Source organism: Rhea americana, unplaced genomic scaffold (genome assembly GCF_003343005.1).
Source record: "Rhea americana isolate MKP2758 unplaced genomic scaffold, rheAme1 scaffold_48, whole genome shotgun sequence".
NCBI lineage: Eukaryota > Metazoa > Chordata > Aves > Rheiformes > Rheidae > Rhea > Rhea americana.
The window spans coordinates 3,163,952-3,308,130 of NW_028186623.1; the positions used below are offsets into that span (position 1 = coordinate 3,163,952).

A 144,179-nucleotide genomic window follows, 5' to 3' on the forward strand; every position below is an offset into this window, starting at 1 on the left:
GTTTTACATATACGTGGATGTCCCTTACAGATACATTTTTGTAGCCTGAGGGGATCTTGAAGATGTAATTTCAATATGAATGAACATAATCCAACATCCTGCTTCAGCTGCAAGTGTTTGCAATTTATTTCATATTTAAATCTCCATTATAGGGATGGATAAAAGATAGAGGCTGTTCTCTGTAAATTCAATTCCACCATATGCGGTTCCATGTGTAACTCCTTGCAATAATTTACTAAAATTTTACATTCATACTTAGAACATAAATTTACATGATGCTTCCATTTCAGCTGCTGCTCTCTTTTTCTGACTGAACAAAGCAGCAAATTAAATATGCTCTGTCCCCTCAGTCAAAACGCTAATCACTACTACTAATACTCTGTATAAAACTTGCTTTTGTCATCCTCAAAAAGAGTAATTAAAATTTACTAGTTAAGGCCATAGTCCTCAGAGCACGTATATGTTTAACTTTACTGCTTAGCAGTGTCATTGTATTCCCAGCAACGAAATTAAGTCCATGCATCAGCATCCGCTGGACTGGGGCCCAAGGTAAGACCTGTTGCCTTATTCAACATATCACATGAAAACAAATGCGTAGCTTTGTCAGTGCTTTGCAGTTTTGTTTATATGAAGTTTAGTATGAAGTAGCTTGCACTTGTATTACCCTACTTGTGTTTCTTGTTAGGCTTTCGAGGGGTAAACAAAACAAAGCAAGCAAACAAGAAAAGAAAAGAGTTCCTGTTGGCAAATGATTTCCCATCTGTTTCTCATTCTGTTTGACTCCGGGGAACATTTCCACACTGTACACATCTCATTTTAAAGAACATAAAGTGTACGTGAGTGCTTTGAGCTTCCTACTTCTGAATTAGATTTCTGTTTCACTCGGATCTGTGCAAACGCACCATGGCCTTGCTGGAATCCTTGGTGATCTGCTGGGCTAAAAGCAACCCCGGAGTAATCCCAGCTGAGCTCCAAACAGCTGTCCAGCAGAGAAACTACACCTCGGTGCAGGGGCTGGCACTTCCTGTGTACTGCAGCAAAACGCAGCCCCGCTTGGAAGCCAGGCCCACAGCGAGAAAAGAAAGTGGAGACGTGATGGTAGCAGGGGTCAGCAGCCGGACCAGGCGCATGAGGTCAGGGGAGAGCTCGGAGTTTGACTATGGACATGCGCTAGAGCTGTTGACATTGGTGCTCAGGAGCTTCCAGCCTCAAAAACCTAATCAGCAATCAGCCCATCATTTCTCCGCATGAAGAGATGTGCTACCCCAGTGAAAATGCGGTAATGAAGCACGAGAGACTTTCATCTTCCGAGAAAGGGTCTTCTGAGAATTGCTAGAGCTAGAGAAGAGTCCTTTGGATTTTCTGGAAATGAAAAGCGATCCTGCAGAAATCCTCTTTACATCCCGAGAGTAACTAAACAATTACAAGCATACAGAAAGTTTTGTTTGACAAAGGCATTTTCAGTCATTCCCTAGCATCATTAGGAGGAGAACAGTTCTTGCTGTGTTCAGCTACAGTCTGAAAACCCTCTGTCTATGTTAAATCTGATAGTTTACCATGTAAACCACTGAAATGCCAAAGACAAAGTCGCAAGTGGCTGGATTCTGCTTCCTGCTCCAGGATCTGTTTTTAGAGACATTCTGTCAAAAAATGGTAGATTAAGTATTTAAATTTAGACAAGCAAAACAGAGATAAATAAAAAGATACTTTAAATAAAACATGTAGTCCAGCTGAATTTAACTGAGGGCTTAAGCATTTGCTTAAATGGTTTTCTGAACTGGAGACTGTGGCTACCAAAGTGTCTTGCACACAGCAGGAGTCTGCAACGTTGTTCATTAAAACGGCCACCTGAAGGCTTGTAAAGCAAATGAGATTTTTCATGGGTCCAGGCATCTGGACACGGGAACAGGGGAAAAGGCTCTACTGTGAAAAGACCCATCTCTTTTCTACCATTGTGCCCCAGTGTGTGGTCACAAATCTTTAAGATGAGATTTACAGCCTGTTGCTCTTTCCCAGAACGGGCTGGATTTTGGTGCTGCACTTCCCTCTTGTGTTTGCTGATAATATTGTGTTTCCTTTCTCGCTAAGTAAGAGAGCTTCACACTCCTTAAGAGTGTCACCCAAAACTCTGATGCCTTGAAGCCTGAGAATGGTGAACAGATTTTGTATCCTCTTCCTTGCTTTTCTTAAGAGTAGCTGAAAAAAGCTTACTCAACGAAGGACAGCTCGAGCTGGATTGTACTCAATAGCTGAAAATACCACAGCAGAGAATGCTGATGAGCTGCAGTTCTGAAAATTTCACTGCGATCTGCACAATGTGTGTCCACTTCGACAAATTAAAAAAACAAACCCAAACGCACAGTTTTGTAGCAGATGGGCAGCACAAGATCAGGCATCCTTATAATGAATTTTTATTAAACAGAATTAGAAGTGCTTACCGGAAAGGTGAACAAGCCGTGGTATTCACTCATGGTGATTAAGGGCCTGGTAGGCATTTAGTTGCAAAAGCATTTTCACCGCGGAGGGAAGCAGCTCGGCAGTTACAGCGGCCTGTTCCACGTGGCAGCTCTGAATGGCCACCCTCGCGCCGTGGGGTTGGTACGGTTCATGGTGCTCAGCTGGTCATCAGTCCTGGCCTCTCTGGTTATCCTGTCGGGGGACCTGTGGGAACAGGCGAGCTCCCTCCATGCCTGAACACCCAGAGCACTTGCTGAAGGAAACAAGGATGTGCAAGAGTAAGGTGGAAGAGGGAAGGAAATGATAAACTTTCTGATCTCTCTTGCTGACAGTGGCATCAGGGCTACAGGACATACTCTAAATTCACCTACGCTCCATCAGCGACCAAGCCAGTTGCAAGCACTCAAAAGTCTGGGATGTCTCAGACCCAAGATTTTAAATTCATATACTTTACAAATATATCCATCTAGGTGCAGCGCTTTTGCTATGTATTTTAAGCAGTTCTCACCCCAGATGTGTGAATAAAGACAGATGCCTGTCTTTCTCCCTCAGCTTTGGATTTACAACACTCTAAGGAGAGCAGATGTATGAATTATAATCAGTGTCCCTTAACTATGCTGAAAGGGCTTTCTAATACTGAATATAGAAAGAGTCTCCAGCCATCTCTTCAGAAGACTGCGAATGGCTCTGCTGAAGTTCAGGTGCCTCCATGGTGAGATGCAGTTACCTGTTTGGCAGAAGTTCACCTAAGGCATTTAAGTGTGAATTTACCTTCTATTCTTACCATAGAATATAAGGATTGCTTGCTGCCATTTAGCCTCTACTGCGCTGCTCTAAGCTATTGATTTGGAGCAGGGTCAAAGAGGAAGTTTCCAGCAGGTCAGGAAAAGAGAGATGAGAGCATTTGATTTTAATGCAAGCCTCAAATGACTTGTTTCCATTTATCCTCCTCCTTGAGAAGCTGGCAATTATTTATTGCAAAACAAGGAGGGGAAAAAATGAAGCAAGGTACAGTATTTGCAGGCCAAGTGTGTGACTGAAGATGAGGTTTTCAGATGTGACGTGAGACTTATAATGGGACTGCATTTGTATATTTAGCCAGAATAGGATTGTGAGCCAAATGCTGGCTCTCAGAATAGTGTCAGGTGCTTTGTTAGTGGTGGAGAAAGAGTTGCAGCTTGTTAGAAATGAATTGCCATCCTCTGAGGTATGAGAGAACTTTCAGCATAGAATTAATAACCCCAAGCCAGTCAGATCAACAGGCACAACAAGTTAACTTAAATGGTTTTACTTATTCATATATGCTCTGATTCCATGTGGTAGTCAACATTACACCCACTTGTTAGTCCCTTTGAGTTCAGGCTGAAAATTTTTATTTCCTGCCTTAGATGTACCCCTGTTAAAATGTTAGCATATTTCTGACCAGGAGCAGCTGCATTTCGGTAGTGAGACGTGCAGAATTACAGTGAGTCAAGTCATTCCAATTTGGGTGCTGAATCAGGCTTTTCTGTATGAATGGATCACTTTTAAGTAGTCTGTTGGAAGCCATGAGTCACTGCAGGGGGGGGGGCAAAGCCATGAAGCAAATTGAAGGAAATTTTCTTGCCAGCTTTTGCACAGGTGTTTTGTGTAACAAGAAATGTCCAATCAGGCACCTGGGAGAAGCCAAGGCTGTTCTATAAGGACAGCTACAGGGACACAGCAGCTGTTTTGATGAATCAGATCTTCTTTGCTTCAGAGAGTGGAAGCACACAGTAACTCAAAATGAGGTTTTTGTTTGCTTTTTGTTCTCAGCATTTGATTAAGTTTTATTTTGCTTCTTATAACCTGGTGTTATTAAAGCCTAAAGAGGAAAAGAAGCCTTCTGAGGTGGGAAAATTTCATTCATCAGCTAGCAGTTCTGGGTGTGGGTTGATTGCGTTCCTGTTGGAGAGGAGACTGTGATGATCAAAAAATTCCCTTAAAATGTCTGGTTGTTATGGGGGCAGGTTTAGCTCAGTTGGTTAGAGCGTGGTGCTCCTAATGCTAAGGTCTGTGAGTTCAGTGCCTGTATGGGCTACGCTGAGGGTTGGACTAGATGATCTCCAGAAGTCCCTCCCAACCTTACCGTTCTATGATTGCAACTAATAACATGTTATATTGCTAAATACAGGCTAGGCTCTAAGGTCCACTGCTGTTGTTGCAGGAGCTGTTAGGAGGAGAGGTACAGGATGAGTGTGTGTGTTTGCTTATGTATAAAGCCTTGGTTGCTGGATGCTAAACAAGCTACTGGCTTGGGCTTGTGGAGTTTGGAATTACAGTAAGCTGTTAATGGCATTTCAGCCTACCAAACTGGCACTTGTCTTCTGCCTGAACTTCCTCCATGCAGTTTTCAAGAGAGCTTGTGAAAATGACTTTTTCAGTGTGTCAGCAACTTTGAGTTTCTTTCTAGCTGGCCTGTGGGAGAGCAGTAGCAGCTCTTCTGTAGTTTTAATGATTTCTAATAATGGACTTTAGATCAGGATTATGTGCTCTGTGTTTGTGGCCTCACCAAATCAATGCTAATGCTGCTGTGTGTAAATTTCTGCATCCAAGAAGTGTAAAAGGTGGAGGAGGCATGCTTGTTTTGGCAGCTTTTTAGTGCAGCTGTAGTGAACGTATGTAACTTGCTCCAATTTTGAGCATAAAATCACTCTGACTAGAATGTCTTGCTCATCCTGTGAAAAGCAAATACTGGATGGAGTTGTGATGATGAAGTGGAGAAAAGCACCTTTCAAAGCAATTGCTTATAAAACCGCTGATTCCCTGCTCAGTGACATCAGTCTGAAGCTGGTATGACTCTGTGGAGGTGAACAGAGTTACTCTGCATGCTGTCAGTGGTCAGTCAAGGCAGCGGGCCAACCTTAGCAAATGGTTTGGCAAATTAAACTATACTAAATATTTGTGAAGGTGGGGAAGTTTTGATGAGAGAAGAGTTAAGATCCTCTCGTTTTCTCTTCCTAAGTTCATTTTCTGTGGAGCTGATGGTTTACAGCATCTGCGTGGGGTTTGTGGCACAACATGTGGAGTTATCAGTTGGGGCAGGTCTGCATTGCGAATGTACGTGTGCTCAAAGGATCTTCCCCATCAGCCTCAGCAGAGGACCCTTTCCAAAGTGACAGTTTTGATTTGGAGTCCAGGTTTGGTTATTTAATTTCTGACTGTAGTAATTCGAGGCTGACAGGTCAGCATATATGCTTGTTTGCCTTCTAAGGCTAAAACCAGCACGGTGCTGCTATTTTTGCTTTCAGCTTGAATGTTCCTATTTCAGGACAGAGCTTCCAGTGTTGACTAATCTCCTAGTTCCAAGAGAAAAATGAACTTCACAGTAGCATCTAGGACCTAGTTTAACTTGCTGCAAGATTAAGGTTGGCAGATCTGAAGGAACTGGAAGGTATCAGAATGCCCTGTTGTGCTGTGGGGCAGGTAGGATGGGGAATGTGGCAGCACAAAAACCCTTGCTGGCAATGGTCTGCTCCAACTCAGTATTTTTAAAACTGAAAAAAAAAAAAAAATCACTTTAGCATCCAGGGCTGCTTCTGCCCTGGACTTTGCCCTAGCCTGGGGATCCAGGTGAAACGCTGTAGGGAAACAAGAGCTTGGAGAGCTTTTTTAACAGAACATAGCGTTTTGCCCCATCTAGTGGCTGCACTGTGTATTGAAACTGGAGTTCGGACTAGTATTTCAGTTACAGCCTTCAGTTTACCTAATGCTGTTCCCGGCCTTTGTTTTTCGTTTTGCCTTCTAGCTATTTATGAGCAGCACTTCTATATTTTAAATAGAGAGGATTAGTTCCCACGCAGAGAAATAGTTCAAGCATTAGTTATTGAGAGGAAGTAGTGACTGGGCACATATTTGGCAGAATGAATTTTAGAAAAAAGAGCATCTTGGAAACTTCAGGATTTCCCAGGTCAGAGTAGGAGCTTGAAAGAGTAGGCTTTTAAAACTGGAAAACAAGACAAAAGCATATTTAAAGAGCATGAGACACGTTCATCTGAAAGCCAACACATTTTAGTGGAGGAGTTTTCTCTAATGGATTTTCTTAATCAAGAGTATTCATATGACAAATGCTTGGTGGCTCTGACTATAACCTTGCTACGATAGAGACACTCTGATATGTGGTAGCTAGCGCATTTGTATGTATTTTGCTTTTCCAGATGCAAGGGTTTACTGCGCATCAAAAGGCAAGGAGAGATGGGAAAAGGGGGACTTACTAAACACATGGGTAGGGGTTATGGGCCCGTCCCTGCCCTCCTGCTTGCAGTGAGGATTGGAGAATTGGAACTGCCAAATGCAGATCACTGTTTTTTGGCTGAGAGTGATGGTTTGGCTGAGCAAGGTGTTTGTGAGCCTTTCTCTGTCACTGACTTTGGCCTGGCTAAGACAAAGGTACAACCGAGCTCTGACACTCCCTCTGCCTTGGTAGAGGTCACGCAAGACACGATTGTCATGTTTGCTTGTTGCTGCTGCAGACTGAGAGTATGCAGCCCATGGAAGAGGAACTAGTAAGTCCTAGGAGACCCTGGTGACTGACAGAAAGGGGAGATGACAGGCCCTTTGCTGTCAGTCACTACCTCTGCTGGAGGCAGCTTGCACGGGGTAGCTGTTCCAGGGCTGCTGCTTTGATCAACTATCTGGTGAGAAGCAAATCTCTTGTGCTGTAAGAGGACTTTGCTAAAGCCTGAAAGGCTTGCAGGACTCTGGTGAGGCCAGTCGATCAGAGATAAACAGCCGTGACTAGTTTTGCCAAGCCCTCTAGGAAGGAAAACCCAGCATCATTTTTTGTGCCAGCTTAGAGGCTGTTCTGCTGGTCAGGCTACTGATCCCTAACAGGTTGTTGGCCAAGCCCCAGACAGGCAGGAGCTGTTAAAGTCACGTCTCCAAAAGCGAGCTATGTGTGGACAGGGCAGCGACTCAGAGTCGCATCGGAATTGCGCTGCTGAGTAACTGTGCAGCAGTGGGTGGAGGGGAAGCCTGAGCTGTAACCGTAGCCTGACTGCTGCATCAGTGGTGTGCGTTGATCACCCTGGTCTAATGGTTTAGCTAGGTATTTCCCTTTACTCGGCCCTTTTTCAGAACAGTTATTTCTCAGTTGGAGAAGGACCTTTCTTTAAAGACCGAGTGCTAAAGGATTGCTCATGTTGTGGCTTAAATGATGCCAAGGGGTTGTGGGATGGGGCTGCTCATGGCATTTACAAGAATACAGATAGAGCCTTCAGGCATTTCCCAGACTCTTTTCATTAAGCAAATGTTCTTGGATGCAGGGTGAAGTATTAAAATGCTGGCACAACATCAGCCTTGCTTTCTTAGGGATGCTGCAGGTGCTTAATGTCTGAAATACTTTCTATTCTAGAAACGTATTTGGTATATTGCATCACTGTTAATGATTGAGTATCCAGACTCCAAAGGCTCATCCCCATTGCCCTGTGTGTCACTGACCCAAGAGTCCCTCAGAACTTCTTTATGAAGCTCATAATTGTCCTCTGCTCCAGAATACCTCCGGCAGGGCCAGTTTTCAGTGATGCTAAGATGTGGATTGTAGGACAGCTTTGCTATTGCTGGATTGAGAAGTTATCTTCAGGCCTCAGGGGAGAGAAGGATATTTCTTGCAAGAAATTCTGTTAACACATTCTGCAGCAGGGCTAAAGAGTTCAGTTTGTACTGAATGGCTTAGACCTGCCTGAACACAACTGATATCATTTGACTTGAAGATGAGTATGAGGATTTCAGATGGCAACTTCATTTTCCTGGGAAGAAAGTACATATCAATGTGGTGCAATGGTTAAAGCAAGGGTTGAGGGTAGTGACCATCCTACAGGTGGTTGTGTGGGTTAGGTTAGTACAACTCACTTCAAAAGGTGAGTTAAGCACACAGCTATCACTGGAAAGCAACATGAACTGTATGACCTTGAGACACTTCTGAAGACAGAATCAAAGTTAGTACACTTAAATGCTTTTGAAAACTTTTATGCTCTACTGATGACTCAGTGACACCTGCAAATCGACCTTATTTCCTACGAAGCAGAGTACATAGTCTGTATCGTTGCGTACAGTGGCCGATTGTCCCTTGATTCCACCAAGTGGGAATATTTCCTACTTTACAGAGGTTGAGCCTTAATTTAATATATGTAAAATATGATTACAGTTTTTTGGATAAAAAGTTAGAATGGTAAGGGAACAATTATTTAATTTATTTTAATAAGCTAAAATGGATGAGCATGCTTTTGATCTGGCTAAGAATTGGACAGAATACACCCACAAGGGCATTAAAGGTGTTTCAAGAGAGTGCTAGAGGAATGATGACTCACCAGTATTAAGCGCAGTAACGAATTTGTCCTGGTTATGGTAATCTCACCTTGCTACTTAAGTCATTACCTCCTCATTTTTAGAAAGCAGTCATTTACTGACAGTGAACTGCATTGGGGGTCATGTTTTCAATTTTTGCCTAAAGGAATGGAGACTGGGAACAACAGTGTTAGGTCTTTAGAGGATGAGACTAATGTATACACTGGCCATAGACATGCCCTGCCTCTCCCGTCTCAGATCTGTGCTCAATTTTCAGCTGCCAAAGGCTGTGCTCTTGGGAAGGCATACTATGCAAAGCCACACAGTCTCCGTTAACTGCAGAAGTGATGTAACACTTGCGTTGCTTCCAACTTTCTAGTCCATGGTGTTGAGAACAAGATCAAGATGGAAAGATCAGCAGTGGAAGAGAATGTGTGGCTTGTTTCACTAGAGCTGTTCTGCTTTACAAGACAGTGTCACAGAACTGTTCTCATGGATGTGTGAGCTTGGACAGTGCTGAGCAGCTCCAGCCCGGAGGGCGGACACGCTTCTCCCGTTGCATTTCCATAGTCAGCCGTGGAGAAGATGAGGATGGGGCCATGTCCATATGACTGGAAATGTAGTTTATTGTTCAGGGCGTGGGACTTGGCCAGGTTTCCTGTATGTTTATTTGTGGCTATACCATGAGTTTTCTGTTTATCTCCAGGCTTGTCAGTTCCTTGGTACTTCAGTTACCTACCTTGTAGGAGTCTGAAAACAATAATAAGTCCTTGCGAAGTGCTTTCAGATCTCTGGATGGAAGGAGCTATAGAAATGCAAACAATTATTTTCTAGGTCAGGAGAAGAAAGCAATTGTAAGAAAGCAGATACAGAACCAGATCTAGGTTGCCTTCAGATGAAACAGCCTTAACTCTTTGGTAGGAGAGATTCCAAATATCTTCCATGTTAAACTAACTGTTTTCCTGTACTGAAGGTTTCAGGGAGGGCAGAATATTTTATCTTGCCTTAGGACTGTTTAGTACTAGCTGCTGGTCTCTGTATGCAAGGATGTGTTTAAGTTGTTCGCCTGCGGGGGTGGAATTACAAACCATCATCTACTGGAAAAGGTAATAAAATCTATGGTGGGCTAGAATTCAAGAATAGCATTTGCTTACAAAAATCTGAGGGCTTATTACTTCCATCTAGACATGAGACAACCATGATTTTTTAGGCAACTTTCATGGGGAAACAAGATCCATTTGAACAGAGCAGCAGCTATCCCAATGGACCAAGTTCTCATTCTGGATGTGGAAGACTCCAGATAAAATCTGAGTCAGAGAGTGGATTTGCACCTAAGCATGCCATTTCCCAAATAAGAGTTGGTTACAAGGGTATTTGCCTGGACAGCGCTCAGTGTCTCTCTGAAACTATGGTCTCAGCAGAGATTATCAAAGCCAACATCCTTCACAGAAGGACTGTATTTATTTTTAAATGAACTAGTATTTCTCAATGAAAGTTGTAATAAAAAAATTCAGACAGGCTGTAATAGCTACTGCCAACTTCTAATTGCCTTGCTAGTTTTGATGAGAGGGATATAGCTGCTAAAACCCCCCTCTATTTCTATTTGAAGTGTGTGCCTCATCTGCTCCCAGACAGACTCTTTCAGCAAACTCCTTGAAATATAATGACAAATCACATGCATTCTTTTTTAAGCTCTAAATTGTATGTTTCTACATAGGTACTCCAAGAATGAAAAATGAACAGATAATACCTATTATTCTGTAAATAGACTATTTTTAGGTGAGATATTAAACAAAGTTCCCAGGAGATCACAAGAACTGGAGCATGGTGTGAGATGGATGGCAAAGCCAACTCAGTAGTCCCTGGCAATCTGACCAGCAGAGAAAATTCTTCCATGGTCTGAAACTGGCAATCAGTTCAACAGTGAATACAGGGTAGAGCAATCATCTGAGAACATGCTATCCATAGGAGCACGTGTGCCATTGTCTTGTTTTTAGCTCTGCCCAGATGCTAATGCTTCAGAAATTCCTTGTCCTTAGAAGGCAAATTAGATGGAGCACTGGAGTAGAAATTCTTTCCTGAATTGGGAATCAGGTAACATTAAGGGTGCATATAGTAAACAAACAATGTCATAAAAGTAGTGCTGGAATAGTGTACCTTTGTATATACAAGAAACTGTGTCAAAAGCCTGTTAACTTGAAGGAAAAAATAAGTGTAAAGGAAATTAATTCTCCATCTTGGAGCACAAGAGATGGGTCACCTCTGTTGTAGGTCATGTTCCGTATTTGTGGCTAGCATGAAGCAGACTTAGAAATGTCAATGTAAGGTAACTGGAAGACTGTTGCACACAGGCACAAATTCTTTTGTCACAAATGTTACAGCTTCTTTTCTGTCACGTGAGATTGGAGAACCATTTTAATAGTTTTTCTTCTAGTGCATGAACAAGAGATATTGTCTGTCCTCAGGAATATAAATAGCTCAGAGTGGTAGGCCAAGCAGAAGCAATAGCCTTCAGTTACAAGTGGACGGCTGAGGAACTCGAGGTGGTGGGGGAAGCCAGTGGGTGGGTAGGCTAAGGGTTGCCCCTTTAAAGATATAACTGTAGTTGCCTTTAAAGCATGGTCCTCTGGGATTTATTCAAGGTCGTGCAAGGAGTTTGTAACACAGCCAGGCCCTGCATCCAGATCTGCTGACTCCCAGTGTGATGCTTTAAGAATAAAGGCTATCTTTCATCTAAATTAAACACCCACAATTTTATAGAAGCTTCAGGGCTTTTGTCTAATCTATTCAAACAGCATTCATCACCATGGCATCTAGGTGCCATTCTCCTCATCTCCTAACCTTGCCAGAGTCTATCATGAATATTCTGAGCATCTATACAGTTTTCCAAATGAGATGAACATACTCTTCCGTTGTCAGCATTGAGTTTCATTATACATGACCCAGGCTGTATGTCTGATCAACACTCCTATCCATTATGGTGTTCCCCCCAAAAAAAAAAAAAAAAAAAAGAAAGAAAGAAAAATACCAAGAGGGTGTCCAATTAACAGATATTGCACTTAGCCATGTTTTGGAGTTTCTCTTCTCCTGTCCCTGTTAGAAGTTATGTGCTATAACAACATAGGTCTGTGAGTCTGTCACCATTGCAGCCTGCCAGCTGCATAAAATCAAGGCATCAGGCTTTTTTTAATTGAATGCATAATGAGTTGACTGGCAGGTTTAATTAACAAAACTCATCCTGTGTATGCACCTGGAGGTGAAAATAAGTTTAATCAAGAGGAGTTGGCAAGTGCCAACAGCTCTGTCATGTTTTTTTCCTCTCTCATTTTGGTTTATTTCAACCAGGCTTTGTATTTGCAAAACAGCTCTGGGTGCTGATTAATTATCTTTTGCCTGAGACTGAATTGTTGCTGCCTGCCTTGTAATGAGAACTACAGTTCCTGGAACAGCAGCAGTGAAAGCTTTAATAATCAGTCTGCCTTGCATAAACTATTTATGCCAAACATTCAAAGTGCTTGCATGTCCCCATCATAGCAACTCCTGGGGACTTCATCCAGGTGAGAAAAATGCATTCTTAAAATGTGTTGGCTGACATATTGTTAAGAAAAGGTGGATTCCTATTGAAGAGAGTGGTGTGTAGCTTTCTCGGAAGTTACCAGACTGAGACAGACTCTGAGGAGTCTAGTTAATTAGACTGAGTTACTTTTTGAAGCTGTGAATTTAGCACATTTGGTGGGACCTCTGTGTTGGTTAGCAAAGTCTTAGGTAGGAGAAGTTAAGAAAATGTCTTCCCTCCTCCCGAAGACAAGATGAGAGGATATATCCTCATATGTACAGTTGACCAGTGTTCTGTGTATCTCCAGTGTAGGATGTTCATACTATGTATTTCAGACATCCATTTGTCCCCTGTAAACTGTATTCAAGCTAAAGGCATAGAGCTGTCGGTATGAATCCTTTCCATGGAGAAGGGAGGTAGTTGAGATAGAGATGCTCCCCAAGGATGATTATGGGCGAATCTACCACTTACCAAAACAAGGCCCTGAACTCGGCTCAAGCCTCTCGGTGCGATAGCGCTGCTGATTGCCTCTCTCCAGCCAGGCACTCAGAAGGTATCTACCAACCCAAATTCTAGCAAAGGTTGTGGGCATTCTACAGAGAGGTTAATGAATTCAAGCTGTCAAAATATTCTTCCTGCTATTCACCCAGTTAACATGCCCTCTCTTTCTTTTGCCTGAAAAGGCATTTGCTATGGTATTCTAATACATGGTCTGTGTTCAAGATGTTAGTGACAGCTGTTGTATGACTACAGGAAGGAAATTATGACTCCCTAATGATAACATTTCACGGCATGTCTCTTTGCTTTTCTTTTCCTTTAGACATACATTTCTTCTGCCAATGTCTCCGTCACTGCACGCATGCAGCTAATTGTATATCAATGACATATATACCATGTGTTGAGAACAGGGATTTAAAGAGGAATCTGAATGCTTCTACCTTATCTTTATATAATGTGGAGGTGGCAGAGAAGATGCCCCATGTGATAACATGATCTTTTGTACTTCGGGATGCTTCACATCTAAGTATCAGTATTGCTATCCAGCTTTTCTTAAGGGTGATAGAGACGCAGTATGCTCAGGTAAGGATTCAGTGTTTGGATGGATGATTTCTTGCGTGAATCAGGTACACTGACAGTTTAATAGTGTATATGATTTTTTTTTTTATGGCTTTGGTTTAATAAATTCTGGAATGGCTGATAGCTGATGGAGAACAAGACAGTTAAACACATGGCTGTCTGAATGAGCCAGCACAAGCACATCTCCGCTGTGATTCGGCAATGTTCTAACACCTCCTGTCTTTGCAGGAGATCTTGTCACAAAGCTCTAATGAGAAGTGACCAGAAGAGTCTTTTGCATCTCCTTTAAGGAACTTACTGGAGTGACAAGTATGTTTAGCCTAGTTTTTAATTCCCTCGATATGGGAAAGTTTCTGTGCCTAGGCAGAAGGCCCGGAAGGGTTATGCATCATTTACAACCCAGTGTTCGAAATGAGGGGTGGGCTGGGGATGGGTGGGGAGTAGAAATGTAGGTTCATAATTCTCAGCTCAGCAGGAGCCACTGCTCTGTAAAGGGGCAAACACCAACTGATTAACTGCTTCTGGCAAGGGCAGCGGTTCTCAGTTCCCTCTTGCTTCCTGCTGGCACAGCAGAGAAATTGGCCTTTCACTACAGCAGGTTAGTGCTGTCAGCTGACTGTAACTGCTGTACGACTTCCAGGCCGGTAGCTGCAGAAACTGGTGAGGTGCTTGAGGTGCCTGGAGCAACTAAACAGGTACAACTTTCCTTTGCCTGCATTTACGAGTAATGTGTTGTTGCCGTTCAATATAAAAACCTTCTAGTACTAAGCCCCTTTTAAAGATGATCCTGAAATATTTGAAACAAGTTGGGCATGCCAACAAAAACATATGTCCAGGGATATTTGGAAATAGTCTACTCCATGGAGAGTCTAACTGTGGTGCTTGAGAAAGTGTGTATAGGGGAGTGAGGCTGTATTAGTGAGGGGGCTGCCGAGTATTCTGGAAAACTAAACCAAGAGGATAGTTGAGGTCAGCATTGCCTAGTTGTGCATGGCTCGGATGCATATAACCAGCATTATCCTGGTGCTCAGGGGGAGAAATATGCTGGGGATCTGCAATCATCTTCTGCCTGCAAGGTGATTCCAGAGCCCTATTTGTTTCGGCCCTTGGAGGGTCGAGGCATGTGTCTTGGGGTTTGTTGTTCTGTGGGGGCATTAGCTGGCTGTTGGTAAGGTCTCCCCACTCCTAATGTACTCTGTGGCAGTAGCAGCTGCAAACAGAACTCTCCAGGAACAAGCTTGCTTGCAAAACTAAGGCAGATAACACCCTGAATGCAGCCCAGGGATTTTTCAAGGAGGGCTCAGAGCCTGAAAGTAATTACTATGGTCATCTTTTAAAAGCACTTGAATTTGCTGTGGGATTTCTTGCTTCTGGGACCTCTGAGCTGTACTGCAGGTCAGCGTTTCTTGGTGGAAACTTGTGGACAGTCTGTGCTTGTCTCCCAGAAGGGAATTTCAGACTGGATGTGGTAAAAGAGCATAGGCTTGTAGGGAGCGAAAACACTGTGGAAGTTGTTTCAACATCTGGTCACTGTGACAACCATAAACCTGAACAAGCTGTCTTCCCATTCTGCTGCTCATCCGAGTGGTATCTATGGGAACGATTCTGCATTCCAGCTTGCTTTAGACCCTCTTATGACACAGACAAGATGCCTTTTCTATTTTGATTGAGGAGCCAGAAGGAAAAAACGAATCACATCAACAGTGCCACTAAAATATGGGTGGAATTCAGCTGTCTGCAGGTGACTTCACAAGGGTTATGAACAGTGTAGGCCTTATTTTGCAGAAATATGTGGCTCTGTCCCTCTCTCAAGGACTAGTTTTATCTCCTAAAGGTAGGTTTTCTTCTGGGAGCAATACCAAGTCAGGAGTTGGGTAAAGGCTGACTTTCCTTCATCCTCACTGTGGTGAAAGACCCATGGAAGATGAAGTAGGAAGATGTTCACAGAGGGAGTTTTTCAGCCCCTTTTGTCAGATAATCTACATCATACCTGGCTAGTGGAGAAGGGAACAGCCTCCTGATCGCTGCTTTGGGTTGTGTCTGAGGAGGACCAGCCACAGGAGGTCAGTGTTGCACTGTGGATATGGCTGCAGAAAGACAGCTTGGCCTTGTAGTAAAACTTGACCCAGAAGAGAGGGTTAATTTCTCTTGGGCACTTTTGGGTAGTTTGCCACCCAGTTTTGAGGGATGTTTTCTGTGTTCAACAATTCCCAGTGCTAATAAGGAGTAAGTTCCTGGAAGGAACATGCGTTATTAACAAGTGTGAAATAGAAGCTGCAAAAATGAGTGCAGTTTGGATTTCACGCTGTTTTGGAGGCTGGGGCTAGGAGCAGATGCTAGATGGCTAAGGTCTGAATTGGTCCTGAGAGTTGCAGACTTGCACCTCTAGATCATTGGCTTGTTTTTTGGCCCAAGCATTTCCTTGTGGCCTCAGACAGCTGTTTAGAGGTGAAGTGGTTTGGCAGACACAGGCCAGCTGGAGCAGAGAGTGTCCAACATCCCACTATATGCTGCTGCTGCACAGGTGGCCTGTTTGTTGGCAGCTTCCCTGCAGTTATCAAGGCTGAAAAGCCCTCTATGCTTGATCTGTTCCTCAGCTTGCAATTTATCCTTCCAGGGTGGTCCAGGGGCAGGTTGGTGCAGGAGGTGTGAGGGATGTTTGCATGGCAACTGTCAGGGTTGTATCTGATTGTTGAAAGAAGATTCACATTCCAGGAGCATCCAGCCACTGACTTCTCCTAGGGATCAGTGCTCTGAAACATGTTTTAATGCCCATTCCTAGTGAGTTCTGGCAGCTATTTGTTGCGGTCACAGTGCTTGGAGAGAATGGCTGGGACAATGACAGAAGGGAAATGCAAATATTCAGCACTAGGCTTTGTGGTTCCTTCATTAAAAACAGACAGACAAACAAATTATAGTCCATTATGAGCATGCTCTTCAGTTCCTCTTCAAGCATCTTTGTGCTGTTTTAGAAAGCATTAAATAAGGATACAGCCTCCTGAGTCTTAGCCATGAATGTTTAGATTTAGGCTTTCCTTGTGCCTCCAGGTCCATTGCCTTTGCTGTCCTGTAACTGTCTGATGTGAGCTTTTCATTCATTTGGCTTTTCCTGGTGAGAGACTTCAGAACAAGATTCTTCATGTGCAGTCTTTGATGTTACACCACAAAGAATCTCCCCTTATTCCTAATGCTCTGCTGAACCCCTATTAAAAAGTTTTATGTAACGACTTTGAGAGGAAGTGGGGTGACCCATGCAAGTAGTTTTTGTGTCGCTTACAAAGGCTCAGATGCTATGGTGAAGGGTTCAGCAAAAAGATCTGAACACATTAAGACAGGGCTGAGCTGGTCTGTCTTTGCATTCCACCGACTGAAAGCCAGAGCAGACACAGTTAGGGACATAAAGGCATCCCTGCCAAGCTAGGATAATACAGTCCATCCTTTTTAGAACAGCGTCAGGACCTGATGGGTTTGCTGTCTCTTTGCTACCTGCTCATGAGTAGGCTCTGATAACACTGATTTTGTGAATGCAGAGAACCTATAGTCTCTGATTGTGAAAAAATGAGGTGAAATACAGTGGAAATTCAGCCTGAGTTTGTTTTTTCTTCCTTCAAAAAGGATGAAAAATGAGGATGTCCTCATTAGACAGTGGCTTCTGCTTTATTGCTTTGTTGACATTGGGCCACTGATATTAGGACTCTGTCCTTGTTCTCCATGGATTATGTCTTCTAATGCATTTGAATGTGAACACCCTAGATTCTTCCCGTGCATGGCTTTCTTGTGCCTGGGGGAGAAAGGGGAGGACTGTCTGCATCATAGATTAAAGGGCTCATGATTTTCTACTCAAGTGTCTTTGCTTTTGCGATCTGGATTGTTGGCTGAGGGCATGGAGCTTTGGGAGTATTTTGGATCCGGCACTGGGTTTGGGCCCTTGCATGTAGCTTAAAAACAAAGCAGGTGCCATTAGTGTGGCCTGTGAATCTTTAGCTTCGTGAAAAGGCTTTGTTATAAGTGTTCTTTTGGAGTGGAGAAACCTATGCACTGACCCTTTTCGGTATCATCTGATGCATGCACCATGATTAGAAAGAGTAGGGGAAGTTAAAAATAACCTGTGGAGGAGGCATTCTAATGAGCAATTATCATTCCATTCCATTGACTTTTGAGGCAGGACTCTCCATGTGTTTAGTCTTCTCGAAAGAACACGCCAGATGTTAGTGACTTAAATCTCTGAATACTATTCTCACTGGTGTACTGAACCATTGTCAGGCCTTTTTTTTTTTTCTTTTTCTTTTTCTTTTTTTTTTATAACTATTAAAATAATTGGGCCCTGAACATTCTGACCTGATAATGCAAAAGAATCTGGGCTGGCTTTCTGAGGGGTCAGGTTTGTGAATAGGAAACGTGGGGAGTGCTTGCCAGAACAAAGAAATGTTTCTGTATGCAAAGATCTTCAATAACTTAATCTGAGGTGGAATCATCTGGCTTCAGAAATTGTGCCTCCTGGCAAAATCTGACTTTTGCATTTCAACATCCTGAACTTTAGTCTTCAAGGAAGCTTTTGTGCTTGTAAGGCTCTGTCATTCTCCCAAAAGAGTTCTTCAGAAATGATTGACGACAAGGCCAATTTTACCTTCACAAAATTTTAATATGGGGAAAGCAGACATCCCTTTACAAAGTGACTGAAGCACTTTGCCACTCCTGCTCAAGTGTAGGACTCTTAATTGGATTAAAATACAAATCTGTGTATTGTGATTTTGTATGCTATGGATCCCACCCTCTTGTTTTTAACCACATTGGCCAAACTCAATGAAGTGCACGGTCAATGTTTTTGCTTTGCCTTTGGTGTCCCTCGGTTGGAGCTCATTAAGCATTCGGGGGAATAATAATTCTAGGACTTGAACTTTGATCTGAGGAATCTGGGAAAGAAAAGGCCGGAAATTGCTGCAGCCTGATTAGCTACCCCAAGTTGATCAACTTTTCTGCCAGATGCAGGCAGAGCTCCCAGAGGCTGAAAGACAATAGCGCGAGCGAGGGAGAGCTGCCTTTGCAGTGTTGTGTCGGCGCTCCTATCACATTCCATTATTGTCTCTAATGCAGATGGCAATTTGAACCAGTTCACACAAACACAGCCAACCAGGATCTTTGTCCAAAATATCTATTTGGCAGGAAAAAAAAATATATTTTTTAACCCTGAGTATTTGTTTGCTAATTGTCACACGTTTGGGAGTTCTGTGGTTTCATCTAGGACAGGAAACATCAAAATATCTTGAGAGAAATTCAGCCAAAGCTCCGAAGGAGAGAGAATCTTGTGTCTGACTCTGCACTTGCACAAAATTCAGAGGGACGAATTTGAATTAGTGTGATGAGGCCAGGATTGACCCTGTGTACTGGAGTTGTATACGGAGATCAGTATGTTACTCATCAAGGAGGGAATTTGGTTTGGGATATAAAATCTAAAATGCTTATGTTCAGAACAAGGCAGAGTTTATCATGTATTTTATTTTTTCTGAAAATATCTTTAGCTCAAATTCAAATACATGTTGTGACAATCTAAATTTGACAAATCGGTTTTAGTGCTTTGCAGCTCATTGGAAATATCTTAACGGTGATTGAAAACTCCAGAGTCTCATTGAACAAAATGCAAAATTTTTTTCTAACAGAGCAGAGTTGGGGACTCGGATTGCTTTCTTATAAAGTGGATGGAAGATGTACCTGCAGCCCTTAGAATACCTTGAAAATTCAGGAAGGTTGGACCCTCTGTCTTTGGAAAGCTTTCCTTATCATTTTCACTTTTACTTAAACTTTTTACACCTTCAATTTCTGTCAAGAGACATAGCAAATGTCTACCTCCATATCTAAGGGAAATAAATACCCGCAAGCAACTGCTGCTTAGTGCCATACTTGAATGCTTGGCCAGCTGGCAGAGGAATGGGATGTGGAGCTTTTCCAGAAGCGCTTCCGAAGAAGAAGATTTTTTTTTTTATTCTTGCTAGAAATCAAACACTAAATATTGTAGTTGAAAACCCAAATGGTTTAGGTTCCAGAAATAGGATACCATGGTGTCTCATGAACTGTTATTCCGATGCTTCTTGCTCCCACTGTACGCGGGAGGCACGGTGCTCCCTGGCCTCCTGTCTTTGCGCCTGGCTGGGGCGGTAGTGGATGCTGCATGTCCCGGGAAGCAGAATCAAGGCAGCAGCCCACAGGGCATGGGGTGATGAAGTGGTGCAGCTGTCTCTCAAATGGAAATACACTCAGGATGTTTTCAGGGAGGCAAAATGATCGGTGCCATGCGAAAGAATGCAGTTAGAAAGCAACTTTGCTTTTCAAATGAAAAATATGATTTTAATATAATTTCCATTCCAGGTGCTCCATGTTACAGTTTGGTGCAGGATCAGAAACTAGTTTTAATACAATTTTGGATATTCTATGTCAAATGACTTTGTCTCAGCTTCCATGATGCAAAGAGGTCTCTTTGTCCAAAAGCCAAAAGTTCTGTCAGATTTAGAGGTTTCTCTCCCTGTGCAAAGCTCTTTGGTTGGAGGCTGGAGGTGTAGTGACGGACGAAGCCGACACTATTTTAACACGTTGTTCACATCCTCATGTCTTCTGATTTTCACTATCTGCTGCTGCAACAGCACCATTTAACTGAATAAATTAATTGGAGTATTTGATTTGTTGAATATAAAGAATCAAAAAATGAGTTATGCTCGTGACTTTGAAGGAGCTGCTAGAGTTGGTGGTTAGTCCTTATTTTTCTCTCTGTGGGTGAAGTAGTTACAAGAATCTGTGCTACTGTTGCTAGAGAAAGTGACTTCCTGTGATATAAAGTAATTTTTTAAATAGGAAACATATGGGTGCGCCCTAACAACAAAGTAATATTCAGGTGCTGATGGCCTCTGCCTCCAGTCATGTTACAGGAAGCTCTTTTGGAAATCTGGTTGCAGAGGTTTATACATTAATTTTCAGAAAGTGGAGAGGAGGAATCTGAGACTGATAGAAGTACATTTATATTTTTAATTTTAATAAAAGTTCTTTGCTATTACTACTTTAAAAGTCTATGACAGTCACTCCCTCTTAGCCATGACACACAAATATTGCGCTAGGGCCACATTGCTCCATTTAATATTCAATTGAGGAAAAATGGTCATTTCATAATGAGAGCCCCTCTGGGGTACTCGGTGTGACTGGAGGCACATGACTTCACCTGTCTGTACCTAAGTTTACCACTTCTGCAGAATGCAGAAGTTAAATTGCCTCATAATTGTAAGGTTAGAGGAGATGCTTAGTAGTCCATCCCTATTTTTCCAAATTCAGGATCACATGGCTTAAGTGGTCCACTTAGCAGATGCTTGTCTGCTTTGTTCTTAGAGTTCTGCTGGAGATCCTACTGAATCCACTGGCGATCAAATCCCTGTACTGATGATGAGAAATCTCTTATTTTAAACGATGATCAGTCTACTCATTTCTGCAGCGGCTTTCCAGGTATCTGTAATTGCTCCCCTTCCATTCCACCACTAACCTTCAGCCTTCCTTTTTCCTTTATTTTATGAAGTATTTTTTCTTTTGTGTGATAATTTCAAGACATTGCCTCTTAGTGCTCATGTTTGCTCTTTCCAGTAGGCCTGTTTCTTGAACTATAGTACACCAAACTCTAGAGAAAGCAGCTGGGGCTTTTCCACTGTGGATGATAATGGAAGAGTTGCCCGAGTGCAATAGATTCTGCCCTAAATGTGATTGTTTTGAGCTTTAAAACCAAAAGGGAGGAGTTGCTATAGCATTTATGCTTGCTTTGCATCTGTCTGCTTCTTACACAACTTGCTGCAAGCTCAAAGGGCCATTGGTGGTTACCACCGGGTGTTGAATTACGTTGCTCTTGTCATGATTCTTGCATTAATAGCGCCAGGCTTTAGGAAATGAGACTGGACTGAACCTATAGTTTGGGATTTTATTTTCATCTTTCCTTGCTGGCATTTCTGACTACTTGCTTACGAGGATTAATGATATTTACCTGTGTTTCCTTACCACTCTGATACCTGAGCCTGACTGCCAACTTTCTTCCCTCTTCCCCCCCNCTGGATTTTGACTGAAAAGTTCAGATGTCCTCTTCCATCCTGGTCCCCAACATTCAGGTCCATTCTCGGCTGGGAGGCTTGGGCTGGGCTCTGCTCAGGGCCCAGAGCTGTTGTTCAGTAGACCCCGATATGCATTGGGAGATTTGCAGACCATGCACTTGAGGGAGGTGGCAAATGAGGAACTGCATATAATTGACCTCCCTGGCAGCATAGCTTTCCTTGGGAGCAGTGGAAATTGCGTGTGTTGGGACAAGGGGCGGTGTCAAGCCACTAATATCTCGGTTTTATCTTCATTCACGGAGCCCTATACTGGCAACTGTTCCATCTCATGCAAAAACCCCTTTCCACCATCCCCTATTCTTGTTTTTGTTATTGCTTGGTTATCCAACAGCGCACTCGCACCTGCAGTGTTGTCTTACTCTACGGATGTGCCACTACTACCCTTGAATGGCCACAGCTGGAAAACTGGGAATAAGCAAGAAAGAGCTCTGCATTTGGAAGGATGTTTGTATAAAGGGGCATGTGAATCTGTTTTACTCCTATGTTTTGGAGGTTTTTTGTTCAGTAAAGAGCTCTAAGAAGGGGCAAATGGCATTAGGAAGCGTCTTAGCCTTCAGCATCAGGGAATACACAGACAAGAATCCCAAGATGTTCTAGGAACCAGTCACTTGGTATCTGAGGACTTTGGACTCTGACTATAAAACCTTAAATTGAGTTTTAATTGATTAGCTCACATGTCTGCCAGAGCAGAGCAACAGCAGAAAAAACCCTCTGAAAATACCCTCTTTGGGAGTGTTACCATTATCAGCGGTGTCCAGAGGCTTCACCTGGCCATTTTCTGCATTTTCAGAGCTATTTTAGTACTGCAGTTTTAAACAGCTTGTGCGTGTTTAAAACACCCACGTTCCGCCTCACGTGAGCCGGGCTGCTGGCAGGGGCCTGCCCCGTGGCCCGTCTGTGGGGCCTGCCGCCCCCCGTCCCGCAGCCAGCGCGCCTTCGCCATCAGTCTATTTGGCACTTGGAGCAAAGGAGGCCACCAGTGCTGGGTGGTAGCTCTAACCCTTTCCCAGGTTGTTTCCCCCTTGCCGCGGCTTTCGGACGCCCTGCGAGCAGCAGCGCTACGTCTGCGCGAGCGCGGCGGGAGGGGGGACGAGGGGCAGCACCTCCAGCCCGTGCGGCCGAAGGCCCGTGCCCAGGTGTGCAGCGCAGCACAGGATGCTCTCCCTAGGCTGGCCGAGGTTGCCGCGCAAGGAAGGGACCCCAGCGTGCGGCCACGTGCCGGTAAAAGGACAATTTTGTGTGATGCAATTCCCGCCGTGGACTGGCGTGCCACTTAGGCTCCGGGCAGAATCAGTGCGGTCAGCTTGAAGTTGGAGTAGCTGGGGGAGGGCATCCCAGAACAGGAATATTTTTACAAATACAAGAGCACCCCCCCCTTAAAAAAAAAAAAAAAAAAAAAAACTCACCACCTCCCCCCCTTTCTCCCTGACAGTTTGTCGGCTGTGCCTGGGCTGTGTGTGCAATCGCTGCGTGAGCCAGTCGCTTGTCCTACAAAAATGATTTGTTAGACAAGTATAGCCGGAGTTGAGAGCAGGGGGAGGTGGAAGGAGTTGGGGTGGAGGGGGAACCTTGGAATGGATTCAGGAATGACTGATGGGCTTAACTGAAAATTTTATCTGACTAATAGTGTGTGGAGGGAGGGGGGAAGAAGTGAAAAAAGGCAAATGGAGAAGGGCTGGGCTGTCTGCTGTAGCATCGTGGTATTTCATTTTTTTGCGACTAAATGCAAAATTGATTTTATTTTTTTAGATGCCTAGAAAAAAAATGGAGCCTGTACTTCTCTTTCATAATTCTCAGACAAAGAAAGCTGAGGCAGACACCCCAGACAATGGATACTCTTTTCTCCCTTAAACATTTGCCTTTCTCAGCAGTTAAGGTTAAAAAAAAAGGGGGGGGAGGGAGGAGGGAAGCCTCATAGGAGGACCGAATTAAAAAGATGACCTCGGAAAATGTGGCAGCCTTTTTATTTGATGAGGAAACAAGTTCATACAGCATGTCAGCAGCGGTGCTGTGATTTGGTCTTTTATTTGTTTCTTGGCAATAACATTCCTTTTCAGAGTGTGATATCATCCTCTCATCTTCTCCCTCCCTCTTTCCAGCCTTCTCTTCTTCTCTCATTCTTCTTCCTTCTTCCCTTTTTTCTCTCCCCCCTTGCCCTTTTTTCTCCCTGCCTGCCAGTGCAGGCATTCTCACATACATTACCCCTTCCTTTCATCTCCGGAATGACCTGAAATGACCTTTTGCCTGGCACTAGACGTGACTTAACTGATAATAGCAGATACTTGGGGGCCTCAAGCGGTGGCTTGTCTGAGCACGTAGAGGGAGAAAGAATTTTTTATATATATATTTATATATTTATTTATTTTTTCCCATACGGAAAGCATGGGTTCCTCTTTGTAACAACGTTTCCTGCAAGGTAGCAATTAAAGACACTTTGTGCTGCTTACTGCCTGCTAGATCAAATCCTTCAGAAGCTTTCTGCATAGTGTCTGTCCCAAAGCTCTGCTGTAGCAGCGAGGGAGGGGTGCGGTGGGAGGGGCAGTGAAATCTGTCTCCAAGAGGTTAAAAACTCCACACCGTAATTTTTATGCCACTGGCTACTGGTGCTCTGCATTGCGTCTTCGCTCTCTTTGTGCTCCTGTTGCAGCCAAATACTTGTTGGAACAGCACAAACGTCCTTCTGTCTTAAAAAATCAGCACTTTTGAGTGACTAATCTGGGCAAAAGGTTGTTATTTTGCTGCTTAATATCCCTTGAAGCCATCACCCTAATGATAAGAGTGCGGTCAGACCCGCCGGGTTTCTGATTTTATTTTTTAATTTTAACTATTTGTTTGGATACTCTGCGAGGCTGGGGGAGTTACCACAGCAACGACTCTGGGTGTTGAACATGAAAGGGCTCTTATTGTGCCATGCGGTGCCTCCGAGCCGCGGAAAGCGGGAGGCGGGGAGGAGAATTCCTCTGCAAAGAAACAATAGCGAGACATTATGTGAACTTCGGGGGCTTTATTATAATAAAGTCTGGTGGGGGGGGGGAAGAGCTACAACGGTCTGCGGTGGAAAAAAATGTGCTGACTTACAGAACTTTAGAAAAGGGGTGTACATGTTTATATAAATGTCAATTAACTACCTGTTAAATAAAAGCTGCCCATGCACACTATATTTGGTTCTTCTCTGACAGATCATACAGTTATTCTGGCTGTTGGGCTGCCCAGGCAGATCAGAGCTTGGGATCAGAACCTAAGATACGGTTTTTATTTAATTGTATTTTTTTTTGGACTTCTACCTTTCCTTTCAAGGCAAAGGAAAAGGGATGAATGTTCATAATGTCAAAGAAGGTACCATAGTACTGGCTGTTTCCCATTGTCCAAAATAATGGGACGACTGACACCTCGGACAATAGGAAAACCTGGATAATAGGGTTACTAATGTATACAGAGCAGAAATACATGAGTGGCTGCATGCAGAGCCCAGCTAGGTCCAGGGAAGCTTATTAGTTCGGATTTTCCACTACCTTGACCAGACCCTGGCGGGACTGCGGTGGTGCCACTCCAGTGTCCTTGTGTTGGGCCCCTGGGTTCGAGAAGGGTTTATTTGCTGCAGACCAGACCAGTGCTGGCCCTGTACCCATGCTTGGCCCTATGTTTGGGTTTACTCTACCAGCCCTGAGCTGGTTCTGCATGGGACCAGCTCAGGTGTCTGTGGTGCAGTCAGATGACCAGCCCATAGAAAATCGAGAGTGACTGTATGCAAGTGTATCCCTAAATATTTAGCTATTAATTTAAGTTCTCAGGCCAAGATGGGGTTCTTCTCATGGAGCAAAGAGATTAAGTTCTGTTACATGCTGTACAGCTGTACTTGGAAAAGGCTGGTGCTCTAAAGAGCTTACCATGACTGTGTCTTCTGTCATTATCGTAAATAACCCTTCCCAGATGTGCTGCATGTAGAAAATAGTCATTTAATGATTTGCAAGTCTTCCATTTAAAAGTCTTTGTAGTTGTAGCCTCAGTGAGCAGCTTGGTAGGACTTTACTTGGGTTAATGTACTTTGTTTTCTCTTCCAGAGCTAGTGCGAGTAGCATTGCAGATCTCAGGAGCATTGGCACCTTGTCACCTCCTCTGAGAGAAAAAGCATTTCCTTTGAAAGACCCATTTGCAAGTCAATTCAGTTCCTTCTTCCAAGCATTCACTTCAGCGCTAGGTAATTAAGTAGGGTGAGGCAGGGCAAACTAGGTAGGAAACTGCAATGGAAGAGCAAGGATGGACCAACTCAAGATGACATCTGAGCAGCTTTCTCCATTGCTTCAGCTTACAGGGCTATTTTTGCTTACAGCAGGTTGGCTGACCACTGGAGTTGAACATACCTCAAAACTCCATGTGAAACTGGTCTGAATTTCCCTTGCTTTGATATAGATTTTTTTTTTTTTGGACCAGTCGCATGTTCTGCCTAAAATTCAGATGGTCTCCATGCTTCCATTGTTAGAACTGGAAATAGTTCTTGGAGTTCCTTGGAAAAAAAAATCACTTTTTGCCAAAGGGACTTGGGGACCTCACTGAAAACTAGCCATTTAAATCAACTGCGTCATTAATCTGATGCTTCCCATTCCTCCTTGCCTTGTGATACACAAACTTTAGCATGTTAATTTTATTCATGATGTTAACGGAAGACAGAAATGTATAAAAAATATGGCTGAAATAGCACTGGAGGTGACTATCTCTCTAAAATCTTTGACTTTGGAATGCTTAATCTCATAATCTTATTACACAATTTGTGTTGTGTGTATGTACAGTGTTTGCTGTTCCAGAACATCTTTATACTAAGATTGCTTTTTCCCAGCATTGTAATACATGCTGTTTATAAAATTTTAATTTAAAATAATATTATATAACTACTTAGGATTACTTTCCCTCTCCACTATAAGTTCAAGTTCTATTTTTAATTAATTACCTGGATTTCTAGTTCTTTTTTTTTTTTTTTTTTTAGAGGATGCTGGCTAAATTGAGTGAAGTGGATTAAATTACTGTTGCAGGTGAAGGACAAGGCAAATCATAGTTTATTGACTGAAAAGCATGACTGCCTGAAGTGATAACTGTGTTCCTAAGTATGCTGAAGTGTCAGCTGTCTAAATGTCTCTGGTAGTGGTATCATAAATGACTTCTGGTCTCTTTCGTGTATAGGATGTCTGGAAGTTAGGCTGAGATATGTCAGGATAATATTGGCACTAAACCTTCCTCTAATTTTTAAACTATGTGAATGTGGGGTTAAGAAAAAAGTTTGGTTAAATCTCTAATCTCTTTATCAATAAGAAAAAAAATGAAGCAGCTAAAAAAAATGAAGTGTATTTGCCCTTGCCTGTTCTGGTTATAGAATAATGGCAAATTATGGGTTAATGGCCAATGCAGTTAAGTCTGTAACTCAAGTGGCAGTGGCCTCTGCTGAGCGTTTCAGGTTCAAAGGCTTTTAATGGCACAAGAAGGAGCCCTGATACAGGAACACCTGTGCTCGCAGTCTGTGGCAAAGTCCCCGGGGCTGAAAAGGTCTGAGCTTGTGTTTTGCTACTGCCTGTTACAAAGATAAGGACCAGGTTCAGAAATAGCATTTGGACACCTCCCTGTTCTAATTACACTTTCCTAAATATGTTGTCGTCATCTTTGTCTCCCCTGCTGTTTTTCTCCTGCTCATACTAAAGGCCATACGCAGTCACCAGAATCCCTGAGCCTCATGTCTTCTCTTCGCATAGGTTACTCTGGACACCTGAAACCAGAGGTGTTCAGAGACATAATACAAAGCAGCAAGCACATATGAGGCCATCTGAATAAGACTGGCAGTCTCTGCTCCAAAAAATTTTCATTCTGTTTTTAATTGTGTAGTTGGACGGTGTCTCTCAAAGCAGGATAACAGTTGCTATGTAATAGGAATAATAAATAGCAGCATTTAGCATACGTCAGAAATGGTTATAAGTAACAAACTGACCTGCTAAACTCTTTACTACTTTATATAGAAATTCTTATTTCATGATCAACTAATCGGATATTAATTTTCTTTATACACGGTGTTTTATGAAATGTAGCTGTTCCTTAGCTGTAGGATGTAACAAGGACAGTGTCCCAGCAAGCTGTGGAGAGCCCAGTTCTCTGTGCTCAGAGATGACCCTCTGTGACCACCCAAGCTGTGGCCTCTGTGGAGACCACAAAAAACCTGCTGCCCGCCTCTTCCGTGATATGGACATGAACTCATTTGGTACTCTGAGACTTGCAAGCTCATTTCATATCAGCCACCAGACAGACAGTTGTTTCCTCTGTGATCAAATACTTAACCTCTTAACCTCTAATTGTGAACGACGGCAACAAGAAATGAGTTAGGTAAGCTTGGGTTATTAGAAGATCTTTTTAGAAACTGGAGCACATCAAGCGTGTTGAAATGGCTGTTAAAAGCATTTGTATTACTTAATAATTTGAAAATAGAAACATAAAAAGGAAATGATGCCCACAGTGAGCTGGAGGGTATTTGCGCATCTCAGGAGATAAGAGCTGGAAGCAGGAGTGTTACTGAAGTGTTTTGACCCTTGAAACTTTTCTTTTTCCAGCTGGCAAATGATCAGTGCTAACCATAGAACAGTGCTGGGTCTGTCTTGCTGAATTCTCCAGCTATTACTCTGCTTTTTGTAAAGAAAAAGGGGGAGAAGGGAGGGAAGGTTCAATCCCCTCTGCCTTTTTCCTGCGTGTGTCCTATTCTGACAGCATATGCTGCCTTGCACAGCAGAACTTGGTCTGTGGAGGTGCCTGGTGGAAGGTGGGACTCCTGATTTATGCTCTCACCTTTTCCAGTAATATCGCATAACCTTGGGCACATAAGTGCAAGCTCTCACTGTGAGTGGGAGTGGAATATCTTGGGAGGTCTTGAAGTGAAAGCTCCCAGCTGTCTGCTTACTCCTCTACCCCAGCCCTCTGGTACCTTTTGAACTCTGAACCACTTCAATTAACAGTCAAGTACCGAAAGACGCTGCTGACTGACTCTCAAATGCCATACTGCTGCAAGCAGTGACATTTTAACACCTGATGCTCCACCAACTCAGGTAGACTGAGCAGACGGGTAGGCTGACCATCCCCAGGAGTCAGAGCACTGGGTCTCCATGTGCTTTAGTTACCCAAACGGAGGTCGTAAGTGTTTCGGGAAGACTCTAAGTGAGGTTTGTGGAGCAGGTCATAGATCTGCAGATAAAACTTAGAGGCAAAACCAGTGTTGTACTCTGAGCATCTGTGTTCTTCCTTAGGCATGAGGGCACTGATCTTGCAACACAGAGGGAGTGTTCATGTTGAAGACAACTCCTTTAGGAGGGAATTATTTTCCTCTGAAAGTTTCAAACAAAGAAAATAAGCTAATAGAAAAAGGCAAAGAATTTTTCTGACGTTCCTTGTTTTGTTTCATTTTGGTTTGAATTGACTCTTGCTGAAGGTGTTATATTCTGCAAAAGAGGTTTTAAAGGTCACTAATCTAGAGAGGGAATGTGACTCTTGAGCTGAGGGCTATGGCACTCCCCTGGTGAGGAGGATTGCAGGTGCCAGTCTCTATTCTAAGGACTTTGAGTTTTGTCTCATGATTGTTTAATGCAAAATAAAGACAAGCATTGGTAAATTAAGCCTACTGCACTTCCAAATACACTTTCAAATACATATGATAAATATGTATATTTAAAAACACTGTATTTAAAATTCACATTCACTCTTCATTGCCAGTTGTGAATTTCTGCTCAATTTTATAATAGAAATCTACTTTCAACTGCACAGACGTGTAATACTGTGTATTATGTAAGTTGTTCTCTTTCACATGCCTGCTAGTATCAGAGATACCTTAAGCAATTTGAAGTGTCACACAGGTAAAGTGCAATGCAGCATCTCCTTTTCTTGTGGAATAAGAATAGCAGGGCACCTCACACTGCCCATGTTCCAAACTATTAAAGTTGCACCTTAAATAGCTGGCTTTTCTGTTGTGTAAGTTATGTTTGTAGGCATATTTAATGATTAGAATTTTATTGCATAAATTTCTTGCATGCTGATGGAAGAACATATCCCCTGCTTAAGTATGTGAAGCATTCTCGAGTGTTTTTCCCTGTCCTGCTCTTAGTTTTATGACTTATTTCTCTAAACACAATTTTTTATATAATAGTTTGTTTAAATGTCAAAAAAGCTACAAATTCTGAAAAAACTTCCCACTGGGTGTAGTACTCAATACCAAGAGTCTGAGTCCTGCAGAGTTTTTTTACAGTAATATTTATTGGAGAAGCACATTTTAAAGTGGTTTCCAAGTAAACACAAGGCCAAATCCTGCTTATGTGAAAGCTTTACCGAGATGCATATGTATTTATTGCATTTATCTCTGTAACAAATGAAAGGCTTTTACTTCCTAGTTACTTCAAAGTCTGTAATGATGTGGGGATATATGGTTTCAGCCAGACATGGAAAAAACTACTAAATCACTAAAGAGGTTAATGAAAATAAAAGGTGTTACATGCAGTGGTATAGTACAAAGTTAAAACAGTGATGATAGCCACATAAATAGACAACAGTGTTTGCAGACAGGGTGCTTTCAAATACACAGGAAATAAGACAAACATAGCATGACACTCACTCTGACCTTGCAATCTGCTTAAATAGGATAAGCTATGAGCAGTTACCCAACAGTCAAGGAAAGGATGAGGGTAATATTAGGAAGAAAGAATTCTTGGACTAAATCAGTTATCAGGCAGTGGTCTGCAAGGGAAGGGAACGTGTATTTGAGGAAATAACAATGGCAGATGGTTTCAGGTGAAAGTTGGAAATCAAAGTGGTGCAAAGTAAAGCTGACTGGGAATTTCTGATTACATAAATTTTGGTAGGAAAGTGCCCAGTCAAGCTTTTCAGCGTCAGTTTTAATCATGTTTTCAATAAGAAGGTCTTTCAGATGGGAGGATAAAGAATCATACTTTCTCAGTTGAGAGTGCCTTAGATGCCAAGCTCTTGGCTATTTTAGGAAGGTGAAGTATGTCAGGTTTTGCCCCTGAATAACCACAAGAAAAAAGTTTAATTTTCCTCTTAGTGTAAAAAGGCAGGGAAAAGGGGGAGAGCATGCAAATATTTTTCAGGGGATAGGAAAGCAACTTACGCAAACAGAGTTAAGTGTGAAGACGGGATAAAGTGTACGGATGAGCCCTGAAACCCCAAAGGAGGGATGTGGCAGATAGGGTCAGGGCTTTCCAAAGCGCAGGAATTGCTGCAAAGAAAGCTCCGGAGGAGAGCAGAGAGGCCCATTGTGCGCAGTGGAATAAAAAAGCAACCTTGCAATGTTCCAATATCCCATAAAAGCATATACTGCAGCATAAATTGTGACATATCAACCAGCCTATGGTCACCTCCCTTTATATGGGGAAATCTTGCAGAATAAAATACTGTTACATTTCACCAAGATTTCCCCAAATCAAGGTGGCTACTCTTGGGACGTTCCGTCCGGATCCCCTTTACTCATACGGATGCTGTACGGCTACTGTAGAGCTTCTGCCCTAAATCACAGATGCTCCTCAGGAAGTTTTTTGCTGTTCATATTGGCCCATGCCTTTGCAAAGTGCTAGAGGAACCTTCAGCAAACCAGTGACATCCTTAAAGACTACCTATTAAAATCATAGATTTGGGGAAGCTTTAGCAAAATATTAAAAAAATTAAATATTGATATGGTGCTGTTGTAAATCTCAATGAAAATGTGAGAAAATTGCAACTTTCTCTCCCCTCGGTCGCAGACTGTGATGAGTTAAACACAATGTTACATAAAGAAATGCTATATATAATCCAGAGTTAAAACCTAATAATTCCCTTGCTGTTGCAAAATTTGCTTTATAAATGACTTTCCACTCCTTTCACCCCACTCCCATTCCAGAGCAGTGTGCATGCTGGCAGTGAAGACATTTTTTGTTAGAGTGCCAAAGTTGAACTCACCAGCGACTTTGAGTGGAAAAAATGAAATGGATCCATTTGTTTCATGAGGATGATGTGTATCCTGTGAAAAGCACTCTGAGCTGAAATTTAAGGCAGACTGTACTGTTTTTTAGCTGAAGGAGATGGCTAGGGAGATAGATATATTGCCTTGTCCTTTAACGTCTTGACTCTGGTTTTGTGTACATAGGCAGTTGTCATTTTGCTTCTAGTTGTTTATGGATAAGATAAAAAGCTTGTGTTTGTTGCTAGCTCCTGGAAAGCGCTAAGTCTAAAGGTTTTCACGTGGGAACTGGTAGACAGAGGTTCTAATTCTGGCTAGCCTCATGGGTGTTTGATTTATGTCGGGAGGGCACAGAGGAATGGTGCAGTTGCCCTTCAAAAAAATGTTCCGTCTTTGCTAAAGTTGTTGGATAGAGGAGACCAGAAAAACAAGCACCAGACCTTTTCTGGATTTCTTAGGAGCCACTGTTAGGTTTTAGGATCTGGTCTCATTCCTGTGATACTGTGATGTCTGAAGGTCTGTATTTTGTCCTGTCTTTTACGATGATACTGGTGGTTGTTACTTGCTCTTAACTTATGTTTGGATTTTGATGTTCACTGCATTATGCCTTGCTCAACTGAGACATCTTTTTCAGCCTGCTGGTCTGGGGATTATGTACCAGTAAACCCATGAATTCTATAGAGATGTGAAAGATGGAGTCCTCCTGCATTGGCAAAAACTCAACCAAGCCATTCAGTAAGCTATAATGGCTCTTAGTTATACTTGATCAGAAGCAAAACTCTAAATCACGTTTATATCAGAAATTAATTACAAATCTTCATTAAGGGACACAGACTTTAAGTATTGTGTCTTGTTACAGTTTAGATGTTTTTAGATAAGACTTAGCAAAGAGGATGTAGTACAGTTCCTTCAGAAGCACTGCACTGCAGCAACTTCTCTACAAGTATTTATTGTATGTACCTATGCTCACAAAACATTCAGCCTTGAGATGGTTCTTTCCTGTGAACAAGTAAGTTCCTTGAGCTTGGACAAAACTGTTGCTCTTGCAATTTTTTTTTCTCCTCCCTTAATCAACTTCACTTTGCCTGGAATAGAAAACCATAGGTCGTCATAAGAAATACTTGCTGCCTTTTACTATCTTACAATAAGATTCTGGAAAATCATAGTTAAGCAATTGAAAAGAAGTGCTACGGGTCAGGAGAAAACGGTCCAATTTTTTTGAGAACTGCAATGCAAATGTTGTCATTGTATGTGAACCACAACTCCTAATTCCTGTGAAATACGAGATGACCGATTGCAGGTTGGATCAGCTAGTGCAAGTAGAACTGGTCACTTTGACCTCAGCAGAAGCGCCCCCCTTTGTACTAGGTTGAGCTGCATGTGTGGTGGGGTCACGTCTAGCAGGCAGCGTTCTGATCCGCTGGGAGACAAGTCTCTGAACGGCTGCACTACTCCAACCCTTGATCTGAAATACTTGGTTGGAAATGTTTCTGCTGCAAGAAGGCGTGCAGTCAGTTCATTTGCGATTGCAAAAGCAATGGCAGAGTGCTGTCTCAGATTTATCGTCGCACTCTAATAATTTTATCTAGCTCCTTTTGAATGCTTTTAATCAGATGTGAAGCGTCTTGCCCAAACTTATGCAGAAGCCCAGTGACAGAGCCAGGAGTGCTGTGCAGTAATAGTGACTTTGGGAGTCAGTATGCTTGCCAATAGCCACGCTTCCTGTCCTAGCAAAGCAAGTGTTTTGCAGCAGCTTTAAAGTTAAGTTTCTTGCAGTTTGATTTTTAATATGTCTAAGTTACATGCATCATTCTGGAAAATATGCAGAATACTCAGTACTTTATCAAAAAAAAAAAAAAAAAAAAAAACAATGCAATAGCTCTGCCTCTAATTTTCATAGATCCTGAAATCCTGAAGAGATTTTTAGACAATTTGGTCAAATCTTTGTAAGTAATTATACAATTTCATTCAGTTTTTCCCCTCTGAATCCAGTTACTTGGGTTAGACCAAAACATATTTTCAGATGAATATGTAGTCTTAATATCCTAATATTTTATTAACACTAACAGTCCCAAAACAGATTAGCATTTTATTCAAGTTTGAAATGCAGCACTTTCTCTGTAACTCTGTGACAATCCCTTCTGTAACATGGATTTTAAATATTACTGTGGTCTGTCCTGAGGGGAAAAATATGGCAAAAATGCGGTGTTGTATCACCCTCCCTTTCAGACAGACTACATCTGATAGCAGCTCTGAAGCTTCCTCCTTCAGCATCCTTAGTTCCATTATCTGGTACCTTTAGTCCACTGACGACATCTCCTGGAGGCACCTCTCTTGGGCATGTTTGTGTACACAGAGTTATCTAAAGCCAAGCCGAGGTCTTCTACCTGTGTGGGCTGTCTGCTTGCTGGCTGAGTGTCTGTAATATTAAGGTCTCCTAGGTCACGTTTTTCTCACTGCAAGGTAGGAATAAGCTTTGTTGAAGTAAAAAGGAAGCAAAGAAACAACACATCTTGGGAAACCCATATCTGCTTGTTCTGCCAATGGAGGTCTCTGTGGTTTGTTTTCCGAGAGCTTTCCAGCCTGGCTGTGTAATGTGATATCTACTTGACACCACCCTACTGCTGCTCTGTTTACAGAGCTATGTTGATCTGATGTCTTTTTTTGTTGTTTGTTGTTTTTGCTTTTTCCCCCTTGTACAGTGCAATAGGTAGGAGCTCAGGCTCACCGGGTTGTGGAGGACTGCTTCTCCACAGAGCATGCTAGGACCTGCACACACACAGAGAGAGTTGGGAACTGCTGCTGTTTCAGCTCAAGTGCCACATTTCTATGACTTGGATGGAAGGCTTGACTCTCCTGCAGGCAGTCATAGTAAGTCTCTAAAAGTCATCCCTGAATTATATATACCCTGTCAGTGAGCATGTCCCCAAAAGCCTGTAGTCTCCTGTGGGGTAGTTAAATGTGACATGGATAGGTGGGCTGTTTCTCTAAATGCTTGCAGGCAGAACAGGCTCTTCTAAAGAGCCTGCAATTCCTGCTAAAAACCAATACATTTGAGGCTTCTGAGTCACTTAAGCCCTTTTGAAAAAAACTGGCTACAGCCAAAAGCTAACATTACTCTTAAGAGGACCAGAGATGGAGCCCCACATTTTAGAGTCTTTAATTTGTCCTTTCCCACTAAGCATTCAAGGACGGATGCATCTGAACAGGCAGCACAATGAGGATAACTGCCAGCATACAGTTTTCTTTGGGAAATTCTCTTCTTTCCTGTAGTACTTGGAGTGGCCACAAGGAAGCATTGACAGGTAGAGCTGAGCTACCACACAGTAGTGCTGGCACATGCAGTAGTGCCTGCTGCTTGCATATGGTGGAAAAATCGTGATGCGGCTCCAATTCCTCCGGGCAAAGAAGATGCTGTAAATAGTATGGCCAAGTTTCAAGCTCTCACAGTACAGTGGGAAGTGATCCAGGCTTTTCTGGTGTCAGGAAAGAGAGCAAAACCACATTTTATGTATGCTAGGGGGAAGAGAGAAGCAACGCTACCCCAGCTGGAGCTGTTAGCTCTGGGAGGGGCAGCCATTTGGCTCTCATTAAGAGTGGCAGCATCTGAAGTAATAATAGTTCCCTATTGGATCTTGCTGAATGTGCGTTGGTGGGCACTCATTCGCCCTGGGAAGGACTGATGCCATGCCAAAGTTTGTTTCAGGTCTGGGCCTTAGGGCACAATTTACTGGTTGAACAGAATATGTAGGCAGCATCCTGCACCCCTCAAAAAAGGAGTTTCTATCCAAAGGGGCATGGTTTCCTGTAAACTTTGCGCTTAACTCAGCCCTTGTCCTGACTCAGAGATGCCCGAAGAAGACTCCAGCCAGTGTTCTCCATCACTTCCCAGACTGACCCACTATCTAGGAGTTACCTAATAGCTCCTAGGCATTAGGGCAACAGCCGTCTTTTTCTGCTCCTTTGCAGTTCTTCCAGTCCAGCTGGAAGTTAACCAGAGTTAAACTCGCTTTGGACTGCTACCTGGTATGTTACGCTGCAGTTTGAGCTGAAAGGCAGCTCAGTAGTTACAGATGAGGCTGGCCTGAATTTCCCTCAAAGAAGCAAGTCAGCTGTGACAGGACAGAACATATACAGCTAAGCTTGTCTCTAGATACAAGCATCATACTGTTGGGATATTAGGGTCTGCATAGTTTGCAGACAATTTACGGGAGGGAATAGTTTTGTGGACTTGAATGTTCCACATGATTTTTTTCTTTCAGGAAGAAAGCTGGAGGTGGAATGCTTTCCACTTGGACAGAGGACTCGTCTGAAAGCTAGGCCAACACTGTGCTAAATAAATCATCGTGCCAACTGCTTTTGGGTAATTAGGCATGAAAGGAATCACAGCAGTCTGCTTCCTCCATTGTAACTCGCAGACTGCGTATTTGCAACGCGTCTTTAGCTTCCAGGGCTTCAAGGCTGTGGCACTCGCGAAGAAAATGGATCCGGAGCATTCAGCAGCTTTGAGGTACTCTATCGCTAGCTTTATGGGACCAGTAGAGCCCTGTGATGACAAAGCGTGTGGCTAGAGCTTTTGAAGATTGGAAGCAGTTCATGCAACAGTTCCCCTGCTAGTGCCAGGGAGAGCTGAAACATGTTCATGTTGCGAACAGCTGTGGTGGTGGTGGTCATGTGTTGTTATCTCTCTAGCAGGTTGCCATCCATCCCTCGACCAAAGTCACCATCCTAGCGTGGAGCCAAGAGGATGGTGCACGTGCTCCTAAGGCTCCTCAGTGCCAAGTCTATTGATTGGGCTCCCACCTTGTCTGGTGGGAGTTCAGTGTAAGCAGCTGAACTCTGCGTAGCAGCAAGCAAACGGTTCATCTGGTTGTGCTGCAGAAGGGATAACAGGCAGCTGAGGCAGTCAAGGTCTAAAATCACCACAGCCACTTGCTAAGTGAACGTGCATCTAGGCTTTAGGTTCATCAGTTGTCAGTGCTTTAGAATAATTCCCATTACTGATTAAGAAGCACTCTCTACCTGCTTTTGATATCTGAACTCCTGAAAAATTAAGTTCTGTTGGGCATCTGACCTGCATAGCCAGGAAAAGTATCCGAGAGACGGTCCTGATAGGTGTTTAAAACAAAGAAAAAGGCACTCAAGCACTTTAGCTGCAGCTTTCTTTTATTGTCCTGTTAAGGACTTTCCTGGCTGAAGGAAAGCTTTGTGATATGAAGTGGAAGCATACCAATGGGAAAAGTCTGTTGGTTAAGGCATTCGGATTTGATTAGCTGGATGTAGCTGCTTCTCCAAATCTGTGGGAACAATCTCTGGCATTTTCCAATATCTCTTCAAGTTAAGCAGACTAGAAATACAGCACGAGTCGCTTTGTCATGCAGTTTTGGCACTTTTCCTTTTGTGATCCTGAATTAAGCCAGAAAGAGCAGGGATGTTTAGGCAGTTAAACTGACTTTTTTTTTTTCTTTTTTTTTAAACTTGTTTGCCGTATGAGTTATGTTTTGTTCTCTTTTGTTATTTCATCAATATTCTCCTATGTGTGGTGTTTTTATGAAAGCTTTGACACTGCACTCAGGCAGCATAGGTTGCGTTAGACAAAGGCTAAATCTCTTGCCCTCATGTGGAGGACATTTGAGATGTATGAGCTAAGTGCAATTTCAAGGAAAAACTGGAAAGCAACTGAAAATAAAATGCAAAGCTTTAAACATCATGGATAAAGTTTTTCAGAGAAATTTTTTTCAGCAACTCTTGTACATTTTGTTAAGGGGGGATTTGCGCTGCCCAGTGTTGGAGCACTCAGACCCAGCAATACTGTGAATTGCAGAGTGAAGTGCCAAAACCAGTCTGTCCTGTACAGGTTGCTGAAGCAGACACAGCTCTTGCCTGAAAGCATTTGTAATTTAAAACCCAGCACTGTTCCCACTGAAGGTAATGACAAAACTCCATGTGACTGCAAATGAAACAGAATTAGGCCCTAAATAAATAGAAGGGGTTTTTTTTTGTCACCAGATACTCCTTACCTATGACAAATTCAAATAACTTTTGTTCAGGAACCTAATGACCTAATTTTGTCTGAAAAACTTCTTTATGCAGTGTTCTTTCCTCATTTAAAGCAAGTTTGGAAAGACAAGATTTGAAGGAGAATTCCCATCTGTTATTGAGGCATTTAATCATTCTTTAAAAGCTGGTGCAGTTTTATTTTCTCCAGGGAGTGAATAGCATTAGCTGAAGCATAAAGCAAACTATACCAAGTGTAGAAAAAACTCACCCTGATGTCCCGTTTGACAAACTGACCTGCAGGTCACAACCTGAGTTTATTGATCTGTGGGGCCTTGTCTGGGTGTCGGGCATGTTTTCTGGACTTTGGTTTCAGCTGCATTCCTGACTTCTGAAAGAGTAGGGGGTGTGGATTTCTACTAGGAGTAACCACTGGGAAGGAAGTAATGTTCATTAAGTGTGCAGGCAGTGCAGGACTAAGCATGCTCAGTGAAAAAGCTTTTCTCCTTTGCCTGTCAAGCCCTATGTTTGAACTCATTCCAGAATACTGGATTTACTTTTCACAAAGAAACAGTACCTGACTGGACTGCATTTTTCTTTCTTTCCTTAGTCACCAGAAGATTGGAAACACTATTCTTTTGATGACTGCTGCACTCCCAGTAATGCAGCATGCCTGCACACAAGTGTGACTCTTGCCGTGCGGACGGACGAGAAACTTTGCTACCTGCAAGCAGAAGACTTCTTAGGTCAGTAAAGGGTGTGTGTGTGCGTGCATGTGCGTGCAGAGAAACTAACTTTTCCAGCTCCTTTTGGCTAGCTGCTTGTCCTGCCCTGCTGTTTTCTTCACGTCTTTGTAAGAGTTAAACTTTCTAAAAGTTTAACAGCTTTCTGGTTGTTCAGCTTCTCTGATGAGGTAAACCTGATTTTTGGGGCTCCCTTCAGTTTCTGAAAACTTGGGCTACTGGTAGTACAGAGATTTGCTTTCTGTAGTTTTTCCTTTCTTCTTTTTAGTGGTGCCTATAAATGCAATCCTTTGCTTCCAGTGTGCGTGTGTGTTTTAAGACTGTTCCCCCTTCTCTCCCCGCCCTCTCCCTTAGAGCTGAAAATGAGACTCATTCTTGAATAATAAACTGTTATCAAGCAAATCTTGTGGCTTGTTCATGTGATCATTTCCAGTCTGAGCATAGATGTTTTGTCATTTAATTCGTCCACAGTTCCTTCTGGAAAATGAATTGCAAAACTGTTAGCAGAGGGTGAGAGAAAGCAATTTTACATTAAAACATGTTGCTATGAAGTAATAGACACTTATGCGTTAAAAATTTTAAGTGCTTTCTACTTTTTGGTTTTTAAAGACATTTAGAACTACTATCTCTAGAGGCTTTGAAACATTCCAAACCTTAGAAAGGGGAAAGAATAATTTTTCTTTTGATACTTTGTGCTGTCTAGTGGAAATTTTTCTGAACATGGGCCAAATGGTCAAGAAAGAAAATGACCACTGAATAAGAAGTGAAATAGACTCAAATAATTAGAAACTGTTTGTAGTTAATGATTGTTTGAAGTAGGTCAGAAATATTTGGTAGATTCTGTTGTTAAAATTTCTTCTCAAATGCTTTTCAAAATGATTTTGCTTATCAAAATAGAGCATTAAGTTTCATAAGTGTGAGGAGTATATGCAGCATTCACTATTCAAATGATAAGAGTTTTATAAACTTGATGCAATTGAAGAATATACATGCAAATGTAAAAATTTCCCTGTTTAAAAGCTTTGTGCTTAGTACTTGATCATTTTAAGTTTGAAATTAACCTTTTTCTCACCAAGATCCATGCACAGGGAATTAACAGGTTAGTCATGATGCATACTCCAAGTTACTAGATTAGAGGTGCATACTATCTTAGCAAAGTACTATAGGTTATGCTACTGCTCAACACCAACAGATGAAAACTTCAGAAAAAACCTCAGCATCTCTTCTTGGCAAGGGGCAGGAATGGAGCAAAAGGGGAAATGATTAGGTTATGTTGGTTCTTTTGGTTAATTCCCACCAGGGCTACCTGCTGCATTTAAGTGGAGGGATGAGGAGCAGCTAGGCCAAGCAGAAGGAATCTGAAGCTCTCTGATCTTTCCTTACTCTCATCTCCTGATATGCTAGAGTGTTTTTTTTATGAGCTAAAACTGAGAAAATTTCTTAGGGTTATTCTTCCTCTTTGATTTAGCAAAGATAGAGCACTGTAGAGGCAGTGGTTCTGTTGCAGATGGACAGAGATTCAGTGTGGCCACAGCATGGCTTCTCCCCTCTTTCTGTGCAATGCTTCCATTTCCTTAGCTGTGAGCTGGGGAGGGTAACTAGGAGGTTCTTCAGCAATTTTTTTCACATACTTTTTGAAGAAAAAGCCCAGGTTGCAAAAAAGCCTATATGGAGATGGGTTTTAGAACGCTGCCCTTTTAAACCTCTCAGGCCTACAAATTTAGTGGAGATCATTCTGGTGATGCAGAACAGGCAAAACATCAGCCTCATCCAGACGCAAACAACCTGGCCTTCACTTTGCTCTTGTTCGCTTTCAGATATCCAAATTCTCGCAGTCCTGTATGAATCGACATGCAAAATATAATTAGGGACAGGGAATGTCTTTGGATTATTTAATTTTTCTTTCTAGAGCTAAGATGTTGTAATTTATAGACTTACAGAAGTTACAAATGGAAAACAGCTCTTAGGCTTGGAAGCCCAGATCTAGCAACCTTACCTGTGGTGTATAATATCCTTTTAAAAAGTTCAGCAAACAGGGATCAGCCAGATCTTGGCTGATAAGCCTTTTAGCCTCTTACCCAAGTTTATTTTCATCCTTTGTCTTTCCAGGTTTTTCCAAGCGAAATCCACAGTTGTTCATTGGTTGAATTTAAATCTTGGTTTATTATTTTTTTTTTTTTTTTAAGGAAGGGCTTTTGGTAGGTCCTGTAAAGGCCCAAGCCTTTCTAAGGTTTCATTTATGTCCAGAGTGGAGCAAGCTGTAGTCAGTATGTAGTGTTCTGTCTGCCTTTCACTTCTGTGCCGAGTCCTGGCTTGTTGAACAGCTTAAATGGGGAAGAAAATATCGTGCATCTCTGATTCAGTCTGCGATCTTGCTCTTTGAAATGGAGGTGTGTTTTTTGAAACCAGTCAAAATCGTCAGACAGAGGTGTGACATCTGAATGGAGAAAGCGAGAGGTGCAGAAATGGGATCTAGCCTGTTGATGTTGAGCAGTAAGTTACCTTTGTTGTGAGGCTGTTCCAGTCCCAGGACATGGCAAGCAGAAACACAATGGTGTCAGGTTTCTGAAGCACTTAATTGTGGCAGCTTCCTTTTTTCAGTGCTTAAATTGAAACATTGTATGAAGGTCTGATATGAAAATAGTGATTGCTCAGATCATTCTGAATATCAGGATGCCCAGACCCATCTGAAACACCTCAAGTCACTCAATAAAGCAAGCCAGCAAGTATCTGGCACTGCTTTAGAAAACAAGGCCCCAAATGGATACATCTCTTAAAGGGCTGTTCTTGACCCAAATATGCTGAATGAGATCTGTTCAGATTATCTGCTGTTGTGATTATTGGACTGTTTTCTGAAACTGGGCAGGACTTTCCATATCTCTAAGTGCAGTGAAGTGTGAAACGGGATGATTTACTCCAGAGGAAGCTGCACAAGATGGCACCGCACCTCTTCTGAGGTGGCACAGATATTTGAATGTGCAGCTGTCTTTTCTCATGTCTAGAGTAAATGTACAGGAAAAAAAAGCTGGTAATGCTAACACAGGCAGTACTTGAGAGTATCTTGGACAGTAATGTGGATTACTGCTCTGCGCTTTTGTCTTTTTAGAAGGAAGGGGTGACAGGGCAAGTCATTGTAGGCCACTTTTTGGTGCTTGTTTTGAGGGAGGTGATCTTGGTTTCTCTTGAAGATGTTGAGTGTGGTTTTTCTCCCCACTTTTGCTGCCCCTAAAATAGACAGGGAAAGTAGCTGCAGGGAGTGAGCCACGTAGGAGCTGGAAGCCTCTGGTTGAGCTAAAAGCGTCCTTACAAGTTGACAGTAAGGGTAATTCCCCTGCCTGTAATTTCTGGTGGAGGCTGCATGTCTACAAGTAACACTTCCCTAAGAGTGCTCTGTTTTAAACAGTCTTTTAACCTTTTCACCAGTGGAGTTTTCACAGCTCCAGCACCCTTGTGGAACCACATCTGAACCTGCCCCCTTAGTCATCTCTTAGGGAAGTATGTTCATCAGTACTAGTCACACTTAGAGACTCTGTGCCTGGGCTTACTTCAGAGACAGCTGAGGAGCCAAGGGCCTTCTAAGGGTGTTCCCAGAGAGCCTAACTACTGCCTGAAGTAGCTGTGCTGGGCAGCCTGCTCACTGGAGCTGTCTCCTTCTCTCCATTGACCATGGAGGCAATCACATATGCGAGGCACCACAATTAACCCCGTCTGTGCCTAGTCAAAGCATTATGCCCAGCTGCCTGTGAGACTAAAGTGAAGCAGTCTGTCTTCTGTCTGTGCACTGGTGGGTTCAGAGAGCCGTCCAAAGATGTAAAGGCTTTCAGAGCAGAAGACAAGAAGACAGAGATGATTTCTGAATAGCACTTTTCCTCAAGGCGTTGATTTTGAGTTTTTTCCTGCAAGACAGAGATGTTGCAGGTGCTGCCACATCATTGCTCTCTTTGGGCTGTAAAACAGGTCAGTGAGTGTAAGCAAAAGACAATCCTGTAGTGCAGCATTGGTATTAATGATGACTCCCCCACCCCCTCATTTATTTTTACAGGTAGCAGTGGAAATGAAAGCAATTCTATTTAAGATATTGTTCACAGTCTCCATAAAAGTAAGTACAAATGTAGTTCAAGCCTGCAGTGTGCTTCAGCATAAGCAGAAGGGAGAGTCTAACGATCAGAGACCAATGCGCACGTTAATGTTGCGCGGATTTAGAAATGCAAACAAACAAAGAGGGCAGGGGAAGAAAGCTGCGTTTGGCATTCCCTTGCTGCCTTTGCACAATCAGGGTCCGTCTGGATTTAGATCGTACTGTATTTGGGCCAAAGTGTCTTTGGGGAAGACTGGGAGGGGCAGAAGAGGAGAAAAGCTTTTAGTTCTGTCAGAGAAACCTCCTGGGTAGCAATTTCAAAACCTCCCAAGGGACTGAGGAGTCTAAGTCCTATTTTTAGAAATATAGTGGGTGCTTAAACCAGGCTGTAAAGCTTTTCGGAGCTTGAAAATGCAGGTGGGAACCTCGTGGGATCTACCAAGTGTCTGAACAGGTTACATGCCTCACTCCCGGAGAAAATCAAGGAGAGTTAGCACTTATTTCACCGTAAAGGCATTTACAAAATACACTAGGCTTCTGTATGAATCTTTATATCCAGTATCTTTATAAATTCTGTATTGCCTGTTTCAGGGTAACTGTGATTCCTAAGTACCGAAGGTGATTTTAAAGTTCCAGTCAGTGTAGGTGATTTTGAATAAATTATCCACTGCTTTAAAAACACAAATGAAAATGATGAATGTGATGCACAGTACCGGTGTCTGTTAGTGCCTCCTGGCCTCATATCTGTGATCACTGAAGTTCGGGGGAGTTTTTATCTGAGTCTTCAATTCTGGCACTTGAGCAGCTGGTAAGTGCTGCAGAATTTGAGCTGAAGTTGAGTGTGGGTTCTGACCTCTGTAAAAGTCAGTGAGAGTTGAAACCTGGGCCAGATCTCTGCATCTGAAGCTTCTTTCCCTAGCAGAGAGGCAAACCAAGCAGGATATTCTGCATCGATTCTGCTCCCACGAAAGGGGTGTCTTTCTGAATTGCCTCCGTGTTGCTGTTGGGGTTCAGGTGGCTGAAAAACCGAGCTTTGTGTTCCCAAGGCAGCAGGCACTACGGTTGCTCCAAAGTGCCTTTGTTTGGTTATATGTAAAGCTATCAATGCGTCATTCTTTCTGCTTCAGCTGTTAGACTCCCATCTTCTCTATTGATTTTACCCAGAATGCTTACTGCCCTTGAAGGTGTGACCTGTACCTCAGGCTAATTTATTTCTGTCATGGCTGCAGCATTTTTTTTTTTAAGAGGGCAGCGGGGGTAGGAGAGAGAACAATGAATTCAACATGGAATATAAATCCCGAGTCTGTAGCCTTCAGACATTCCAGTACGTACCCTGCTCCATTCTTCCGTTTGGCATTCTGCATGGTCTTGGATTAAAAGGAGGAAAAAAAAAAAAAAAAAAAAAAAAAACGCATTTGTGTAGCTAATCAGGTGAGCCATTCTGGGATAATCCCTTTGGTCACACATACATGGGATGTATGTTAAAATTTTGCTAGGCTTCTCAACCATTTATGTTTACATCCTAATTTATGGGCTTGAATCAAAAGTCTCACCTCGATGGCCAAGAATTCTCTTGGATCTGAGCACTGTTGCTTTAATCTGTTAAAGTTTGTGTTGCGGAAGGTAAAGGAGCAAAGGCTTTATTTTTATGTGGAAAACTCATTTTGTCCTGTGGTGGTAGTGCAATTTTTTTTATTTTTATTTTATGTTTTACTGTCTAGAGAGCAAGTTTAGCTTATTTTTCTGTCTGATTTTTATAGACAGTAACACAACTTAAATGATGTGTAAGCGCAAGAGTTTAAACTCTGCAAACACTCAGATTAAGCACCTGGCCCCTTTCATTACTCTGAAATAAGCAGTATTTGCTCTTGTGACCTGCCAGTGTAGCTGAAGTCTCTCCCCTCACCCCATCCGTGCCACCACGCGGTTCATCAGTAGGATGGGATTTCTGTAGGGCAGACATTGCTTTCAGTTGCTCCGTAGAAAGGCTAAGCAGCATGTGCTCTAGTGGATTGGGGAATACTTGTTCTGTAAATGTTTTCAGCCTCATGCCGTGTCCTGTAATGCATGCAGAGGACTAGGATACTGGGACGTGTTGTGTTTTGATGATTGTCGCATTCCATCTTGCTTGGGCTTGTAATCCATGGATGCTGAGTCCTCTGAACTTTGGGAGAGGGGGGTGAACCTTAGATACCCAGTTGTGTGGCAATCATGTTGAATGATTTTCTGAACCAGCTGGTTGAAACTCTGCAATTCAGACTAAAATTTGTTCAGTTTTGAATCCGTTCGAGCCCATAAAGAGGAGACGCAAATTCAGGGAGCTATACCAAAACATGAGTGTCACATAAAGTTGCTGCCTTCCTTGAAAATTTAGGGTTTTTGCTTTGGAATGGTCAATCCAGAAATACCTGGCGTCATGTTACTGCTGTGAGTGAGGGCAGTAAAGCCAGCTGGGAAGGTCGAACTTCAGAGGAATGCAAAGTGCTCTGGAGTTCAAGTGTATGAGAATTCCAGGTGCTTAGCTGGGAGCCACTAAAGGCACTAAATTAGGCCAGGATAACTGAATTTAGTGAAACTTCAACCAGTCTGGCCTGAATTGAAAGTTTATAGTTAAATCCTGTTACTTGCCATGTGCTTTGGGTTCCGGTGGGTCCATGTTGCATAGTCATAAATTCTTTTCCAAACATTTTCTACAGTGAATCACTCAGAAGAGTTTCTGTAGTACCTACTGCTATAGAGTGGAAAAGCAGAACAGGAGATAGGAACTTGGAGAAGAAATTTGAATAAAAAGAAGGTTTATGCTTTGTGCAAGATGAAGACGGACTGTATCCCATAGGAAATGAAATGCTGTATTGGTAAGAAGTGTATCTTTTTGCATGCCCTCTTTCTATATTGTGGCTCACATACAAATATGACTGCTGTCAACACACAGGTTGACACTCATGGAGCAAGGCAGCTAGGGCTGGGCACTTAAGTAGGTAGTCACTTTGTATTTTGGCATCTTTGTGTTTATAGATCTCACCGTATTTTGCTTTGTCCTTAATGGCAATAAAGTAAAAAAAATCTAGTCTTTTCATAGTGTTGGCACTCTCCTAAAGCAGAGAGAAAGATGAAAAGAGCGGGAGTTGCAGTACAGAAAAGACTCTAGTCTTGTAAATGTTTTCTTGGGCTCTTAGGAAAACCTCAGAGAAATACAAACACTCAACTGAAAAATGATAGCACCTACCTGTGTGATTTAGCGCATTGCCTTAGGGGCTAATTTACCTCTCACTAGTAACAGTTTGAGAGACTAACTCTGACTAGAACTAGCTTCATGGTTTTTGCAGAAAACCAGTGGGGAAGAGTTGCCCAAAGTCTTATTTCTCTACTTTTTCCAAGTGAGTTGCATTTTCAGTTGAAATGTGAAAATACAGGATAGTTTATAACATGGAGGGAAGCCTTAGGATTTCACCATTTCCTCTACCTCTGTGTCTGCACCATCAAAATCTGATGTTCGACTGAAGGTGCTTTTGTTCTTCATGTATAAATCAGTGTATGCACCTTGGCAATTTTCGTGCGTCTGTCTCTCTGAGAAACTTGTGTGTTGGCAAATGCCCTTGTTTTTTTGTTTGTTTATTTTTTTATTATAGAGGATGTTGTGGGATGCTCTCTGCTGAGAAGATAAGCTGCTGCTAAGGCTGAGCTTCATCTTAGCATTGTTATAGCTTTTTTTGTGTGTTTTTTTCCTCCTTTCTAACATGGCATGGCACCCAAAAGACAGAGATGGAGTTGGATTATGGCACTCCCTCCCCCCACCCTAGTTTATATAAAAGAGGTTTGGAAATTGAAAGGCCAAGATATACTAATAATTACAGTGCAGGCAAATTGCCCAAGGTACCTGGTCCATGACATTTGTCTTGCTAGTGGAGTGGAGAAGAGAGATTTTAAGGGGGAAGAACTAGCTTTTTCGGTCCAGTATGGGCATGTGATGGGCCACCATCATTTCAGTGTCTGTTATCAAACAGTGTTGCAGCTTTGCTTGCTGCCATGAGTTTTGTAGGAATGTGCTGTCTTCTGGAAATCCTTGTGATGGCAGTGCATTGCTGAGGGAGGTACTTTGCAGAGGGAATTTTCTTTGGGGTAAGAAAGAAACTACAGGTTCTTAGAAACCCTCAGAAAACCTGAGATCTATTTCAGGTATGAAAAATGTGTCTGAATCCATTTTATGTTTGCTTTACGTTTTGCTTGCCTGTCTAATGTTACGCGTGATTTCAGCTGAGTATGGTATCCTCCTTCAGGTGTGAGTTTGCACCAAAATCCAGCCGAGACTCCCAGACACGTGAGAGTGCACAGAATTGAGAGCATTTGAAGCTCAGTCTGAAAGGAAACACTGAGCGTGTAACCTGGCTTAATGTGCAGCCTACATGTGATAGGGTATAAAAAGTGGGTGTGCTGTAGCCCTTTGCTATTAACTTGTACCTTGAATTTTAGTTTTTCTAAGGAGGCATGGATCTTTTGAACCTGAGCTAACAGGCCACAGTACAGACGGAAGGCATGCAGGGCATGGTAATGAGTGTTCCTTGGCTGCAGTTAAATCACTGGAATGTGCAAGTTCTGTGTCATGGATATATAAGGTTTTGGTATTGCTACTAGATTTAGAAATTGGGGCATTTTACAGTCCTGTGATGGGTAGTGGTATAATAATTTTATGCAGACTGTGACCAAGAAAAACTCAAGTCTGCTCTGTTTCACTTCTGCTTGTCACTGACTTGCTCTGTAAACTTGAGGGGCAAATAATTTAAGAGCAAGCTCTGTGTGTCTCGATTTCTTCACCTGTCAGTTGAGGGATTACTTCACAGGGGGTTTGGGAGTATCATTATAATGATACCTGCAATATGCTTTCATATGCTAGCTGGAAGAGTGGGTGCGTTAACATATACAAGAGAAAAAGAAAAAGTAGGTTAGCTTGTCTGAGCTTGTCATGCTTCTACTGTGTCAGCAAACTGAGGGAGGACAAGAGAAGGGAGAGAAAGATCAAAAGAATACATTAAATTAGAAAGTAAACAGAAAGTTAAACTTGGTGGCAAGTAAGGAGTTGCATAGGGCCTATTCTGTGCTTAGCTGCGTTAGCCTTGCTTTTCCATCATATGTTAAGTTATTTGTCATCAACAACACTCCACCAAAAATCACAAGGGAATTCTTGTGTCTGCCATGTGGTCTTCGCGTTCCCATCAGTTCTGGTGAGCTAAGCAAGCTGCCGTTGCTCTGCATGTAAACAAATACCTTTTGAGGAAAGCAGGAGTTTTTTTTTTTCCTGGTGATTGAGGGAACAGCAGTGCCTTTCCCTGGGCTGGTGTGGGACCTGGTACAGCTCAGACTGCTGAAGAGCTTCACTTGACTTTCAGTGGGGAAATGGGGCTGTTTGTGTCATTTTTGTGTGGCATGTTGGGATGCGATGAGAAGCTGCTCTGTGTTGCAGCGGTGATTGCAATAATAACGTAAGAACTGTCGCACTGGGTCAGAGCAGAGGTCTTGTACCTTGTCTCTGGTGATGGCAAGTAGCATGTGCTTAAGGAAGGACCATCTATATCTTCCCAGCTTCTAGCTATCCATACTTTAGGCCCTCACTAAACCAGAGGGTGCATGTAGTATGATGTGTAGGGTTACTGCTGACCTTTATCTATTCTTATATCACAGACATGAGAGGGTTAATTTACCTTTCTGTGCTGCTACAGAAGCTAGAGTGTTGGGAAACAGCTTCAGAGTCTGCATTTTTCCTTTGTTGTAGTGGGAAAGAAAATTCTTTGTGCAGAGTAGCAGTTTCCTCTGAGCTGTGTCAACACGTTCACACTAGGTTAGGCTTCTGCACAAATGTTTCCCTCATCTTCAAAATGCCCATGTAAAGACAGCTGTCTTGGTAATGTTGTGCCTCATGTTGCAGTAGCTTAGGAAACAGGGTTGTTTTCTGTCGAAAGGTGGATCACGCAGATTGATTTGCTGCCACGTGTCCTTTTGTGAAAGTCATGAATGTGTGTTGCAGTCCTTCAGAAGCTGCTGCAGCTTGCAATCTTCAGACAACCAGGCCACTGAGGAATGGGGAAGAGATTCTTCTTTCAGCTGTACGGATATAAGGAAAAGATGCCATCTCTTCTTTTGTTGTCTTTTTCTTACCCTGTTAAATTTTGAAAGAACTTTCTTGGGTAGTTAAAGTGACTAGATGTAGTTTTGAACTGTGGTTACTCTATTTAATGTAATCTGTTCTGATCATGAAATAGGCCCAAGGAGTCTTCATATGCAGATCTATGATAGAACAAATTTTCTGTATAAAGCATGCTGAGAACAACAGTGCTTGTGGGGGAAAATTCTTGGTGGTCAATATATGAAGACTTAGTTACATTTTTACAGAATTATAGGTCAAACACAAGGCTGCAAAAAGCAATCATACCAGCTGTAATCTTCTTTAACTGTATCCAGTCAGAAAGGATGAAAAATTGTTTTCTTCCCTTTGAAGAATGGAAATATCTTTTTCTATATCCTCTTTCACCTGTTTTACTGTAACAGATTCTGGATCCACACAGCTAAGTCATTATAAGCAGAGTTTGATGGAAACAAATTTCACCATAAAGCTTATCCTAAAAGTCTGCCTTTTGCACCCTCAGCAGCTGACTGGTTTTTGAAGAAAAAAATGCTGAATTTGCATCTTAAGCCTTCTCAGACTGCCTTATCTATGGCAAAGCTGGTCTACTTGAAACCACAGGCTGTGCAGTATAATCTTATTTTTACACCTGGCCTGACTGTTTTACCGTGTGTCATCTGAAATGCACCCTTCCTTTTTGAAAACCACAAGTAACCACGAACTTCTGCTAATGCACCAGAGAACAGTAAGTTTTCAAACGAACTGATGAGTAAAATGGAAGTGTGGCAGGAATGTGGTAGCATAAACCTCTTGGAAAACAAAGGGGAAGTGAGCACATGTCAGAGATCTTATAAATGTAAGTGCCTGTTCCTCAATGTATTGAATTGAAAAATACCTATTCAGAGATAGCACAATCAGAAAGCAGGAAAACCAGACATGTTAAATGTGTAGGACCTGAAGCACATGCTTCTCAAAGGCATTACGAATAGAGCGTTGGGAAAATGCTACTTGCTTTGTGATCTGCAAAATCTTGCTGTGCGGGGAAGAGGGAGAGGACAACAGAGCATCAAGCATGCTTAAGAAAAAAAAAAAAAAAAAAAAAAAAAGCCTGCCCAAGCAGCTTGGTGGTACTTGATAGAAAGTTGATTTGCACAGAATTCAAGTCGCTGTCTTCATGATGAGACTGAAGAGAGTAAACTTGTCTTATCTAATTTGTAGAGTTGCCCTGAACGGACTTAGGGTTCCTCAGCAGGGTAAGCAAAATTCAGAATTGCCATTTCAAGGGTCTGTCTGGCTGCTTTTGCTGTGGCAAAGGGAGGTGCAGAGCTTGGATGGGAATTGGAGTAAGCTGTTGCTTCAATTTTCTGTCCATTGCATATAGACTTTTAATCTTGGCAGCGGTAACTCCTACTTTGAAATGTTCATGTTCAATGCAGACGTGAGCTATATCAGAGAAGCTCAGGCTTTTAATTTAAACTGCATGTGGCAAGTCTGTGCATCTACTGTATAGAAGAAAATTGGTAGTTTTTGAGACATCCTACCAGGCTTTTTGTTATGAATACATCCATTGCAGTGTGGTTAGCTGGTTGATTGTTATTGATACCATAAAATAGAGGCCATCTCTGATGTTTACAGACTCCTCCTTGTTTTCTTGGTTCCCTGATCATGCAGTATATCTGCTTACTCTTCATTCCATCTTGTGACGATGTCAGACCATTGCCAGTGGAACAGCCTTGTTCTTGTTCCTCTTAAAAGACTTTTTTCTTCTTTGACTCTTAGGCAAACCAATTAGCAGCCACTTTCCATTTTACAAGTGGTACCTAAACAGTAAGGAAGACTAGCCACAAGCCAATTCATTAAAGTCTCCAGAATAATAATTTGCTGTCTAATGAATAGTCTGGCTTTAAATCTCTCCATTCAACTGTGGTGGCACTCTTAAAGCTGATAGATATTTATAAGGCACTGAGGAAAGGTCATTTGTTTGATGTTAGTTTCATTAATTTGTCCAAGGAACCTGGCCACACTCTGAAAGCAAGAAGTACAAAGTTATGAGGAAAAAGGAATTTTTCTCTCGCTTGCTTCAGAAGTCATAAATCCATTCCGGGTGAGTGGTTTCCTTTGGTTTTGCCTCTAATTCTGGATGTCTGTTATCACATGTATTGAGGGTCCATTATTTGTATTGGTCATGAAGCAGCTGAATTTGGGGCTCTACCTGATCAGATATGCAAGCATATCCAGAAGGAGTCAGTTTCTGCCCCAAAGAACTTGTAATGCCAATAGCCTTGAGATGAAGAAGAAAAAGGGAAGGATAGATTCTTTTTCCATTGTACATGCGGGGAAAGATTTAATGGCTTGCCCAAGATTATACGGGGAGTCTGTGGCAGTCAGTAACAGAACAGAATACCTTAAGAGCTGAGACTATTTTGTAACTGTAAGACTGTCCTAACACCTTCATGCTGGCTCTTTTATATATATATATTTATATGTGTGTATATATGTATATCCTATCATATCCTATGTATATTATGTATATAATCCATATATATATATCCTATATACATACATATATATATCCTAGAGACACGCTTTGTGTAGAAGTATGTTACAGCCTAATACTATCTCCATGGATTTGCTCATGGAGGGGGGACAAACATGATTTTATTTTTCTGTCAGATATGGGATTAATATTTGAATACATGACTGTTACTGTCTCTTCTGAGTATGGAAACCAGGGATAGAGCAAGGGGAAGACTTGTGCCTGCACATCAGACGTATGTGGTTATCTAGGACTGGCATCTGGATGTTCTAGCTTCCAGCAACTGGATTCCACTGAGCTTGAGCAATATCACTCGTACTAGATTTATTGCTTATGCATACTTCTTCCCCTGGACCAGTGAATCAAAGGCTACCTTTTTTTTCCTCTGAAGCTGGAACCTAATGAATTTAAAAACAATCTACTGAAGGAGACCTGTAGTATAAAAACTGGCTATGCTAATGCCCTCATCCATCTAGAAAAGAAAACCAAAAGTAGTTGCAAAATTTATTTTTACTTTAATTTTAATTTACTTTAGACTGCAGCCACTCCTGATGCCCAGAAGAATAAAGTCAAGAGTGACTTGCACATTTCTTAAGCCATGCTGTTAGGGAATGACTCATATCTGCTAGCAGTGAACAGGAATGGGATTAAAGCACACAGTTTTGGCCTCTGCTCTGGATTCTTTTTTTATTTTTTTTTTAAGCGAACTTTTTTGTATGGGAGGCGGTGAGGGGGAAGGAAGGAGACTAAAACTGAGTATATCAGTGAAAACACATTTCCAGTGGCCTTTTCCAGCTTTCAGGCTTGTATTCTTCAGAAGAAAGGGGGAAGGAAGGAGTGTGTGAAGTGATTGAAGTAGAAAAATATGATGCATGTTAGTGCAAGACCTACCGAAGTGGGTTGGTTAGTAGGGTTTTTAGCAGAATGGCTCATCTTGCCTCTTAGAGGTCCCAGTATTAGTACAGCAAAGAGCTTTCTCTTTTGTCCTGTTTCCCCAGGCTCCTGGTTATGGTAGAGCACAAAGGGAAGAGAAGTAACATTCTTGTCTCTCATTTTTATTCCTTAATTCCTACTTTTTCTTCCTGTGCAAGATGAGTGAACTGCATCCTTCTCTCTTGAGGAGCCCAGAAGGGTGAGTAACGGACACTTGATCAGAAGTGCTCGTGATAGCAGAGTCTTAGAGCTTGTGGAGCAACTCTTGCAAGGGAGAGGATGGTGGCACGAAGATGAAGCAAAATTGAAGGTAGGAGGAGGGGACTAAGGAGTTGGATGTTTTGGGATGAAAGCTTAATCTAAGTAAGAGGAAGTGGGAAGCTACCAGGCTGGAGGTGTGCTTGGACCTGCAGGTGAGATGGGGAAGTTAAAACCTGAAGAATAATGCAGGAGAAAGTCAGTGAAGCAAGGAGCACCGCAGTCAGAGCAGACCATGAAGTGAATGGGAATGTTTTCTACTGTAGGCAAGAGGAGAGCACATCTGAGATGAAGAGTTCTCAGCCCGGGGAAGTTATTAAGTGTCTGAATTCTTGGCAGCTGGCCTGAGGACGTTGTTAAAAGAGGAGCAAAGTCAAGCATGGACCCCTGCTATGACTTAGCTGAATTATATTTAATATTTAAGCCTTTTAAAGTGAAGAGAACTGCATAGAAGCACCTCTTAAAGAAGGAGCACAATCCCTGTTGATGAACTGTGCACGTTTTTTCCCCAACTACTTTTCTTTTTTTTTTGTTCAAAATGATACTACCAAACCAGATGAGTCTGAAAAGAAGCTTTGGAGAATTGACTGTTTCCAAATGATATACAAAAGTCCTTATTAGCCTTTCTGCCTCCCTCCTTTACACAGTTAGTTTTTGCTTTTTGATCTATTCTCAGCCAGGCAAGGGCAAGATAGCAGAGTGCATGGCCCTCAAGGTACAGCATGAAGCTGTTCAACAGGAAAATAATACCTAGTTCTTCTGTAGCAGTTTTAATTCCTTGATTATGAAGCACTCCATGTTGTTGCCCCTGTCTGACAGTGAAGGAATGGAGATAAAGTGACATGTCTGAAGTCACCCAGGAAAACAGTGGTAAAGGCAAGAATGGAAACAAGGTCTCCTCTTGGGAGGGATCTAACTTGGCTTTTATCCAGTATACAGGGTGGAAAGTCTGTTTTACAAGTGGATCACTTTAGAAATCAAACTATACAAGAAACTGGAGTTATTTTGTAGGGAAACAAACCCCTGGTCCAAAGATGACTAAAGACACTGCGGTTCTTTCTGTTTCTTTCTATGGGAGTAGATCTTTATTTAATAGTGGCTGATGACAGGCAAGATAATACTGGATGGACTGTTTCCCATCTCACCTCTCAGGCTCTGTGATAAATTCTACTACACATTTAGGATATGGTCAGCTGTTATATTTCTGTACCCTAAGTGGTCAGTTGACTTCTGTTTCAGAGGGAAGGGATGAAGAAATGTGGGTGAGGGAAATCTGTAGCAACACACAGCATGCAAGTGAATGAAAAAGGACGCGGAGTGTCTTTATCTCTCACCTGCTACAAATTATCCTGCAGCAAAATGGCAGCAGAGCGGAGGCGGGAGGAGGGACGGTGGGCGTGTGGCAGCACCGTCAGCTTGCACACGACGAAAGTGTTTTCCAGTGCTTGCACCACGGTAGGAGCTCTGTGCTTGGACTACAACTTCGTGTTTCTCGGGGTTTGTTTCTCGAGGCAGACACCTCATACAGCAGGGTTCAGGCAGGCTGGCCCATGAATCTGGGGGAGCTTTTGCTTCCTAATGGCACTCAGGCTGTGTCTTGCTATTGCTGGTCAGTGTTTTGCTTGCAGGCTAATGTTACAGTTGCACCAGAACTCATTCCATATTGGCATTTGATCCTGGGAGAACGGGAAAAATCTGGTCAATACGGTTCTCATTAGCCAAAAAAGCTGTAACATGCTGGAGTCATTAGTAGTTTGCTGATTGAGTTAACCATGCAAGGCGGGCTGCAATTGATCATCTGCATTCTCATTAAATATGCCATACTCTAGGAGAGTTTGTTATAAAACTGTTTGGAGGACATGAGAAATCTTTGTTTCAGCCAAGAGCATCAGTTTCAAAATACTTTTTGGCTTAAAACTTAGTATAATTGGTATCAGAGATGGGACTGAGGTATAACATAAAAATCATCTTTTGCCAAAGTGTTAGTAGGTCTTGTTTCAGCTCAATATGAGGAGAGATATTGGGGCTGAAACTTGAATCCGAATATAAATTTTCTTAGCGCTGCAGAGGCAAGGGAAGTGGCGAGGGTCTGTGGCTACAGGATGTCCATTTGGGACTGTCTAATAAATGTGTGAAGGAAGGAAGCGTGCTGTGCTTCATTTAAAGATCACGAGGTGTACTAAACGCTAACCAAAAATCAATTTCAGTTCAACTTTGCATTGCTCATAAAATAGCTGATTGGTTAAAAGATATATACGCATGCATATATATGTATATATGTAATTTCGCTTTCAAAAAATGGGTGAACAGGAGTTGCTGAAGAGTGTTACCTTGAAAATATATCACGATCACTTTAAACCTTGTCTATGTCTTTCAGCTTTTGAAATGCTGAAGATCACATCTTGAGGGAATTTGTTAGAGCCTTTGAAGTATTTTTATGTTAGGCCCCTATGGCAGAAGATTGTACAGATCAAGAAAGTATCGAGTAGATTTATTCACAGAAAATGCATTTAAATTACTCAGCTATACGGGCACACATTCTTCATTTATAGCCTGGTGTCTGGTCTTAGAAATCCTCCCAAGAATTGAGGTCACAGAATTTGAAAATGTGCTTCTGTGCACCTTGCTTATGGCCTTTCAGATGTAATATACTCTGTACTGTGTGGTAAATTGGACAGAATTCAGAGAAGAGCAACAGAAACGATTAAAGGAGTGGAGGAACTGACTTACATGGAAAGATCAAAGGCATTACAAATTTGTGGCTTGGTGAAGCAAGGACTACTGCAAGTCATTGGAAGTTTCTAGAGACAAGAATGCAGCTTCAAAATCCCCGTCTTCTCTAAACGTGTTTTTGTTTGTGTGTTTATTTTAAAGCACAAACTTTTTAGAGCAGTGTCCTCATCTGGTGTAACTTAGTGCAGTTCCAGTGAAAACAATGGAGCTAATGGATGCATGCCAAATTATACTGTTGAAAAACGTAGCCCTTATACTTTCTTAAAACTGGCAACGGCTGGAGTGGAAACAGTAGTTCCAGGAGGCGAACGATGCTTTACCTCCTGCAAGTTAATTCCTGCGATGTTTAGGATACCTAGTAGCTAAAACGCAGAAGGTACTCTGACATCCTTCTGCATCACCTCTACCTTTGCTGATGTCTGTTCTGGGGAAAGAGTGCTATCAGGCAGAGCCATTACTATGAAGTTTAAATTTCTGTTTACGTATTTCAATTAAATCTTGAGGAAAGAATGGACTGAAAAGACATCTGATATGTTTTTTTTTTTTTTTTTTTTTCCTCCCCCCTAACCTGCTCTTGCAGAAATACTGCGAACTTTTAAGCCAGCAGAGAGAAGTCTACTCTAGGCCTGGAAAGGAGATGAGTGTTGCTAAAAGAGTACAGAGAAACTACAGGTCTAATCCACTAGTAAATATGATACGCTGCATCCTGTGCAACACTGGCACAGAGAAGTCTGTAACTACCCCGATGAGCAAGTGTAGCTTGTTGGAACAAGTTATAGCAGCTCATGTTTTCAGCCTTGGAAACCCTTGGTTCGGTCCTTGCTGAGTTGATCAAGATGGTGGCCACTGCGCAGACACAAGGAATGAATTGTTCGCAGTAGTTCGGGGGAGTTGAATTACAGTGAGACTGAGCAATTAAAAATGTGACTTGACTCTTAGGAGAATTAAGTGTGAAGCCCATTGTACTGTGAAGTCTCAGAAGGGAAGGGATGGAGGCCCTGTTGCTTGGGATGTGGTAGTTTCCATAAAGATGGAGTGTTAATTGAAGCATTGTGGCCAAATTTAAACCAAGAAGTTAATTTCTGGCTCCTTTATTTCCCTTGTTCCAGTTGGGTAGGGAATTATTATATCCCTGGGCAGAAGTCTGGTGTGGCTTTGCTGTGTGTGGAGCTCAGAAGCTGCCACCTTTCACATGTAAGTGGTCGCTTTTCAGAGATGAGCGAAGCTGCCAGAGAACAGAGAAGAAGGTTAGAGTGTGGGAGCTTCTGAATGGAAGTCACTGGAGATACCAGTTCCTCTTGTAATCTGTTTGTGATCTTGACTGAGGGGTGAAAGTATCCAAACTACTAAAATTGAGTTAAACTCATTTTCAATTTTGCCAGTTGCGGCAAAAAGGCTGAGTGCTGAATTGCCCGGTGGAGGCTACGTTGCTCTGTGGTCTTCATCGTGATTTCTCTGGGTCAGGATTGGGACGCGCTGACCAGACAGATATCTAATTGTCCCTGTGATATCCAGCTCAGTGGATTAATAAAGAGGAAGAAAACATAGCCCTGCTGAAAATGAATGTTTGGAAGACGTGAATTTTGAGTGTGTGAATGAAACAGTCAGGAATACTGAATGTGGACTGAGGATGCCAAGGGAATTGTTTCCATAGAAACAAAACCATGGAGGCTCGCATGGCTCCCCCATCTCAGACTTACAAATTCATATGATTATCTTAATGGTCAGCATAATGGATTGAAAAGAGGTAGGTGATTAGTAAAATTTGATCCGAGTTTGTTGCTGATGTAGAGCGCGTTGTTCTGAAGTCTCTATCTGATTACGACTTAGAATGGCTCATACGCTGAGTGCGTATCGCTCTGATCGGCTGCTGTAAGTCAGGATTAACTCCTTAGCAGTGCATGGTATCCTAGTAGTCTCAAAGACTATCAGACCTACCTTTTAATTAACTTGAAGAAAAGGTCCTCATCTGCTTCTTGACACATTGTTCTTTTACCTTTGTGGTCTAGTCCTTTTGCATGCCTGCAGACATAATCTTTTGCATGTAAATCAATACCCCTCAGAAATGCCTCAGGAAATACTGTTGTGAAATGTACTCAGTGGAATCACACACCAGAATTTATGAAGGTTCCTAGGAGTCTGTTTTCCTCAATTTGTTCATGAAAATATTTTTCCTCAGAAAATGCAAGATATTTAGGATTAGTTTATGTTGCTCCAGCCCTTTCAGAGAAGCTAACGCCTGAAAATGGTTTTGCTTTTTGTTGGTCGATTTCTGAGCACAGTCTGGTTGGTGCCATGTTTTAAATGAGTAAGCTTTTATAGAATTTACAAAGGACCTTTATCATTTTTATAAAATGAGGCAGTAATAAGCTTTTGTGGTGCCATTTCTAGGTTCTGTCTGTGATTCTAGAATTTTCTGATCTGCATAGCTAGTGTTTCCTGTTTAGGTTTTTCTGTGATGCTCATGGAAGCTGTTGAGATGCTGCTCACTGGTGCTGCACAAACAGGCAGAATTGGATGCTGTGATGCTTCAGGGAGTAATGGGTGAGATGATACTTGAAATCAAGAAGGATGAGAAATATCTTTTAGGGATACTAATTATCAGGAGGTTTCTTACCCAGTAACCAGAAAGTATCCTGATAGCTTCCATAAATCCCCAGATGCTGCACCCTTGTAGCAAAGAAATAAGTGAGAGAAGGTTAAACCAAATAGTCTAGATCTGAACAATCTTTTTAGGTTAAGCTTTCTGTTTTTACAAGAGACTCTGCGTGTATGGAGAGGTAGAGAAGAGAAAGAAATGGACCAACTCTGTAGGTGATTTTCAGTAACGTTTGTGAGCAACTATTGCATTATACGAGATAGTAATGGCTATACCAGCTAGGAAGAAATATGGTGTTACCTTTCTTCGTGCATGAGGGGGGGAAACAAAACAAAGGCTAAAATTATGGAGAAAATGGTTCCCAGCTTTCCTGCTCTTTCTCCAGCCTCTCAGAATCGTCAAAAAAGGTGTTGAGGATCCTCAAGGCCTTAAGAGTAGCCCAGCTGCAAGGCCTGTCTGTGGATCAGCATACATAACGCTCCTGCAGCTCTGAGAGGAAAACATCCGAGGTTTGAGAAGGGTCAGCCAGAAATGACATAACTGCAAATATGAAAGGAAATCAAAGAGCTGCAGGGTTCCGCCCAGGAGGGAGAAGCACAACGAGGCTCGACTTGGGCAGCCAGCACTGAAACGGGATGAACAGGAAGAGACGCCCAGAGAAGCATTTTTTCCCCTCAGACTTCGTGTGTGTGAATTCAGTGCTAACCTTGACCCATGCTTTGAAATGCCTTGTTTTGAAATGCTCTCCCTTTGGATTGGCTAGTGAGCCTGCTCTTCCACTGCTCTTAAGTTGCATGTTTTTGTGGTGAGTTCAGTAATGTTTGATATTTTTCTTGAGGATCTGGATTGTGGAGTTATGGGAGTATGTCAGGACTGTTGGGTGCCTAATTTCAGTAGGCACCTCTGGATAATACTAGGATTAAAAGAATACTACTTTTTGTAAAGGGAAAGTGGAAGTGTTTTTACGTTAAGTGTGTGATCTGTTGTCATGCAGGTATTAGTATCTGTAGCCGTATTGTTCCTCGACTACGTTCTTCTTTTTCTCCCATACTGTGAGTTTCTTTTCCATACTGTGTTCTCCCAGGACTGTCTTCTAACTTTGCTGAGAGCAGGGTAGCGTATATAAAAGCATCTAAATGATTCGGACTCCTAAATCTGGAGAGAGAGAGAGACAGAGAGAGAATGTCTTCGAAGTCCAGAATTTGCACGTATTCAGCACATAAAGGGATGGATAAGGAGAAAATGAGGAAACAAACCCCAAACCACCAACAAAGCAAACAGACTTGGTGTCTAACATCCCATGAAATAAATGGGAATAGTATTTCAGCACACTTGAAAATTCCGTGAGGTTCCTACTACTGTCTTTAGGACTCCTAAATGTGTTTAAACTGGTGGCACCTTTTAAACTTTGTAAACGTTACTTCTTTTCCTCTCTCTTCCTCCCTCCTCCTCAAGTTTTAATGCAGAGGTGGCCAGCCTTGCTAGCTCAGTGACTGTCAAAACATCTTACATCAAGCGTGGCCACTGCTGTGTTACAGGCTGGTCTGGGTGTGCAGGCAACAACCCGATGAGCACTATGAGATGTTGTTAGCCTCGACTTGGCCCTGGGATACCCAGCAGTCCTGGCCCTGTTCTGTTTTTCTTGCGTGACATGTTATGGATCAGAAAAGGGAGTGTATCGTGCCCTGCGCATGTCCAGTGTGTGGCTTGGGAAGTGCCAGAGACCAGTAAGTATTGTGGGCTGGAACCACTACTGATTCCCCAAGTGGGAAGAAAAGAGGTGCAGCCTCTACCTGAATCCATCTCTGGGCAAACGTATACTCTGTTGTGAATGCTATTTGTAAGTAGAAAGTTGTTAGTTATCTGAAGATTGTTTTGTTTTGGGATTTTTCTTGTTGTTTGCTTCCCCCCCCCTTTCATCAATTACTAGGGAGCATAATCTGGACCAGCTTCATCAAACTTTCAGCCAGCTCACACTTCCTGACACATTTCCAAATCTGTTTCATTTGTGTTAGATGATCTTTCTGAAATTGTCTTGATTTTTATCTAAAATCCATTGGTAATGGTTATTTAAACCCTTTTTGTGCTATATGGCTGTTTTAATTCCAGGGAGTATATTAAGGAGTTTAAGTATGTGTTAGTTATCATACTGATGGATCAGCCAAGCAAGGAATATTTGGAAATTCCCATATTCTTTTTTGTTGACCTATGGTATTTAAAATATAAGCCTCTTGCATGCTATTAGCAGTTTGAACATCTATAAACATTTCTCATTATGTTTAGGTTTTGTTTTGGAGTAGTTCAAATATGTGTATGTAGCTTTTTTTCCTTTAATCCATCCAAGAATATTAATTGCCCATTTGGTTTGCTGTTTGCCATTTGTTTAATACTTTAAAGTAGTATTGGAGTAGCTTGCACGAAATCAAGTATGCCAGTTAAACCTAGTAAGATCTGATGCACTGAGCACAAGGCTGGAAACTGGGAACTATTGTGGTCTATGACTGCCACAAATGTGATTTATATTCTGATGCCTCTGCATCTCTTCTCCAAACTGTAAATGGGAGAAAGCAGCACCTCCCACTCATGAATGTAATAAGATTTAAATATTATTGGTACAATATGATAATAAAATTGTAGGACTTGCATTTTATTAATAGCAGAGCCTGGTGCATTTCAGAGCTGTTTTTGTTCAAGTTCTCGAATGTGTGAATTATTATTCACAACTTTATGCTCTTAAGCACTTAAATTGCATGTCAGAATTGGGCTCTGATGCCTTTAAAAATGTTCCCCTTTGTCAGTACTTTACTCATGGCTGTTTAGAACTTCCCTCTTGCAGTTTTAACTTTGTACAGAATGAATGCTGAAAGCAAGTGCTTTTTCATGAAACATCCCAAACTGTGGTCTTGTGTGGGACTGCTATTTGCAGTTACAGCATCCAGAAGTGACTTGGTGGTGGTGAACCAAGTGCCTTTCTTAGACCAGTTTGGATGACAGTCCTGTGTCATTAGCATAGTCGTTGTGCAAGACTAAGATGGAAAAAAGTCAAGAAACTTCCAACACTGCCAGTGTTCTTGCAAGTTTCCAGAAATGTTTCAGTGTATGCAGGAGAAATGAGTTCTGTAGTGTTCTTCTTGGGGTGTCACTTTTTTTTTTTTTTTTTTCCCTCCCCTCCACCAGAGGAGAGGAGCTTGCATGTTATGTTTGGCAGGCTGCTTAATGTTGGTGATACGCAGTTGTCAGTATCTAGCAACAAAAGCGGCAGTGTAGTTTTAAAAAATTTAGCGAGGCATATAGCCAGATTTTGGTATTAGCAGTTTTGTCAAAAAAAAACCCCAAAAAACAAAACCAAAACAACCCCCCCCCCCCCCCCCCAAAAAAGGTGAATCAGCTTATTGACTGATGTAAATTAGCCTTATTTCATTGGAATAAATGATACAACTTTCACAAGCATTTGGCTCAAAGCCTTACTTGTGATGGTGATCCCCTTCTGTTGCTAGCCTATGTTCACCTTAGATTTGGGCAAGTCAGCCTAGACTGATCTCCAGGATGATGCAGGGGAGACAGAGAGGCTGTCCTGGGGTTGCACCTGCCATTTGCATCCTGCACACTCTTCTCCTGCTGGATGACAAGCCCTTTGGGCCACAGTGAGATGGCCAGTGAGTAAGGCCATCTGTTGCAAGTTATTTTATCTCATTAGCATCACTTATATCTGTGCCAGATCTTACCCTGTTAAGCTTGGATGCATGGTCAACTCTTAAGTATCTGTAGAGGACAGAAATGGGTTGAAGGGTTGTGCTCTGATGTGGCAGGTGCTGAGAGATCTTTAGCTAGGTTTGCATCTGAGTCCTAAAAGTGTCCTGCAGCCTGTTACCAGGAGGTGAATCATTACATAAACCATCTCGATTTCAGTTTGTGTCGCTCCAATAGCTAAAGTTGAGGGTGTGAATTGACAGAATTGGAAATCTTGTTGTTTTAAGATATGGCACGTTACATTAGCTGTACACCTTGTATAAATAACACAAAGTTAGTAGGCCCAGTGCTCTACTCCTGCTAATATGGTGCTATTGAAGCTACTTGTCACAACTTCAAAGTGGAATAACACCAAGTGGAAGGAGAAGCAGCATCAGCACTTGGCTCGTGAGGCTACTGGGGATTGACACTGTCTCTAAAAAACTGAAAAAGCAGAAAAAGTAACTGAGAATCACCAAAGCTATATGTGGAAAAACTTTGGTCAGGTAATTTAGCCCTGTTGCAGGGTTTGGAGGATAGAATGCCTAATGCTTTGTCACTCATCTGGTCTCAGTGAACAGAATAGCCCTTTTTTTTACAGAAAGTTGTCCCACTGGTGTTGCTGCCTGTTCGTGCTGTCAGATGTTGCTCTGGTTAAGGTGTATGCTACTCCAGTAGAGCTCAAATTGAATATTGTTTTATGCTCTTCTCCATGTGGTATTAATTTCCTTAGCAAATGTGATGCAAAATAGCTGGAGCCACTGACACATCTATAAAATAAATTGGGATAAAATCTGGCCTCTGACATGTCAATAGAAACAATTTGGCCCTTACTGTGCTTTGTAGGTGTACTGCAATGTGGTATTTCTTGCTGTCAGTACCAATGCACCTGTCTGTCTGAAAAAGAACCAAACAGGGTTTTCCATAGATGTGTCAGACAGTGGAGTAGGCTGGTTCCTGCCTTTGCTTCTAAATTGCAGATGTGCTCTAATGGTACCAAAATTTATTTCAAAGATCAAGAAGACATTCAGTTTAGTATCTGATGATCCTTTGACAGAGACTATATTTTTATTTTCAGTATGTGTGACTTCCACTGCGCTAATCCAGCTTCTTTTGGATGCAACTCTGTTAAAATCAGTTGAATCACACCTGGTCAAAACTAGAGTAACTTGATGTATCAAAATGCATGAATCAAGGAGACTTCTTCAATCTTTAACTTAAGACATCCTGATATGGAATCACTAGAACTACATTTACGCTCTCTCCAAGAGTACTGTGAGGCTGAATTCACAGAAGTGTGCAAATGAGTTTATGATCCTTGGATAAAAGCAATAAAATGCAAGAGCACAGAGCTGTAGGTTCTTTTAAAGTTGTGCGAGCATGTAAGGTCTCTTCCCCATTACGTCCCTAGATTCCCAGTAACTGCACTGGAGTTTGATCTGGTCCTTAGGCAGAGAATTCTTCTGGGTTGTTCTTAAAAAAAAACATCTTTCAAGTGAAACTTTGGCTATATTTTTCCCAGAAGATTCTTCTCTTTCAGTCCAGAATTTTATCAGCAATTCTTATGCTAACAGGGGTCAGGAGATGAGATGTTTCTCACGTTACACTTGAAGCTTCTCATGAATAATGGCCTGTATCACCTCTATTGTCTGTCCAAAACATAAGCAACCAGACATAAGGCCGGAGGAAATTTAAAGAGTGTTGAATGAGCCAGCAGGACAAGAACTAAGATAGTCGGAGAGTGAAACAAATGCAAGGTAGAGCAGATGGTTATTTGGAGAAATATCTGAGCAGATTAACTACTAGGCAGCTAGAGAATGAGTCAGTCTAGTTAAAAAGTACCCTGAAATCCTCAGAGTGAGATTAACAGAAGCACAGATGAAGATCACTGTAGCCAAAATAAATTAGAGGTCATTATTCCCAAGTGAATATTCTTAAGTGTTAAGTAGAGCACATCAGACTTTTCACAGAAATCTGAGGGGGGTTACCACGTTCAGACTACCACTTGCGTAGGGGCAATCTGTCTGTTTTGAAGCAATTTATTCTCATGATTATTGCCCTCTTCTTCCTGAAATTAATTTGTCTTTATCGTTCTCATATATAGAGATATGTGTGTGTGTGTGTGTGTGTGTGCCATGTATATGTGTGTGCATATTGTGCATGGAAAAAAATAGCTGCAGTTTGAGCAGGATGATAATCCCAAAATAGATGGCATTTTAAAGATATCATGGAAATTTTAGTCCTTTTTTTTCTCCCCCCCACCCTTTAAATCTTTATTTTTCTTCCATAAGGTTGCAGCTGCCATCTGATTTATATTAATATATGCTCCTTATAGATATTAATGCAATAACAGATTAAACCTAAAGTACTGCTACTACACAGAGAAAACTCAGGGCCTGATCTTGCAAACACTAATGTCTCTGAATAACTTTCATCTTGCGCATTGTTTATTTGAATTTAATAGGACTTCTTACATGCCAAAGTTTCTCACATACGCGAATGTTTGCTGCAACTTCAGACTTTCCCCATATGTTGATGTCAATTTGTTTTTGCAACCTTGATACAGTTTAGGAACTTAAGTCTCTGATCAGGGTTTGTATATGTCTTTCAATTTTGTAAGGCTCGTTGCATCTAATTTTTCAATTGACAAAAATAGGCCAAACCTCCAACATTATTAGTGAAACTACATCTATTTATACTAGGCTAAAGTTGGTTTGCAAGATGTTCTTTGGGTGTTTCCTTTGAGGGCTGAACAAGCTCAGTGGTAACACTAAGAAGTGGTGAAAGTTTACAAGAGCTTCTCACCTCACATTCTTAAGGTGGATTGGATTGTAAAACTTGAAAAATTTTACTATAAAACAGTATAAAAAGATGAAAGTATTCAGAAGCAGACAACAAGTTGTATTTACTTTCTCCGTTGTTTGGCCTCTGGTTTTAGTTTAAGGGCTCAAGATAAATGGAAGAGTTAAGACTGTGTTCATTTTGTAAGGTTCTTGTCTCTGCGTAGTAGCTTAGACACCAAGAACTGTTCAAAAGACTTTAGTTTAAGGAAATTTCCATTAGAATATAAAGTCTTGACAAACTCACTTTTTCAGTAACAATCTTTAGACATTCTTTAAACCTCAATTTTGTCCATCTCAAGTGCAATCTGTGGTATTTTTATAGCAAAATTATTTCAAAATATATTTCCTATTGAAAAGGGTGAGGGTGAAAATTTAACAAATTTGAAATAGATTTAATTGAACTTAATTAATTGGAAATTATTTTTTTAAAAAAGAGGAGGTTGATATTTTAATTCTTTGTCCTCATTCAAGCTATAAAGGAGATCCAAATGGCTTGGGGCAGGAGGGAGAACCAGAAACCTACTTCTCATGAACTCTAATAAGCAGCTATTTAACCTCATGTAAATCTTCCAGTAAGCCAGAAGTGGTATACAAGCCTTGTATTCTGCTGTTGAAGGCAGGAGTCGTATTCAGTGCATAGAGAGCCTGTTGAATTCTACTGTGGAAGCCTCCTGAGTTGAAACACCAGTGGAGAGTTTTATGTTCAGTAATTGTAATTTTACAGGCTAACATAAGGTTAAAAAAATCTTCATGTTTTAGGCCGTAAGGTAACTACTATGACTATCCAGAAATTTTTTTCTCTCCAAGTCCATTCGTTTTCACATAGCTAACACCACTAGTGACTGAAGGTGACCTCCCTTTAAAATGGACAACGGCTGACTTAAAGAGCACCGTTGAGTCTGTGTTTGTGGTTAAGGCTCACTGGCCATCAGCATTTATCTGATAGACACCTGATAGTATCTCTGGTTATCCTACTTCGCAGTTTTTGACCGAGTCTTCTTTTTCAACCCACAGAAAAGCAATTTTTTTTTCTCTTCTGTATCCTAGCATTATTAAAGATTAAGCCCCTCTTTAGGAGTTATCTCCATATCTTCGAGACCAAATATATATGTGTATGTATGCATACGAGTGTAATACAGGTGGGAGAATAATAAAAAGCAAGAACCAAGGCACAAGAAAATGATTAGGTACTTGAAATTAAGATGGGATTTGCTTTATAGCATAAACAACACTTTCCATAACCTCATTGTTAGAAGTTTCCGCTCCTGAGATATTGGAATAATGCATGAGTGAGATAAGCTTCTATGTTAAAAAGTCATGATGGACAGCTGGGATATTGGTTATGGATTTTGTGATATGTTAATTTCAAATGATTTAGGAGTTTTGAGAGTTTTTATCAATTTTAGACTTCTACATCCCTGTTGGAAATCCCAACCTTAGGTAAACAACAGGTAGACAGTTTGAAGGGGATGAATTTGTCTAACTTTTAGATGTTTAAAGTTAGTGGGGTAAGACTACACTAGTCGTTTAGGCTCCTTTTCCGGCCAGTGGAGAGGAGGAGGCATGGCCAGAAAGTGAATGATAGCGGTCTTAGATATTGTATTAGGAAGAGATGAATTGGCTATTGGAGGTGTTGCTCGTTCTATTAGTTGTAGGGAGAGCCTAAATGAGTATTTAGGCAATGGATTCTTTGACGTCTAAAGTTACATGAGGATATTGTCAACTGTAAACGCCTAAAGCTGATGTCTTAAAATTTAATTTTTGAAAGATGTAGATAAGGACCTGGTGGTTTTTTTTTACTTAATGGAGCCCATTTATTGGATATTTCTGGAAAACCATAGCTCTAAAGCCTCTGTAGGCAACTACACAATTCTTTAAAACAAACAAATGAAAAAAAGGTGGGGGATAATGTGCTTTAATAACTTTAACGAACATCTCAATTTGGTCCTACTGAAATACTGATGTTAAGTAAATGACTGAGTACTGTAGAGTAAGAGCTAATTGCTTATGCCTGGGTGATAATGGGCTATCCTCTGTTCCTTTCTGAGCTGAGTGGGATGGAAAAGTGCGTACAGTGGTTCTTGTTTCTGCTATGAAGCAGCCACAAAATTTCCCTGACTTCTGGAGCAGCCTGCAGTCCTGATGTGATTTAGTCCTGTGCAGCTTTTCTTCTTACACCTCCGTTAAATGTCCAGTGTTATACCTCCGGGAGGCACGTTGGAAAAGTTCGTGTATTGTAGCTGTTCCTGCCAGCTGTGATGGCTTGGAGGAGAGATCCCATCAGGGAGATCAAGGGAGGCCGATTAATAAGCTCTTTCTGTGCCTGCTCCATCTGTGTGTGTTCTCCTGTTTCAGCTGGACCTGAGGACTAGAGCTTGTCCTTAGAACATCATGCATACTAGAAGCTGCATTGTTGTATAAATTGGGAACAGAACTGGCCACCAGAGAGTAAAAATCTGGCAGCCAGAGCTGATTAGACATGCTCAGAAGAGCTCGCAATTTCACTGCCTTTGGGCTTGCGGTGAAAAACAAGGCTGAGTGCTGCCAGGGTTTGTATATGTGATTCTGTTGTTTTATCTGAGAGTGAGATCAGGGGGGAGAGACCAGAATAAAACTCAAGTGCTCTTTTTTTTATTCTGTGGCCTCATAAAGAAGGTGAAGTTGGGATTGCCCCCTCCCATTCCACACCACAGTGGTCTTCATGCTCCTCAACTTTTTCTATGCCAACAACAACACACTGCCATTTCAAAAGGACCTTGTGCTTCTCTGGCTTGTTTAGGCATTCAGGAAAGGAAGAATGATGGCAATATCCCAAAATGCATCTCTGCCTCTTCTGGAAATCTCCACCTGTACTTGAGAACTTGGCCTGAGTCTGATCTCCTCCAGCTTTCTGACCCCATACACATCCCCGTAATAGTTCAGCACCTTCCAAGCATATGAGAAAGGTAGACTCTTTTTCTGCTCCTTTCCAAGGAGGTGGGAGCGAGGGGAGCCAGATGTAGCTTGCAGCAGTGTAGCTTGGTTGTCATGGCCGCTGGAGCAAGGAAGGCATCAAGGTCCCCGACCAGCCCTAGCTGCACTTACCTTTGCTTTCTCCCAGCCTCGCAGGTTGCTGCCCGGGCTCATCCCATTGGTAAGTTTGAGAGCAGTTGCTTGTTATCCCTGCTGGTGTGTGGCATGTGTACAACCTTTATGTTTGACAGCATGCTCAGCAATAGCGATAGGGTAGATGTTAGGGTAGCTGCCAGGCTTGTCTGCACCGTATCTCCTGATATGGCCAAAACTAAGCTACTGGGAACACAGTGTGTCGGGGGTAGAGGGATGCCCCGCGGCGTTCTGGATCAATACTTCCTGAAAGGAAAGCAGGAAATTGGGAATCAGCTCTGGATGGATGACCCACATGCTCACCTGGACACTAGGACAAACTGCTCTGCTCTGTTTCCCAAGGCTTAAAACAAAAAGAATGTGTCTGTAAAGGAGGGGGAAGAGCTGAGAGGTGCCATGTCAGGTACCCAGCAAGGTGAATAGGGAAAATGTTACCTGGGGTTTAGGAGAGAGATGACTTAGGTTGCTAAACAGAGTTGTTTGACATCAGCTGTTATTTGAGCATAGTTTGCATAATATTTTCTTGTTCTGTACACTTGGATATACACCAGAACCTGATTTTATTACATTGCAGCATTGCTTAAAAGTAGTATTTCTATTAGTGACACTAGTGTTCCTTATACCACATTTATCCTAACAGACTGGTGGTTGGGTGCAGCAGTATCTGGACTGGGATAGTTACAGATGATTACAGTGATGTTCATGTTTTTCTTGTACTATAATATGTAACTAGGCTGTTGACTCAGGACAACCTTTACATTCTAGGACAGCTACTCTTTCTGAAAGAGATACTGGAGTCCCCAGAAAACACTGGGGATCCTTTGCATTATTAATATTTTCCAGGAAGGTATCAACCCATGTACTTGTGCTGGTTAGTCCCTGTTCCTTTTGAATACTGTTCTCTGAGTGTGAGTTCTTCCAGTAACATTAATTTTTCTTGGACAGTGTGGTTAGCTTTATAGTGAGAATAAGGATGGTGTTTTAGCAGAGAAGTCATTGGTATCATTCAAAGGCTAGTTATGTGTATTAAAACTGAATCTATTTAAGTAGATATTGTACTTATCATTGACTTCTCTTTGTTTTATCGTGCACAGCTATTATTTTTCTGTTGGTAGAAAAAGCTGGCCTGGGATTTTAAGGCTTGAGGGGGAATTTCAGTGAGGCATCATGTGTGCATGACCATAATGCTTGATAGGAAATTTGACTATTCTGCACCTTTGAGAGGTTATCCTCTGAGTAGCGCGCTCAATTAATTTGGCTTCTGCTAACTGGTAAGGCCAGCTAAAACCCCTACAGTAAAACAGTGCTTTTCTGCCTTTGGCAGAGATGACAGAGGGTGAAGTGAACCTCGGGATCAGCAGCCTTGCAGAGGTTTGTACTTTTCTGTTAGCAGTGAATGCTTAAATGTGCTGGGAGAAGTCTATCAGGTACTGCCTTGCACGGAGTCGTTGGTTGCCAGCCTGAGACCTTGCGAAGAGGATGAGGTCCTGCTGAGTTCGGGCGTTCCTGTCTCTTGCAGATGCCTTTCTCTGGGTGACACAGCTCTCGGCCCTATGCCAGCCCTGGATGGATGCGTGTCCCTGGTTCTACAATTTGCCCGGCCTTTGAAAAGAAGGGCAGTCCAGTACTTACTGTTGACGTGGAGGGACAGAGAGCCCGAGATCTGCACTGGATTTGGGTTTGGTTTGAAATGGCGTGCCAGTGGACAGGGTTGCAACCCGTTGTTCCTGGTGCTGGCCATGAGTGTTGACCCTGCTGAGGACTGCTGTTGTCCCCTCCGTAAACGGAGGGAGCCATGGTGCTTCCTTCCTTTGCCTTTTAATGCCAGGGGTTCAAGTGCTGACTGCTTTGTTTCTGCTTGATTCTCCTACAAGGGCAACCATCCGAGTACTTCCCAGGACTCAAGGTGTGTCCAACAAAGGGTGTCCCAAGCTGACTACACACATGCACTTTTTCTTTCTATGTTTTAGTGGAAAGCTCTGCTGAAATAAGGAGTTGGTTTACAGGCCTATCTTTGACTTTAAATCAAAAAATAGCTATAGCACTGAAGAGCTAATATCTAGTTTGTTTCCACTAGATACTTGGAAATTGCTAGTCTTTATCAGCCCCCCCCCCCCCCCCCCCCCCCCCCCCCCCCCCCCCCCCCCCCCCCCCCCCCCCCCCCCCCCCCCCCCCCCCCCCCCCCCCCGTTTGCCTGGTAGTTAACTGTTGAACAAAGAATTTTAGTCTTGAAAGTAGATTTAGATCATCTAAATGGACAACTATAAGAAAGCTAGGAAGTTTATTCCTTTCTGTTTGTGAGCTGTTATTTGCTTAAGTCCTAAAGCCTGAAGTGTCTTAGATTGCTTCTTATTCTCTTCATCTCAGATTCTTGTTTGTGTTTTAAGTCTTTTATATTTTTATATTTTTATATTATTTTTTGGACCCTTTAATAGTATTGTATTGGTCAGGTAACTATTTGTGAAATGTAGATACTAAAGCGTACCTACCCTTATTTCAACTGAAAGGAGCAATTGCAGTGCTACAGTGTGGGGGATTCGGAGGTAACTAAGGATAGGTTTCCTAGAGAAGAAGGAGACACAAGGGAGTTTTTATAGGTGGTGGCTGACTAGCTGTGTCCTGGTTGAATTGATTGTTTTAATGCTGAAATTTAATTGTAGTATTAATCATGTGCTAGAGCACCAGGAGCATTGTGAAAGGTGTCTTTTTAGTTACTATTAGAACGGAAAGAAGGAAATTGAATGATGACATTATTTAAATGTTGTGATCAGTAGAGACTGAACCCGGGACCTTGCCAGCTGAAGCTGTGTTTCTGTAGTTCAGTTTCAAGAAACGCATCTTGCTACATGGGGCAAACTGTGTAATTCCTAAAGCTTAGAGCTGGCTGTGACTTTGGTCAGTCCAGGTGGATATTTTGCATGCCTGTCTGTACTACAGCCAGACAGGTAACTGATTTTTTTCTGTTGACAGGGACTACCAAAGGCTCAATAGCTTTTGCCAACAGATGCATTACGGCAAGGCTAGATGCTGCCTTTGCCCCAGCCATTGAACAGGACAAACAGTTCCAGAAACCTTCTCTTTATCAAATTCATTTGCAGTGGAAAGCTCCTAAGCTCCTTTGGGAGAGAAGAGGAAAAGAACCCTGAAAAATCCTGCTGAAAGCTTGTCCAAACTCATTTGAAGAAGAGAAATAAAATACTGGTGTCTAAGTCTGTCTGCAGCACCAGCAGAAGGAAGCAGATGTAAGCAAGCCTGTCTGTTCCCGCTGAAGCCCTCTGAGCACCTGAAAGGCAGCCAGTGCTGAAATCATGGCTCGAGGTGGCACCCCTTTCTCCCCACTCCCTGACCTGCTAGCAGACAAGACATTTGTATCGCTCTCTGGGCAAAGTGATCTAGACTGGTTCTAGCCTGGTTGCACTGTAGTGAGGTATGCGTGCTGCAACTGCTTTGTGAAATTTGCTCTTCTGTGATGTGATGGGGACCTGGGACAGCTGTAGGTGTGTGCATTTATATGTGCTATAGAGAGAGGAGAAGGTATAATAGCATGCAATATAAATATTTCACATTGGCTTCCTATTCAAAGTTTCCTTTTAATTTCACAGGTTTCTCTTCCTAGATTACTTTTTTTCCTACTTCTTTAGCCTATATTCAGCTCTCGTGTTTTATTTGTAAATGAATTATCTTTGCTTCCATGTGATTTATTTATTTATTGTTCTCTTTGTCTGCCAGTGAACGGGCATCTCTCACTGTGGTTTAGTTGCAGTTATTTTGCAAGTCGGCTCATGGGCATTGCCCCGTTTCAATTACTGCCATAGTGTTTTTAGTTTTCCTCCTGGGCCTGCTAGCCTACAGACTCTGTCTAACTCTGTGTAACACGGATAGATACATTCAGATGCGGCATTAAAATGGCTTATTTTGGAGATGCTGCTGAAATTCAGAATTTCTAAAATTTGACTATAAAACATGCTAAGATGCAAAGCCAGGAAGAAAGGCAAGCTTTGATATTTGAAAGGATTGGTGAAATGAACCGTAAAATCTTCGCTTGTTTTCTGTTGTTCCATTTGTTGCTTTTCCACATAAAGATTTCCTTTCCATTTCTTAAGACTTCCAAAATACAGCCTCTTATTCAAAGTCTGTTGCTTCCAAAGAAGGTCTTTTTGTAGGCTTTGACCTGGCTCCACGTCCTATCCCAGCTGCAGCTTCTTTCCTTTGAGGTAAAGCCAAAGTTGGTGAAATATAAATGTCAGTGCTGGAGATTGAAGGCTTCGTCTTATCCACAGGAAGGAGTTAACGTTGGCGGGGCAGTTCACATCCAGCTTCCTGTCCAAGGCAACACAACAGGATCCTATCTGCAGGCAAGACGTGTGTCTCATCTCCTCCGACCTAGACTGCCTTCTCTTTAGAGCCTGCTAGGAAGCTGCGAAAGGGAGGATTGGCGTACTGGGCCACTTGTCTCCTGGGAGATCCTCCAACTCATTCCTTTTACGCTGTGCATCAGCCGCAACGTTTTAAAGCCTTTTGGTTTGAACTCTTACTTCCCTGGATGACCCAGAAAGGACAGACTGGGTAGCTTTTTAGGAAACAGCTGCATAATATTCACAGAGAGGGTATTTTTAAGTCAGGCATTTTAAGGCAGAAAAGCTACCTTTAAAAAGGAAAGACAAATCCAAATTTAATCCCTTTAATAAACACAATGTTCTGGTTCATTGCAATTTTCTCTCTCCTGTAGAGTTCAGCTTCACCAAACAATACCCACAACATTTGCTATAAGGGCATTGAAATGTGCTTGGCAGTTCCATTCTGCAAAGCCTTGATAATTTTTGTCATCGATCCAAATTCTTATGCCAGTTCACTGACGTGAGGTCACCCTAATTCCATTCCGTGATTGCCGGTAGAGTTTTTTTGTCCCGTCTGCCCTCACCCTCTGCCCAGCTCTTTTCCCCACCTCGTTTCGTTGGAGGTTAATCACTGCGTGAGGTAACTCCGTCGTTGGCATGTTCTGTGATCTGGAATTTTGTTGCTAATTACTGCCTTCGCACAGGAGAAAGTCTGCGGCATCCCGCCCTGTAAGTGACTGCCCTCCTCCGTGGTTGGACTTGTGCGTAGGACATTTCTGGCTAGCAGTGAGTCTAATGGGGGTTGACCAGTCTGAGTCTGGAAGAAAAATGGACCCTTTATAATCTAGAGTGTCTACCTAGAAAACACGTAGCGCTCCATATGCTTAACGGCAGAAGGAAAAATACCTGTCGGGAGGGAAGACGGTCCTGCCTTTAAGAAAAGGCTAGGCAATTTTTCCTTTGAGCACTAGGGACTCGAGGGGGAGACAGGAATGTAGGATACAGGCTTACACAGAGTGGCTTAAACAGCCCCCAAAATCTTGCTTGGAGGATGAAATTTTCTTTTCTTTTCCCTTTCTGGTCACGTTTTACCACTGGAGTTACTCAGCGAATTAATAGGTATAGAAATGCAAAGCTCTTTTCTTATTACACGCCATCGATCTGATTGCAGTGTCATTAATTGAAAGACTCGGGAAATGTGATGGATGGTTCAGTTCAGGATTCCACATTCGTTTTGGCATAGCCCTGCAGGAGAAAAGCTGCATGAAGCTGATTGAAGGGCTCTTTTTGTCTGACATGAATTATTCTTTCATTGTCAAACCTTGTAACAGCATTCAGACATAGAGAGATTTACAATGTGAAATCCTAAATGGGGTCTATTCTTAAAATAAAATTAGAAAAAAAGAGACCTTTTTCTTGCAATGTTGAAAATAGCCACTTTTTTTTTTTAAAAAAAAAATATTTCTGCAAATAAAATTGCTTCTGCAAAACCCACGGGGCTGGTGTTTCTCACATAATTTTAAATTATTCTAATGGTGAGACCTTAAATGAAAAAACAATTGCTTTAATCACATAACTGTTGTCAACATTTTTATTGCATTCAGATATATTTGTTTGTATGGGAAGGTTAGTTTGTTTTTTTCCCAACTGCTGTCGTTTACCTAGCAGGCTGCTCTGTCTGTTAATCCGTGAATCCCACTTGTCTTATAAAATTAAGTGAGAGATTCTTTTTGTTTGGGGAAAACTTAAGTGGACATTATTTAAGTGCTTGGTTTTAAGGAAATGATTCTGCATTTTGGAAAACAGAAAAATACATCGGTATCATTGTATGCCGAGAAGATTTCCTCTCCTTCCAGTTTGTTTCCGAAGGCAAATCTTATCAAATAGCTTTGTGGATTTCACTTGCTGTTGCTGATCTGGGAGCGCTCTGTTGCCATATTCCTGTTGCTCTTTTGTCTGTTTAAAAACTTCTGCCATGTGGTTGGGAATTGCCTGCAATATTATGAAATGTAACAATTAAAATGTAGCACGGAGATGCGGTTCTGCTTTGCTTTACACATGATATCGTTTGTGAAGTTGATGAAGAGTTTTGAATGCAAAATAGCCACCCAATTTGCAGCCTCTCTTGAGGAAAAAAAAAATACTGAAATGGTATTATACTAGATTTGAATCAATGTCTTGGCTGTTACAAATCAAATGCTGGAGTTGGTAGAACAGCTAGATTAGGCAGAGCAGACAGATGAGATGAAGAGGAGGATTCGACTGTATTAAATATGATTAGTTGTGTCTATTCATCTTTTTTTTAAAAAAAGGAAAACTTATTTTATAGGTATGTGGTATGTTTGAAGGAGCAAAGGCATTAGGAATCAGACTAAGAGCTAGAAGAATCTGATGTAAAATACAGTAATGAAAATACCTAGTTTTCTGGTTTAACTACCTTGCTGTCTTACTGATCTACCTACCTAAGTGGTGGTAGTGGATAGAGAGCCACCATAATGATTAGTCTGCACTACTCCGTTTAACTATTTTTTTTTTTTCAACCACAGATAAGTAATGAGTGATTAGTTTGTGTTTGAGCCCCTGAACAAATGCTCCTTTTCACCCGAGATGTATACGTTTGCGGGCAGCAGACTGGCCTGATAAAAGAGATGAGTAATTCGCATTAAAGTGGGAAACAGCCTTTTCAGACACGAAGGAATAAAACGCTTTGATGGGAAATGTTGTTCTCGTCCCCCCGCCCCTCCTCCTCGCTATTCTGCATGGAATACCCTCGCGCACGTATATTTTAAGGTCTCGTTGTTCGGTGAAGGGCGAGATTATTTTGTAGTTTTTGTTATGCTTTTGTCTGCCTGATAGGACCTTTGGCAAAGGGACCGCGAGCAGGGCTGCTTCTGGCGGAGTTGCAAACCCCGCCGCTGCGCTCCGCGTTGTTAGTCCTGTACGCGGTGCCTTTCTCAGTGAGCAAAGAGCCTACGATAAACTCTGCGCTCGGCATGTTGGAAACCTTCTGTCTCCAAAGCGCCTGCAATTCCCAACAGCTAAGTTTTGAAATGAACTGCATGGCGGCTCGGCACAGCGCCCGTTTAGCACCATTTCTTTTAATAAGCCCGTTATTGCTTGATTTTACGCTGTACAGTCCGCTCTGGGATGCTTGCACTCGGGGCTTCTCTGGGTAAAAGACATTGTTTTACTGCAGCTTTTCTTTAATCTTGCTTCATTGTGGCCGCCTGCTCTGTGGCTAGCTGTAATCTTCTGGCCACTAGCCTGTTCTTAAGAGGTGAGGGAGTTGGGGAGTTATTTCTTTAAGGATGTATTTCTATTGTTTTATTTTCAAAGATTTTTTTTTCTTTAAGCCATGCAAATTTAAATAAATTGACAGTTTATTAGAGTCCAAAACTGAGAAGAATGTTTTTCCTTTGGTGTCATTAATTAGTCTCCCAAGGAATCTGATATACATAGAGAGCTAATTATATAGTGTTAGGCAGCATATGTCCTTGCAGGACTTTGTGAGCATATTATGCATGAGGAAGAAATGTCTGCTTCTCAGCAACAAACTATTTCTGTCACGCTGCTTAATTTTTAAGTTTTTATGCACTTCAAAATGTGGGGTATTATTTCTGAAAATTAAATTGCGATTTGAATCTGTAGTTGCTCTTATCAAATCGATGTAAATAGCATTCACAGAATATGTTGTCACCTTTGAAATGCTCTCTGCTCATGGATAGTAATCCAGCTCTGTCTCATCTCCAGGTGGAGTCAGGGTGGTGGTGGATTCTTGGAGCTTTTTTATTTTATCATTTTTCTGTTTCATTTGGGGCTTTTTAAAGTCCATTTTGATTCTGTCAGTTTTTAAAAGATAAAGCTCATTTGTTGAGGTTAAGAAGAAGGAGAGAGTAAAAGGTACCGTATCTTTCTTCTTAATTGTTTGACTTAAGTCTGAATGTGGAAAAACCCTTAAAATGATCTTAATTAACAGTGGCTTAATTAAAAAAAAAAAAAAAGTAATATCTATTTTCCTCTTTTTATGGACTTCACTTCAGGAGATTAGGCATCCTCTCTTAGTCTCTTCTGGAATAATCAGTTTCTTACCTAATATATATTGTTATGAGCAAATACATCTACTTCATTTGCATCTTTAACTCAAGAACAATTGATCAAAAATGGAAGCACTGCTACAGATCAGAAAATCCTTTAGTTTAAAGCCTTTAAGTCACCATTTATTTCCATCTAGTCAGGCTTAATTTCCTTTTATTGTATTGTTCAAATGAAAATATACAAAGCCATATCTAATGGTGTTACCGTTCACATTAATAACCTGTAACTTTACATAACAACGAGCAAGAAGCATCAAAAAGGCAGAAACAAATGCAATTATTTGTTGCCAGCTAAGTTACTGTATGTGACCCAGGTGCTGTAGTACTATTTGCATGTGTTTCTCACCTTTGTTCACCCAGACACATGGGGATCTCAAGCTATTGCTGACTAATTGATAGTTGTAGTAACTGCTATAGGCTCCTTAGATTAGAAATGCATGCAGACGTGTGTCTTGATTCAAACATTAAGGAACACACACTCTCACTTACTTACATGGGCAGAAAGTCTTCATACTATTAGAGGTGTGTGATGGAGATAGCAGGACATAAAACAGAAGAGAGAGAGAGAGAGACACACACACACACACAGACAGAGACAGAGAGATGGCATGCAGCATATATACCCCTACAAATAGTTCTAAAATGCGTTTGCAAATGCAGAAGTCTTCAGAACCATCCAACAGTTCAGCACACCCTTTTTATCTCTTCTCTGCGGGACGTCTCCATCCAGATTACTCGAAAAAAGCGGAAAAGGTGAGAGCTCTGCCATCTTAGCTCTGAATTCATCTGATTTCCTTCCCCCCCCCCCCCTTGTATTCCTCATGCCATTGTCCATTCTTATGATGGCAGCCGCCCTTGCTCTTGAATGCAAGTGTCACAGCGGGAGCAAAAAGGGTTCAGGGCTGCATTGTCAAAGCCATGGTTGCCTATTGTTTCTTAGCCTTTCACTGCTCTGCTTTTCCGAGCCTCTTTCCCTATCAGTGGCCCCTGTCAAGGGGAGGAGTAGGGAGAAAATTGCAAGAGTTAGTCGTCCTTTTTATTGCACACTGTTATGATAAACAGCCCAGCAATACATCCCACAAAATTAGGAATTATAACGACGGGACGGGGGAAAAAATTCTTTGTAGGTTTGCGTTTGTCGCTGCCCTTATGTCAAAAGCTTGGTTTCTTAGGAAAGACTTTTGTGTTGCTGTTTTGCCCAGCAAAAAATAGAGGCAGCTGCAAAGTGAACAGTGAGCTATTTAGGCACAAGGTAAAAATTTCCTGTTGCTTTTTGGATACTAATGCTTTTCAATTTTAAGGTGTGTGTGTGTGTGGGGGGGAAGCATGACTGAAGGCATTTCTCTAGCTGTTCATCCATCCATCTGTATTTTCTATTTGAAAGGAATTGAAAATGATTCTTTAAAAAGCCAAAGAGACTCTGTTTGCAGCTTGGTTTTATTTGAAAATGTCTCTGTTTAGAGTGAGGTTTGTGTTTCAGGTGGTTGAGTATTATGCTGGAAAATGAAGGGGGGGGAAGCTGTCCTCCTTGTGCGAAAAAGTGCTGGTTTGTCAGGTCACGTAAAAGTAAAATCTTGTCAGGAATTCTTCCTTTCATGGGTGTGTGTGGGGGAAATGTATATAGGTATTCACTTGACATTTAAAGATGTTTGATTGTCTTGTGTGAACAGGCCAGCTTTTCTGGTGTTCAAAACTTTAGGGAGGTTACAAAGTCCTGGCCTCAGAAGTTTTTTGTTTTAATGTGTCTGATATTAAGCTGCTTAAAAAAAAGAAATTAGTTCTAAAATACAGCTTCCAGGAAGAGTACAAATATATTTAAATAATCAAGGTGCAAATAATTTAGTAATTTTACTTTCAGTATTTTTTTTTAAAAAAAAGCATAGAAGAGAAGCAGTTGGAATTTGGTTTATGCTTTTTAACCATTTTTGTAATATGGACGTCTTTTCATTACGTTTGTTTATACTTACAAATGAACTGTAGAGTATGTTCATCAGTCTTGGGATTTCATTTTTATAATTCTGTTACTGCATTATTTTAACAGAGCTATTATCAGAAATTACAGAAAGAAAACACTTCAGAGCATTCAAATATGCGTTTCTTGATCTGAATATCTAAGTTGTTGCAGATGTCTAGTAGTATTTTACCATGCCTAATAACAGGCAGAGTACGTTCACTAATGTAAATGTGGTTTAAGCCTTAAAGAAGTTTGGAGAGAAATAGTCCTTAAACTGAATAATTAGGCTCTTGCTCTGTGCTTAAGAATATCTAGTTGTTTGAGTCTCCCAAATGATTAATGTTTGTTGTGAATTTGCTTTGAAAGAAATGGGCAAAGATATTTCACCTGAATTCGTTTTCACTGCAGAACCCTGGAATACAAGTGATTTGATGAACAAATTCGCTTAGTCCCCAGACAAGTTGCCTTGCCTTTTATTCTCCATATTAATCTTTTTACACATACATTATCTTGCATTGCCAAGTTTTGGGTCAAGTATGTGTCTGTTTGGAATATCTTTAGAATTGAAACTTTTAGAAGAAATGATGAAAGGACTCTGGCCTTGTTTTAAATCAAACTCTGAATGCAGCTGAGGCCACCCTGAGAGCACAGTGTTTAATTTCCATTCGACATCTGCCTTATATTTACCACTGCAGGCCAGCGTGTGTGTGGAAGAACACTTATCACTGATAAAAGTTTGGTACCTCCATTGTCAGAGGTTGTCATTTCTGTTCTCTCAATCTGGACTGTCATTTTGTACAATCTTTTGTCACCGGAGCTGAATGGAAAACCTGGCATGTGTAAGACATTAAAGAAATGGGGAAGAGGATTCAAATGTGTAGAGCAATCCTGGTAGCTTGACTCTTTGAGACAGATGGTGCCTAATCCTGGTTTTCCCTGCTCTCGTGTAAATAAGGAGCTGTCCCACTGAAACCATTGCTGAATACTGATGCAACATCAGATTCAGGGCTGATTCACTTCTTTGCTTTTTGAGACTGTGGACTTTATCTTCAGTGTGTATGCATGCAGAGCTTTCATTTTACAGTTTTAGTGGTAGATGCCCACTAAGTGACTTCATTCTGATTCCAGACACAGGAGTGTAGATCTTGAACTTCAGTCATTACCCCAGACTCATGCTTGATAAAGTGAAATCAGAGTCTGACCTTCTGAAATCTAGGAATAAATATTTGAGTAACGATGCATTTTCTTTGCATAGGTCTGGGTAGGAAGCTGTTATCCTCTCCAAAGCAGTGGGGTGGAATTCTGAAGGTCTGGACTTCTCCAGTGTCAATGGGAATGTAATATTAATGATTAAGATTTTAGATCTGCCTAGGAGGAAAAAAAAAGAAGAGATTTATCTAGAGCAAAGGCAGCAAAATATGAAAGTATTTTGTTTCTGAAAAGGGTGATTCGGAGGAGTGACTGGAGAACTATTACAGTCTTGGGATTAAGGCTGAGAACTGTTTTGGAGCAAAGGCGGAAAACTTTGTTCAGTGCTTAATTTTTTAAATTAATTTTATCTCCTTATTTGTCAAACTGACTTGTGTTCGTGTTGATTTCAATTAAAAAAAAAAAAAGAAAAATCTTTATTCTTTTTTTTACAGACCCATGTAATCTTAGGTTTATGCACTCTGTACAGAGAAATAGCTCTAGACTTGGGCACATCTTTCACTGAAATCTCACAGGGAAAAGTTAAGCACAACCCCTATAGTCCTGCTCTACATAGGAATAAATTTTCTCTCTCTCTCTCTCTCTCTCTTTCCCCCCCTTTCCTCTCCCCATAGGAGTAACTTGATGACTTGAGTCATGTAGATGTCCCAAAACAAGAATAAAGGGTCATCTGCATTGCATTCTTCTGGAGAGAAGAGTCGGAGCCAGGAGTCCCACCAAAGACTTACCCACAGCACAGGAAGAATCTCACCTGCTGTCCCTTCTCAGGAGACCTCATCCTGCACTGAGATTTAGGTATGTATCGTTTTGCCCTGTTTGGAACTTCACTGGTGAGTCTTCAGAAGTCCTTGCTCTTCTCACCCGTGTAAGCTTTTAAAAAGAGGGCCAGACTCATTGGATTTCATCAGCCACCAGAACTGAGCCATTGCAGCGAATTTTATGTCCAGGTAGACTTTATGCCGTGGGCAGCATCTTCTACAGAGAGCTTCACTGGTTTCCATATGATCATTTGTAGAATCAGATGTTATTCGAGAGGAGCAAAGTGATTCTGGCTTCATAGGTAGAAAATAGGATGGCTACAGCCCTATTAAAAGGGAGGCATCTGAAATAAGATGTGGATGACTAAACCACCTTCCCTGGAAAAGACTGCTGGGAGGAACTCATTTAGCATGGGAAGCTTGGGAAAGAAACGTGAAGTGAAACACTAGCTGTGCAATTATTCTACTAATAGATAAGATTATGTTGATTTTCAGTAAATCAGTGCAAATCTGTGGTTAACTGTGTCTATAGGAAAGATCTGGAATACAGAGAGAGTAAGAGGACAGATGCTTTTCTGATGAAAACTGCTACAACTTGGAGCAGCGATTGGAGATCTGCTTCAAGTGCAGGTTAGAGGCAGATTGAAGCTCCGGTCTGACATGTTGGGGACTTTTTATTGCTTAGTCTAGTCTTACCTGATTTGGGGAGAGTTTTGGGCTGACAGATTTGGCTCTTCCTTACTCAGAACATGTGAGAGAGATTAACAAAAACAGAACCTGGGAAGCCATTAGTCCGCACATAACTTCTCTGTGACATGGGAGAGATTATTTAATAATTACTAATGACTTTTTAACTCAGTGCATTCACTATATTTTGATAGTGTGTCAGAAATGCTTCATGTTCAAACATTGGTCTCAATTCAGGTTTCAGAACAGCATTTCAGCTTTGTAGAACATCATTTGGCTGCAAGGTGCTTTCAGAAGGAGAACTTTTTGTGGTATAACTTCAATTTTATTTGTATGCTTGAAATCTACTCAGGTGCTTTCTCCAGCCTCTGTGTGGAATTCCCACTTTAATTTATGTGATGACAGGATTTTGAGCCTGGGTAGTCAGTGATGAAACTATTCTGCCTGTGCTGAACATTTTAGACATTCATTTTTGTTTCTCTGTATTGACTTTGACTATGATGACAAGATGTTGAAGAACTTAACCTGGCTGTGAGATTTTGGTTTAAAAATGTCAGTATACTGATTGCGTTTCTATCAGCCACTTGTTCTTTTGATTTCTCCTCTGCACCCCCCTGGCCAAAGCTTTTAAGCTTTGTTTTGAGAACATTTTCAAGTGTTGGTCTGAGAAGGAACTGAAGGCTAATGGAAGACACTTTTCTGCTAGGACCTATCTATTTTTTCAGTTGCTACACAGCATGCAGTTATACCTATAAGACTCAAAGAGGCCTGTTTACACTTTTATTGCAGTGAAAGTCTACCTCTACACTTAAAGTTCCTTCATCCTTCTGAGATTTTCAGTGTTATGTCCAGCTTCATTCTATTGTATTACTTTGCCAAATGATAAGAGAAAGAGATTAAGAGGCTACATAATACAATGCGTAGGGAGAAGCTAGAATCAGACAGGAAGATGTTGAACACAAATGTCATCTGGCCCCAAGTGCCTGAGTGTGCCAGTGTTAAAGGCTGAGAGAGCAATAAACCCATTAGAAGTCACAGTCTTTACTACAGAATTTACTTCAGACTTTGTTAGGACATCATATCAAGTGATTTCATTTTCCATTGTTGCATACCATTTGGAGTCTGTATAAATATGAAGTGGTTAAAAAAATTAATTCAGGTAGAAGCAGCATCTCAGAAAGTGCCCAGCTGGCATAAAGATTCAGGAGCACAGAGTTTGTGGAGTAGCCAAACCATGGAAATCAAACAGTGATGATGATGACCAGTGGAGGGTTATGTCTACCTGAAAATATCACGATGGATGACAGACTAGATAAAGCCCTGAGTAGCTTAGTGTGACCTTAAAGCTGAGCCTTTGTTGAGTAGGAGGTCGCGAGGTCCTGTCCGATCAGGATTATCCTTTGATCCTTGTGGATCAAGGTGCCCTGATGGTGGAAAATGATGAGCATCCACAATTTAACTCAGGTCAGTGGAAGCAGCAGGTCTTCGAAATGTGCTTTGTTAAAGAAGCAGGTGCTTGCGAGCACTGAACTTGTTTGTAATACCACCTCTTCTACTGGTAGCTTGTTATTGCAGTGCATGATATTAGGGGAAGTCATAGAAGCTGCTTCATGTCTGGTATGGTCAGACTAATGTATCTGCCCTTGAATGTTGGTGTTGGAGCTGGATAGAGCAGCTGTACCAGCTGAGGTGAGGTTTAAATTAGTGCTGAGCCCTATCATCATCCATTAGGCTGCAGGTGAATGGTAAGGCGATGCTAGCATGGGCTCTGCTGTGGGAGACTGGCTGAGACAAGGCTGCTTCCTCTCCCTGAACGTCTGGAGTTCAGGGGAAGTAGGGCTAAGCTAACTCTTGATGCTGTGATGTTTATCTTGACTGGGAACCTGCAAACCTCATTGGTAGATGTTAATGGAGAGATGTGAGGCTTCCAATTTCTTGTTAAATTCATGTGTTTTACTAACTAATATCTTACTAATAGCAGGAATTGCAGATGAAGTGTGCATGAAATTCATACAATATCACATTCCCACAAACGGATCTTCCATACATCTGAGGTATCACTGTAAATAGTATTTTAGTTCTTGAACGATAAAGGTATTGTGGAGATACAGTCTGAGACCAAGCCAGGAGAGGGTCAGAACACTGGAAGGAGTAACCTGATTAATTTGGTTTCTCTTTTCCTTTTTGAGAATATTCTCATATCTGTTAAGACTAAAGGTCCTGAAATCTGCCTTGTGCATATATATCACACTGTCCTTATTTGCATATCTGATTAATACACAGTGTTTTATTTGCATATTTTGCCTTTTTATTAGGATTTTTTTTGTGGTTTCTATACTGGTTTCCTCTTTGAATTATCAGGCAACAGGTAGTATTTGATAAAACAAATAATTCAACCAACATCTCTTACAGACCCTACAGGACAAGCTGTAGGTTCATGTCTTCTCCAGGAGACTTGCCCCATTTTTCTCTTGCATGATCTTATTTTAGCCATACCTATTAAATTCCCAGTAGCTGGAGCTGCAGATGCTGCCTTCTGTCTGTACTCTTATTTCTGGTAGTACTGTTGATTCTTTTCCTCACAGTATAGTGGCAGTCCCGTGGTGACGGTTCTTGTGGTGCCTGGGCAAACTGGGAGATGCTTTGCCTGTGTGATGTTACAGACTTGGCCCTTGAGCTTAGGCAGGAAGGATGTGTCTTTGGGATGGTGCTAAGGTAGGAGCTGAAACACTTTTCTAGGCAATGCTTGAGGTCCCCTTGGCTCAGCTTAGATTGCTCCAGTAATGGACTAGAGCTTCATGCTTGTGCATGAATTCAGAGTGGAACATAAGTGCTTGGGGCTAGGAGTCTGTGTGGGCAGACTCTCAAGTTCCACCAGTATCTCCTGTTCCCCTGAGAGACAAAATACATGGTGGAGAGGAAGTTTCATGAGACTGCATGTGTCAAGCTGTCTTTTCTGAATTCTGACAGGTTGTGTAAACCACTTGACTTGGGCTTTCTTTTTGGGATTCATGATTTGGCAGTGTTTGTGAAGCAAAGCATTTGGATATGACTTTGTGGAGGATTCTAGCTCTATAAATCCGACATCTGAAGTAAAGACTGACTACATAACAAGTCTAGATCATAAAACATATCTTTTTTGTTATAGCCACCCTTATCACAATAGCCTTGTAGCCAATTTTTACCCATGGAAAACTGCATGAAAGGAGAAGTGATTTTTCTAGATTCTAGAAGTGGGTTCAGTACTTTGAGCTAAACTTAACTTTTATGGATCAAGTGGCTGAAATTTTTTAAAAGTAAAACATGAATAGGGAGAGAATTGGAGAAATGCAAACATGATTTGAAGGCAGTAATTAATCCAGTACATACCTTCATTCAACAGTTAATTACTGAATACTCACAAAGTTAATTTACTAAGTATGCGTAGAAAGATAACGCATCACATAGGATATACCTTCTGCCTTCAGTGCTGCACAAATGGGTGTTCTTCAATGTTTACATTCCATATATTGACCTGATAGTTTCAGTAATTAAAACAATATATCTGTTTCCAGGGACACAGATCCCTGTTTTGGAAGCCTCCTTCCAGAAGGTGATAGAGAAACCTAAACCCTGGTAAATGATCTTTTGGGCCATCTGGTTCTTACTTTTCTTTAAAAAAAATGCATTTAGAAAAGTAGATTAGACAAGCAAGTTGGTGACGAACCTTAATTGTTCTGAGCTTTAAAATAAACTTGTTGCGGCTGAAGATGACGATGTTAGCTTCCCAGAATGCATGTTGTCATTTCAATGCAGTATGGTTTATCAACCAAGCTGTGATTAATTGCAGCAGGGCTGCTTCCAATTTGAAACAGACTGAAATGTTAATCTTTCCCATAATATACAGATCATATGGGAGCAGGCTATGCATACAATTAGTCCATAATCCTACAAAGACTTCTGTACACATGTGACTGTGCTCATATGAACAGTCTAACTGAAGTCATTAGAACTACGCGTATGAGTCAAGTTCTGCAAACATATTTTTGTGTAACCCACTAGTATGTGTGTGATAGATGTCTCATTTGACTGGCAGCTTAATAAGTGCTACTGACCTGGTGTCTGTGCCCTTTCAGGCACTTAAACAGGCATACAGAAATACTGGTTTGGCTGGCCTGTTGATCAGCTAGTATCCCTGGGGACCAGATTTTCTGCCGCGTGAACTGGATCTGGCCCCTGAACCTACCAGCTGGCTATTCTACTCAGTAGGTGTTTGTAACATGCAGAGAATAAACTGCAGACAGGTTAGTTCGGGCACTAGAATCGGGCTGAGCCCAGCTGATGCTGGATTGATTATACTAGGTTAATGTGACTTTATATTTTGAGGACCTGAGCTGGTCTCGTGCCTAGGAGCATTGCTGCGGTATAGGGGCATACTAGGTTCTTCTGGAATTAGCTTATTTAAGTGGCATGGTGTTGCCTACTGGGGATTTATCCCAACTCCCCTATCTCTAGGTCAAGCTAATAAGCTGCGTGTTCTGGCCAGTGTTGTAGTCATCATAATTATTGGAGGCTCAACTGAGTTTTGAGGTGCTGGGGAGTATTGGATATTCCAGGCCAGACTCCTCTGTTCAGAGAAGGGCACAATCTGTTGGTCAGTGTGCATTGTGCATCCTTTCGGTGACCAAATCTCGTAGGAAGTCGGTGTCTCTTGGCTCTTAGACTTTGACCCTGCAGCTCACACCGTGAAGAATTTTTGGTTTTGTTTCGGAGGTAGTGTGCAATCCCAGGATAACTGGACAAGGTAGCTGTGACTAAGTAGCAAGCTAAAATGCCGTAGACTGCATGTTTGTAGATAGAAAGCTTAAGAACTATTAGTATAATTTTCCTTCTGTGAAATTATAGGGTAACTATAAGACGAGAAGAGGTCATTTTAGGTATCTTCCTGAACTAATCTGCCATAAAGATGGACATTAGCTATGATGCTAACTGCCTCTATTGCAAGAGAAATGGAAACAGTAAACCTAATTCTCATCTCCCACTTCTTTGTTTCTCATTGTATCATAATTTCAGTTCAATGGAGTTCTCCATTACAGACTATAGAACAGGAATATTAGAGTGTTTGCAAAGGTATATGTGATATAATGAAAACTGGTTCACAATGAAAGTTTTAACAATGTTGTAGGTAACTGGAAAATCAAGAGAGAATCAAAAGATGCCAGGAGAATTACTCAAACTGATACATGCCCAAGACAGGTTTAACTTCTGCTCTTTCAACAAGCAGAAGTTTTATAAATGCATTCTTTGTTTTGCTGTTACTGAATAACTCAACTAAAATGCAGTTCAGATCGGCTAACCAAAATCACTTCAGGTTACAGGACTGCGCTTGCTCCATGAACAAAATACAAGATGCTCAAGTTATGAAATTACTCTGTTACAAGTGTGTTCTTGGTGACTCCTGGATGGGTTTCAGTGAAGTCCAAAGCTTAGTGTATTGTGGGAACTGGTTTTAGCTGTAGTAAAAGTGGACTGACGCTGGCAAAAAGTGCCGAATGTAGGGAATGGGGGATTTTTGTCATGATCTCTGTAAGATGCAATTTGTGAAGACACAACATTTTAACAGGATTATGTAGCTCATAGCAAAAATGAAGTTGCACTGTAAGACCATATTGGTCTGGATCCTCACCCAAGATGGCTTGACTGAGACAGTGGAAGAATGGTAGCTGATGGTGTGGCTTACGTGGGGAATGAAGGGAAAGACCCCACTTAGCACATGTGTCACTGCCGATAGAATTGTTTTGGATAAAGCAACATCCAAAGCTTTATCCATGATAAAGCTCAAAGGTGAGCTTTAACATGTTTTAAATGAGTCAAATCTTAGTCCAAATGCAGGTGTGTTTAGAGTTAATTTTTAGTCAAAAAAAAAAAAAAAAAAAAAACACCCTTCTGAAACATCTTAACTGAGATGGGTTTAACTTCATGGAAGCTGATTCAACAGCCAGCAAGCCAGTAGGAGCCTTTAAGGCGCTCCAATGGATTTTGTATCAAGCTCTTCCTTATGTGTGGATTATCCCATATTATCTTATTTATGCTGGAGTTTTCCTCCTCTGAACCAGATCTTGCTGGACAAAATCAGATCAGTCACCAAATACTGCAGTAGACAGATAAAAGTGAACTCACTATGACAAATCTCATTATTTTAAGACCCACTGAACTCTTTGGAATAGTTTTCAGAAAACTGATGCTGTGTTTTTGCATCACTGTTACTCAGAGGGGCTATCCCAGCTATGCAAGAAAACTCATTGCTAGGTCAACAGCATTCATTTCCTATTGAATTTTCCTAGTATGTTGAAGGGTGAGCTGAATTTTGGGTTAGTCCTCAGTATCATTCACAGGAAGAAATGTGGGAATACCTCAGCATATTCCCTGAGTCAGTCTGGTCCAGACAGATGGTGGCGTGGTGGCTTAATTCACTTAGCCCTTAACTGGAATGATGAAGGATTTCCTTATTATTTTATTTAGTTTAGAGAGTAATCGCAGTTCAGATAATCCGCTGTGTTCAGGGAGGGTGCTGATTTGAATGCAGGACCTTGAGCATCACAACTACTTCTCTTTCCCCTTTACAGTGTGTTTTTTATGTTCTTCTGGAGTTTCTTTTGATATTCTTCTTGTCTTTGACTTAGTAGCTTCTGTATTCTTCAGGATTTCTTCAGCCTTACTGCTTTATTTTCCTTGTTTCAGTAGCACTAGAGACAGATTAGAGCAGCCTGTTTCAAAAAAAAAAAAAAAAAAAAAAAAAAAAAAAAAAGCCTTTAACTATAACCATAACAGAGGATATGGATGCAACATAACATTTATTATTTCTATTCTCATTAAAATAAAGACTATGACAAAAGGCCTTAATGAATTGATAATTATTCTATTTTGCCATCATTTTATAATTTTAAATAGGATAAAAATATGCTCGTTATTCATTTTGCGTAATGTCAATCTTGGTACAGGACCTTTGCTCTTGTTGGAATTGAGGCAGATGAGAGCTGGGTATGGTGGTACTACAGTGGCTTTCCTCTGTGATGACAGGCAAATCCCTAAAAGCAGCCTTTTAGAAAACAGACTAGGGAGCCTACTCTGTTCTAAAATATAGCTTAAGTTCCTGCTCGTAAGATGGTTTTAATTTGTGGCAATTAATTCCCATTACTTCTGAAGATTTTTTGCTTTTTTGTACTGAGCTAAGGAAATCAGCCACTAGTTGCACTTGGAGTAAAAGAGCTAGTAAAACCCAGGTATTTATGGAATGAGTCACAGGGGCTGTGTGATAATTTTACAGGTCATCCTCATTGCCTGCATTGTATTTTGTTCAGGCAGAGACAGAAGATGGCAACCTTCTCTGCTGTCATTAGATCTTGGGTCTATGCTCACTCCTCCTGCCTTGAGCCACGTGGTGCCTAGGCTCACCAGGATCTAACCTTCACTGGCTTTTCCTTGCATGCTGTTGTAGCTGCTGTTCCTAGATATTCAAAATACATCAGAAAGTTGTTGGGTTTTTTTGTTCTATGTGACCTGATTTCAAGCAGACACCAGCTTGGGCTTGAAAATGGTATTGCTGTTTTAAAGCAAAGTCATGTCTAATTTGCTAAACTTGTTTCTTTTCGGGGCGTTTTAGTCTGGCTTGGAGCAATTTGTAGGCAGCTGCTTTCCTTCAGCATCCACAGTGGGCTGGGCAGGCAGCTGGCTGCAATTTAGCCTATCCTTAGCTGCACGATATATGTTGGCTCAAAATCCTTGCGGACGCTGGCTCAAAATGGCAGAACAAACTCCAGCCAGACCCAGTGACCGTTGCAAAGCATCTGTGAGGGTCACTTCTTTGACTTTCTTCCAACAATAAAAATATCTGTGGAGATTATGAAGGATAAAAGGCCACAGAAGACCTTCCTAGCACCAGGAGTATGGGAGATGTGAAAGACTCACGTACCGCTGGCACTGGTCACGTCCCGTCGTGCTGGGGCGGTGCATACCCTAGCTGCAGAGTACGGAAGGAGTTAACAGAACAAAAGTACTGAAATAGTATTTCCCTCTGTGGGTGGAGAGAGAGGTTATTCATTGTGATCTGCATCCAAGATGTCTCTGTTTGCACATATTAACTGTCTGTATATGCTGTGGTTGTTATTTTAGGTTGGTGCTGTCTTTATGTATAAAATGGTAATTTATATATAAATGGAAGGCGTAACGGTAGCCGTGGGAATGTAGCTGGTTCCCGCCGAGTGATAGCAGTCTAGCCATTTGTAACCCTGACTCCTGCCACATGAAGTGCTCTTACCGGTACTCCTGTGTGTCTCACTCTTATTATATGGTATATTAGTGATGGTAGAATTGGGCCCACAATATTATGTCACAAAATAGAAAACACACGACCTTACACCAGCTATAATAGCATAATAGGATAAGTGCGAGAGAGAAACAGCAGGGTATAATAGATACTCAGCTACTTCAGAGATGGGCCCATATATTTACTTAGATGGAAGAAAGCTGGAGAACTAGGGCAACATAAGAACAGAGTGACAGTGTAAGTGCTCCAGGAGGTGATTGTGGGTGAATTGAAAATCCTGCAATATGGGATGTTATATAATAAATAATAACAATAATATCTGTGCTTAGTCCTGTTCATCTTGAATTACTTTGCTCAGGCTGCTTTGCAGAGCTCAAAGCAGTGGTGGGACCTCTTTGGGATTAGCTTGCCTAATTCCTTCCCTTCCCCCTGCTTCTGTACAGTGTTCTGTGCTTTATATCTGGAGTGTAACGAACCATTCATCTGCCATTCTGCACACCCACGGCCCAAATTTTCAGTTGGTCACTCATATACATTCCTCTATCCCAGGAGCAAGACCAGCAATGCTCTGTGAAACTTGAGTGGAACTGATGAGGGAGAAAAGGTGAATGATGTTGCTGAGAAAGATGCAAAGGATGCAGTGCCCATACAGGGCAGCGTGTGAATTTTGTTCATGCTGGCTGTATTTACACCACTTGAAAAATGTCCCCCAAAAGGGCACCATCTGTGAGCAATGTGAAGGGTATTTGGTCTGGATCTTTTCCCCTGTCTATAACCATGCTTACAGGGGGAGTGTCACATTGGAGCTGACCTTTATGGAGAGGTTGGTGTTCCTGGCTGTGAAATAAGGTGGGATTAGGTATGGTGATACCATCCCCACAGAGTCATGTTGGAGAGACCCTCTCTAAGCTTGGACATGGAGCTGCTCTTCCACAGAGTCAGAGGAGAAGAGTCGTAAGGTTGGCACTTTCTCTCCTGGGCTTTACGCTCAGGGGTCCTGTCTCTTCCACGGATAACCATGGAATGGATTGTTCTGGCGAAAATGCTATGGGGAAATCCCAACGCTTCCTGCCTCTTCCTCTTGACACCAGTACTTGATTATATGCATGCTATCTCCCATAGGAGGTTTTCTGCTGAAGGCTGTAGCAATCTGTTTCTCTGTATTTGGCTGCTGTGATGATAGCAGGCCTGTGCATTGACTTGCGTACTGTCTCAGGCCAAGTTGTGACTTTTTTGGCAGCCGTTAATATATTTATCAGATACACTGCTCTTTGATGTGTAGTCATCTTAGATAAGCAGCAAAGCCATGAGCAAAGTTAGTGGTTTTACTTTTAACTTACTTGCGGCCTTGGGTTGAGATCCTCCTGCTTGAGTAATGAGTCATGCGTTCATTTTCACTTGCATGGAAGCTTAAGTTTTTCTCTCTGTGCTGCTTAGGAACAGGTTAAATGAACTCTTTAGGTGATTTTGAGAGAAATCAGAGAAAGTGATAACATGTGCTCTGATGCTATTTCACTCCTACTTGATTCAGACTACTTGAGTTACTTTCTTAGATGTGGATTGCAGAGGAGAGCCACCGTCTGTATTGTCCTCATTTCCTGTATTTCTTGATTTGAATTGGGTAATATGTTCATGTGCACTGGACTTCTGTTTTCCCTACCCTGTTGTCCCATATAACCTGCTTTCCTTTCACTGTGCTGGAGCCCAGGATGTTTCTCAGACTGGTACTTGACCCTAGTGCTCTTGCTCATATTGTGTTGCCTAAATTTATGAAGAAAATAGGCAATAAAGTTTGCATTATGGTTCCAGGAATTGCAAGCATTTAGTTTTTAGTAATAGAAGGGATTTAAGGAAAGTAGGGACTGAGACTTTTGAATAGTGTTTGCAAACATTCTTTAACTGCAGCAAGTGTGTTTAAAAAGGAAAAGCTAATAAAAAAAAATCTTGAAGTAGGAAACATAAAGAATTTTAGAACTTTTAGAATGTTTCCAAAGGGGAGACAGTCCTTCCATAGCTTTACTAGATTTATTAGGGGAAGATCAGTGTTAATTTTCTGAGTCTAGAGATGGAATCATTCTGCTGAATTACAGGTGGTCAAAGAAGTTACTAAGTGAGCAGCTGAGCTTGCTTCTCTGAGGAATATAATCCCAGTTTGAATCCAAAGTAAGGAGGGGAAATTTGTTAGTCTTAGCTCTGAGGACATAGCTCATGCCAATTCAGAATGAGAAGTAGAAAGAAATGAGTCATCTTGTCTAATGATGATACAGAATTCTTTGGGTGCCAAGTCCTTGTCTCCCATGGAGGCAGAGAAGGACCTGTGAAAGTATTAGCTAATATCAGTCTGATATTTTCTTGAGTTTTAGTTAACTTTGAGTAAATGATTTGTTAATAATTGGGTTAGATCGCATAGTAAATGTAGGTTCTTGTCTGGCTTATAGCTGTAATATCTGGGTGTGTCCTGTTTCTTGTGTACTGTTCTCAAAGCATCTCAGAGGCAGAGTGTAGTGATAGTGCCTTGTTTTACAAATGGGAAACTGAGGCACAGCAGGGCCAAGTGACCTGACCCAAAGTTAACAGAGCATGATGGCATTTCAGGGACTTGAATGAAGGCCCAGCCAAATTTTATGTTGAATCTGTTTTCCTAGTTATTTCTGTTTGTGACACCTGTATTGTTGACTTCTTATCGACAGATGATTTGGCTAGGCGCTTTTTTTTATGTGTGTATGTGATTGTACACCTATGAATGCACAGACAGCATTTAGAAGCTGGAATAAACTTTAATGGTGAGGGGGTGGTATTTGGAAGTGGGGTTTGTTCTTAAACAGCCTCTTTGCATGGGTAATACAGAACCATAGAATGGTAAGGTTGGAAGGGACCTGTAGAGATCATCTAGTCCAACCCTCAGCGTAGCCCGTACGGGGACTGAACCCACGACCTTGGCGTTAGCAGCACCACGCTCTAACCAGCAGAGCTAAAACTCCAGTGCCTCCCTGCTCTCCTCCTATTTTAGCTCTCTAAAAAAAGATAGAAAGCAAACATCCATATTCAAACCTGCCCTGCATGTGTATCAAGCTCGAAAAGACATTTTACCACAGCTGTGGGAACCTCAGACTGCCAATGCTGACGTGTCACATGATGGACTTCAATCAGATTTCAGTCCTCAGTGTGCGGAGCTCAGAGCCTGTTTTAACTGCATTTGCACTGATTTGCTTCATATAGAAGACAGTTATTTAGCATTATTGATTCCTCTTGACTTATTGGGTGCATTAGTTGCCGTTGACCCTGGCATCTTGCTGCAGCAGACTGGCGCGTCATGTGATACTGTCTGGCTTTGTCCTTGTTCAGAGTCGATTCCTGTTTTACTCAGCAGATGTCTTTTGTTCCTGACCAAGAGTGCTCATCGGATTGTTCAGGGGTTAGCGGGTGTGCCCCGATCAGCCTGGTGTCCCTGGCCCTCGCCTCCTTGCGCCAGACCTGCCCCCCTGCCCCAGTCTGCGTCACGGCGGCTGCGAGCACCAGAAAAAGCCAGGCTTGCTTTTACTTTTCCTCTTCTGGTCTGGCTGGCTTGTTTCTAAAACTGACTTTCTTCTATGAAAACAGGTTTTCTTTTTCCTTTTTTTAGCTGAGATTTTTGGGAAGCACCTGCCTTTCACCTTGACTATATCAGCATCAGTCCCTTCTTGGTTTTGGTTTACATCAATAGAAAATCTGGCCCATAATGTCCAAAGAGATTTTTTTCGTTTACTGCATTATAATATATTGCACTGACCAGCTCAAAGGAAGAGGGAAGGGGTTGCAGACTATGGCAGGGGTTTGCTTTTACACCAGCATCTGCTGAAGCAGACGTTTGTTCTCTGGGAGCTAAAAGGGATATATCCCTGTAAGACAACGTGAGAGCCCTCTGCCAGCATGGCTGCAATCCTTAGGCTGTCTTTCAGGAGATTGCAGTACCTTGTGGGTGCCCTGCTGTAATGAGCATTTTAGGATATTTTTGAAAAGCAGAGACCTGGCTGCTGCACAGCTTCCTGGCTTGTGTGAGGCGGGAAGAGGAGAACAGGGTCAGGTGGCAGACCGCAAGAGGGAGTGAGAACGAACCTCAGCCTCCGGAAAGACGACCACCTCAGGAACAGCTTCTCAAACCTGGGGAGGGAAAAGCTGATAAATTCATCATTGCTTACTAATTGCACATAAGAATTCAGTTTTTTTCCTTGGGTTGTAGGATTTCTCTTCCAGGAATATAGTGTAACACCTCTGCTGCTTTTGGGGTCCACGCGGTCTGGGCCATCTGGGAGTATGGCTCTGTCCCACTTCAAGTAGTACTGGTAAAGTGTTTTGCTCAGTGTCTTTCATGTGCCTGATTTCATTTATCCCCAAAACATGACAAAATGATGGAGAAGATCCATATATATGATTCTGCTCTAGGTTATCCTAGCCAGACTCTGTCCTCATTGAATGAACTACTTACTGGCAACCTTATGTGTAGAACCTGAATCAGGTCCACAAACACTGATCAAAGGCTTGTTACTTCTCATATTAATCGTTTTTGGTCCAATATTACTTTTTCTCGGGAACTAAATATTTTAAATTTAATGTGGCTCATTTTTAAACCATTCTATTTCTACTAAAATCACAGTATATTACTGTTACTGCGCTACCCCCAATGACTGCAGCTTTGTTGACATGGCACAGGGTGACTTGGAAAAGAGGAATTTTTTTATTACCTTTTTTCTGTTACCAGTGGGAATTGGAGGGGGAAAGGGCAAAATTAATTTAATAAAAAAATTTGCTCAAGGAAAACCGATTCTGGTGGCAAACTCGCCTTTTGGTCAGTACTGTATGTGATCCCCCTCTTCTGGTAGTCTGTGGAACTGGCCGCGGAGGAAGGTGTTGCAGGCTAGCACAAACAATAGGACTTCGGCACATCCCTTTTCCTGATAAAAGGGCTTTTTGGAATTACGCAGCAGAGTGTAATTTTGTTCTGTATCAAATTCACCCCGGTCTAACTCACTCACCGGTGGTGAAGCTGGTGTTAATTTGCGTGCCGTGGAAAGGAGCGGAGCTGGATGCGTGTGCAGCCTAATGCAGCTCGGCTATATTTGGTGCGGTTCTATTTTTAGGCTGTCTTGCAGCAGTGACAATGGCTGAGACTGGCTCTCTGCTGTCTGGCACCTGGCGTCGGCATTTATGCCTAGGAGAAGTCCAAGTGCGAAATGCTGCTGTGCTGGTTCGGTAATGTTTTAACTTTTCTTTGTCTAGATAAAAATTATGATGGGTAGAAGGCAGTTCAGAGCCAGTCCCAGAGCATCCTCAGGAGGGGTCCTGGGAGGTGTGGTACCAAGGGATTTGGGTACCAAGGTTTTGTTTGGCTTGAAACAGAGGTAAGGGCCAGCAGCCAACTTTATATCAAAGTCTAAACTTCATTGTCCAGAAGTGAATCTAATCATCAAGGTTCTTGAGCTAAAGAGACATTTCTGGCTAATTGTCTAGCATCTGCTGTACTACTCCGTCATATTCTTTTTTCTTTTGCAGCAGAAATCACACTGAAGTTCATAACCTCTCCCCGGATGTTTTAAGGGAAAATATTCTGGTGTAGGCATTGAATTACAAACTGAATTTGAACCAAAAGAGAGAACTAAAGGCAAAGGCAGAGCTCCTTATGTGCATACCCCCTTTTCCCCCGCCCTCCCAGCTTTGGGAAGGTAGCATTCCCTTGCTTGTGTCCATCCTTTCCAGCGAGAGTGATGGGATGAACCTAACCCTCTCATTTCTTCCCTCTTGACTCAATTTACTTTAATTTGCTTTTTTTAGTGTGGAGTGGGAGAGGATTGCTGGGAGATGTAAATGCCAAGGCACGTGCAATGTGGCAGGATACGCTGTCCCCTGTAGCCAGGAAAGCTGCCCTCCTCTCCTTGGGTAGGAGGTGGTGGCTGTGGGCTCCTGACTGACGAATGGTTCAGGCTCGGTGGCAGAGTTTTGGTGGTGCTGCTGTCGTGGGTGTGTTTTAAGTCAACCTCCCCTCTCCATTTCTCCCTTTCTCTCCTTGCTTGGTATTGAAGCTCGGTAGAGCTGGGGTTTGCTCTTGGTATGAGTGGCCTAAGGGGGGTCTCCAAGCCCAATAGTGGCCCAGGCAAATCCCCCAAGGCTGGCAGGGGACCCTTGCTGTTGAACCTGTTGGTCTTACAGCCGGTGCCCCCCTACCCTGGGGGTAGCACTGTGGAAAGGGACGAGAGTCTGCAGAAGCGGGGGGACTGCAGGAGAGGTCTGGTTGAAACCCTGCGCTTTGTCTGCAGGGATCCGTCTCCCTCTCTGCTAGGAAGTTTCCGAGGAGTAATAAATTCACTCCGGCTCTGCGCTGAATGCAAAATTGATCAGACTGCAGGAGCCACAGGGAATCAATTCGGCGCGTGCGTGCATGCCGGCGCGGCCGCGGCGCCTGCGCGCGCTGCCTCTGCGCTCGTCCCCCTTCTCCGCTTCCCCTCGCGCTGGCCTGCGGATGCCACGGAAAATTGATTTTTATGAAATGAAAAAGGCGAACCGTGGCGTTAGGCCGTTCTGAGCTATGTCTTGTCAGGACTCCCGTTGGAGGGAAGTCGCCCAGCTGGTTATTTAGAATTATTCATTGCTAAGGAGCCACGTAGGTTGCGGCCCCAGACCCACGCTTCGATGCGGGGAGGAAGAGTTTTCTTGTTTTTTCCTGCAAAACCCACCAGTTAGCGCAGTTTCTCTCTCCCTTAAAGAAAAGCCAAGCCGGAGCAAATAACGCAGCTAATCGCGCGGGTGCTTGTCGCCCAAGGGCCTGATCCTGCGGGTGCTGAGTCACGGCGGGAAAAAGCCAAACACGGCGGCATCGCCCGGGCGCGGGCAGAGCTGCGGCCTCCCGAGCCGCTGACGTGAGGTTAGATGCGTCTTTTGAGGTTAACCGGTGCAGTAACCTCCGACTCACGAGGCGGCAGCGCTCCCTCGGCGTCCCCGCGCTGGCGAGGGCGGAGGAGAGAGGGGGCGACCCGAAACGTGCGGGCAGAGCTGCAGTAGTTGTGGTTTTTTTTGTTTTTTTTCCTTATTTTTTCTTATTTTTTGGTCTGTTTTTTCTTATTTTTTTCTTATTTTTTTTTCCAGCGCTGGCATTTCTTTAAGCATAGATTTCTTCTCGTCTCTTCCTTTTGGATTTTAAACCAACTCTCTTTTTTGGGGGGTTTGTTCCGCTCTGAGGTTTTGCTGCAGTTTACGGGCAGGTTCTGGGCTGCCCCTGAGGTGAAGGGCATTGCGGGATCACACCTTGTAAAAAAAACTCGCTTGAAAGGCAAAAGCAGGGGTGCATCGCACTCCTCTTTCATTTCATTAATATTCACTGTACTTTGAAATTGCGGAGTTTTTGGAAGGGATGCGCGTTGCAGCCTATGAACTGTGCTGCTTGGCTTTTCAGAGAGCAGGCTGCACCTTCCCGTTGTTGTTTCAGCATTGTCTCCTCCTGCAGAGCCTCTGTTTTGAGATCGTGTCACAGATAGCCGAGCTCCAGAATCCTCCTCTTTCCCCAAAGAATCAATCAACCTAAACTAATACCTTAATGACTCCTTTTTCCTACCAAGGAGACGAATTCAGGCACATACACACACGTGTGTACATGCACACACACACACAGAGGAACAAAAAAAAATTGTTTTTTGAAGAAGCTAGGGGCTGAGGAGGACCTCGTCTGGTCAAAGAAAGAAAGAGACGGATGTCTGGTGCCATGGCAATGGAGCAGGGATTACTTTGCACTGGAAAATAGGTTCTTTTTTTTTCTTTCTCGTGTTTTTTCTCAGGCAGCTAGGAGTTGTCACCGAGTCTGAGAGGCCCATTTAGAGGAAAACGAGCCTCTGCGTAGAACTGAATGCTTGCTTTCACCGACTGCTGCTTGAAGCCTGCTTTGCTTTTCGGCAAGCCAGGATGCAAACACCCCGCTTGCCCAGAACACTTGCACGGTCACAGTGTGCGCGCATATGCATGTGTACATGCCCATATAAAATACGAGGGACTCGATGCAGACCTCAGCTTTGAGGAACATAGACTACTAAGCTGTTTGAACGTTTGATTCTTAAAAATATTTATTGTGGTTGGGTATATTGTGCATAGTTCAGTGAGCATTTAGTATTTTATCACCATTAAGCTAGATTTTACCTGAGATTAATTCAATTTAATGCTAGTCAAGACTTTTCCTGACCAAATTTTTTTGTACAAAATGCTGGTTTAGGTGGACTTTTCTGAAGAAGCATTTGGTTCTGTGCTGCTTCCCACTTCATTCCCCTAGTCTAAACTGTTTTTAGAACAAAGTTGCAACAACAGTGTTAAAGCGTTTCAGATTGAAAAATGTAATGGTCAAGACTGCAATTTTGAAAATTTATCATGCTGCTGTATACATTTTACAAAGAAACTGGCCAGGGGAAACATACTGTTTCCCAGAAATTTTTTTAATTGCATTTTGAATACCTGAACTTTGAGGTTTTGGCTTTTTTGTCTCTCCTTGGGGTCAAGAAAACCCTGGTTTACAGATTGTTGTTGTTATTGTTTATCAGTCGAGAAGACGATGGTGTTTCCCGAGCTGTTTTAGTGAATCCACCTACCAGCCTCTAGACAGGGCGGTGCTGTGAGGCCAGTTCCTGAAGGTAAGATGAAATACAAGAACTTTGAGGGCCTTTTCTTGGCCAGATGAGTAGTTCCCAGGTGGCAGGAGTTTGCAGCGCTGGGGCACCTGAGCTCCCTTTGGTGGCTCTCACTCTCTTGTCTGCTCAGTGTTTTTATTTGACATCCCAGGGGGCAAGAGTGTTTCTTCCCATAGCACATGGCAGATATAAACTGAGAGTTAATTCCCCTGTAATGGCTGCACCTTGACTCTTCGCTGCTTTGGGCTTTTTGTAGCCCAAGATTTCAGAATTTTAGCAAAGGACTTGAATGCACTGATTTTCAGGGAACTAGGTTGGTTTGGGGAAAATACGGTGGTGTGTTAATAATACAGTCTTGATTGCTGGGTCATTTATGCACACATTTCACTAGTATGGATGACAGCGTGAGTTGTAAAATATTTACTTCCTGTTTATATTCTGAGATGTTGCTTTTTACCTAAGTAAAATTGCCCTCTTATAGGACCCAAAATATCATTTTAAATTATGTTAATCTTACTCTTTACGTGCCGTGCATTTAGCATAACAGGGCCACATTAAAGCCTTTGATTGCAACAAGAAAAATTTGTTCTGCCCTTTCTGGGCTTCGTAGATGTTAAAAGCTGTGTTGTAAATGATATGTGTATGTAGTTTCTCCTGTCTGGAATGAAAAATAGCTTCTCTTTGATCTTCCTGCATTTGCTAAAAAGTAACCCAAAATAATCTCTATTATGTTGGGGGTAGGTGGTGAGATATGGCAGAATTAAAAAAAAAAAAAAAATATGACCCTCCTTTTTGGTGGTTACTAACTGTGAAACATAAAATCTCTGTCCAGGTAAAAAAATTTGAGTTGTCATAGCAACAGCAGGATGGCTATTTAATTTTGGATTTCCATTTTCACTGATTTATTTAACACATTGACAATCCATTTATAATGAAGAGGAATTCAAGAGGGTTTTTGTTTCTGGCTTAGTCTGTACTAAACGAAAGCTGTGTTACTTTTCTTTGTAGAAAATAAGGAAAGAGAGGGGAAAAAATTAGATTCTCAGGGGCTTGTGTGGGTAAGCATGTGCACCAAGTAGAGCAGGGGGTAGGGGAAGCGTGACTGATTTGTGTATTTTATGTCTTGTAGAAGAACCTTAGTATTATAAAATGGGGCAGAGGTTTAAGTCCGGTGGAGCCGTGAGCCCCAAGATGCTCCCTGCTGCTTGCCTCTGTTGAATGCACATACCTGCTGCAAGCGCAGAGCCCTTGCGAGCCTCTGTTGCTGCTCCATCTCTTCTGCCGGCGCCAGGGAACGCCCCGAGGCCATGGACAAAAGCCGTCATTCTCTTTTTGGTGGTGACCTCGGCAGCTCCGTCAGCCTTGCCGGTTCAGCGCGCTCCCAGGCTCGGCCTTGCCCGCTCGCCGCGGTGCCGATGCGCAAGCAGGTGCTTGGTCCGGGGCTCGGAAGGAGCTACTGGGCAGACTGGAGCTTGCGGAGCATGAATGCAAGCTGTGCTTCAGCGTGGGCTAGGTGTAGAGGTGGTGAAAGTGGCCATGTCTTATTTTGAGGTGTTTATATTGAAGTAGGCTCGGCTCTGTTTTCCAAAGTGCTAAGCATTTGCAAGTCTGAGCAAAGTTAGCCCTTTGGATACAAGGCGTGTCTGAAAGGTTTCGTATCTGATGGCTTGAACCATCCATGGATACAAGTCAGCTTTGGATCCAAGCAAACAGGCACCACAAAATCTGTGGCACCTGGGAATTTTCATGGCCTTTCATCAAAGATAGTGCAAACATTTTGATAACAGTGAAATTTAACAAAAAGGCCGAGAAAAATTCCTATCAGTTCTGTCTGCTTCCCTGAAGATTTCATTTCAATGTATGCCTTTGAACGGCATCGATTTTAACTGCTGCATGAGCCAAATCGAGCTTTAATGTTGGGTAACTTCTTAAGGCACTGGAAAATTAGGAAGCTTGAGGTGGGCCTTGCAGAAGTGAGCAGTGAAATCAAAGTGGAATAACAGAGCGAAAGCAGACTCGGCTGATACCTACCTGCAGAATGCGTCTGCAAGTGCATAGACGAAGTGCGTTCCTGCATGGGTTTGCCTACTGCTTGTCTGTCTTGCTCTGCAGATTGGTTCCTCTCTGAGGTTTGTTCCAGTGATGGATTTGGCAATAAAAGAATAGTATTGATGACACATTTGTAAGGCTCAATAAAAACTGTGAGCCTGGCAGGTGCTGGGGAAGTGTTCAATCTTTTATTTATTATTATTATTATTTTGCTATTGCTGTTTGTGGCCTGGGCCTGGAATGCTTTCAAGAGAAGTGTGACAGGAGACCAGAAGCTGACCAGAGTTAGTGTTTGATTTCGGGTCCAAACTTGTTTATTTGTAAAGCATGGGCTTGTTTTGGACCAGTTGCTTCAGGGAAAGGTGAGTTCTGACCTGTGTGTCAAATAAAATCGGGTATGTTTCTGGGTCCAATCTTGAGTTTATAGAGAGCAGATTTCTGTCCATCCCAGTGGAGCTTTCCCAACTTATCCTGGTTAAGGATTCAGCTTGCAAATTATCTTTGGGACTGAGGGTGGGGGAAGGGTGGGAAAACCCAAGAAATCAACTTCCAGACATAAATACAATATGGACAAGTCATAAACATTATTAAAGCAAGTCTGTCCCTGCAGGGCAGGTTTTTCTTCATAATGCTTTCCTGATTACGCTTCCGCAAAACTGGCTAAGTGAATAGTGGGCTGATTATCCATGGACCATGATCTACATCAGCGTAAAACTGTTTCCATTGTATGTGAGAAGAGAACTTTGCATATTTACTGGAAGGGAATAGCCATGCCATTACTTTGCTCTGTTTTCAAATTCACAGTGGGCCTGATCCTGAGCAGAGCTGTGTCAATGGTATTCTTTGTTTGAGCTCCTGTGTTCCACATTATCATTGCAAAACCTGCCTTTTTTAAATCATCTTATATATACATGCCATAGATAGATTCCTCTAGTATTAACGCAGTATATGATCAAACCCCAAACTGATTCATCAACTGTGTTGGGAAATAACCAGATCAATGGATAGGCATCTGGAAACTATTTCCATGAAAAGGTCCAATATGAGAGAGTAGAGGAGGAGGAAAAAAAAGTTTCTATGACATATTTACAGAATGGTCTCTAATTGTTTTAACAACAACAAAAAACCTTGAGAGAAATCCAAGCCTTTTTACATAATGCTTTATTGGAGTCAGGCTTCAGTTTTCTCGCTCATATTAAGTACCATTGACTTTATTAAGATTTCATACATAGTATGGCACTGCTTGCTGGGAGAACCTGCATCTGATCCTTAGTTGATAGTCAGAAGGAATCAGACTTTGAATAAAGATTTGTATTGGCAAGTGTATCACATAAAAGACCATTTATAGTTGATAGTCAGTGTCAGAGACTTAAACAAATACACAAGGTGCCTAAGTTTTCTTATTCAGTTAAGTCAGAATTTTTCCCAGTGTCTTAATTAGCAATCATTTACTAAGTATTAAACCACTTTTTCTGTTAAACATAAAAATCAGTGCTAGGAGCTATACATTCTGAGAAGTAATTGCACTATGTAATTCTAGTGCTTCAACAATGTATACTGCAATATTGATGGATATGTTCCAGCATTCTTTTTTTTCTACAAGCGTATTTCATAATCTTTTAAATATCTCTTTCCCATAAACTTAAGTACAAATCCTCTTATGCAATAGGAGTTAAATGCATCTGGATATTGCTCATCAAACAAAAACATTTCAGACAGATTTCTGTTTTCAGAAATGAAAGAAGATGTTAACAAAGTAGTGTAAATATGAATTTATGAGGAATATGCAGTAGCATGAGGATGTGAATAAGGAATCTTGAGAAGTCAAGGGCTGCACTTTAATCTTAGAAATCCAGAGTATCTTTCTGATTTTCATTAGCATAAGAATAAAAACTTCCATTTTCAAGTAGAAATTTAATGCTAAGTGACATTTTGTGTAATCTCCTTAAGAGAGTCACTCTTCAGTCTTACTGTCTGTGCTCTGGTTCTATCACTGGCCAAAGAATTGTAAAAAGAAATAGAAATGCAGTGAAGGTATGTAGAGTAATGGAGTATCCCAGAGAAGGACACCACATCTCAAAACAATAGTTGGAGAAAATAGTTAGATTAAGTGGTTTCTGTGTTTGTCATGAAAAGAAAACTTTGATAAAGTCAGTAAGAGTCAGTAAGTGGTGAAGATGAAGCATCTGTGAATTTGTACAAACGATGTAGAAAGCTCTTAGGTTTAGTGGAGGAGGAAGCTTGTGCTGGAAGACTCCAGACTCTTGGGAGCTTAGCCTCTGACTGTTGTGTTAGTTGGCATAGAAAGGTTGGTGGCTTAACTGTGACACTGCTATTGATTCCTAGTGTATGAAAAAAATGTGAGCTACAGAGGAAGATCTGTGAAATCTAGTAAACATTTGTTTAGCTTGGTAGGCCCCGTTTAGTTACAATATATTTGCCGTGTTGTTTCCATTCCTGATGACACGAGTGTATTATTCTGTGCTCCATTGTGTCATTCCATGATGCTTTTCTGCAGAGCTGTCTTTCCTCTCTTTATCTGACAGCCTTCTCCCTCTTTCCTATGCTATGTCTCCTCTTTTTACGCCCTGTTCCATCTGCTAAAAAATTAAATAGGACTCACAAAAGCAGCAGTTCTGAACCCTGCTAGTTCACCCCAGCTCTGTCCTGAAAGTCCCCTCTGCTGACAATGAGACATAGATCAGGCTTTCCTTGCCCTTCAGTCCTTGGCTGCTTTGGTAAGACCGTGAAGATGGATGCTTCCTGTGATAATGGCGCTGACATTTACTCACCAGGAATTGGAGTGAGACCATCATTTCATGTCTTATAGGTCTCCAATAACAATCAAATGATAATGACTACCAGGCCATTAGAAAGGCTGGGTTACATTCCAGCTAGCGTCCTAAATTGAGCGTCCTTATCCCATTTTCCATTGTACGTGTTAGGTATTGCTACAGTTTGCCCCGTCAACAAAGACGTTGCACAACCAGCTAGTGACCACCCAGGGCTATTCTGTTTAGGCTGGTTGCCATCTTTTCTGGGCAAGTGCACAAATCATGTCTTGAACTGTGCCAGATGCACTGTTTGTGGTTCGTTTTCTGCTTAAGAGCCTGACCAAACAAAAAAGGCTATATATATATGCACTAGTAATGTTCATGTTACATACAATCTGACACCCGGTAGATGGTCTTTCGGGATTAATGAGGCACCCACTGCTATACAGCATGTTTTGGCAGCTGGGAGGGCTGGCAAATCCCGTGCCTGTCTTTCGTTTGCAAGTCTTTGAGTTTTTTTGGCGCATACATGCAGTGAAGCACAAGATGCAAATACTGCCAAAACTCCTTGTAGAATAGATGACATTTATATTGTTATGCAGTTTGCTGATCTAAACGTACCATTGCCTTGCCTTGATAGCCCAGGGCAAGTGCTAATCAGCTTGTTTTGTGGGCACGGTGCCATCAGTAAGGGTGAACAGAAATAGAGACAGTATGTGCATCATCTAGGAGTGTTGCAAGAACATGATTCCCAGCTGAGAGCATTCAAATGTGTCTGTCTCCTAAGCTTGTATGTTGGCATGTAAAAGATAAGTGACAGTGTTAAGTATAATGTATTTGGAATAAATCAAGGTTATGTTCCATAGCTGCTTCAAGCTTGTTTTTGTTATATAGGTCACGTTATCAACTGATATACATTGGTGTAGCTTTGTTGAAGGCAGTGGATTTCCACTGATGCTGACCCGAGCGTCTCACCCCGTGCAGTGGGAATCCATTCCCAGCAGACCTCTGCATATATGTAGTAAGAAGCGGCCTGAATAGGGATAGTCATCTCACTTTTCTCTCTGGGGCATCTTCAGAGACTGTTTAGTTTGAAAGTTAACACAGAAGACAAGGAGTTAGGGCTCCTACATTGTGTTCGTAGCTGTCACTAATGCTTGATGCTGGGCAGAGCTCTCCTTGAAGTATCTCAGCCTTCCTTTATCTGGTACATGTGAAAGAAATAGTAGCACTTTTAGTACTAAGAGCTTTAAACAAGGTTTGCTGGTTTGTAGGCGTGGTGGAGCAGACTGCGCGTAGCTCTCCATCTTCGTTCTAGCTTTCAAGCACGCTGAAAATAGCCGCAGTGCCATCTATTGCCTTCATTGGACTGTCTCAGGTGTTGTCCCTTCTCTGTTTTCATGCTTTTCTCTGCACCTATTTCCTTGTTCACGTCTTCCTCAGATGGGTTTTTCGAGCTGCGTTTTGGAGAAGATAAAGGCTGTGGACACCACATGTAAACAATTACATTTACAGCCCCCTGTTATTGCACTGAAAGTGGATAACACTTGCATGGAATAACTGGGGGTTTTGCATGTACAAGTAGAGCTCTAATAGCTGTCTTAATTTCATCTTAATAATCTGGCCCTTATCCCAGCTTTTTTGAAAGATAATCATCATTCAAAGGTTTTCATTCACATGTGTTTTATGTGTTTTACATTTCGCTATGTAATGTAACCTTACATACACTCGAGGAAAATAATTTACACAACTAATTGCTGAACTCTGCAGCTATAATACTTTAAATGGATTGAGTTAGATAAGAGTTTAACATTTCAAAATGTAAAGAAAGAAAGAAGAAATGTTCTACAGGCAAATTATTGTTTAGGGAATATTGATTTTCATGAATTCATGTTTTCACTTCAGTTGATAGCTAGAAACAGATACTTAAGCTAAGCCATACATTAAGGATAACGTGCTTCATTACCCGTGATCCTGGGGTGGGAGCTGAAATTCACTGATGCTTACTGCCCCCTTCCCCTGCCTTCTAACTCAGTTGGTTTTGGGTCAAACTATGTCAGCAATTTTTTTTCCATTGAATATAAGCTCAGTGTGGACCAGAGGATGGTTTGGAAATCTCACTGTTACTCGTTCTCCTTGGACAGTTGTCTCTACCCTTCTGCCTCAACCTACTTATCTGTAAAATCGGAGGCGGTGTTAGCGAGCCACATACCTGACGCAGTTGGTGTAGAAATTCAGTGATGAATATTTGTACGGTTTTGTGCAGTATTTGTACAAAGGTGTTATGAGATTGTAGTGTATACTTGTGCTGCAAGAGTTGCCATCATTGGCAATTTTGTCATGGGCAATTCCTCCCAACTCCCAAGATTTCAAGACTGCAATGAGTATTTTGATTTGGGTAGTTAAATAACTCTTGTGGAACTCTAGTGGTTTCTTTGTTGCTGTTTTATTACGTGCATTACAATTCCAAATACACGTGCTAACCTACGATTGGTATCAGTTGTTACTGCCCGTATCTGATTTTGACACTTTGGCCCTGGTTGGAGTTACAGCATAAAGTATCAATATGGAAGTTTTGCCACTGATTAGAAAGAGCTAGATATAATGTTTGAGTTTAAGTTATATTAATTTTCTTCCATGTAGTGGAATGTCCATGACAGAGAGGGGGAGAAGAATTAAAATGGAGCATTGTGCTTTAAAGCAGTCCAGTGGAATAAAGTGTAAGTATATTTGTTTTCCATAATTTTTTTCAATTATCTTGTAACTTCTAAAATATATCTCTAAAATATAAGACAGAGGGAGATGATCACAAGGGTCTGATCTTAGGTAATAAAAGTAGAAGTATAAATGTGGCACTATCCTTAGTTAGTGGAGCCTAAAGAGAATGAATCAGAGTGCCAGAGGTAGGAGTCTGGCTCCCTTGGGAGTCAGCGGACGGTACAGTTGATAGCTCACGTCTGCAGCATTAGGAACCTCTGTTTTCTCTATGCTGGCTGCAAAGGGAACCAAGGCTCTCAGTTTTTGCACTGAGGGGAAATGCCTAAAACAGGAGGCACATCTTTAGCTACCTGACTTCTCATGCAACTTCAGATACTTCAGTAGACAAACACTGGAAAAGAAGGCCCAGCCTGTTGTAACCTCAGGCTGTTAATCCAGTGTGATATTCTAGCTCACGATTAACTTTACACTAATGAGCATGACCACTGTGGTTAGCTGGACTTGCACACTCTTAGCAATGTACTTGCCTGAATTTTGCAGGCCTGGACTCAGTAATCTATTTAAGCACATGGCAAACTTTCAGCTTGTGAACAGTCCAGTTGACTTGAATGGAAGTACATGTGGATTTAAAATAAACCACATGCCCAGATCTTTCACTGCAGTGGGGACCTTCAATGCGGATGTACTGACAACTGACGAGAAATTGCCAAGGAGCTGCGACCCTCGTTGATATCAAAAGCTTTGCAGGGAAAGTTAACATCAACCATTTTCACCATCAGAAACGAATTGCAAAGAACAGACTTTTTTCATTCCTCTTGCCCAACAGATTGCTTGGTGTAGAGGAATTAACAAAACAAAGCAAAACTTAAACTGTATGTAAATACATAACATTTGTTACTCCAGATCGACTGATTTATCATTCTGCAGTAGGGCAAGGTGAACGTGGTCCGTCGAGGCTTGATGTCACCACTTTGATAGTTTTCCTATTCAGTCTCTTGGAAATCTTTCACTAGAACAGGAACCAATCCCCAAATGGTGTTTGCATACTGTAAAGGAGATCTTCAGTACGAGAAAAATCTAAAAATCCAGGTAAAGAAGTTTTGTTACTTTGGAAAATAAGCAGTTGGCATGTTTTTTCATTATATGGGGGCATCTGGGAAAGCAAAACTTAAGAGTTGCGTTTTGACAGCATTCTCAATTTTGGCTCTCCAGCAGTTGATGGCTCGGTAAATTGTAGAGTTTACATCTAATTGCACGGCTCAATTTAAATTCTGTTCTTTCAGGCTCTACCAATGCTGATGAAGTCCCTTCTCTGAGCTACAGACAACAGAAGCTGTTGTCCAGATTGATGGTTGCTCTTTCCCACTGGCATACAGCCTAAGAGAATTGTTTTTAGGTGGGTTGTTCAGCTTTCAGTCAGTTGAAGTGTTTGGCTGTTTGTTTCTTTCTATTAAAGAGGTCTTTTCCAATTGATAATTGAGAGCTAAGCGCTCTATCCTGTTGCTAGGCTCACAAGTCCGTTGCCTCTGCATAGTTATCTTTTTTCTCTTTCTCTCACTTTTTATTCTTTTGATATTTTATTCTTAGATTTACCTCCAGCTGCATATTGTGATTTGTTGCAGCTAGAATTTTTCTCACCTGTGAATTTGCCACTGTAACTTCAAAGGCACTGCTGTGTCTCTAAGTGAGCAAGGATTGCAGGCACTTGTGTGGGTCACTTGAATGAGGATCTGTAAGGTAGACTCAGTGTTGAAGAATCACATAATGTGGAGGTAACTCAAAGAACTAGACAGAGAAGCATAAAAAAGTTATCTTTTGAAATGCAGAAAGCCGGGTAAAATGAAAAGCAAACCTGAAAACAGTGTCTGTTTTGAATCAATGAAGGCAGAGGGGGGTCCTTTCTGGATTTGTTTGGCTGTAATCAGTGCTTGGTGCTGCAGATAACTCCATAGCAACAAATTTTTAACTTGAAATTCATGGGTGCAAGGGTGTATATTAACTAGAAAATGGACTTGTCTTTCACTGAAGTCATTAAAAACTGACTTTTTTTTTTTCACTCACCATCCTGATCAGAAAATGGACTCAATCTTGAAGTTTTTAATTAAGGGTGAAAATCTAGTGTTAGGCAGATGCTGTCGTTTTTATTACTGCTCCAATAAAAGCCCCCGTGTAACGTGCTGCTTTGGGCTCTGAGGTTGTAGGATGGATTGTCAGCGATGAGCATCAGCAAACCCGGCAGCACATGCCCAGGGACTTGTAGTCAGATGAGTCATGTGTTGCATGGGCCAAGTTTAATCCCAGAGAGAATGTTACAACACAGGAAGAAACCCCTGAAAATAACAGGAATTGGTATAGTATTTGGACTGTAAACACAGGTTAGAACAGTCTGGGTATTTGCTTTAATCCTCTCTGGTTCTATTTTGAATTGAAATGTTCTTACTTGCTAAACCACTTTCCATTTTTGCCGTGTTTTACTGTGACATAAGGAGGAGGAATATTTTGGAAACTGGAAAACTGCCATTTGCACCAGAATGACATGTCACTAATTTTTGCAGTTTTTTGAACTGAGATCTCTGAAAAGCTTGAAAAGTCTCTCTGAAAGGTCCCACCTTCTTCTAGGATTCCCTGCTGAGATCCCCACACTCCTATCAGGCAGGACAAGCCTCAGGTTCAGGAGTTTAGCTGCTTTTTCTGCAGGCTGAACTGTTTCTCCTGACTCAAATTCAGGCATTAGGAAATGGTGCACACTCAGTATTTGAGAGGATGAGGGTGTTTAAGATGTTAAGATGTATGGGCTGCTCTTCCCTTAACTTCAACAACTCAAGTGGTTTGACCCACCTTCAGTGGGTCCACGTGTCGATGAAAGAACAGGAATGCATCCCTAGTGCAGACGGGACGAGGAGTTCCTCTGCAATGTGTACTGATGTAGCTTAGCATCGTTGCAAGCAGAGGTCGAGTGAACAAGTTCAATTTGCCACAGGGCTAGCCTCCTTTAAGGGTTTTCGTTTGTGGCTGTGAAGTGGCTAGGGACCATCTCTGCAGCATGTGGGGGGGGCTAGAAGAGAGGTGCTTTTAACAGTCCCTGCCAGGAAATGCCTGATGAGGGACGTTTCAATGGCTGACGTTGCACAGTAGCTCGTGGTGAAGCAATCTGAATGGCATGTAAGAGCTAGAGATGAGGCTTGATATTTTTTTTCCACAGTGCAATGAAATATTACAGGGGTCTTGCTGTGCATCTCTGCTTACTTATGCTCTGCCATATGTTTGGGTGTGATTTAGTGGGCATGACACACAGCCAGGTTGAGGGAGATTCTCAAAATGTGAGCACAGTGACACAGTGAAGACTCTTTTATAAAGGGGTAAACAAATCTCATTTCTACTACTACTTTTTTTTTTTCTTTTCCCTTGAGTAGAAGTTTTGGAAAGCTATTTAACATCAGCTAGTGAGTTTTAACAGAGGCCTGGAAGAAGAAGAAGAAAAAACCCTCTCGTGTCCGCTTGTTTCTTAGGTACGCCACATTACCCACAGCCAGTCTCACCACTCCCAGAGAAAGTTTGTGCAAGTCCTAAAATAATTTCATTCCACTGGCCCACAAATATTCCCATTTGGTAAGCCTTATATAGAGTAATTATTGTTTAACATGGCACTGCAGCTGGGTCAGGGCTTATTTTGGGTTGTGAGTTATAAAAAGCTGTTTATATATATATATATAAAAAAAAGTGTTTGTCAATCTGTCATTCTAAACAAATGAGACTAGCAACTTGTTAGTTTACTTGCTCTTTTTTGTTTGCTTTGCTTTAAGAGTCAGCATTCATGAGAGGGCTCACCTTGGAACCAAAAGCATCCAGCCATCACGTCCTGGCTTATTTAGATGTGTCTGCGTTCCGGTTATAAAAATGTAATCGTTAGGTAGCCAGGTATTGTGGTGGTTCTGAGTTAATACTGCGAGGGAGGCGCAGGCTTCGAAAGAGGGCTTGAGCTTGAACCTATGGAGGTGTGGGAAGGTCGCCTTTGTGGGCAGGCGATAGGTGCGATGGCTGAGGGAGAAGGAACTTGAGGGAAGGTCTTGGGCTTTGTGGTGTTGTCCAAATAGGTGTGTGCACTTCATGTGCCTGAAGCGCTATGCACAAAGCAGGCAGAGCATCTCTCAGCTGCTCTGTGGTGTAACTAGGCCCACTTTACAGATGGGGAAACCAAGGCAGCGAGAAGTACTGAGTTGCTCTTGACAACCTGGTGAGTCGCATCTTGGGTTAGAACTGAAGATTTTCTGGCTCTTATCCTTATGTGCATTTTTTCCACCCCATGCTGAGTCAGACATCAAAGTTCTTTCTAATTTTAATTACTATATGATGTATATCATATGATATGTGATGCATGTATGTAGATAGATGTGTATATACAGTTAGAAAAGAGTGTAACTATGTATATATGTGTATCACTACTTATCTATTGGTAAAATACGGGTGCCTTTGGGTGAACAAGTTGTTTCACTGTTTATTGTACAATACTCCAGGAAGCTGATGATACTATTTTCAGTTATAATTTCTCATGCTTTGTTTGTCATTTTACCACCCAAATCTGCAGCCTGCTCTGCTCTGCAGAGGACCCCAATATTTTCAGTAAAATCGGGAGGAAAAACAATTTCCAGTGGGACAGAGCAAGAGGCTGTGGGTCAGCACTCCGGATTTGGTTCTCTTTTTCTACTTATTTTATAGTTAAGGACCATTATCGCTCTTCTGTGATCACTGTGTTTAATAGCAGAATGGAGCCAGTAACATTCAATTACCTTGCGTAGAAGCATTTAATGATAAAACTGAAGTTAGACGACCTTTTAGTAGTGTTTGGCATCAGAGAAATACACCAGTTCTAAGCAGTTTTCCTGCAGCTTGGCTTTATTAGTGATAAAAAGTCCCTGAGAAATTGTATTAATGAAATGAAGCTGGGAAACAAACCAGAAGCAGATAAAGACAGAGCTCAAATCCCTTCATAGAGTTATACAGTGTGCTGAGAAAAGGTGGTTGTATTCTTGGATTTTATTTCTCATGAAAGTTCTGAAATACACAGGGAAAATAGTTCCCTCTGTAACAAAAGCAACAAGACTAACGTTTCAATAATTCTTCAGCAATCTGAAAAGAAATACACTGGGAATTATGAAAATGTTTCAAAGGGAGAATTCGAAAACAAAACTTAATCTAGGAACACGGGCTCTTGGCTCAGAAATGACACTCTTGGGTTTCTTGGCTCTATGTTTTGTATCGACTATGCCAGACGAGTGGTGAACAGCAGCCTGAGGTTCAAGCCTTGAGCCTGGGCGGTGGACGTACACGATGACAGAATTGCGAGCTGGGGATACGGCCGTGAACATAAGCTTTCCCCCGACTTGACTTCCAACTTTGTTTCTTTGGTCAACGCTACTGTGCACAGCCCCTATGGCCATCTTGTGGGTCAGCATGGCCCTGGGGTAAGCAGATAGTAGAAACTGCCTGAGCATACTGATTCCCTGGGAAAGGAATGGAGATTTTACGTCCTTTCTTGTGCTTCCTGTCAGATCATCCAGCATATTACTATTTGTATTCTTACATTTCTTGTTCTTTTTCCCTTAGGTTGTTGCTGCTGAGAGTTGGAGGTGAGGAAGTGCATGCCTGTCCTTTTCCCATTTCTTGCTGAGGGCAAGTACAACATGGTCATTCAGGACTAGTAGCCAAAACGTATTTCCAGGTAAGGAAACAAACATTCCTACCTGGGCAGCAAATGAGAAGTCAGAAGTCCATCATGATAGTTGTAGCAGGATAGGCTGCAACATCCCATGTCTACCTTTGTTGTTGTTACACATCTGTGGTAAGAATCGAAGTATTTTTCCATCTAGAGCAAATCTGATAGGTCCAGATAAGTGTTGGGGTGCTAACAGCAAGTAGTAAGTAAGTTTGGTCCCAGACTGTCAAAGACAGAGTCTCTTCCACTGCAGCTTGTTTCTTGAACTAATCTAAAAAGCTTTCATTTTATTTAAAAGGTTTTTATTGATCTACAAATCATCGTGCATAGGCTCTGCAACCTGAGTGACTGGAGTAGGCTTAGCTCTTGGTAGGTGTTCTTATTTGAGCTGATTTTTATCAACTTAGTTGTTGCTAAATTGCATGCTTTTCCTCTCTGTAAAGGTAACTGGAAAGGAGACACGTGCTTTGGATATATCTATCTATATAAAATTTAAAAAAACTATAGGCTTTCTTTCAGTCCATTAATTTCCTTCATGGAGCGCTCTCAGTTTGAGAACACAATTGGGAGAAATCAAAACACAAACGCCTAGACTATTACATAAAATCAAAATGAGAACATGCTTTTTTTTTTTAAAGCAAGGTGTAACATATTTTTTTGAAATCCACGAGTGTTTTTGAGTGTTCAGAATGTTCTTCCTCTTTGGGATGAAACTTAATCATTCAAACTGCAGAGAGTTCCCAAAATACTTTAAGCCACTTATGCAATTGCAGACCAAACTCAACCAACTTGTAAAGCCAAGCAAGATTTCAACCTGAGCTTTATGCACCTCTTTTCCTCTGTCCTTCTAACTTGAAGTTACATCTTACATAGAAGAAACTCTCCCCTTGCATGTCATTAAAAGCTGATGTATTTCAGGTCAGACACTTTGGAATCTTTTTTAACTAACCTAGTGTTTTATGTCCAACTGCTCCCCCCCAAAAAAAAATAAATAAATAGATTGGCTGTGGAAAAATCCTTAGAAAATTTTCATGTCTCTTGCCTCATAATCACATTACTTTACAGCAGTCTAAGTTAAAACTCTTCCTAACCAAACCCTTCCTAACCAAATGTAAAGGATGGAGAGCGAGTGTCTAGTGCAGGAAAATATGGTATTTAGGAGTCGGTAGAGAACTCAGTGGTCATATATGTCCAGCTGCAGGGTTTTTTTGCTAGGTTTATTGACTTCTTATAGCCTGTATGCGTGTCTGCTAGGAACAGACTAGAAACTGGACTGAGCTCCTTCAGCTGCTAATCACTTGCAGTCCTGACCAGAAAAGGAAACAGCGTTTTTTTTTCCCTGTCATTTGGATACTGACTCACCTGTGTGGTAAAAGAAAATAGCCAAACAGTTGCTATTTCACCAGTGTCCCAGAGTGCTTAGGGATATTCATCAGCTTCTTTACTTGGAGAAATTGCAGCAAAGCTTTAAGGCCTGAGGTTAGTTCATTAGTTATATACATTTAAACTGGTAGTGCTCTTGACCTCCTGCAATCCCCATCTCTCATAACTGAGTTGAATTTCTAGGTTGGTTTTAAGGCCGTGTGCAATGTCTGATTGTTCTGCATTGGTGTTTCATATGGCTCTTACAGATAGAACTTACTTGCAGACAGTTCAAGCCAGTTCTGCTTATAGCTGGAAACCTGTTCCAACTCATTGCCATCTCCTCTGCATATTGTTTCTGGTCTTGACCTAGTCTGTAGTGGGACCTGGGAGCCAGCCCATCGTTGCTGTGTTTCTCTGCTCTGTAACAGTCTTTTGGTGGGGCAGAGAACCAACTTGACAGAAATGTTGAAATCAAAGGAACCACTGTTCCCGAGTCCCTGAAGGACAGCAGTGATGAAGCAGCACCATTGTTGGTAGCTGACTAGTCGGCAGCCATACCAGTTGAAGTTGCAGAAGTTTTCCCTGGTCTTGCAGAGAGTTTGCAAGCTGTCTGCCTCTCTTAGAAGGCCTCCGGAAGCCTTCATACTGAGGAGCTTGCTGAGAGCTTTCTGGATAGGGCATCTTTTATGCCACTGAAGGAAAGAAAATTCTGCCCTGCTACATAACTTTTCCTTATTTTCAGAGCCTGCTTCCCTGAGGAGTACCTAAGTGGAGGACACTAGTAGTGGTAGGCTATCAGAAAGGAAGTTTGCTCTGAGCAGCTGGATTGGGTGCTCAGGCAGGATGCTGATGGTCCTGGCTTTCTATTGGCTTGCCTATAAGGTAGGGATCTGAGCACCTTCATTGAATAGAGCCTGCCTTGAAGTTCAGGGCCACAGTGCAGTGGCTGCCTTTCACTGACGGCTTGCTGCAGTGCTGCTTTTCTATCAGTCTGCCATCCACGTTCACCTCTGCAAGCATGGCCAGTACGGCTAATCCGCGCTTGTCTGAATGTGGAGGCAGAGACGGTGAGAGATTTAATGCAAATGTAGCATCTCACAGCCCTGTTCCTTCTTGCAAACTATTGATTACGTGTCTGATTTGCTCTCCCCTGGTAATAGGCCATAGACAAAAGCCAATAGGGCAAGGAGAAAGAAAACCTGTCATGATCGTTCGATGCGGCTGGTCAGCCAATGAGATGAGAGAGCCTGGGGATTGGGCTAGGAGAAAGCAAGGGTGGTGGAACTGTCTTAGCAACAGCAGAAAGCAACTCTTCCCCCTCCCACCGTGCAACCACACTGGAAAGTTCCTGATGATGTTCCTTAATGTATTTGTCTCACTCGCACCAAGTGTGTACATGATTTGTTTGACTTTGCAGCCTGTGTCAGTTTAACTCTTTTCTCCATAATCCTTTAGAAAGGGCAGAAAGGCCTCTTTTCTTCATCTGTCTTACTAAAACCAACTGGTGAGCTCCAGGTAAAATGATCCACTGCTTGATTCATTGCCTGTGCAAGTGCTGAGAATGAAGGTGAGTTTTGTATGGTCTTTTTTGTGGTTGGTATCTTCTTCTTGACGTCTTTCCAAGACGGATAAAGCATTGCAAAGCTGACACCTCCAGTCAAGCATTAAGGTGTATTGTTACACTCCAAGGAAGGCAGTCTCTCCTGGTAGTAGGAGTTGGGCATCTTGACTGTATTCTCCGCTTTGCTAAAGATTCCTTGTATAACCCAGGGTGAATCCCTAGCCTACAAAATCCAGGTTGCCCCTGTACCTCAGCAAGCAGTTAAAAGTGCTAGTTCTGAAGTCTAGCAGTAGCAAAAGTTTCAGGGTAAAAAGATGTGTTCCCTCTAGGCAAAACCCCCTGAATCAGGTGAAGCCACTCCTCCTGTGCAAGCTGGGTGATGCCTGTGGGTCTTTGTGCTCACCGCGCAGAGTGTTGGAGGCTGCGTGGTCAGCTTGCCAGGCTGTCTAGCCTGGGAATTAGAAAGAAAGTATTCTAAGCCAAGCTATCTCTGTGATCTTTGGCCTGGGAAAAGTCAATCCAAGGCCCCATGCCACTTTCCGTCTTATCTTTTGTCTTCCTTACCGTAGATGCTGTTCTTTCTGCCTCCCTCATAGTCAATCTATCATTGGTTTAAACAACTGAAAATGAAAATGGCAGTCAAATTTGCCCAAACCTTTTGAACATTTATTGGAAGCCAAACACTGGCACTTTGAGTAGTCACTTGAAAATGACCTTCGTTGTCCTCTGCTCACCTGCTGCCTCCTGCGGCTCATAAGCATTCACACGTTTATCTCACTATTTGCATGCTGATAATAGACATAGATTTTGTTAGTCCCGCATGTGTCGAGACAGCAGGGACAATAATAGAAGCACCGTGGGGACCAATATATATTGGTCTTAAGAGTGTGCCCAATAATGTCTGGGTCAGGGAGCCTTTAACTGCAGTGTCAGGGAATTTAGTCAGCTGTCATCGCTTCTTAATTAAAAATAGCTGAGACTCACTTAAATTCCATTGCTATGTGTTAGCTCATTTGTCATCTTGTCCTCTCCAGCAACCCCCCCCCCCCCCCCCATACAACCCCAAAAAGGACAATGGATAGAAATGCAGCAGGTAGGAAGGCAGGAGAGCAGGGTTAAAAGATGATTCTCCTTCCTCTTTCTCCTTCCCCATCCAAAAAAACAGAAAAGAGAAAGAAAAGAACTCCCAGGTACAGATAGATAATCTGTGTCATGAGCTGCTGTTTGGGTGAAGAGTTTAGCAAGATTCAAAGGGAATTGGGATACTTGATAAAATAGTATGAAATGTAGTGTTAGTATTTTATATACGTAAAATTACCCCCTGTACGTGCATGTGTTAGGGAATAAATCAAATGCTAACTGTCTTAGTGTTACAAAGAAACTTTCCTGTGGACAAACCAACTCACAGTTTTTCATCTTGAGTTTCTGGGGCTGCCTTCTGGTCCAGTGCTCTCAAGGACAGAATCCATTTTCAGTATGATCCAATCAGACCTTTCCTATGTACATAAGTGATTCGATTCCTAATTTCTTGCTAAAAGGAATTTAGCAGTATCTGTGATTGCTGTCACCTTCCAGTAGGTTTCACTAATTTATCTGTGATATTCCTAAGGGAACTGGGAGATGGGAGGTTACACAGAGGTTCAGAAGCTGCAGAGGGAGATAAATAGCATGCTGTAATATCATTACTGAAAGAAAGTGTAACCCCCTCCTCCTGCCAAAAAAGAATGCATTGTGATTCTAGTTAATGTGTGGAGCCAAGGGACAATTTTGGCATATAGAGAATTTTTCTGGCTTTCTTTTGCAAGTAAATCAGAGGTGGAAAGGCATTAGACTGACTAACTTCCTGAACTGGAAGTTGCATCCGGACTACCATATTTAATTGTCTGTGATTGACCTGTCTTCCATGAATTTTACTAATCCATTTTTGAACTTGTTTATAAATTTGGCCCCCACAGCACTGGGTGGTGATGAATCTCACCATTAAATCACGTATTGTTTGAAAAAGTTCATCCAGGATGTCCTGTACAATGCTATCAATCTGTCTGGTGAGTAAATGGATGGCTTTTGCCAGGGATTCAGATTCCCTCGGCCCAAATCTGTGATAACTCCCCCTGAGGCCACATCCAGCGCTTGGGAAGGGAAGCAGCAACAGATCTCCTGAGCTTCACCGTCCATTGAACTGGAAGGGATAGGTGTTAGCTCCAAGAGAGGGCAGGTTCTGTGGCTTGACTGCTAAATGATGATTTTGCTGGCTGGATGTAGTTGATAGTACATAAAGGCTTCCTTAGGACTGTGTTCCTGCTGACTTCACTGAAGAGCCAGTGAAACTTGATGATCTTGCTAAGGATGGTGAATTTCACATACAGGTTATGGGACAAGTCCAGATTAACGTGGGAGGTTCTTCTTTATCTGGGCAGGTTTTTCTGTGTCCAGTCTCTGAGTCGAATTGTTCTGAGCTGTAGAACGAGTTATAGGAGAATCCAGGAGAAACCCACTGATTTGACCTAGTATTGCTTTGGGATTTTAAATTATTCTGAGATGCACTGGCCCAGGAAATCATAAACAGCAAGTGAAAGCTCCCGAAATCATCAAGCTAAGGCCAAACAGAGGCTGTTTGTGTGATAAATTGGCAGAGGGCAGTGGCAGTTGGAAAACTGCAAGTATGTTAGGGCCTTAAAAACTCAGTTTTAACTTACTGAGCGAGTTAGGATGTCGTCTGAGACCAGTCTGCTCTTGACGATCTCTCTGGGATGACGGAGACAGTTACTGCTCCTCACCAGGAGGCATGGTGCAGTGATTCTAGCTAATTTGTCTGATGCTGTCCAGGAGTGAACAGGCCTGTAACATCTTCCCCTGTGACAGACAGCGAGCAGCAGCAGCTGCCACCCTGAAGCGCTCTGCGCAGACCTGCAAAAGCATGTCAGGGTGCAGTTTGAGGATTGTGAAATACTTGACGAAAGTTCGGCCTTGCAAGCAGTGGGAGGAGTCAATCCCTTTTACCAAGGTAGAAGGTGAAGCGTAGAGCATTTTAGGCCAATGCTTCTTTTCTTTTGGTATACTTTTCTCTTTTCTTCCCCATCCCTGAAATCTTTGACACTAATTTTCCATTGAGTAACACTACAACTTGGCATTCTTAGCCCTTTGGATAATCCTTTTTCACTTGCCAAAGGCCAGTAGCAAATGAGTAGTAGAGGCAGGAAGAAGAATTCTGTCTCCTAACTCACAGTTGCACATATTCTTTGGGCACTGATCCATTTTAAGAAAAAAAGAATCAATCTGGGACTATGTTGCTCCATTGTTGCTCTTTCTCAAACTAGACAGCAATGTTCCTGCCACCCTTGAATGAATTCAAGTCCTCATCTTTCTCTTTTTCCAGAAATCCCAGAGGCCCTTTACCTTCATGTTAGCAGAGACATTTTCAGACTGCAGAATTTTTTTAAAAAAACTAATTAAGCTCTGATGACTTCAGCTGTATTTTCAGGCTCTGATTAAGGCCATGATACTAATTAAACTCTTGAATTATTAAAAATGCAAATAGTCAGACCTGTGTGCAGCAACAGACTTGCATTTCCATGCTCCAGGACAGCAGTGGGAATATTTGGCAAAGTCCCTTGTGGTGACAAGGTGGGTTTTTTTGTTGTTTTTTAAATAGCCGCATTCCATTTGATGCAGAAATAAAGATGTTGGCTGCTGGGGTAAATGTCTCAGCTGTCTTGCAGCTAGACAGGGAAGTTTGATTAAAACACAGCAAAGTTATGGAAGGGACACTGAGTCTCTTAACATCCCGACTGTGGCTTTATCACTGAATGGGTGTTGGGATTGAAATGCTGACTTGTCCTTGGAGAGTGAATCTACTTTCAGTAGCAGAACTCTTGGAGTTGCCTTTAGGCTGCCTGCTGTGTTGTCAGAGTTAACGACCATGATCGGCTGGCTGTCCTGCCAGACCCCGACTCTCTGGCATCTCATAGGAAGAGACGCGCACTGTTACTTAGGCATCTATACCAGGAGATCTGGTGGTGGCCTTTCCTTCACTCCAGGTACATTTATGGTATGACACTGCTAAATAATAGGATATCTGCAGGTCATGTTGATCTCTTCACTGTCAATACCTCAGCAGGCTCCGACTACCTCAAATGAGTGATGTTGAAGGAGGACTGAAGTAGGATTTTCTAAGCATAAATAGGGTTCATTCCTTCTCTGGATGGATAGTCCTGCAGAAGTACAGTTAGCTGGCTTTTGGGGTAAGATGGGGTGCTTTAGATTGGGAGATGTGGGAGCAAATACTGCTTCTGCTTCTCACTAGTGAATAGTCAAAGATTTGCTTATGAGCATAACCATGTACTTAATCATGGAAACCCGTGTATTTACCGTATATACTGTATATATATACACAGCTTAAGAGCCAAGAGCTCCAGTGATATTCTGCATGTGGCTTCTGCATCCTTCCCCCCTAAACTCCCATTAGTCTTGGATGTGCAGTCCTACTGGTTGATGGCAGTGGCCAGTGGGACTCAGGTGTATCTGTCCCATGCTTTGCTCTTTTTGCCATGTCAATGAGAAGGCTCTGTTGAGTCTGGCAGTGTTTACAGCCAGTAGCAGCTGGGATATTAGAGAGAGATGCCAGTAGGCAGTCTAGTTATAACCTGCTGGGGGGGAAGTTTCTTCCTAATCCCTTTTTAGTTCATATTAAAGGCATAAAAAAAGAAGTGTGCAAGGCACTATTCAAATGCAGTAAGCATTTATCATAGCAAATAAACTGGAACTTTGGCTGGTATGAAGTGACAATGATTTATTGGAGTCAGTTACTAGATGAAGATCTGATCCAGTGCCTACAGTTGATTCCAGTCAAGGGCAGACATGATGGTAAAACTGGCACTCCCCCCCCCTTTTTTTTCCTTACAGATTGTCCTTTTAATATGTTAAAACAAAGAAATAAATGGTCATTATTTTACCTATGACAATCTGTTTTTTCATCCTCCTGCCTATAATGGGCTGCAGGTGTTTCACAGCCAGCACAAACTAATAAGGACAGACATACTGGCCACATGCCAAAATTATAAAATTGTCCAGGGAGAGAATAAAAGAAAAGACAAGGGGAGGGGGAGGAAGGAAAGAAAAAGAAAGAAGGAGATCACTCCATGCTGAGATTTTGTACTTTTTTGTCTCCTGAAGTGAATACATCAGTGAGGAATCAAAGGTTTGAAAAGTCATTCAGCCCCTCCAAATTAGAACGCAAACCATCTGCATGACAGGATGGAGCTCTCCTTAAAGGCTGCAGGCCAGGATTTGATCTCAGGGACACCAGGGTAAGCCTGGACCATCTCCACAATAGTTACAAGCAGCTCACCCGGGATCTCGCTTTCTGGCCTTGTGCATGCATCTTTCTGCCAGAATAACATTTTGAGCCCAGCCCTTTAATGTTGTATCACCATAGCAATGGGCTCCTCTATGCCAGAGCTGATGAGGAATCGCTGTGGGATTGTCCAGTGTTAATTAATCCCTTTTAGGCAAAATTTGAGCTCAGTAGAAACCACAAAGACAAGGCAGCCCATTTGGAGTTCAGCAGCCTCTCACCCTCTTCCATTTTAGCAATACATCTTGCCCCTGAGTCCCACATGCCACAATAAATCCCTTGTGTTTCCTGGAAGTTTGAAGAGTTATGACAAATCTATGGGAAGGAAAGATATGTTGCATGAGAACTGAAATAATGCACGTGTCCTTATGGCTCTGTGTATAATGCTGTTTGGAAAGCATGAGCTGTGATACAGACTCTCCAAGGTGTTGTATTTCTGGGTGTGAATGAAACAACAGCCAGGATAACCACGCTTAAAAGATGAGGCACATCAGAGCCACTGACTAGCTTAGACTTTTCGGCTCTAAGTGCCCTGACATATTGTAGCTAATGGTGAGAGATAAGCGTCTCCAAAGGTACCTCTCTGTTGATTGTGTGAATGCTTTAGGGACATCTCTCAGTGGAGTTATCTTGGGCAGGTTACTAAAGTTAGGTGAGATGTTTTCAGACCTGTAGACCTCTCCATGGGGAGAAACAGATCCCTAAGGAAGAGATGCCTTTAGTTATTCACACCACAGTGTCATGCAGATGCTCTGCTCCTGAAAGCTGGTTTGCTCGTGTAAAATCGACTCAAGTGCATCTTACTCTGTGCTACTTAGTGTTTCTAGGTCTGGACTAGCACTCTCCAACACAATTCAGGTATCCCTACCCCCAGCATTCAGATCTAGCTTCAGACTGCATCCAGAAGCACATCCAAAGATGTTACCCAACCCACTGTACTGTCTGTAGTCTAGATATCGGAGTAACGGACACGTCTGAGATAATTTACTTTACTTGATGTAGTATCAGAGACCCAATCGCAAATTTCTTATCCAGATTTGTTTGGAGCCAGGATTTGGTCAGGCCAAATGTTTTGCTTTGTTTATCAAAGATAAATTTTTGGATGTTTAATAGGAAAAAAAAAAGCCATAACTGATGGATGTTTATTATATTTCTTTTAGATCTCCTTTGGGGAGCTTGATGAAAAGAAAATGCCACTACAAAGGAGGCCTTGCTGAGGCAAGGTTAAAGTTGTATTCAAAAGCAACATCAGTGCTGTACGTTGCATATACCATCACCGCTGAGGATCCGTGCCTCTTTCCTGGAATCAGTGTCAGAGTTCTGTGAGTAGCACTTGTGATAACTGAATCAGGTCCTGTGTATAGATTTAAGTGATTTTTTTTAAAAAAAGTCACAGTTAAAATTCACTTGTATCAGAAAGGAATTACACAGTTATAAGACTTGAATGGTTTTAAAAATTGTATTTAATATTTTCTACTAAGGAAACAGAAGATGAAAAGAAAGCATCCCAGAAGGTACTTTCTCATGAGGCAGATTGAGTCAATTTTGGATTTTCTGCTCTTTTGGGTGGCATTTGGGTTTTTGCGTTAACCTGAATGGGTAGGCTGCGTAGAAAAAGTTGTGATTCTGACTTCCGTGGTGTTTGGAAAGCACTGAGAACACTTTGAAAGCTCTGAAAATACAAATAATACTGATAATAGCTGTATTGAATAGTAGCTTATCAAAACCTTTTGTGATGGTTTAGAAATCCTGGTTTTATTTTGCTCTCTAACACCCTGTGAAGTATCCTGTGCTTTGATTTCTGTCTTTAGATGTCAGTAATATGCAGTTAAGTATTTGGGGCTGTTCCTAAGCAGTTGGATGCAATTTACTTTCTTTGAAAGAGTTTCATATTGGGCCAGATCTACAACTGGTGCTAATCTATGTCTCTGGTGGCTTCAGGAATAACTATGCCTGCTTACAGAAGCCCTAATCTAGCAGCTGGCATTTGACCTTCCCAGTGAAAACCCAAAGCAAAGTTTAGAGATTGCTATCCTCAGAGCAAAATGGAAAAAATTACTCACTCGCACTCCTGCTCAGATGTTTAAGTTCCTTACAGTTCTCAAAACCAGAACTCAGTTTTGTCATCGCTTTCTGGTGCTTTGCTCATTCCTGTAGTTGATTTCAACATGGGTTATGTGTATTCAGCTGCTGAGAAGACCAGGTGCCGGTATAAACCATTCATGCCTGATATTTGTGGCTTGCTTTGAGCCCCAAAACTTCTTAGGCCCATAGAGTCTTATAGTATAAATGCTCTAGAGCAGTTCTCGTTCTTTCTCGTACTCTATATGAGTCATACTTTTTTGTTCTATCTAATGTTAGGTGTATGCCTGGGTCACCTAAGTTGCAGTCCTGTGCTTGCTGGGATACTTCTGGGGTCAATGGAGACAAATAAGCTGCTGCAGAAGGCGACTCAGATTTCAGGCAAGTTGAATTGTGCTCTGAAAGTGCCCACCTCTCTCTGCTGATCACAGGGAGAGCGCAGGGCTTGCAGTTTGGGAGAGGCCTGAAAAAGCATGGATTCAGGACGTTGCCATGTAGACTTTAGAATGTGGCTCTATAGGAAGATGCAAGAGTGCTATATGAAGCGTTCTAGTTTGGGAGCTGTTGTGAAGGTGGGAGACAGAACCATATGTATATTTGATGGCAAGGACATTACTTCATTTTCTTTTTTTCCTTAAGCTTATCTGAAGGAGAGGAAACTGTAGAGGTTATCTTCAAAGTGGAAAAACTGATCTCATGTAGAATCACAGAATCAGTAAGGTTGGAAGGGACCTCTGGAGATAATCTAGTCCAATCTCCCTGCTCAGCAGGGTCACCTAGAGCGTGTTAGATGCATGTGTTTGAAGCTGGCCAGGTTAACTGATTAAATATGCATGTGAGACCACAAAATTTGACTAAGCCTAACTAGAAACTAGGGAACTAGGGTGCCTTCGAGCACTAAAAGGTTTGTTGTTGTTTGCCTGGATGTATCCACCCTCCTCATTTTGGTGTTTACCACCACCACCAAAGTTAGTTGCTCCTAAGAGTCAATGAGGTGGGAAGAATCACCTTTAGAAATGCTGCTGATCTCATAAGAAGCCCAAGAAGGCTAGGCTGTTAAAAAGAGGCCTCAAATAATTGCCTGCGTGTTCTTTTGATGAATTTAAGCTAATATGCAATATGCACAGACAATCTATGGCCCAAGGAACTTTGCAATCCTTGCAATAACTAGAGAAGAAGAACACCAGGTCCTGATGGAATGATTTGTGAACATGCACTACGGTATGCCAGCTGGTTGAATGCTGTTGGGTCGTTTGCAAGCAGGGGTGAAGATTTGGAAAGGGTTGAAAGAGGGAACAGTAGCAGTCTTGCACGTTTCTTTATTTTACTTTGAGGCAGTTCTCCCGTGAATGCTAGCCTGGATTCCCCTGCTATCCGTTCTGTGCATGGCATTAATAAAGGCAGAGAACCGTCTTTGTTAGCGGGATCGAGCCATCAGCACTGGATTGGGGCCTTAACACAGCTGTGCTTCAGCATAGCCAGGCGGATAGCGAGAAGCTGGGCTGATTAATGCTGGCTGAGGATGGGACCCACTGCCTGCTAGATGTAGCGCGCTCTGTTCAGTGCCAGCAGGTGCTTTGCCTATCCGGGCACTGCCAGGCTTCCTGCAGCTCTCCTCCTGAGTTCCAGTGTTTTTAATCTCCTTCTGCCTCACTCCCAGCTCTCGGTGCCCGTGCAGAGTCTCAGTCTCGTTTGCTGCTGTCCTGGTGCCAGAAATTTAAGGCAGAGGTGATGGAGCTGCCTCTGCGTGAGGACGGCTCGCGCTTGCTGGCTCCACCCTCTGGACCTGGCCCCAAGCACTGAGCTCAGCAGCCCCTAACAGGTCCCCTTGCTTTCTCTCCAAGAATATGATTAGAGCTTTGAAACTGAGCAGACAGCTGGTATACTCTCCCAGGGCAGCCTCTGTGTCTGGGCCTCCATTGTTTTTGTCCAAATCATATCTGATTCCTTTCCAAAAGCGTTCCAGTCTGTAAAACCAGACCAGGTGCCTTGGGTTGTGCTCATTCCTGAAATACCAGCTATGAACAAAAGCATTCTGGACTGGTCTTAGAGTGGGTATGAATTTTATTGCAAATCTAGGATGTCTTTTTTTCCTGACTCTGAAGTATTTGAGTGCTCCTTTATGCTTTCCATATATGAAACTTAACGTACTCAGATCAGTTCTTGACCTTAGACCTGACTTACTGTATTCTCTGTCACTAGATCATCAAAACTGCTTTGGGCCACACTGCAGTCCCTGAAATCTGACCTCTGTATCAGTTCTTTGCACCTTCACATTCTCAGTTTTTTTACCCTAGAGTAAAACTAGTGGTAAATCGGAAGGCTTTTGTTGCCACATGTTTTTCCTAGTCTACTCAGTGATTTCCAGAAAGGAGGGGAAAAAAAAAAAAAAAAAAAAAAAAAAGAGGAAAACCTAACCTTAACAGACAAAACTGGTGGAAGAGTTTAAAAACTCAAGTGGCCCCTGGGTCTTTGTTCAGTTCTTCATCCTTGTTAACTGCCAAACTAAGAACTTTGTCCCCTACACTGTCCTTCATCTAAACAGCATGAGCAGTACCACTGGCACTAGGGCTGTGGAAGGGTTCCTGATGCTGACAAGAAGATGGACCCTAGTTACAGAGCAGAGATCTGCCAACCTTCTGTGCTGGGGAGTTTGCAAACTTGCACAGTGCATCTGTTTTATTTCAGGCCATGGATTGCACTGAATAGTCCTTTTGTGTGCTCTGTCTCCAACTACTAAAACTGGTTCTGAAGAAGTCAGAGATAAATATGACAGCTACTGTTACAGAGTATCCCCTGAATACTATTCCCTGACCTGTGCCCACTGTATATCTTAACGTTGTCAGTAATAATGTTTATATTGCTGTGTCAACTTCATTTCTTATCGTGTAACCAGAGATGGGCCAAATGAATGTGGAAAGCTTTTCTGTACCTCTACATTCAGGGTCATTTGGAGGTCCACAGATGGGACAGGCACTTTGTCACTGAGTTGTTTATCCCTGACAAATGCATGACGTTCTGTGTATCATTCACGAGGAAAATGATACCATGCAAAATGACAGGAGAGCATTAAAAGAGTAGACTGAATGGCATGACTGCAGACGTGCGAGTCCGTCTACCTGCACTGTATGGTGTTACGGTAGGTCTGAAAGAGGTAGGTTCTTCCCATGTTTTGTGCGGGCCATTATCTTCCAAACTGCTGCAGACCTCTGCAGGTTCCAATAGTTATGATAGAATTTACTTCCTGTCCCATATGGCTTTGTATAGCTTGACATGCACTGAATGGTCCTCATTTTGCACTTTAAATAATCTTACATTTCAATGGCAGGTGAAATGGTTTTCTGTATTTACCACCATATAAATGTGTGTGTGCATATGACTATCAACAGCAAGGGAATACAAATGTGTTGATTGTACATGGCATACTGTTTGCCAATGTCTGAATAGGAGTACTAGGTCCTAATAAAACAGTGTAAAGAGAAGGGCCGTGTCATTGCGCTTCTGAGCAGCAGATCTTGAAAGTCTAAACCTCAGTTTCCAGCAGCTGAGGTTATCTCCAAAGAACAGTTATTTTTAAATTTTGAGTTTTCATTTGTACTTAAACGTAGGCACCAGAAGTGCTTGTGCCTTTCGTACTTATGCCCTTAGCGCTTGCGGTTCAGTTGCTGGAATCTCACCGGTCTGCCGCGCTACCCAGTCAGAGGCACTGGAAGCCTAGCTTTCCCCGCGCTGTCTCTGGACAGTGTTTGACTAGACTGCTTTTATCTTCCTAGCCTGTCTGTGGGAGTTGAATCTTTGTACAGAGCCTGCATTGCTTGGCATCTAATCTGCACTAGTTGACTCAGTCAGCCTCGGAAGGCCAGGGGGGAGGGAGATAAGTAGGGGGGAAAAAAGGTGGGAGTGGAAAATAACGTATTTGAGGGGACAGCAGGAAGCCTAGGCTCATTCGCATCTTGGGAATTGCTCAGGACACAACCATGTGAGTGTTTCCTGATTCCCCTCTTTTTTTTTTTTTTTCTTGTTCCCCTGAGGGTCCAGAAGAAAAGATGCCTGGTAGGGCATGATTGGGAGAAACTCAACATGGGTGATGCCCTTAGCAAAAGCCCTTTAAAAGTGTCCCAGGTGGGTGGTAGTCTTGATCCATCAGAACACCTCAGTCACAATAATATTCTGTGGTACCTGGATTTCCCTTGAAGAGCACCCATTTAGTCCAGATCCAGTCTTGATCAGGCATTGAGAGGAGTTCATTGTACAGAATATAAATATATATGTATATATGTTAAATATATGTTTGCTTGTCATTGTTTGCTTTTCTGTGGGAAGACAGATCAAAGTGGAGAACAAATGAGGCTCGTTGTTAAGGGAAAGAAAATAGGAAAGATTTCTGAAAAAATAAAAAGCATTATTGTTAGTAAATACGAGGGATGGGGATTGTTTCAGGCCTGCAGGATATCTCAGGAGAGATGCCATTCGGAGGAGGAGCTGCAACAGGAAGGAGAGCTGTATGGCTGCATGTCTTTTCAAGTGCTTTAGGATGCTTCGATGTAGAAGTTGCCAGATGAATGTAAGATACTGTTACGTATTATTATTAAAGCTAGGGGTCCATTCCAGTGCTTTAAAATCAATCTCGCGTTCTCCAAACAGGTGGAGTTTGGATCACAGGGTGCTGGTTGTCTGTTCTATGTAGTTTAGGGATTGATTAGGTCTTTTCTTTGTCTGCCCTAATTAAATCAATATATGGCCCCTGTAGCCACCTGTGTTGCAGGTGACAAGTTGAGCTGTTGGAGGTCATTGAAGAGGGCATCCTGTCAGCCTTTGAAAAAGGAAAAGATTTTGATCCAGAATAGTCCTGATGTCCTAGTTCCCTAGTCCCTTGGGCCAGCTCTTTTCCTAGACCCGGACTCTGAAAGCAAATAGAAAAGAAGAGAACTGTCTTCTATTGGGGATGATCTAAGAAAATCTGGTATTTCTGTAGTCTCAAATCTTTCACTATTTACTCCAGCTGTCACCTGTTACATTTCTCTTATAGTTCTCTTATTAACCTATTAGCAATGCTGTGATGATTAGGTGAGCAGATTATATGTCAGTCCTGCGTTACGATTTAGTCACTGGTCATACTGTAGTAGCTCCTGGGCACTCAGGCATTGATAGGAACTATGTTGAGGCAGGTGTGAGACAAACTCAATACTTGCTTATCAAGGTGAGATCATTTTCAGTAGAACTGGACAGAAGGAACTTCTGATTCAAATTCCTCTAGATTCTGTGGTGCTTTGAATCTCAAATCTACTCCAAATGGATCCAGATTTTTATGCAATACGTGTTCTAAATCAGTTCAGCCAGAGTCTAAGGCTGACACAGCCTCATTCTGGGAGATGAAAACAAATGCAAATCCATACGCTGTGGTTTGTTCTGCTGGATTAGCCATTTTTTCTCCCCAGACTGTGCATTGATGCAAGGGCCTTTGCAGGTGCTTTGTCATAGCTGTCTCTAACGCAGGGTACTGGCACGTAGGTGTTCAGAAGAGTGGCCAACTTGACTAGTACAGCTGGGCCATGGTAGGACTGCTGTCGTCAGCATTTTTTGGCAGTCTCCAAGAATGAGGATGTGCGTGGAGAAACTTGACTTTGGAGCACGTGTCCTTCTCTGGGACTCTGAGATGGTTCATCACTTACAGAACCTTCTGCCTTGTTCTAGTGCTTAAGGACTGTCGATGTAAAATAAGCAGCATTAGTAGGATGGGATTTTTTTTTTCCCCTCAGTGGAGTAAAAATGATGTCTTTTAACCTGTCAGTATGCATTTACAACACATCTGAGGTTTGAAAGAGGCTGTCTAGAAAGAAAACCAGGGCAATAGTGCTAGTAGAGCCAGTAGGCATTGAATAGTTTGTTCTGTGGTGATTTGAAGAGAGAGGGAAAAAAAAAAAAAAAAAAAAAAAAAAAAAAAAAAAGCCCTAGGCTTCAACTGATTGCTAATTATGTGGTTCTATTCCTTTTTAAGAAAATAGCATGCAAGATTTGTGAGGGAGGTAAAGTCTTTTAATCTGGAGAGTTACCAGGTGTTTTTGTTTTTGTTTTTTGTTTTTTTTCCCATGCCTCAACTTAGTGTTAGAGACCAGACTTGAGTTTTAAAATGAAGCCACATTCCTGAGTTCTGCCATCCATCTCCTGGAGCCTCTGTGCAAAGGGCACAAGTTATTCCACCTTAAAAAGAAATGAAAAAAAAGGAAAGAAAAGAAAAAAAAAAAAAAAGGAAAAGAAAAAAAGAAAAAGCAAAACCCACACTGTGCAGAGAGGGAGAGAGTTACAGAAAGTGGGCCCCCTGCTTTTTTCAGAGGGGGAATGTAAGCAGATCCTTGCTGAAGCTGCTTCCCTCAGCAGTTTTCAGCTTGTTTTAATTGGCCTGGCCTGAAAGAATTCTGAATGCTGTACCTGTGCCAATGAAAATGCAAATGTTTCCCCGAGACGGAGGCACTTGGAGTGCCTGTGCCCCAGCTCTGATAGCAGCAGCAGGGGCATGGAGACATGTATGTGATGGGAAATGGGGAGGCCTTGATCTAATTCATCTCAGAAAACAAAGAGCCTTGGAAAATGGAGCACGAACAAGGCAGAGCAGGGCAAAATATAATGGTACCTACTGCAATTGCCTCAAAACCAGGAGCTTTTTTGTACTGAGATCCATTATCCCTTCTCCTTGCACTAAGCAGTTGGATCCTTTTACTAATTGCATGGGGAGCTTGGTATTTCTTTTTCTTTCTTTCTTTTTTTCTTTTTTTTCTTTTCTTTTTTTTTTTTTTGTGGCAGGTTGCGTGTCAGAAAGAGGGCTATTTCGTCAAGTACAGAGACGCTGTCATCAAGTGCATCCTTGCAGCCGGTGGATATGGTGGTGTTAGGCAGCACATTCTGGTGTTGGTGATTGTCCTGCTGTAAGAAAACCAAGGTTATGGGCTAATCCTAGACTCCTGCTCCCATGTGAGGATTGAGCAGGATGGGCTGGAAGATACCAGCTGTGTCTGTGTTCACTGGCTTGGAGCATGGTGGCAGAGCTGTTGTTGAAGCTGCTTGACCCTACTTGATGTTTTGAGCTCCTCCTTGTCCATGCTGCTGTAGCCGCTGATCTTGAGGGTTATTCCACCTCACGCTGGAGCCAGATTTGCACTCCCTTTCTCCCTGCTGCTCAGAGACCTCAGTCTGTTATGCCGTATGGAAAAAGATATTTTTGGAGAACTGACAGCAGACAAATTTAGCGTATTTGGGTCCTGTAGAGCCTGACTCCATATGACTTTATGGGTGGGCTTGAAGGGATATGATCAGGACTGGTAGATCAGATACTGTGTCTACAGAGTTTGTCTTTGACTGTGAGTTTTGCTGAGGATATTAAGTTTTCTCTTAATAAGACCTTTTTCCTGTCTATTTGACATAATTTAATGCTTCTTTGTACTGAAGCTTTATGCAACATCCCTACTTAATACTGACTATCTGCATATCCACTATTTCTGCTGCTATATCTTGGCTGGCTGCATCATTTCTGAATTAGTTCAGTTTGATGGTCCTGTAGACTATGTTAACTATAGGTCAGCTATCAGCTTTTCAAATAAATTGACCTTTCTCACCCGGAATGTAATAAGGCTCTGGAAGTGATTGCTACAGAGCATTGTGCCAAAAGAACAGGTATATCTAAGAACCCAACTAGACAAAGTCATGGAAGGGAAAAACTCGGAGTAGTATGAAAGAGGAGGAAAAAAACTTTCTGGTCCAGTAAGTCCCTAAATTGTCACTTGCTGGAAACCAAGAGGATATATTGGAAGAATTATAAATGAACGCTTGTCCCTTTCCTATGCTCTCTCCTTAAGCATCAGCTCAACTTTAGAGTTAGAATTGTGGGCTAGCTTGGTCTTTGGTATGATTACCTTAATGTTGCAAGGTTGCCATTGTCTTAAAATACGAAAGAATCATTGCTTTATTTTTTGTTGTTTTTTGAGGCTTTTTTTTAACAATAGTTTCTTTACAGTGTGAAGAGAAGGTTTCCATTTCACTTAAATTTGATAGTAACTCACACTGGCTGTATCATCACTAAATTGTGGCATGTGCATACAAGCATGAGTTGTGGCATGTGCATACAAGCATGAGTGTGGAACTTCCCCAGGTAGTCACATACCTGCCTTTCCCATACCCCGTTTTTATACTATTCATGCTCTTGTGATGCCAGCCCTACGTAGAGATGCCCTTCGTTTTAAGAACTACTTTACGTGTGCATGCACATCTCCCTCCCACCGAGCGACATGCACTCAAAAAAAAATGCCTTTGGACCTACAGTGTTGCACTTATTCATACTTCCCACATGGGCCCAGGTATGTATTTGTTATATACTGAAATCTCCCATATATCATGCATCCCATAGTGTGACTGCTCCAAATGCAGGTAACTCTGCTCTCATCCACGATATATATGTTATAAACTGTAGCCACACAGAATTGTGTTCTTATGCATCCATAAAATATAGCTCTTCGTGAAGGACACATACTAAAGTTCTGGAGTGAACGGATAAGAAAAATTACTTGGCTCAGCTTGTTTTCCTGCCTTATGTCAAATTACAGCCCAGTTGTGAATTGGGAAAAGAATTCATTTTCAATAAATAATTGATCAATTCTCTTCTGTCTATGCAAGTCTATATACAGCAATGAATGTACGTTCTTTACATTTTTCAGATAAATATCCAGCATCTTAGGGTATTTAAAATTAGATTGGTATACATTTATAGAGCAATGATTATTCTGAATTTCATCTGAGGCAATTAAAAAACATCATGATGACATTTAAGGTGATATTTTTCTCCCCTACGTTAAATAATTATAAATAATAATAATGATTAAACAAATTATTCTGTTCCTCCTAGTCTGGATCAACCTTTAGGTTAATAACCTAAATCATTAAAATTCATCTGTCTCTCAAAGGATTGAGCAGTTTAAAATATTGGAGGAACCTTTCTGCATAAGGGTGATTGATAATTACCAAAGCAAAAATGGTTTGTGGGTAAAAATTGTGAAGGCTCAGCAGATTGATTGGATTATATATTGGTCAGGTTGAGGTGATATTTTCCACAATTAAACTCGGCACAGATTTATCAGCTGACATCCTCTTTATAGGATGCGGCTGAGCTCGGGTCCAAGCCTGCTTCTTACTAGGCCGTTTTCACGAATTTGTGGTTCAGAGCTGCAAACTCATTGTGTGAGCTCAGGGGATGAGCAGCCGCTTCGTGAGGTTTATTTAATTTCGGTGGGAGTTAGGCACTTGTGCAGCCATAAAACATCTCTTCCTAAAGGGCATAGACTAAAAATATGTATTTTCCTTTAAACTCTCTCGGAGAGTGAGATTTCTCTTGACTAAGTTTAGCCATTTGAAATTGGGTGTCTAGACTGAGTTGTGTCTCCGTACTACCCTGAGGAGTAACTAGTAGTGTCTGTCATTTCCCTTTAGATTCCTGTATCTCTTCATTTGTGTTACAAAGCACCTAACCAGTTAATTAGAAATCCAGCTTTTTTAGGTGGTTAGAGTTAAAAGATGAGTATGACCCGAGCTGTCTGCCTCTGTGAGCACTCTTTTCCCATAAGCGAAGCAAAGATAACATGGTAGAAACTGAAATACTCTTTGGATTTGCTGTTGACAAGAGCAGTCTAAGATGACTACCTGAATGGTGTATGGACTCTTTCGAACTGTATATGTCTTTTGGTAATTAGAGACTTTTCTGGCCACAAGCAGCCAAGGAAGAATGGATTTCCAATGCTGGAAGGAAAGATCAAGCTTTCCCTGCGGGGTTTATTGGATTGTGAGTTGCTCCACCTACTTACAGAGCTCTCCGAAAGGAGTCTGCTCCTCCATCTTTCCTGCCTGCCTCCCTCCCTCCAGGTGATTAAATCTCTGCCACTCTGCTAAACCCAAACCTGCACCTTGTCTTAAATAGCTTTTCTTGTTGAATGTGATTACGCTTTGGAGGAGAAGACTGCGTTCAAACTGATCAGGACCATTTAGGTTATGTGCATGCAGAACAGGCTAAGGAGGCTCTCGTTTAAAATGTTGAGGCTACTGAATTATACCTGATTTCACTGAACACAGACTCGAACTCTGTTATTAGCACTTCCCTCTCTCTCTCCTTTTTTTTTTTTTAATGCTTTCATATTTCCATCGTACTTTGTTACTTACATCTCCTCTCCGTTTCCTTCCCTCCCTCCCTTCTCGCTTTGTCTCCTTAGGTGTCCCTTGCTGCATACATAAATGCTGTAATGTTGGTATTCAAGCTCAAAATTCACTGAGATGAGTTTGTGCAGCCCTAACATCCAGTAGTTCCTTGTTGCAGACAGGCTCAAGTTCCCCTGAGAACAGCCTTTCTCAGGAAACGTAGCTATTTCCGGTCTCGGCCGAAGCCAGGAAATGAGGAGGCAGCAGCGAAGATATTTTTTGAAATGGACTGGATTTTTTTTCTTTCTTCGTAACAGGGAATGCTCAGGCCTGTCTGTCTTGCAGCAAGTGGTTTATTGAAACCTTTGGCCTGGGGAGGCGATGTCTGAATTTGGGTAGACTCAGACATCAGGTTGAGGTTCGAAAGCAGCAAAACGTGAGCAAATGATCCAAAGAGCTGAAGCCCAAACAGCGAACCTGACCTCATGGAGTGTTTTTACTTTCTGCTGTTGATGTTCTCATTTGCTCGTTTGATTTTAATTTGCTTGCTTTCCTTGCCACAGAATTAAATAATTTTAATTCTCTTCAGAATCTGGAGCAGTGCCTTTTGATGCTGCACATGAAAACTTCCCATCTGCTTCCACCAAAATGAAAAGGGTTTCGAATTCCAGACTCTAATATTAGGCCGATTCTGTGCTAATATTAAATAGACTTTCTTAAAATTAATCTCATGAGAATTGAGAGCAGTCAAGGGTACTTTAATTTTAATGGAAGATGTGTGGCTAATCTCCTAGATTGTTTTAAAAATCGCATTCTTATTAGTATGAATATCCTGTAAATTTCTACTGCGAATAGTCGTTAAAACGCTTAAAATAAGCATCAGTAATCTTGTAGTGAACTTGGGTGACATTTTAAACGTATGTTGTTATTAGGGCTACATGGAAGACAGTTCTTGCGGAGGATTTTGAGCTGAGCTCTTTTTAGAAACACAGCCAATACTTAGAAATTCTCTGGAGAAAGACTTTCCTCTACCTATCCCTCTTCTCCTTCAAAAAAAAGTGAACAGAATTTTCTGTTTCATCAAAATATTGTTTTTAAAATAGCTTGTATTCAATATAGAAAGATGGAAAAATTTCTGTGTTGACGTATCTTTTCCATAATATGTGAAAATACAATGTTAAAACCAGTAAACGTCAAAGCAAAAAGTTATTTCTAAAGAAAAACAAATCACCGAAAAAATTGAATGAGAGAGTTTTACGATATTGACAGCTTTTTCCTAGCTTTATTCCATCCCAAACAAAACTGTGGCAGCATCAGCCTGTTTTCCGCCAAGGCGTTTCGACTGTGGTTCCATCCGAGCTCCTGTGCTTACGAGCAAGACGTTGGCTGTGTTTGCCACCGAGCTGTTTCATTAGTGCTTCGGCACCAGCATTGCAAACCACGGGCCAAAATCCTGCCGTCGCCTCGCAGGCACGAACGGGGAGCAGGCTCTGCCCCGAGCACACGCGTTGCAGGAGCACCCGCAGCAAAGCTCTCGCGACGGAGGAGCGGGCGGCCCGGAGCCGAGCGCGCTGGCCGGCACGGGGCACGGCGCACGGCGTGGGCAGCAGCAGGGCTCGGGGTACGGCAGCGTAGCGTTGAAGCCCAGACCCAGGGGATCCAAGGCCGAATGGGTGCCTCGTTGTGATGAGGGCGGTACGACTACTTGGTATTTTCACTGCGTCCTCAGGAGCTTGCTCCGTCTGCTTGACTTGCTGAGATGCTCTGGCATTGCTCGCTGCCTTGTTTTGCTCTCTCTGCAGGTACAAGTTTGTTTAGGCTGGCGGAGAGGGTGCGGTGTGCTCTTGGTGCAGCACCGCTGCTCGCGGAGCAGCGAAGCCTGTAGGTTTAAACAGACAAAAGGGAGGGAGAAAAGGGGGGAGCGACTTGCTTGTAGTCATCCAGAAGGAAAACATAAATCTTCTGACCTGCAGTGCAGTGCTTGCTCCCTTAGCACCCAGTGCCTCACAAGCGATGTCCCAGATCTTTACGTATGTGATAGTCCCACAGAGGTCAATTGTGGCTAAGGAAACACAAATATTGTTCCTCACATGTGGAGAGTTGCTCATGTATTAATCAGATGAAGAGCAGAGATATCCATCTCGGCCCTCTTAACTACATCACACCATTGAACCGGCTAACTGAAGGCTCAATCAGGCACTTGTGATTTTGGCTAGTGCCTGCAGAATACTGTCCCGTTGTATAATTTTGTTTGGTTTTGGTTTTACATAGTGAAGCACAAATAACATTTACTCATGAGACAGCCTAGGGATGCACTGCCAGAAATAGAGGCTCCCGACAATTATACAGGATGTTGCTGTGCTGTTATCATATGATTCATCCACTATGAGTATGAACAATTGCTAACCTCAAGGCACTCTCACTTTCACGCCCTCTGACACACATACCGCTGAGGACAAATATCCTCAAGATGAGTAAAACATCAGGACGGGGGTTTTAACTCATAAAGGTCAATGCATTTTCAGGTTCATAAATTAATCCTCAACTTTGCTGTCCGGTCCTTGAGCATGGGAATTATAAGGAGGATTTTCTGTAAGCAGTGTGCCGTGGTGTTTACTAAATCCTTTCTGAATACTGACTGGTCGTAGCTGTGGCTGTGAATAGAGACTGTCAGAATGGTCTGTGATGGAAACCACCAAAATCTATTACAAAGAGAAAAAAACTTTTCCCTGAGGGTCTGGTACAGCTGATCTGAGGAGGGCTGGGTGTCACACTGAAGAACCTATCCAGGAGAGCTGGGACAAACATAGCCAAAGTAATTCCACGTATGCTTTTGAAGGAAGGTGACTCTTGTGAAAATCTGTACAGACTTTGCTTGAACTCAAGCTCAGCAGTTGGTTATAAATCAGTACAGCAGTGCCAGCTCGTATCAGCTGAGCGTCTGGATTTTGTGACCTGTATTTGCAAACTTGCATGCCCTAAACGTCCCCATGGATAACAGCTAGCTAAGGGATGAGTTTCTTTGAAACCATTTCTCTTGCCTACCTTTTGTTATCTTATGCATCGTAATACCTATCTTCCCCATCAGTGACTGAGGGCCATCATTGGGCATGCCTTTTGCAATTCATTTTGTTTAATTGAAGTTTATTCTGGAGCTTTCCTTTACCGCTTTTGCACTTGCTTGTGGTCAGCCATCTTTAGCCAGCTCTTTTCCCTTGCAGGCTCGCATCGCTAGATGGCAGTGTAATGGCACACACGTGCCCTGCCTCTTGCCAGAGAGAAAAGTCAAATTTCACCTAAAAAGTGGATGAAATTTAAAATTTGCATGTAAAACAGCTTCCAGCCATTAAAAAGAGAAATTACATTTTCAGCCTGCTTGACTTCCCTTGACACTATACTGAATTAGGACTAGGTCCTCACTTACGACCTAGTGGCGTAGGAGCTACCCAAATTTACACCATCCACAGATTTGGCCCCCAGAGCTCACATGAACGCCACAGCTGTACTGACAATTTGCATATGCGTGGTATTAGGTCAGGAAATACGGATAAGTTTTAAACGCCAAACCAAAATGGTAAGACAAGCAGACACGGTATTTTTTTTTAAAAAAAATGAAGCTCTCCTCTTCAGCTTTTGCTCACGCTTCCCCAAGGGACAGTGTTCTGAGTTGCTCAGCAGTCCCAGATTTTGTCATGCAATTTAAAGCCTGCAGTTAAAGTGGTAGCATGTCATTTCCCTTCAGTTCAAATGCAGAAGCTCTGCAGTGCTCAATCTTATTTTGTGTCCCAGAAGGGAATTTATGTGGTCCACAGGTATTGGTTTGGTTTTCTGTAGGATGAGTTACAACCCATAAATGTCATGTGTTTGAAACATACAGAATATGTGCTTGCTTTTTTTTTTTTTTTGGTATTTTCCTAGGTTTGGATTACTATCCTCATTTATGATCAAGATGTTAACAAGGAGGGAAAATGTCATGGTGTAGGAAAAATAAACAGGGTAAAAATCAGTGGCAAAAATACAGCCTTCACTGCAATAAAGATCATCCTTTTTGGACTTTACAAAGACAGCTGTTGGCCAAGAGTGAGATCTGAAGGTCTTTGTTAGGAAACGCTATTGCTGAGATTTTCAGTGTTTGGATTTCCTGTTTTCCTTGCTTCTGCACCCTTTGGCTTTTGTAATCTAAAGCAGGGTCAGGTCTGGTCATGTGTGGGGAAACAGACTGACTATGAACAACAAGGCTATGTACCGAAAGAACAGCGCTGGGGAATTGGAAGGTGAATGGGTAGATACGTTGTGGAGGCAGCCAGGATCCTTGTCAGAATCTGGTGTAACACTGACCTGTGTAACACTGCTAATAAGAGTTTCCCATTTGAACTACATCAGTTATTTCAGGAAAAAAAGGAAGTCTACCGTTGGTTTAGAAATGTTGAGTGATGGAGAACTACCCACAGTCCTTCCCATACCCACAGAGTGTTTTTCCAGGGGTTAATTGCCTTTGACTGCTCAAAATAAATGTCTTAATTTTGGTCTAAATGTATTTAGCTTCAATTTCTGTGCCATTGCATCTGGTGATACCTCTGTATCTGTAGACTGAAGAGTGCTCTTTCTGAAATTTTTGTGGATATAAGTCTTTGATGCCCAAATATGATATGCTGCAAAGGATGCTCCAAGAGCTGTCATCTTCTAGATAAGATGTGAAGGCCAGATTAGAACTATTTGATCTCTCTCAAAACCCTCACCTCTTTCTCTTGAGAATGAGGCAAAATCCATTCTGATTTAGTCAGTTATCTTCTGCCTATCCGCATACTCCCCATTCAATATCACTGTCGTAAAATGTTGTTAATAGTTCCAGTTTCAAGTGGTGATCATCCTGCATAGGTTTGTCTCTGTGGCTATGTGTGATATTTTTCCTTGCAACAGCTAAGGCAGTGTTAGCCCTAGAATAGATGAAATTATACTGTGGTAAATGTGCCTGATTTAAAAATATATACAGATATGTAGAAAAATCCCACATTCTGTATCCATACTGTTGACAAGTCATGCAAGTGCACCAGGATATTTGAAGGGATGTAATCGTCCTGTGGTAGACACCATTAATGTTGTTTATCATTCTGTGGTACTAAACAGTTACTCTAAGTAGAGTGATTGAACAGCGTGCAGCACGGCCCTGTGTCAGGTGAGCCTGTGGAGTGTGAATCAGTATTGTGTGTCAGCATGGTTCTGTGTTTGTAGAATCCAAAGGCAGGTGGTCTCCCATGGTTTGGTGAGCTCGTTTCTCCTCTTGCATGCGTATTGTGTGCAAGCTAAACTTGGTCCTGTCTCACCGGCCCGGGGATACGAGCAGGAATTCTGCACAGAATCTCTTCCAGCAGCTGTCGTCCTTACCATCATTCAGCTTCTCACTACAAGGACTGGTCTTGCCTTTCACCAGCTAACAGATCAGAAAGGAGGTCTTCACAAAGCTAACACATTTCCCCTTCTTCATGGCCCATTTTCTCACACTCATACGTTGACTCGTCTCAGAGTTATGCCAGCATAGCTCACCCATGTTGTTGGGTTATTCTGTGATAACCAAATCCTTCCAGCCAGAATTGCAATTAAGTTGAATTTTGAAGGACAACTGGGAAAACTTTTGCAGGATGAAATTTATGGGTTGGATTTGTCCCAGGACCTGCACCAAACAGACATAGAGTTTGCCATTCGGACATTTAGGACAGATTCTCTTCTCATGTATGCTGCTCTCTTGAGAAAGGCAGCAAAATTAACAGGATTTTAGGATAACTGAGGTGTTTGTAAGAGGAAAATTGGGCTCTTTGGTTGCTGGATTGGTAGTATGCAGTTACAGGCCAGTTGTTAGAAACCTGAAGAGGCCAGGGCTGTTCTGTGTATTGGACCGTCACGTGGAGCAGAGGGGACCCAGGGGCCCGCCGCTCTATCCCCTTGCACATGCCAACATATGGGCTATGCTACCTCCCTTTCATGGGAGCAGGTGGACTGGGAATCAGCTCCGGTTCTCCTCTTCACTGACCCTCCCAGCAGCGCTGCTGCAACAGGACGTTGTGATTTACAAGGATAGGCCAGCAGGAAATTCCTACCTCCGCCCCCCCACCGGAGAAAGGAGGAAGCCAGAGCAGTGCTGTGACTCAGAGTCATGCCTGAGTCACCCTGCTACAGGGCTCCTGGGGTGGTGGTCAGCTCGCACCAGCCCTTACCCCGACCCTGCCTGGAGCCGAACACGCAGCTCGGCTGCACTTTGAGGAGCTGCATTTAAAACAAACAAAAAAATCCCACGTGAATTCAGTTCATGCTGTTTCCTAGTACATGCGTGAACAACTTAAAGCAGGTGCCTCGTAGTTTATGCTAATCAACGAGGGGGTTACTGGGGATCGGAGTAGACACTGAGCTAAATAACTCCCTCTTCTGCCTTTGGCTTACCGCAGACTCGCTGAAGTAGGATGGGGTCGTCTGCTGTCTAGTCTCAGATAATAAATCAAAGGGCTGAAGAAACTGCGGGAGGAAGGGCATGAACTGGCCAAACATTTAGCTTATTGTAGGAAATGTCAGCAGAGGCAAAGCGAAACTTTCCCAGAGAATTTGCGCTTATCTCAAATCCAGTTATTCCCTGTAGGCAGCTGGGTTGTCTGAGTAAATAGAGGTCACTTTACCTTGGCTGAACAATGACTTTGCTATTGTCGGTGCCAGCTATGGAGCAGTTACAAAATGTGCTTTAAAGTCCTGCTGGTAGCAGGCTGCCGGAGTGAATGAACCAGTCAGGCTGGTCTACTTTGGGCAGGATTTAGGATGCTTAGTTAGATGAAGCTGCGGTCGGATCAGCTGATCCCACTCTTTGAGTAGGGATGTAGTATGCAAACGAAGAGACGTGTGTAAGGAGGAAGCAGAGAGGAGCTGGGGGAGTGGAGAAAGGATGACTTTCCTCTGATGTCAAAAATCCCATCATTCAGTGCTCGCAGGGAAAAAGACAAGAGGAGAAGAATGTGGAGAGAGAGAGAGAGAGAGAGAGAAGAAATGCAGGGAGGGGACCCTTTCCTTTTTCTCCCTAAATCTGTAGGCTAATGTTGTCCACCCTAATAGGACGCAGAAATGGGCCTGATCCCGAGTGCCAAGTTCTGAGCAGCCTTCCAGACCCGGGGGATTGGTCACAGTCACCTCCCGCTCTGGACTTGGTTAGTACTGTCTTGATATGAATAATCAGGTAGAGGAAAATTGGCAAGAAACTTGCTGCAGTTTCCTCAAGGTTCTCTATGTGTTATCTTTTGATTTCTGGCAATTTTAATTTTTCTGGTCGCTGTCTGCGTTTGTCAGAGGTGTTGGAGGTGCAGCTCTCCTCGGGCTTCTGCTGCGTCGTGAGAAAGGACCAGAGCTAGCTGTAAATGAATTAGCTCGAGCAGCAGACGCAGAGAGCTGTAGTTGCCTGGAGCTCTGTCCAGGTTACTAATTCTTGCTTCCGAGGGGCTGATTTCAGAAGGTGCTGGATTTGTGCTTCGTGCATTTCTCTGGGTGCTGTTGCCTGTAATTAGTTTTTCAACTGAAAAAGCTTTTTCAGCTGGGGGGGGACAAACAACCCCACACATTTTTGGCAATGGGTTGTTTTTCTAAGCAACTAATTAAGCGCCGATTTTAAAAGAATTTGAATCCTTCTTCCACTCTGTGTCAAGCATGGATTTCGTATTAATCACTTCACTACTGTCTGACTGAAAAGGACTGAAAAAGATGCATAGAGCAAAAATTTCCTCAGGAAATGAATCAGACAAGGAACCTATGCCTCATCTCGCCTCCTACAAATGAAGAAAGAGAGGATTTTGTCAATGGTGGGTCAGTTTACAAATGTGTCCTTTTCAGAGTGAGTCATAAGCAGTGATACATTTCACAGCAATGCAACCACAGATGCGGTTTAAATCCAGGATTGAATGCCAGCTAAAGATAAATAGAGAAATGAATCCTCATGCCTGTAATAGTAATGAGAATTAAAATGCTACCTGTCAGACCAGCTTGTATGTCAGCCAGCTCTTGCTGCTCTTTAAGCCAGTGTCGAAATTTTTGTTCACTTAAATAGGAGCAGAATAACCCCTCAGGAGCAGTTCTTGTGGTTTCCTAGTGCTGATAAGCAAAGAAGGGATTTGGATTTTTACAAGATGGAGCCCGTAGAGTACCTGCCCTGCCTTGGCTACGGTTAGCTGACTTCACTGGAGTCTTAAGGAGAGGGGAATGCTTGTCTGCAGAGTCCAGTCTTCAGTCGAATTTGAATGCTCTAGATGGGCGTCTCATTGAGAGGAGGCGCTAAAGGAGTCGGGAGCAGGTGGGAAGCAGTGCTGTCTCTGGTGCTGGCTGAAGAAGGTTGCCAGTTTTGAGATTTCCAGAATACTGACTGGTTACATATATATATATATGTATATTTTCTGAAAATGGCAGCCTTTGTTAGTGCTGCAACTGTTAAGAGAAGTTTAAGACCTGTTATTTTGAAACTACCATGAAGATTTGTTGTTGTTTTGGTTGTGGCTGAAATAAGGAAATTTAGCAGAAAAATTGAGCTGCAATATAGAAATTTTAATAGTCTTTACTAGTGCTACTTTCCCTGGTGTTTTTTCTGAGACTAACCCTTCTAAGTGTGTTAGTGCTTGTACTTTTGTTTTTCTTCACCGAGTTCCCTGTAGTCAACTCTAGATTGCTAAGCTTTAAAAATGTTAGGCAAGAGATCTGACGTGGATCAGATGATCGATCGATCGATCGAAGTCTAATGTTAATGACACTGTTGCAATTTATTTTGGGCTGAGATCCATCCACTGGTGTCCTAAAATGTGGTAAGATAAACAGCTGAGATTCAGCAGCTCTTTTTGTTAAGGATAGCAGCCATCCTTGGAAGGATCTTTATATTAAACAAGTTCATAGGCACAGATTGTCATATGTTTATTTATATATATATATATATATATATATATATATATGCAGTCTTTCAGTCTACAGGCTCACAGATGAATTTAGTTTGCCAACAGCAGCATGTTCCTTTGTAAAATGGTAGTTGTGGGGCAGCACCAAAAGGTTTGGAATGGGATGGAAAAGGCAGACCTGGGATCAAAATCAAAATTTCTAAGTCACTGGCCAGCACTTTTAACTATAGGGTCAGTCCTCTTCTCTTTAGGATTAAACATTTCCTCTTACAAAAAGAGCAAGAGGCTCTTGATTATCCATGCAAAACAGGCCAGGGCTTTGATTTGTAAGGATTTGTCTGACACACGTTTAACTGGATGCAGCTCAATTTAGATTCCAAAAGAAAATCTAAATTTGATGGTTGAGACACATACCTACTTTACTCTCTTATCCCGAGGCACCATTCTCCACCCTTCCCCTTCCCTCCTCCTCAAAAAATGATACCGCCTAATGCTTTGAACCAAGAAAGCATATTTCAAGATCATTGTGGAACAATTAAACCAATGATCTGTATGCTTCAAGGAGAAAACTGAGCTGCAGTAGCTCTGCTTTGACAGGTCTTTGGAGGATTTCAAGGAAGTTACACCCACTTCATTCATGATAATCGACTGTTTAACGCAGAGCAGCTCAGTGTTATGAATGAAAGGGAGCATGTTTTGGCTTGCAGAACAACTCACAAATCTAATGCTTCACTCGTCAAATAACCAGCCACATTAAAAAAAAAAATCTGACTTCATTCTTGAAATGAAATTAATGAATGCAAGATTCCTTGAAGAAAATAAAAATAACTGTTTCTTTAGAGATCCAGAAACTTTTTCCTCCTCTTTACTGTTCATGTGTGAGTCACTGTGGCTGGACAAGTTGGAGGAAAAACCACAGCCTCTAAACTGGCTTTGATGCAGCTAAAATCAAAGTCTTGGTGGATTTTGTGTGTTAGCTCACAACATGCTGAACTGTTGGATTTCATATCATGATGGCAACAGAGAAAGAGAAGGAAAGAGAATATTAGGGATAGCATGTGGATCTGGCAGAATAACAGGTTTTCCTTTGGACAGGGATGTAGGGGCTCTCTGAGAAGCCGTGGATTGTATGCTATACCTAAGTAGTCTGTTTGCCTGTGGATTAGAAATATATTGGGCTTTTCTTTTCTTTTCTTTTCCTTTTTTTTTTTTTTTTTTTTTTTAATTGAGCCACAGTTTTCCCAGGTATCAAGTGGCTGCTGGAACAGCCCTGTATCAGATGCTTTTGTGCTTTCTGGAAATGCCAGGTTTATAGAGACTCTCTAGAGTCTTGGGTGCTAGTAGGACTCCTGGGAGGTCATTGTAGACAAAGGTAGTTTAGGATATCTCAAATTAAAGGGAGGAATGAAGATAGTTTAATGCTGCCTTTTTACCCATCCCTTATTCCCCGTTCATTTGGTAATAAAATGGCTTTCAGGAGGTGCAGAGAGCACATTCTTCCTTCTTTCTCTTTCACCAGGCAGTTACTTGCCTGTGCCTGGGCAGGAAGGAGCACAATTACTTTGATCAAATGAACACCCACAAGCGATTACAAAGTTTGACTTGAAATTGAATTGAGTGTTTGTTATTTGTAGTTTTGGAAGATATGTGTATAATCGTTTCCTTTTTTTCTTATTCATTCACATCTGGATTTGAGATAAAACTGCCAAAAGTAATGTTTATCTTTTTTTTTTAACAGTATTTTGCAAAGCATTAGTTGTTCTTGCTATTTTTCTTCTGAAGGGGACATGCCATCATGTTTATCTGAGAGAACGATACCTGAAATAGGTTGATTAAGTGATTTTACCATGAATGAGTCAATGGTAAAAACTAGGATTAAGTATCTAATCCAGAAACCATTGCAGCAGATCTCTTTTTTGATTCAAAGATCATCAAAACATCTCTCTCTATCTTAATGATTAGATAGTTTAGGGGTCCATAATATTCCAGCACCCCATAGCGCAGCATCCCCTAAAGCAGCGTTTTCTATCTTACCTTAAGAGATGGGGATCTGACGCGCCGGAAAGATATGTGACTTGCCCAAAATCTCACAGAAAGTCCAGCAGAGGTAGTTTGACCCACATGGGCTTCAGATCTGTTTAAATTGAAGTTTCTAGTTAATGATCCTGTGTAGTAGTAATAATCAGTAACACTATCAAGAATCAATAGTAGTAGAAAACAATAGCAAAGCCCTGGAGGAGCTTTTAAATTAAGGCCTAGGTTTCTCACACTTCAATGTTAATTGGGAGAATAAATCATGCTTTTCAAGGAGAACAAGTCTGGGAGTATAAGGTCCCATTCGGATGTCTTCTGTGCTGTTGTTGCTGTATCATGTGGCCAGAGATGTTGTGAGACCTCTTTTGCTTCTGGAAAAATCCCAGAAAATGGTGACAGAACAAGCAGGAACCTAACTGACGAATGTACAGAGCAAGAGACAGAGAAGGTGCAATTCAGCTATATGTAATCATGGGAAAACTGTGCATCCCTTATATTCATACTGATGCGTAAATTGAGCCTTATGCATGTTTCTGGAAGCTGCCTCTCAGAAAGAGTGGGTTTTACTGAAGGGGAGCTAACCAAAATCAGTCGGAGAAAAGTCCGAAAGCACATGAAGTTTTTTCACCTTTGTTCAGCACAGAGACCCTCTAATGGAGGTTGGGAAAACAATTTTTCTTGTTCTTCCTGCACCAGAATAATTCCTAGAACAATATTTGCTAAAGCCAGGATCTTGCTCGACCTCTTTCCGCTCAGCAGGCTAGAGAAGGAGCCGGCTGGCCGTCATGCCCTGCCTTGCCCTCTCCAGAGGGACAAGTCTGTAGGCAGAGCGAGGCAAAGGTGGGTTGGATGGTGTCTGGAAAGGGGAGAGGAAGAGAAGGAGTGGTGGGGATCGCTCTGACGGCTGCATACAGGAGACTAATGCCCTCCTTTCTTCTTCCTTTTTTCTGCTCTATAGAACTGCGTTTGCGGAAATCAAGAACTGAACAGATTCGTTATTTATTTCCACTCATTTTCAGGGTGAGTAAATTCTCTTGTCTTTACTACTACTGTGATATCTTGTGCAGCTAAGAAGAGACTTAAGGTTCAGAGGAAAATCTCTTTTTTTTTTTAATCTTTGCACTGATAACACTGTGCTTAATTTAGCAGCAGTGAGGCAGAACATTTGGATTTTGTCATCCGTTTCCAAAACTATTGTTGGCTTCTTATTTCTTTGTTCCCCCCTACTGCTCATTTTAGATTTACATTTTATGGTAGGTGCCAAAAGATAAGTTAATGCCAACTTGATGATTAATTAGCTAATATTTGCCTCTGCCCTAAGATGGAAAGCCTTTATCTAAGTAACCTATTAACTGTTATTTTATTTATGGGTACATCTTAATGGATTTGAATTCTGCTCTCCTGAGAAATTTGGGCAAGAATTTATAGTAACACAAAGAAATAAAGCCAAAGGAAACTTAAACTGGATATCAGGAAGTAAGTCTTAATGTTGGGATCAGGGTACCTGCTTATCTATATTTCGCAAGCCTGAGGCAAGATCACAGTCTTGTTATCAAAAGTGACTGGTAATATACAGTTCTTAGCCTTTTTTGACATACTCAGAAATGCAAAAGTCAGTAATGGCTTGATTTTCAAGAAGCTCTGAGAACTGCTCCTATTAAATGACAATAAAAAAAAATCTGACCTTCTTAAGGCATCTCAAACTAGTTGCCCAAGCTGGGAAGGACCTGGTGAAAAATCAAGCCTGGGAGACTCCCTTCTTTTCTGACCCTGGTCACTAAGGTGCATGATGCATCTCTACAAAAGCTACCTAGAGCCTTTGCTCTGGTAGTCCTAATACACATCCTTTCTTTTGTGAGTGAGAATTGGCTGCAGGCGTCTCATCTTAAGTTAGTATCTCTCCAGCAGGAGCTTTGGAGTTCAAGAGGGAGTTCAGAGCGGCCTTCCACTGAGGGAATCATTATTCAAAGTGCCATAAATACATGGTATTAATATTCGGCCATAGATGTGAATAGATTTAATTGAAGAAATGAAGAGAAAGGAAGAAAATTGGATGGAACAATGATAATAAATGTATTAGTGGTGAGAATGGTTACCTCATTCTCTTGAAATTATGATTAGACACTAGGAATGAGGTAACTGCATACTTTATGGCACTTCTGAGAATCTCACCTATAGGCTAAAATTGCTGCTGTGGAGGTGAAAGTAGAGTTGGTGCCTTATTATATACACCAGGTAAAATTCCTGCCATGAGGAAATGGTAGGGCACCCTTTAGTAACCAGTGCTTAAGGACATATATGAGCACTGTT

At 42.1% G+C, this 144,179-nt stretch overlaps 1 protein-coding gene and 1 long non-coding RNA gene across 17 annotated transcripts in view; both read left to right on the forward strand.

The window, feature by feature from the left end:
- The first annotated feature begins 37,962 nt into the window (after positions 1-37,962).
- On the forward strand, positions 37,963-104,679 carry LOC146589119 (uncharacterized). Its single transcript, XR_014897270.1, has 3 exons — positions 37,963-38,232; positions 79,367-79,547; positions 104,608-104,679. It is a non-coding gene; the product is annotated as an uncharacterized LOC146589119 (long non-coding RNA).
- A 19,022-nt stretch (positions 104,680-123,701) lies between these two features.
- LOC146589120 (uncharacterized) overlaps positions 123,702-144,179 on the forward strand; it is a 77,127-nt gene continuing 56,649 nt past the window's right edge. For 14 of the 16 annotated variants that reach the window (XR_014897256.1, XR_014897259.1, XR_014897260.1 and 11 more), the window contains exons 1-3: positions 137,908-138,113; positions 138,606-138,758; positions 142,828-142,889. Coding sequence is in view for 4 of the 16 variants with exons in the window: in XM_085316821.1 (XP_085172947.1) it covers positions 138,689-138,758; positions 142,828-142,889 (132 nt within the window). In the remaining 12 variants the exon portion in view is untranslated. Of the gene's footprint in view, positions 123,911-137,907; positions 138,114-138,605; positions 138,759-142,827; positions 142,890-144,179 lie in introns of those variants that run through there. The other 2 variants (XR_014897265.1, XR_014897263.1) reach the window with 2 other exon arrangements.